General features: G+C 37.9%; 2 protein-coding genes across 5 annotated transcripts in view; one reads left to right on the forward strand and one right to left on the reverse strand.

Annotated features, from left to right (window-relative positions):
* The first annotated feature begins 21,282 nt into the window (after window positions 1-21,282).
* On the forward strand, window positions 21,283-107,075 carry Pkc98E (Protein kinase C). Its single transcript, XM_068369700.1, has 14 exons — window positions 21,283-21,894; window positions 63,521-63,667; window positions 65,475-65,708; window positions 68,394-68,526; window positions 69,144-69,280; window positions 78,543-78,711; window positions 79,325-79,473; window positions 81,626-81,751; window positions 82,409-82,563; window positions 83,852-83,990; window positions 102,151-102,339; window positions 102,976-103,122; window positions 105,134-105,318; window positions 106,792-107,075. Exons 1-13 carry the CDS (start codon window positions 21,568-21,570, stop codon window positions 105,302-105,304), a joined length of 2,223 nt encoding a protein of 740 aa, XP_068225801.1. The 5' UTR covers window positions 21,283-21,567; the 3' UTR covers window positions 105,305-105,318; window positions 106,792-107,075.
* A 15,483-nt stretch (window positions 107,076-122,558) lies between these two features.
* LOC137637540 (serine/threonine-protein kinase grp-like) overlaps window positions 122,559-144,179 on the reverse strand; it is a 30,752-nt gene continuing 9,131 nt past the window's right edge. For 2 of the 4 annotated variants that reach the window (XM_068369701.1, XM_068369703.1), the window contains exons 2-11: window positions 135,730-135,837; window positions 135,276-135,424; window positions 134,527-134,666; window positions 132,329-132,454; window positions 131,489-131,618; window positions 128,118-128,245; window positions 127,152-127,239; window positions 125,739-125,884; window positions 125,395-125,628; window positions 122,559-125,086 (exon numbers count right to left, since the gene is read on the reverse strand). In XM_068369701.1, coding sequence (XP_068225802.1) covers window positions 124,865-125,086; window positions 125,395-125,628; window positions 125,739-125,884; window positions 127,152-127,239; window positions 128,118-128,245; window positions 131,489-131,618; window positions 132,329-132,454; window positions 134,527-134,666; window positions 135,276-135,424; window positions 135,730-135,803 — 1,437 coding nt within the window. In that variant the 5' untranslated portion in view covers window positions 135,804-135,837 and the 3' untranslated portion in view covers window positions 122,559-124,864. Of the gene's footprint in view, window positions 125,087-125,394; window positions 125,629-125,738; window positions 125,885-127,151; window positions 127,240-128,117; window positions 128,246-131,488; window positions 131,619-132,328; window positions 132,455-134,526; window positions 134,667-135,275; window positions 135,425-135,729; window positions 135,838-140,921; window positions 141,030-144,179 lie in introns of all 4 variants that reach the window. The other 2 variants (XR_011043697.1, XM_068369702.1) reach the window with 2 other exon arrangements.

Here is a 144,179-nt window from a genome sequence, read left to right on the forward strand (position 1 = left end):
TGTACCTTGGTATTTTTTCTATCTATTTTTCTTTTCTTTTTCTACTTTTGGTGCATTGTACCTTGGTATTTTTTCTATCTATTTTTCTTTTTCTACTTTTGGTGCATTGTATCTTGGTATTTTTTCTATCTATTTTTCTTTTCTTTTTCTACTTTTGGTGCATTGTACCTTGGTATTTTTTCTATCTATTTTTCTTTTTCTACTTTTGGTGCATTGTATCTTGGTATTTTTTCTATCTATTTTTCTTTTCTTTTTCTACTTTTGGTGCATTGTACCTTGGTATTTTTTCTATCTATTTTTCTTTTTCTACTTTTGGTGCATTGTACCTTGGTATTTTTCTATCTATTTTTCTTTTTCTACTTTTGGTGCATTGTACCTTGGTATTTTTTCTATCTATTTTTCTTTTTCTACTTTTGGTGCATTGTATCTTGGTATTTTTTCTATCTATTTTTCTTTTCTTTTTCTACTTTTGGTGCATTGTACCTTGGTATTTTTTCTATCTATTTTTCTTTTTCTACTTTTGGTGCATTGTACCTTGGTATTTTTCTATCTATTTTTCTTTTTCTACTTTTGGTGCATTGTACCTTGGTATTTTTTCTATCTATTTTTCTTTTTCTACTTTTGGTGCATTGTATCTTGGTATTTTTTCTATCTATTTTTCTTTTCTTTTTCTACTTTTGGTGCATTGTACCTTGGTATTTTTTCTATCTATTTTTCTTTTTCTACTTTTGGTGCATTGTATCTTGGTATTTTTTCTATCTATTTTTCTTTTCTTTTTCTACTTTTGGTGCATTGTACCTTGGTATTTTTTCTATCTATTTTTCTTTTTCTACTTTTGGTGCATTGTACCTTGGTATTTTTTCTATCTATTTTTCTTTTTCTACTTTTGGTGCATTGTATCTTGGTATTTTTTCTATCTATTTTTCTTTTCTTTTTCTACTTTTGGTGCATTGTACCTTGGTATTTTTCTATCTATTTTTCTTTTTCTACTTTTGGTGCATTGTACCTTGGTATTTTTTCTATCTATTTTTCTTTTTCTACTTTTGGTGCATTGTATCTTGGTATTTTTTCTATCTATTTTTCTTTTCTTTTTCTACTTTTGGTGCATTGTACCTTGGTATTTTTTCTATCTATTTTTCTTTTCTTTTTCTACTTTTGGTGCATTGTACCTTGGTATTTTTTCTATCTATTTTTCTTTTTCTACTTTTGGTGCATTGTACCTTGGTATTTTTCTATCTATTTTTCTTTTTCTACTTTTGGTGCATTGTACCTTGGTATTTTTTCTATCTATTTTTCTTTTTCTACTTTTGGTGCATTGTATCTTGGTATTTTTTCTATCTATTTTTCTTTTCTTTTTCTACTTTTGGTGCATTGTACCTTGGTATTTTTTCTATCTATTTTTCTTTTTCTACTTTTGGTGCATTGTACCTTGGTATTTTTCTATCTATTTTTCTTTTTCTACTTTTGGTGCATTGTACCTTGGTATTTTTTCTATCTATTTTTCTTTTTCTACTTTTGGTGCATTGTATCTTGGTATTTTTTCTATCTATTTTTCTTTTCTTTTTCTACTTTTGGTGCATTGTACCTTGGTATTTTTTCTATCTATTTTTCTTTTTCTACTTTTGGTGCATTGTACCTTGGTATTTTTCTATCTATTTTTCTTTTTCTACTTTTGGTGCATTGTACCTTGGTATTTTTTCTATCTATTTTTCTTTTTCTACTTTTGGTGCATTGTATCTTGGTATTTTTTCTATCTATTTTTCTTTTCTTTTTCTACTTTTGGTGCATTGTACCTTGGTATTTTTTCTATCTATTTTTCTTTTTCTACTTTTGGTGCATTGTATCTTGGTATTTTTTCTATCTATTTTTCTTTTCTTTTTCTACTTTTGGTGCATTGTACCTTGGTATTTTTTCTATCTATTTTTCTTTTTCTACTTTTGGTGCATTGTACCTTGGTATTTTTCTATCTATTTTTCTTTTTCTACTTTTGGTGCATTGTACCTTGGTATTTTTTCTATCTATTTTTCTTTTCTTTTTCTACTTTTGGTGCATTGTACCTTGGTATTTTTTCTATCTATTTTTCTTTTTCTACTTTTGGTGCATTGTATCTTGGTATTTTTTCTATCTATTTTTCTTTTCTTTTTCTACTTTTGGTGCATCGTACCTTGGTATTTTTTCTATCTATTTTTCTTTTCTTTTTCTACTTTTGGTGCATCGTACCTTGGTATTTTTTCTATCTATTTTTCTTTTCTTTTTCTACTTTTGGTGCATTGTACCTTGGTATTTTTTCTATCTATTTTTCTTTTCTTTTTCTACTTTTGGTGCATTGTACCTTGGTATTTTTTCTATCTATTTTTCTTTTTCTACTTTTGGTGCATTGTATCTTGGTATTTTTTCTATCTATTTTTCTTTTCTTTTTCTACTTTTGGTGCATCGTACCTTGGTATTTTTTCTATCTATTTTTCTTTTCTTTTTCTACTTTTGGTGCATTGTACCTTGGTATTTTTTTCTATTTATTTTTCTTTTCTTTTTCTACTTTTGGTGCATTGTACCTTGGTATTTTTTCTATCTATTTTTCTTTTCTTTTTCTACTTTTGGTGCATTGTACCTTGGTATTTTTTCTATCTATTTTTCTTTTCTTTTTCTACTTTTGGTGCATTGTACCTGGGTATTTTTTCTATCTATTTTTCTTTTCTTTTTCTACTTTTGGTGCATTGTACCTTGGTATTTTTTCTATCTATTTTTCTTTTCTTTTTCTACTTTTGGTGCATTGTACCTTGGTATTTTTTCTATTTATTTTTCTTTTCTTTTTCTACTTTTGGTGCATTGTACCTTGGTATTTTTTCTATCTATTTTTCTTTTCTTTTTCTACTTTTGGTGCATTGTACCTTGGTATTTTTTCTATTTATTTTTCTTTTCTTTTTCTACTTTTGGTGCATTGTACCTGGGTATTTTTTCTATCTATTTTTCTTTTTCTACTTTTGGTGCATTGTACCTTGGTATTTTTTCTATCTATTTTTCTTTTCTTTTTCTACTTTTGGTGCATTGTACCTTGGTATTTTTTCTATCTATTTTTCTTTTCTTTTTCTACTTTTGGTGCATTGTACCTTGGTATTTTTTCTATCTATTTTTCTTTTTCTACTTTTGGTGCATTGTACCTTGGTATTTTTTCTATCTATTTTTCTTTTTCTACTTTTGGTGCATTGTACCTTGGTATTTTTTCTATCTATTTTTCTTTTTCTACTTTTGGTGCATTGTACCTTGGTATTTTTTCTATCTATTTTTCTTTTTCTACTTTTGGTGCATTGTACCTTGGTATTTTTTCTATCTATTTTTCTTTGTTTGTGCATTATCTATTAGTATGGTATTTCCCGTCATTATTATTATTATCATTATTATTATTATTATTACTATTAAATGCTAAGCTACAACCCTAATTGGAAAAGCAGGATGCTATAAGCCCAGGGGCCCCAACAGGGAAAATAGCCCAGTGAGGAAAGGAAATAAAGAAAAATAAAATATTTTAAGTATAGTAACCACATTAAAATAAATATTTCCTATATAAACTATACAAACCTTAACAAAACAAGAGGAAGAGAAACTAGATAGAAGTGTGCCCGAGTGTACACTCAAGCAAGAGAACTCTTGTTTTCATTTTATGATTAGATATTCCTATACCAGCTTGTATTAATTTTCATCTACATTGAAAATTAAAAGTACATTATAGTACAAAATTAATTTAACTAAAACAATATATATATATATATATATATATATATATATATATATATATATATATATATATATATATATATATATATAAAGAAAAACAGAGTAAAAAGGCAAATTTCTATCTATCGAATACGGGACCAGTTAACTGTAAACAAATAGAGCGTAAGACCAGCATAATCCTGTTCATGTTTTAACGATTCTGGGACGTGTGACATGATGGCACCTAGACAGTTCATGGAAATGACAGAGGTAAAAAAACGCCAAGAATGTCGTTATAGAAATTACTTAAATAGATGAGGTGTGGGATAGAGGTAGATGGAGAAAGCTGACCAGAAACATCGACCCCACATAGAAGTCGGAAATGTGACATGATGGCACCTAGACAGTTCATGGAAATGACAGAGGTAAAAAAACGCCAAGAATGTCGTTATAGAAATTACTTAAATAGATGAGGTGTGGGATAGAGGTAGATGGAGAAAGCTGACCAGAAACATCGACCCCACATAGAAGTCGGAAATGTGACATGATGGCACCTAGACAGTTCATGGAAATGACAGAGGTAAAAAAAACGCCAAGAATGTCGTTATAGAAATGACTTAAATAGATGAGGTGTGGGATAGAGGTAGATGGAGAAAGCTGACCAGAAACATCGACCCCACATAGAAGTCGGAAATGTGACATGATGGCACCTAGACAGTTCATGGAAATGACAGAGGTAAAAAAACGCCAAGAATGTCGTTATAGAAATGACTTAAATAGATGAGGTGTGGGATAGAGGTAGATGGAGAAAGCTGACCAGAAACATCGACCCCACATAGAAGTCGGAAATGTGACATGATGGCACCTAGACAGTTCATGGAAATGACAGAGGTAAAAAAACGCCAAGAATGTCGTTATAGAAATGACTTAAATAGATGAGGTGTGGGATAGAGGTAGATGGAGAAAGCTGACCAGAAACATCGACCCCACATAGAAGTCGGAAATGTGACATGATGGCACCTAGACAGTTCATGGAAATGACAGAGGTAAAAAAACGCCAAGAATGTCGTTATAGAAATTACTTAAATAGATGAGGTGTGGGATAGAGGTAGATGGAGAAAGCTGACCAGAAACATCGACCCCACATAGAAGTCGGAAAAGATGTAGACAAAGAAGAAGTCTTGTAGCTATTGACTGAGGGTAACTCGTGAGTAAATTTTAAACCAGGCAAGGCTTTTAAGATGTTATATAGCTATTGACTGGTTTACCCTGGTCGTAGCTTAGGTGGAGGGTCGCTTTTGAGAAAATATTGAAACCAGACAAGGATCACAAGAAGTTTTTAAAGGTCAGAGTACTACCAGTAGCTCAGTAGGCCCAGCCATTAACTGGCTGTCCCTGGTCGTAGCTTGGGTGGAGGGTCGCTTTTGAGAAAATATTTAAACCAGGCAAATATCCCAAAATGTTTTGTAGACGGCGTATTGCTACCAGTAACTTAGTAGGCCTAGCCATTGACTGACTCTCCCTGGTCCTAGCTTGGGGGGAGAGAAGGTCGCTTTTGATTGAATATTTAAACCAGGCACGAATCCCAAGATGCACCCAGCTGCACTTACTTTTTAGCCTTCTGCCACGTATCCTTTCTAGCTTCCCTACACCTTGTTGTGCAATCTATTTTAACTTTTACTTCATAGAGCAGCTGTGAGGTTTTCATCCAGTTGCAACTGGATTCTGAATGGCCTCCTGGGCCCTGTGCCTGGCCATGTGACCCGAATCCAATCTAACCCATAATGACTATTAGAATCTTTGATGTTCTCAGCCATTTATTTTTTATATCCTGTACACAGGATTGCACAACCACTCGGGAGAGGGGATCGATGTAAAGAGAGTAGCATCATCTGCATAAGCAGCGAGCTTATTTTCAATGCCAAGTTGCTGTTATTATCATTGTTACTAGCTAAGATACAAACCTAGTTGTAGATGTCAGCCCAGAAAGACTGGCCATTCTACAGCAAACGACAATATGGCCTTGTGAATGAGCTTGCTGCGTGTGCAGATGATGCTACTCTCTTTGCATCAATCCTGTTATTATTATTGTTACTAGCTAAGATACAAACCTACTTGTAGATGGTCTGGCTCATCTGAATCTGTGTCAGCCCAGAAAGACTGGGCATTCTACAGCAAACGACAATATGGCCTTGTGAATGAGCTTGTTGCGTGTGCAGATGATGCTACTCTCTTTGCATCAATCCTGTTATTATTATTGTTACTAGCTAAGATACAAACCTAGTTGAAGATTGTCTGGCCCATCTGAATCTGTGTCAGCCCAGAAAGGCTGGGCATTCTACAGCAAACGACAATATGGCCTTGTAAATGAGCTTGTTGCGTGTGCAGATGATGCTACTCTCTTTGCATCAATCCTGTTATTATTATTGTTACTAGCTAAGATACAAACCTAGTTGCAGATTGTCTGGCCCATCTGAATCTGTGTCAGCCCAGAAAGACTGGGCATTTTATAGCAAACGACAATATGGCCTTGTAAATAAGCTTGTTGCGTGTGCAGATGATGCTACTCTCTTTGCATCAATCCTGTTATTATTATTGTTACTAGCTAAGATACAAACCTAGTTGTAGATTATCTGGCCCATCTGAATCTGTGTCAGCCCAGAAAGACTGGGCATTCTACAGCAAACGACAATATGGCCTTGTGAATGAGCTTGTTGCGTGTGCAGATGATGCTACTCTCTTTGCATCAATCCAATTTGAGTATAGGCCTGTGGATTGAGATGAACCCTTTCAAAAATCTAAAGATATGATTGTTTGAAGGGTATGGACTTTTAGGTAATTTCATTGACATTTCTTTAAATAAATACCTTGATTTCTTCATCATCATCTCCCACGCCTACTGACGCGAAGGGCTTCGGTTAGACTGTGCCAGACGTCTCTATCTTGAGCTTTTAAATCAACACTTCTCCATTCATCATCTCCTACTTCACGCTTCATAAACCTCAGCCATGTAGGCCTGGGTCTTCCAAATCTTTTAGGGCCATGCGGTACTCGGGTGATAGTTTGGTGAACTAATCTCTTTTTCTGATTTTTCATATTTGTAAGCAATTTTTTTTTATTGCTTACTGAATGTTGTCCATGAAAAGTATCTTGACATAATTGTGCCTTAGATTACTTACTGAATGTTAAGTAAAAGATAATACAAACCTATGTGTATTGTTCTACTGTGCATGCACAAAGGCTATCTTGCCAAGAAAAAAATATCTTGAGATAAATAGTTTAATGTCTGGCCATTCAAATGTGTATTTTTGTAAAGAATAATTACGTATATAATGTAAATTTCTAAAATGTTATTGTATTTTTATAATAAAAAAAAACTTTACAAAATCATAGAATAAAGCCCTCAGAAGGATATTGGGAGTTAAATGGCAAGACAGGATTAGAAATGAAACTATAAGAGAGATTACTTGAGGGCCAAATGTGGATGAGATCAAGGTGAGGGGTAGATGGAAATGGTTTGGACATGCTCTTCGCACTCCCCGAGAGAGATTGGTTCACCAAACGTTCAGCTGGGCTCCAGAAGGCCTTAGGAGAGTTGGAAGACCCAGGCCTACATGGCTGAGAACTATGAAGCGTGAAGTGTGGGAAACGATGTGTGGAGAAGTATTGAATTAAAAGCTCAAGATAGAGACGACTGGCAAAATCAAACCGAGGCCCTTTGCGTCAATAGGCGTAGGAAATGATGAAAGCTCAAGATAGAGACGACTGGCAAAATCAATCCGAGGCCCTTTGCGTCAATAGGCGTAGGAAATAATGATGATGAAAGCTCAAGATAGAGACGACTGGCAAAATCAAACCGAGGCCCTTTGCGTCAATAGGCGTAGGAAATGATGATGATGATGAAAGCTCAAGATAGAGACGACTGGCAAAATCAATCCGAGGCCCTTTGCGTCAATAGGCGTAGGAAATAATGATGATGAAAGCTCAAGATAGAGACGACTGGCAAAATCAAACCGAGGCCCTTTGCGTCAATAGGCGTAGGAAATGATAATGATGATAGGAATTTAGAGAAAAATATCGTAATATACTTATTCTTTTTCAAACAGATATTCCTCTTGGTTTGGGAAAGATTAAACTCCAAATAGCCAGGGAAATAAATTTCTATAATTCTCAAAATGTAAAAAAAATTGTTTTAAGCTTCAAAAAGGCCGAAGTACTTATAATGCATAGTTTATTTATTTAAATTTTTCCTTTCATTATATTTCTTTTTTATTTCCTCACTGGGCTGTTTTCCCCTGTTGGAGCCCTTTGGCTTATAGCATCCTGCTTATTCAACTAGGGTTGTAGCTCAGATAATAATAATAATAATAATAATAATAATAATAATAATGTTTAGATGAAAAATTCCTTATTTCCTTTTCTCACTGGGCTATTTTCCCTTGTTGAAACCCTTAGGTTTAAAGCATCCTGCTTTTCTTACTAGGGTTTTATCTCAGATAATAATGATAATAATAATAATAATAATAATAATAATAATGTTTAGATGAAAAATTCCTTATTTCCTTTCCTCACTGAGCTATTTTCCCTTGTGGAAACCCTTGGGCTTATAGCATTCTGCTTATTCAACTAGGGTTGTAGCTCAGATAATAATAATAATAATAATAATAATAATAATAATAATGTTTAGATGAAAAATTCCTTATTTCCTTTCCTCACTGAGCTATTTTCCCTTGTGGAAACCCTTGGGCTTATAGCATTCTGCTTATTCAACTAGGGTTGTAGCTCAGATAATAATAATAATAATAATAATAATAATAATAATAATGTTTAGATGAAAAATTCCTTATTTCCTTTCCTCACTGAGCTATTTTCCCTTGTGGAAACCCTTGGGCTTATAGCATTCTGCTTATTCAACTAGGGTTGTAGCTCAGATAATAATAATAATAATAATAATAATAATAATAATAATAATAATAATAATAATAATGTTTAGGTGTCAAATTCCTTATTTCCTTTCCTCACTGAGCTATTTTCCCTTGTGGAAACCCTTGGGCTTATAGCATTCTGCTTATTCAACTAGGGTTGTAGCTCAGATAATAATAATAATAATAATAATAATAATAATAATGTTTAGGTGTCAAATTCCTTATTTCCTTTCCTCACTGAGCTATTTTCCCTTGTGGAAACCCTTGGGCTTATAGCATTCTGCTTATTCAACTAGGGTTGTAGCTCAGATAATAATAATAATAATAATAATAATAATAATAATAATAATAATAATGTTTAGGTGTCAAATTCCTTATTTCCTTTCCTCACTGAGCTATTTTCCCTTGTGGAAACCCTTGGGCTTATAGCATTCTGCTTATTCAACTAGGGTTGTAGCTCAGATAATAATAATAATAATAATAATAATAATAATAATAATAATAATAATAATAATAATGTTTAGGTGTCAAATTCCTTATTTCCTTTCCTCACTGAGCTATTTTCCCTTGTGGAAACCCTTGGGCTTATAGCATTCTGCTTATTCAACTAGGGTTGTAGCTCAGATAATAATAATAATAATAATAATAATAATAATAATAATAATAATAATAATAATAATAATAATAATAATGTTTAGGTGTCAAATTCCTTATTTCCTTTCCTCACTGAGCTATTTTCCCTTGTGGAAACCCTTGGGCTTATAGCATTCTGCTTATTCAACTACGGTTTTATCTCAGATAATAATAATAATAATAATAATAATAATAACAATGTTTAGATGAAAAATTCCTTATTTCCTTTCCTCACTGAGCAATTTTCCCTTGTGGAAACCCTTGGGCTTATAGCATCCAGCTTTTTCAACTAGGGTTGTAGCTCAGATAATAATAATAATGATAATAATAATAATAATAATAATGTTTAGATGAAAAATTCCTTATTTCCTTTCCTCACTGAGCTATTTTCCCTTGTGGAAACCCTTAGGTTTAAAGCATCCTGCTTTTCTAACTAGGGTTTTATCTCAGATAATAATAATAATAATAATAATAATAATAATAATAATAATAATAATTTAAACAGCAAAGCAAAAAAAAAAAGGAAAAAAAAAAGGCAATGCTAGTTTGATTTATAACAAAACCCACTTATCCACGACAAGTATGATTCTACCCGCACGAAATTCACTTCAAGCATTAATAGGATAATAGAATTCTTATTATACTTATATACACATGAGTTATATATACATATGACATTATATTCATTTAATTCACTCAAGGTGTTAACTACTGCACTGTATTCAGTGGCTACATTACTCATGGTAAGGGTAGAAGAGACTCTTTCAGCTATGGTTAAGCAGCTCTTCTAGGAGAAAGACACTCCCTAAACCATTGTTATCTAGTCTTGGGTAGTGTCATAACCTCTGTACCATGGCCTTCCACTGCCTTGGGTTAGAGTTCTCTTGCTTGAGGGTACTCTTGGGCCCACCATTCTATTTGTTTCCTTATTGGTAACGTCTCTGCCTAGTGTTTCCCAGTCGGGGGTTCGAGTCCTGCTCATTCTCGTTAGTGCCATTAGTGTCTACAACCTTACCATCCTTGTGAGCAAAGGTTGGGGGGTTTGGGTGAGCCTATAGGTCTATCTGTTGAGTCATCAACAGCCATTGTCTGTCCCTCCCTGGTCCTAGCTTGGGGTGGAGAGGGGTTTTTGGGGCGCTGATCATATGATATATGGTCAGTCTCTAGGGCATTGTCATGCTTAATAGGGCAATGGCAATGTCCCTTGCCTCTGCCATTCATGAGTGGCCTTTAAACCTTTAAAATAGGCTAATTTTCCCCGTTGGAGCCCTTGGGCTTATAGCATCCATGCCTAACTAGTGTTGTAGCTTAGCTAATAATAATAATAATAATAATAATAATAATAATAATAATAATAATATTAATAATAATGTTTAGATGAAAAATTCCTTATTTCCTTTCCTCACTGAGCTATTTTCCCTTGTGGAAACCCTTGGGCTTATAGCATTCTGCTTATTCAACTAGGGTTGTAGCTCAGATAATAATAATAATAATAATAATAATAATAATAATAATAATGTTTAGATGAAAAATTCCTTATTTCCTTTCCTCACTGAGCTATTTTCCCTTGTGGAAACCCTTGGGCTTATAGCATTCTGCTTATTCAACTAGGGTTGTAGCTCAGATAATAATAATAATAATAATGTTTAGATGAAAAATTCCTTATTTCCTTTCCTCACTGAGCTATTTTCCCTTGTGGAAACCCTTGGGCTTATAGCATTCTGCTTATTCAACTAGGGTTGTAGCTCAGATAATAATAATAATAATAATAATAATAATAATAATAATAATGTTTAGATGAAAAATTCCTTATTTCCTTTCCTCACTGAGCTATTTTCCCTTGTGGAAACCCTTGGGCTTATAGCATTCTGCTTATTCAACTAGGGTTGTAGCTCAGATAATAATAATAATAATAATGTTTAGATGAAAAATTCCTTATTTCCTTTCCTCACTGAGCTATTTTCCCTTGTGGAAACCCTTGGGCTTATAGCATTCTGCTTATTCAACTAGGGTTGTAGCTCAGATAATAATAATAATAATAATGTTTAGATGAAAAATTCCTTATTTCCTTTCCTCACAGAGCTATTTTCCCTTGTGGAAACCCTTGGGCTTATAGCATTCTGCTTATTCAACTAGGGTTGTAGCTCATTCTCGAAGACCAAAGCTAAGTTTGACCGGCTGGGCGAAGTGTTTTTTAAGAGTAGAAGAATCAACCCTCATGAGTTTTTATAGACCTCAATTTACTCCCAGCGTCAACTGAACCAAATCGGCTATAGAATTCGAACGATGATGCGGGCAGTTGAAGTGGAGAGAGAGAGAGAGAGAGAGAGAGAGAGAGAGAGAGAGAGAGAGAGAGAGAGAGAGACTAGTGCTTCTTCGCTAGTACTACTGCTCCAACCAATAGGAGAATGACATTGTTATGCGGTTCCTACAGTGGTAGGTGTTATCTGTGGGCGAGCAGTGACCATGAATACACCCCTCCCACACCCCTACACCCCCACACAGCCATGAATACACCCCTCCCACACCCCTACACCCCCACACAGCCATGAATACACCCCTCCCACACCCCTACACCCCCACACAGCCATGAATACACCCCTCCCACACCCCTACACCCCCACACAGCCATGAATACACCCCTCCCACACCCCTACACCCCCACACAGCCATGAATACACCCCTCCCACACCCCTACACCCCCACACAGCCATGAATACACCCCTCCCACACCCCTACACCCCCACACAGCCATGAATACACCCCTCCCACACCCCTACACCCCCACACAGCCATGAATACACCCCTCCCACACCCCTACACCCCCACACAGCCATGAATACACCCCTCCCACACCCCTACACCCCCACACAGCCATGAATACACCCCTCCCACACCCCTACACCCCCACACAGCCATGAATACACCCCTCCCACACCCCTACACCCCCACACAGCCATGAATACACCCCTCCCACACCCCCACCCCCACACAGCCATGAAAACACCCCTCCCACACCCCTACACCCCCACACAGCCATGAATACACCCCTCCCACACCCCTACACCCCCACACAGCCATGAATACACCCCTCCCACACCCCTACACCCCCCACACAGCCATGAATACACCCCTCCCACACCCCTACACCCCCACACAGCCATGAATACACCCCTACACCCCCACACAGCTATGAATACACCCCTCCCACACCCCTACACCCCCACACAGCCATGAATACACCCCTCCCACACCCCTACACCCCCCCACAAAGCTCCCCCCCCCACCCACACACCGCTACACCCCTTACTCCCACGCTCGGTGGGGGTGACAGTAACCTGATTAAGTCTATGAGTTAATTAAATGGTTATTTCTGTTTTGCCCATCCTGTAGGACATGCTGTTAGGGTCCTTCGTACTGGTGCTGTATTCCTCTGTATGGAACACTTGGGAAGGATGTAGATACACATTATATAAGTGTTGTGTACGATTTCCTAAGTGTAGTACACTGAGGTATATATATATATATATATATATATATATATATATATATATATATATATATATATATATATATATATATATATGTGTGTGTGTGTGTGTGTGTGTGTGTGTGTGTGTGTGTGTGTATAATCATTTCAATCACTTATATATTGAAAAAAAATGACCAAAAAATGGAGTTTCTTAATCTAATAATAGTTTTATAATAAAAAAATCAGGTTAAAACTTTTTCCTCAGAAAGTTTTTTAGGATGGAGATTCAAGGTTGAATATCCTTAGTATAGCGGGATCAAATCGCGGACCTTTTGAATGCGATGGCAGTGATATACCACTAAGCTTAGGGATCTAATGCGAGCGGCATTTTGATCTTGAAGAATATTATTGATGATCGAATCTCGATAGTTGAAAATGGGAGTGTAAATCCCGTAGAGTTTCCAATGTGCCTTCGTTATTATTATTATTATTATTATTATTATTATTATTATTATTTGCTAAGCTACAAACCTAGTTGGAAAAGTGGGATTCTATAAACCCAGGGGCCCCAACAGGGAAAATAGTCCAGTGAGGAAAGGAAACAAGGAAAAATGAAATATTTCAAAATAAATATTTATTATATAAAAACTTGACAAGATGAGAGGAAGAGAAATAAGATAGAATAGTGTGCCTGAGTGTACCCTCAAGCAAGAGAACTCTAACTCAAGACAGTGGAAGGCCATGGTACAGAGGCTATGACACTACCCAAGACTAGAGAAGAACGGTTTGATTTTGGAGTGTCCTTCTCCTTGAAGAGCTGCTTACCATAGCTAAAGAGTCCCTTCTACCCTTACCAAGAGGAAAATAGCCACTGAACAATTACAGTGCAGTAGTTAACCCCTTGAGAGAAGAAGAATTATTTGGTAATTTCAGTGTTGTCAGGTGTATGAGGACAGAAGAAAATCTGTAAAGAATAGGCCAGATAATTCGGTGTATGTGTAGGCAAAGGGAAAGTGAACACTAACCAGAGAGAAAGATCCAATATAGTACTGTTTAGCCAGTCAAAGGACCCCTAACTCTTTAGCGGTAGTATCTCAACGGGTGGCAGGCGGCCTGGCTAACCTGCTACCTAGGATTATGTAGCCTGTAGCCAATAAGCCTATAAGTAGGATCCTGTAGCATGTAGCTAGTAGGCCTATAAGTAGGACTCCGTAGCCTGAAGCCATTAGATCTATAAGTAGGACTCTGTAGCCTGTAGCCAGTAGGCCTATAAGTAAGACTCCGTAGCCTGAAGCCATTAGATCTATAAGTAGGACTCTGTAGCCTGTAGCCAGTAGGCCTATAAGTAGGACTATGTAGCCTGTAGCCCTTAGGCCTATAAGTAGGATTTTGTAGCCAGTAGGACTCTGTAACCTGTAGCTAGTAGACATAAGTAGGACTCTGTAGCCAGTAGCCAGCAGGCCTATAGGTAGGAATCTAGCATGTAGCCATTAGGTCAATTAGTAGGACTCTGTAGCCTGTAGACAGTAGGTCTATAAGTAGGACTCTGTAGCCTGTAGACAGTAGGTCTATAAGTAGGACTCTGTAGCCTGTAGACAGTAGGTCTATAAGTAGGACTCTGTAGCCTGTAGACAGTAGGTCTATAAGTAGGACTCTGTAGCCTGTAGCCAGTAGGCCTATAAGAGCCAATTTTATCACCAACCGTCACCTGACAAGATACCCGCCCAAGGGCACACGACTCCAAATAGTTATCCTTCAATGAAAACAACAGAATAAACCGTCCTTGTAATATATCCTTTCATTAAGAATGCAGCGAGCAAATGCACATTGAATAAACCACCACACCCTAGTTAACACGCAGTACCTCCACTGGCAGGACACAGGCAGAATTGATAATTATCTGAAACGCCGTTGTAAGTCGCCATGACGCCCTGGAGAATGCCAAAATTAAACCTGGTTAAAATATTTGGTTATTGATGCACGTACGCTAACATTAAACCTTGTTAAAAATGCAGATTGTTGTCAAACGCATGCCAATGTTAAACCTCGTTAAAAAGGTAGATTATTGTCAAACGTATGCCAATGTTAAACCTCGTTAAAAAGGTGGATTATTGTCAAACGTATGCCAATGTTAAACCTCGTTAAAAAGGTAGATTATTGTCAAACGTATGCCAATGTTAAACCTCGTTAAAAAGGTGGATTATTGTCAAACGTATGCCAATATTAAACCTCGTTAAAAAGGTAGATTATTGTCAAACGTATGCCAATATTAAACCTCGTTAAAAAGGTAGATTATTGTCAAACGTATGCCAATATTAAACCTCGTTAAAAAGGTAGATTATTGTCAAACGTATGCCAATGTTAAACCTCGTTAAAAAGGTGGATTATTGTCAAACGTATGCCAATGTTAAACCTCGTTAAAAAGGTAGATTATTGTCAAACGTATGCCAATGTTAAACCTCGTTAAAAGGGTGGATCATTGTCAAACGTATGCCAATGTTAAACCTCGTTAAAAAGGTAGATTATTGTCAAACGTATGCCAATGTTAAACCTCGTTAAAAGGGTGGATTATTGTCAAACGTATGCCAATATTAAACCTCGTTAAAAAGGTAGATTATTGTCAAACGTATGCCAATATTAAACCTCGTTAAAAAGGTAGATTATTGTCAAACGTATGCCAATGTTAAACCTCGTTAAAAAGGTGGATTATTGTCAAACGTATGCCAATGTTAAACCTCGTTAAAAAGGTAGATTATTGTCAAACGTATGCCAATGTTAAACCTCGTTAAAAAGGTGGATTATTGTCAAACGTATGCCAATATTAAACCTCGTTAAAAAGGTAGATTATTGTCAAACGTATGCCAATATTAAACCTCGTTAAAAAGGTAGATTATTGTCAAACGTATGCCAATGTTAAACCTCGTTAAAAAGGTGGATTATTGTCAAACGTATGCCAATGTTAAACCTCGTTAAAAAGGTAGATTATTGTCAAACGTATGCCAATGTTAAACCTCGTTAAAAAGGTGGATTATTGTCAAACGTATGCCAATATTAAACCTCGTTAAAAAGGTAGATTATTGTCAAACGTATGCCAATATTAAACCTCGTTAAAAAGGTAGATTATTGTCAAACGTATGCCAATGTTAAACCTCGTTAAAAAGGTGGATTATTGTCAAACGTATGCCAATGTTAAACCTCGTTAAAAAGGTAGATTATTGTCAAACGTATGCCAATGTTAAACCTCGTTAAAAGGGTGGATCATTGTCAAACGTATGCCAATGTTAAACCTCGTTAAAAAGGTAGATTATTGTCAAACGTATGCCAATGTTAAACCTCGTTAAAAGGGTGGATTATTGTCAAACGTATGCCAATATTAAACCTCGTTAAAAAGGTAGATTATTGTCAAACGTATGCCAATGTTAAACCTCGTTAAAAAGGTGGATTATTGTCAAACGTATGCCAATATTAAACCTCGTTAAAAAGGTGGATTATTGTCAAACGTACGCCAATATTAAACCTCGTTAAAATGTGGTTTATTGTCAAACGTACGCCATTATTAAACCTCGTTAAAAAGGCGTATTATTGTCAAACGCATGCCAATATTAAACCTCGTTAAAAAGGTGGATTATTGTTAAACGTATGTCAGTATTAAACCTCGTTGAAAAATATGAATTATTGTCAAACGTACGCCAATATTAAACCTCGTTAAAATGTGGATGATTGACGAACGTACGCTAATATTAAAGTCTATCAAGAGCTTAATTATTGACGGCCTTAAGCCAATATTAAACCATATCAAAAGGTAAATCATTGGCACTTTTGAAGCCAACATTAAACCCTATCGAAAGGTAAATATTAACGTCCTTAAATTGTTTAGACGCGTAAGCCAATATTAAACCCTATCAAAGGCAAAATTGTTTAGACATATAAGCCAATATTAAACATTATCAAAAGCCAAATTGTATAGACACATAAGTTGATACTGAACCCTATGAAAAGCGAAATTGTTTAGACACCTAAGCCAATATTAAACCCTACCAAAAGTTAAATTCTTGAGACAATATTAAACCACATTAAAAAAAGCTAACATTAAACAGATATAAATATAAATAAACTCTACAATACTTTCTATAGAATGCCTTAAAATAGGGTTAGACTTCTCAGAATTATATAGGAGTGTTATGTATTTTTTATTTATGCTTAAAGGAAGTGACTTAAGTTACCTACAATGAATAATATTTAACAGGACTTTGAGTATGGCGAGCAACTAATAAAATAATTTTTCAAAATACCAATATATTAGGAATGTTTTTTATAATCTTATAAGTATATATACTTTTTTGCGAGATTTTTGGCGATCCAACGGATTTATATGTAATATTTTTTTTTTCTCATATCGTTTATTCATTTCCCTATTTCCTTTCCTCACTGAGCTATTTTTTCTTATTGAAGCCCTTTGGCTTATAATAGCATCTTGCTTTTCCAACTAGGGTTGTAGCCTAGCTAATAATAATAATAATAATAATAATAATAATAATAATAATAATAATAATAATAATATACACAGTAAAGTACCATATTTGAAAAAAAAAATTAATACAGTACAAAGGTTAAATTTCAAGCCTTCTCAGTAATAAAAATAAGTGTTATATTTCACATGTGATATTAAATATCATTTAATATGATAAAATTAACCAATATTTCTCCTATTTAAACCATCTGATTTTTTCCCCAATTTTAGTCTCAAGGAGATAGACTACGCCAGTCAGCGTCTGACTTAACTCGAAAAGTTAAGATTCAATTTGAGATTCTATTCGTATAATGGATTTGAATTGTTCCCCGAAGCCTTCAAATGCTCCACCAAATATATCTTGACCAGTTGAAAGTGGGGAATCGATAAGATTGATCTCATAAATGTTTTTATTGTAATATCATTCTTACAGGCCAGGGTACTAAGAGATTTAGGGGCCCAGTAGAAAGGCAAAAATCAACAAAAATATACCTCAGAGGTGAATGGACTTAGATTCATAAATAGTTATCTTTCGGTTTATTTATTTCCTTAATTCTTTTCCTCACTGGGCTATTTTTCCCATTGGAGTCCTGGTTTTCCAAGTAGTGCTGTAGCTTAGTTTGTGATAATGATAATAATAATAATAATCATCATCATCATCATCATAATCTTCCCTACATAACTAAGAGCAATTGTCTGGTTTATATATATATATATATATATATATATATATATATATATATATATATATATATATATGGTTAGGAGGCAGAGGGAGTAGTCATACCTGGGAAGAGGGGTTGTATTTAGGAAAGGGGGAGTGGGTTAAATCTTTAGAAGTGTGTGTGCATGTGTAAATATTTAGCTGTGTTTTTGACGGGTCGCATATACTAGTATAATAATAAAAATTAATTTGAAAGCTGGTTTCGAATTTGAATCATGTTTGAAACGGTTGAAAAAAAGTGTTGTGTGGTTAGAACCACGAGGTGTTGCACTGGCTACTTTGCTTGGGTGACCAAACCAGTTCGTTCCAATCTTCCCAATTAATTCTGGAGGGCCTGCTATTGGCCTTCACCTGGCCTACTAAACCTGCTCTCCCCTACACACACACACACACACACACACACACACACACACACACACACACACACACCCCTGTTTCATGTGTTAAATCACCATTGCCTAGATATATTTATTTCTTGACTAGCGTCTGAGTCTAGGTTTGGAGTTTTTACAAATAGTTTTAGAAATAATGAGAATAGGATGAGTCTAGGAGTTTAAAGTTTTGACTAATATATCTTTTTACAGATAATAATAAAAGGATGAGTCTAGGTATAAAGTTTTGACTATTATATCTTTTTACAAATAATAATAAAAGGATAAGTCTAGGTATAAAGTTTTGACTAATATATCTTTTTACAAATAATAACAGGATGAGTCTAGGTATAAAGTTTTGACTAATATATCTTTTTACAGATAATAATAAAAGGATGAGTCTAGGTATAAAGTTTTGACTAATATATCTTTTTACAAATAATAACAGGATGAGTCTAGGCGTGAAGTTTTGGCAAATTTATCATTTTACAAATTATGATAATGATAGGATAAGTCTAGGTGTAAAGTTTTGACAAATATATCTTTTTACAAATATTATGGATAACAGGATGAGTCTAGGAATCTAAAGTTTTGAAATATATGTCTTTTTACAAATAATGATAACAGGATGAGTCTAGGTGTAAAGTTTTGATAAATATATAATTTTACAAATACTGAATACAGTATGAGTCTAGTTTTTAAGCATTGGCAAATATATTTGTTTACAAATAATGAGGTTAACAGAACATCAGGTTCTTTGAATTTAAGAAAGAGAGTTCAGCAAGATTTATTATACTAATATATCATTATGAACACTAGTTACAAGTTTAAGTAGGCTACTCCAACAGTCTATTGTCTTAAAACTTTACACCCATCATTAATGTACTGATAATTCTTTTGTAGATAGGTAACAGCAAGCCATATTTTGATTGTTGGTGAATTTGTCAATTGTAAACCACTATTTTAGGGAAAAGTGACATACCATTATGAGGATGGTTATTACCGTCTTTCCAGAATTTACAGAGGAATATAGATGTTTATTCTTTCTCTCCATTAGTATATTAAAAAGTTTTTACTTATGCTTTATCACATGAAAGTAGTATTGTGTGATAATGTTTATATATGGAGTTTATTAATCCGATTATGTAGTTAGATGATTAAAAAGGCTACATTACACGCTAGACTTTTTAATGTTTTACCCACACGAACCATAGCATGATATAGTCAGCTTGTGAGCTACATAGCTATACATATTGTATTATTATTATTATTATTACTATCCAAGCTACAACCCTAGTTGGAAAAGCAAGATGCTATAAGCCCAGGGGCTCCAACAGGGAAAATAGCCCAGTGAGGAAAGGAAATAAGGAAATAAATAAATGAAGAGAACAAAGTAACAATAAATCATTCTAAAAACTTATTAAAGTTATAGACCGGTGAATAAGAAACATGAAAAGCTTAGGATGAAGAATTAAAATAATGTGGTAATTACGCATATAAAGCATAGAAATAAATACAAAACATGTGCTAAGTAGGGCAAAAGGAAGAAACCAACTACTGTAATGTATGTACCATTCATGCTTCCCCTAGCTACAGGCTTAATGAGTGGATAGCATGAAAAGGTTCCTAACTTTTTTTTTTCTTTCTATCTTTTTATTCTTTTAACTTAGTTGGTAATTAGTATGTTTAGGTTTCATTTGCTAAGGCAATAATTGTATTAACACTTAGAGAGAGAGAGAGAGAGAGAGAGAGAGAGAGAGAGAGAGAGAGAGAGAGAGAGAGAGAGAGAGAGAGAGAGAGAGAGAGAGAGTTCTATCTTTTTATTCATTTAACTTAGTTGGTAATTAGTATGTTTAGGTTTCATTTGCTAAGGCAATAATTGTATTAACACGTAGAGAGAGAGAGAGAGAGAGAGAGAGAGAGAGAGAGAGAGAGAGAGAGAGAGAGAGAGAGAGAGAGAGAGAGAGAGTTCTATCTTTTTATTCATTTAACTTAGTTGGTAATTAGTATGTTTAGGTTTCATTTGCTAAGGCAATAATTGTATTAACACGTAGAGAGAGAGAGAGAGAGAGAGAGAGAGAGAGAGAGAGAGAGAGAGAGAGAGAGAGAGAGAGAGAGAGAGAGAGAGAGAGAGTTTTATTTTAAGTATAATGTTAAGTGACAATTTATGGAATTCTACCTATTTGGTGAGGTAAGCGAATTTGATTGCTTAGAATTTTAACTTGAAAAGCCGTATTTAAGTAACGATTTCTATGGATTATGGGCTGTAATAGTGAATTAGATATAAACGTATTTATTTTATTAAGTAATTGCGTAATTACAAATCGCCACGAAGTGTAATATACGCAAAAGTACAAAGTAGAAACTACACTTTTCATCTCGTAAGTGGCGGTCTAGCTCAGTGCCATCTGGCGAGCAAGACCTACCTGGGGGAGGGTGTCCCCATGTTCCCCGAGTGGGGACGGGCCTAGCCCCTAAGGAGGGTGGGACCACAGTGTACCCTACCTTCCCAAAGGGGGGGGGGGGTTGTGCCACAGAGGGGCTACACCTACACCGTGCCCCTTCCCTGGGTTGGTTCCAAAGAGGAGCCCTACGGGTACCCTAAGAGGAGCCCTACAGGTACCTAGAGTCTCCCTATCAGAGGGACCGTAGAGGTACCCTAGAGTCTCCCTATCAGAGGGACCGTAGAGGTACCCTGCCCCTAGGGAGGCCTTCCTAGGGGTGGCACCACCCTAGAGGTACCCTGCCCCTAGGGTAGCCTTCCTAGGGGTGTCACCACAGAGGTACCCTTCCCCTAGGGTAGCCTTCCTAGGGGTGGCACCACAGAGGTACCCTGCCCCTAGGGCAGCCTTCCTAGGGGTGGCCCCACAGAGGTGCCAGGCAGTACCATGCCCCCCAGAGTGACCCTACAGGTAGGAGACGGCCCCGGGGGGCCCCGCCCCCCACGCATCCCTCGACCGCGGAGCGGTCCCCGCAACACACCTTCCTTCCCCTCCATCAGGAGCAGCACCATCAGCCACTCTCTGGCTCTTTGGTGACGTCACGCTCGTAATGAGACCCCGACCAGTTTTATCGAATGGTGTTGAATGGATGGAAGTACGGTGCCACAAGCCCTAATTTCGCCCCGACCCCCCTATGCACTACTTGGACCTACTGGTGAGGTGAGACAGGGCTTCGAGCGCCTGTAGAAGATCAGGTTAATACATTAACGGGGAGAGGAAATGTTTACTGGCAGCATCAAAGTCAAAATATGCGAAGCTTCCGACCTCCGCCTAACCGACTGTATGACTCGATACGCTCAGGACAAGACGTTGGATCCCTATGTGACCCTCGAGGTGGACGAGGTGCCCTGGACGAAGACCCAGCCCAAGCAGAAGACCTTCACCCCCGTCTGGAACGAGTGGTTCGAGCACGAGGTCGCGGGAGCCGTCCATTTGGGCCTGAAGATCTTCCACTTTTCCGCCGTTGGCCATGATGACTTCGTGGCCGATGCCACGGTGCCCTTCGAGGAGATCTGCGCTGATAACCAGACACATGCTGATCTGTGGGTGAGTCTTTGCCCCTAGGCCCTTTTTTGTTCATGCCCTTCAGGGGAAAACCCCCCCTGACCCCCTATTTTCCCTGTCCGCCCTTATTTCAGTCGCCTCCAAGGGCCTCCTTAAACCTCTGGTCAAATCTAAGGGCTCCAAGGGCCTCCTTAAACCTCTGGTCAAATCTAAGGGCTCCAAGGGCCTCCTTAAGGGCGTCCTTAAACCTTTGGTCAAATCTAAGGGCGAATGGGTAAATGAGAAAAAAAAAAGTCATCAGTGTTGGGTTATAATAATTCTCTCTCTCTCTCTCTCTCTCTCTCTCTCTCTCTCTCTCTCTCTCTCTCTCTCTCTCTCTCTCTCTCTCTCTCTCTCTCTCTCACCGTAAATTGACAGCTGATGTCAGGCAGACCTGTCTGTCTGTCTGTCTGACTTGGAAATTCAGACATCAGTATTTAATAATCAATTATCTCCATCTTTTCCTAATAAAAAATATATCAATATTAACGATTAAATTTTAATTTGAAATGACATTAAAAGTATTAAAACTAGTTTTTAATGCTTAAAGGGGTACTAATAGAATGGCCTGAACTATATATAATAAAAGAAATTTCCAAGAATAAAAAAAAATATAGGCCATAACTGACCTATATTTTATTCAATATTTACTATGGATGCATAATTTATTCATATTTTTATAGTAATGTATAACTATTGCGAACAGAATAATGTCTAGTCTATAGGGCTACTGTATATGCTATATATTATATTCTACCTTAGCTTAGGGATATATGTATAGGCTAGGATTAATTTTAGGATAAATAAGGATTTATTTTTCTATTTATTCTCTATATATATATATATATATATATATATATATATATATATATATATATATATATATATATATATATATAGTCTAAAGACTAGATTTTATATGCATTTAGGCCATTTATGGTATTCAATTTAAGTTGGGGTTAAGTTACTGTATATATCTGCATAGTAATTTACATACAATATACATTATTGTTACCTGCATAATGCATTATCTATAGTGCATTGCTTAGCGCATACAAACGACTTCTTGATATATGGCTACGGTACTGTATCACTTCGTCAATAAATTAAGTACCGTGTCTACTCATTGGTTATTTTATTCCCCGTATGATTTTATTGGTAAGGCAAACCACCGTATAGAATGTTGCGAAAAACTCTGATCATTTTTCTAACTGTAATAACACTTTTTTATTTTTTAATGTCTGTTTGTTTTTGGAGCATAAATTTACTAGTACATTCTTCAAACATTCTTCGGTTAACTATAAGAACAAGACGTCCTAGAGAGGACATCAAAATGAACAAGGACACTGACTACTATGTTAGGCGAGGCAGTAATGCGATGGCTCGATATTTCATAGTGCCGGTGCAACAGTAAAGGTTTACCAATTTTAGATCAGTTAAGCTTTGATAAGTAGCATACTAAACATCCCATTAAAAGATATATTTTGTTTTAAGCAGAAAATTGTCAAAATATTCTTGAACAACGTTTGTTGAAGTGGGAGATAATGGATGGAGAAGTATTGATTTAAAAGCTCAAAATAGAGATGACTGGCAAAATCTGACCGAGGCCCTTTGCGTCAATAGGCTTAGGAGATGATGATGATGAACCTTGAAGTAGGTCACCTTTGAGGAATAACTAATAGCTCTTGATTTTGACTATTAACCTGTGATATGGCCATTTCATTGACAGATTGATATATTTACACCACAAATATAAGCACAAAAATGCATTTTCATGATGTCAAAGAACATAGCAATAAACCTCTATCAAGTTTAGCGATATGATAATGACACGTTCGATTCCTTTCATTAGCAACTAATAAGTTGACATGCAAGACATGAGCTCATGCGATATATTGCTCAGTATTATTGGAAGAGACTTTTAGACTGTCGACTGAGTATGACTTCAAGAATCGACACGGTGTAACTTGCAATTACACAGGACGAGATTAGAACGATCTTTGTTCAGAATTTTTGCAAGTACAGTACGTGGACGTGATTTGAGCGATACGCCGTGCAGTATTGTATATAAGTAAGACTGTAGGTTACAACAGTTTTTATTTGCGAAATGAGGGAATTTGAGGAGTTCTCGTTTTCTGTTGCTACAGTTACGAGTTACCCTTTCTCTCGTTTTCTTTCTTAATCTCGAGTAAGAGAGGTGGATTTCCCGTTTTCCGTTTTATACGCTCACGAGTTATCCCTCCCCCCTCTCTTTCTACGGGTTTATGATATTTACGTTTGATGATATTTGCGTTTTATTTTATTATGTGGTTACTGTTAATATAGCTAGCATTATTAATAGGTCCCGTTCGTGTATGAGTCATTATTTTGGGCCCGCTTTATGCCGCCACCCATAGTTCCGTCATTTTGGGCCCGCTTTATGCCGCCACCCATAGTTCCGTCCTCTCCCCGCTCCGCCTTGGGAGTAGGTTCGGTTGTCTCGGTATAATTTTGTATTCATGTTATCCACGTGTTAGTTACAGTCCCTTGTTATGTTTCCGTGTTATGTAGTGTGTTTAGATGTCTTATAGGATTTTCTAACTGCTTTACCTTAGGCGAGTGACTTCGATTTGTACGTACTTGTACAGTATTGTACTCAGACGTGTCCTGACTTACTGAATATCTAAACGAGTTACAACACGTCGTAGGAATGGTTCTCCATCCTAACCCAAGGACCTACTGTCTGTATAGGTGTGTACGTACTGTATATACATAGAGTATATGAATTACTGTATACACAATTTTTTTTAGAAGTAACTTGATAACCCTTTTACCCCCAAAGGACGTACTGGTACGTTTCACAAAAGCCATCCCTTTACCCCCATGGACGTACCGGTACGTCCTTGCAAAAAAAAGCTATACAAAATTTTTTTTTTCATATTTTTGATAATTTTTTGAGGAAATAAAGGCATTTTCCAAGAGAATGAGACCAACCTGACCTCTCTATGACAAAAATTAAGGCTGTTAGAGCAATTTAAAAAAAAATATACTGCAAAATGTGCTGGGGAAAAAAATAACCCCTGGGGGTTAAGGGTTGGAAATTTCCAAATACCCCGGGGGTAAAAGGGTTAATACAGTAATCAAAATAATATTTGTCATAACCCGATATCTATTTCACGTGAAGCACAACTTTTTTTACTTTTGTTACTGGAAATCATAGACATGGAATTCAGGTTAGGCCAAAATGTAACAAAATCTGACTTATGAACAGTATCTTTGAACTCTATTAATTTTGTAAGTTGAAAACCTTCAGTACTCGAACACGCACTCTTTTTATGTACACTTCTATTGGCGACTTCAAGAGAGGTTCTCACGGTATCTAAGCACTTGAAGAGTACTGATAAGCTACTGATTTGGTACCAACATTTTGCGGAAACTGGAAGAGGTAAAAGGATTTACGAATGCTGCTCCTCACAAGCGACTACTGTGGTACAACGATTTACAATTTGATACATACATACATATACCAAAGGCACTTCCCCCAATTTTGGGGGGTAGCCGACATCAACAAAAGAAACAAAACAAAAAGGGGACCTCTACTCTCTACGTTCCTCCAGCCTAACCAGGGACTCAGCCGAGTTCAGCTGGTACTGCTAGATGCTAGGTACTACTGATATATCGTGATTATTTGAAGTGAGCAGAGGTTAATTTGACGAGCTTGAGAGGATGTCGAATTGGAAAACAAGCTGCCAGTTTTAGGTAGATTGCATTAAAATTCGGACTGAGACGGTTCCCGACTTACAAAGACAAATCCATCTGAAATCGTAAATCTCTGATATTGTATGAAAAGTTCGTACTGTATACTGTACTAAGATAAAGAAATACAGTACTGTAATAAAATATTATACAGTATTTGATACAATAAGTAAAATACCATTTGCAATAACCTGTTATTTTATATGAAGTGAGACTTAGTAGACTTATCTACCTGGAAATCATAGTCGTGGACTTAAGAGTCGGGTTATGCTTACCCTAGGCCAAAATTTAATAAGATTTTACTTATAAACAGCTTATTGGAATCTGATAACCCTTTTACCCCCAAAGGACGTACTGGTACGTTTCACAAAACCCATCCCTTTACCCCCATGGACGTACCGGTACGTCCTTGCAAAAAAATGCTATAAAAATCTGTGTTCATATTTTTTGATAATTTTTTGAGAAAATTCAGGCATTTTCCAAGAGAATGAGACCAACCTGACCTCTCTATGACAAAAATTAAGGCTGTTAGAGCAATTTAAAAAAAATATACTGCAAAATGTGCTGGGGGGAAAAATAACCCCTTGGGGGTTAAGGTTTGGAAATTTCCAAAGAGCCTGGGGGTAAAAGGGTTAAGCTTGTAAGTTGAGGACGTTCTGTATTAAAGACTAATAATAAGGAAAAAAAATTAATATTCCTGAATGGAAACAGCCCTCGGCAAACTCACATTACCTGTGATGGTGGAGGGAAAAAAAAAATCAGACGTCCAAGTTTAGTGGCACGGTATAACTTTATCCGTGTACCGTTCAGAGATGCAGTACTTCAGTATACTTTATGGCGTAGAATGCGATGTCCTAGGTTAGTTTAGGTAAAGGGAGTTGCAAGGGATTACAATATACAGCATGCTAGGTTAGGCCATACAGAATTTTAGGGTTGGATATTTAGTAGCGATGCTGCATATATACTTTTACGTTTATATTTTTCCTTCAGGTGTGGAACACTTAACCCTTTTACCCCCAGGCTATTTGGAAATTTCCAACCCTTAACCCCCAGGGGGTTATTTTTTTCCCAGCACATTTTGCAGTATATTTCTTTTTAAATTGCTCTAACAGCCTTAATTTTTGTCATAGATAGGTCAGGTTGGTCTCATTCTCTTAGAAAATGCCTGAATTTTCCCCCAAAAATATCAAAAATATGAAAAAAAAAAATTTTTATAGCATTTTTTTGCAAGGACGTACCGGTACGTCCATGGGGGTAAAAGGGTTAAGGATGAGCAACTTAAGAGAGTCAGAACCCTCGTAAAGCCTAGTATTATTGTAGAGGTAAAGTAGAAGACTGGAGGAGTGCTAACAGCAAGGGTATTAAAGGTCACTACAAAGATTGTTCAGTCTTCAGTAATGCCTATGGTACGTGACATGGGGTGCACTGACAGCAGTACCCCAGCGCAAGAACCATATCAGAGAAATTGAATTGACGGATAAGTCTTACAAAATGGTTAGCGTAAATTTAAGACTACATTTGGGAGTGACAGTTGAGAACGTAAGAAGAGCAGGTAAGCTTTTAGTCTGCGAGTGTCAGAAATTGACAGCATTGCAATTGAGACGAGATGAAAGGTTGATTGAGGGATTGACTAAGATGACTAAGGTATATGCGATGGGAGGTTTGCGTATGATAAAGGGGATATAGAGGGCAAAGATTATATGTACGTAACATTATCTTGTCCGGTATACCAAGAAGAAGTATGGTAAGATTTTGTATTTCAAAGGTAAGAGAGGTGACAGAAGAAATGATAAGGGGAGAACGGTATGAGATTAGACAAGGAAATGTGTGCATGAATGAAGGTGTTACGAAACTTGTATCTCAGAAGTCTGAAAGGGAAGGAGAAGCAGTTTTATACGTCATTTGTGGATCTAGAAAAAATCTTACAGGAGATCAAAGGTTAATGTGATAGGAATGAAACTTGCATTGGAGTATGTGTTTGAGAGATGACTGATTTCGTGTGAGAATGGAGGGTGAAAAAGCTGGTGTTTGCAGATACCACTGGACCAGTTTGGAATAGGGAAGAGAAACTAGACTAGAGAGCTCTAAAGTTAGAAAGTTGAGAGTAAATACAATCTAGGTTCTAGAGGATGGTTACTAGATCAAGTGAATAAAAAATAGATGGACCAGTGAATGCTTATCTGGATGTAAAAATGTTGAATGGTGATGGGATGACAGAAGAGAGTTAATAGAACAGGTGAGTGAATGAAAAATGTAGTAGGTTTTGAAGAATGAATGGATCAGTGCTTTGGTAGGCCATGCTGAAATGTATGAAAAATAGTTGAGCTAACAGCCATTTATGAAAGTGAAATATACATGATTTTGAGTTTTAAATGATAAAAGGAATGGTTTAAGTTACTGAGGTAAAAGAAGAATTGAAAGAATGAGAAATATACAGATGTATACAACACCAAGAAACTGAAATAAAAAGAAAACAGATTGGTAAGAAGTGTTTATTATTTTTAAATTCTTGAAAGGAATAGAAGAGAAAACTATACTCAATCTTTTTTAATGAGGCGCATTTGCACTGACCCACAGCGGTGCCCTTATTGCTCGGAAAAGTTTCCTGCTATCTGACGGGTTAGAATTATCTTGTCCGACCAATCAGCTATTAGGAAACTTTTCCGAGCTAAAGGGGCACCCCTGCGAGTCTGTGCAAATCTGCCTCACTAAAAAGAATTGACTATAGATATTGATACGTGAATTGTAATAGATTTCTGTGGGTTTTCGCGTATTGTTCGCAAGCCTTCTTTATCGGAGTATAAAGTTGTCCAGAGGTAACACTAAGGACAATGTCGCTTTCTTACTTTTAACTGCCTAACCATGGATGAAACCCTCGTTCAGCAATACTCCTCGTTAGTGGCTTCTTGCTTTAATAAACCTACAAAGTCTTAATTGTACAGTATTTTTAAAGTACAGTACACGATTGTTTACCGATCATAGTGGTTTGACGTATCTGTTTGTGATTTTGTTATTAGACAAATTTTTAGCTGTTGGAACACAACAGTTATTTCGTTATGTTCAAATTTTGTGGTGGGTGTGTTTTTTACTTATCAGTGTTAACTGATAATCAGATATGAGAACTTGATAGATATCACTTAAGCACTCTTAATTCGTGAGAAAGGCATCTCGGTATGTTAATAACCTCTCGCCGTTGTGGAGTACGGGGGAATAGTACCGTATCTTGCTTTCCTATAGCTGAACTCGCTTTGATTGAGTAATTCAAGATTAACCCTTTTACCCCCAAAGGACGTACTGGTACGTTTCACAAAAGCCATCCCTTTACCCCCATGGATGTATTGGTACGTCCTTGCAAAAAAATGCTATAAAAAATTTTTTTTTCATATTTTTGATAATTTTTTGAGAAAATTCAGGCATTTTCCAAGAGAATGAGACCAACCTGACCTCTCTATGACAAAAATTAAGGCTGTTAGAGCAATTTAAAAAAAATATACAGCAAAATGTGCCCGGAAAAAAATAACCCCCAGGGGGTTAAGGGTTGGAAATTTCCAAATAGCCTGGGTTAAGCTATCAAGGTCTTCAAACCAGCTTAATTACAGTAATGTAAATGTATATACTATAATAAACCCTGTATTTGCCACACCTATTTATGTTTACAAACGATTAATACTTTACCCCCATCAACTGAAAACCATTAACTCCACGAAGTATAAAAGTAAGGTACACCTTCATTTCACAGCATTAACTATTGGGTCATGCAACAAATTAGCGGCCGGCACATGACATAACTGTACGGTAAGCAAACAATACACTGATCGTGTTGACTGTACCTGTACTGTGTGTATCATTCCTATACAGTACAGCTGCCCCAGCAAACCCTATTTTTGGACAAGCTTTATAGCCAATGTACAGTACTTAAATTAGTCTTTCAATCTATAAAACCGAATGAATATGACTAATTTAATTTGTACTGTTTACAGTCCTGTATTACAAAAACTATCCTAACAAAAGTCATTTAACCCTTTTACCCCCCCCCCCCCCCCCCGGCTATTTGGAAATTTCCAACCCTTAACCCCCAGGGGGATATTTTTTTCCCAGCACATTTTGCAGTATATATTTTTTAAATTGCTCTAACAACCTTAATTTTTGTCATAGAGAGGTCAGGTTGGTCTCATTCTCTTGGAAAATGCCTGAATTTTCTCAAAAAATTATAAAAAGATATGGAAAAAAAATTTTTATAGCATTTTTTTGCAAGAACGTACCGGTACATCCATGGGGGTAAAGGGATGACTTTTCTGAAACGTACCAGTACATCCTTTTGGGGGTAAAAGGGTTAAAGTAAAAGTGCATCTTATGCTCATGTCAATGGCAATAATATTCATATCTATAGAATTAGTTTTTTTAAATAGTTAAAGCAAACAGAACGAATAAGATGTTTTGGCTTGTTTGATATGAAACATATCACACTCAGTTGGGACCTATCCTTTATTGGTTTAAAGGTTTAAAGGCCACTCATAAATGGCAGAGGCAAGGGACAGTGACATTGCCTTACCAAGCAGGACAATGCCCTAGAGACTGACCATATATACATATGATCAGCGTGCAAGCCCCCTAATCACCCAAGCTAGGACCAGGGATTGCCAGGCAATGGCTGCTGATGGCTCAGCAGGTAGATCTTGTAGACTCCCCCAAACACCCCATCCTTAGCTTACAATGATGGGGAGGTTGCAGCGACCAAAGGAACTAACGAGTTTGAGCAGGACTCGAACCCCAGTCTGGCGATCACGAATCAGGGACATTACCACATACGTTTCTTTCCATATTGAATGGAGAAGAGGTTGCCAGAGGAGTTTTAAGGAATTAAGCCAAGTAGTAGCTCATTGAATCCCAAGCGGTGAGCTTGCGACCAACACACCTTTTGCCTTGACTTCAGGAAATAATTATACTAATTTAGAGGGGTCTAAACAAACAACTGTTTGGTATAGCTTGGGATCAAAATCGGTTCTATAAATATGCAGTATGTGCCTTAAGCAACTTGCCCACGGGCACCCACAATCCTTACCCTCTTTCTCTAAGGCGAGTCGTTTAATTGGGTTATGTTGAACCCGAGCCGTTTTCAAACTCATGATTCACGAAGTAGAAATCTACGCCTTATTTGTCTCGACTATTTTTAAAACCTTCGAGTTGGTATCAGTTTGGACCTAAATGAGATAAAAAATGACGAGTTACCTTTCCAATGACGTGGCTATATATTATTCATATTTATGCCAGCTATTCCACAGCAAAGTGTAGGGGAAGAGATGCACATATTTTTGTGATTGTGCAAGTCATGATTATTCTAATCCAGATAGTGGTGTCTAGTACCTAGCTGCTCCCGTATTTATTGGGAGATACGAGCTGAACTATTTCATAACCTCCAGAAATTATAGGAGTTGGATCATATGCCGTTCCTAATGGTTGCCGGTGCCATTTGCCGTCGTGCTTTTGGCAGTTAATGTCGTCAAAATATTAAGGAACTAGGGAAATGTTAAGTTTTTTTTCTAAATGTATAATCTATACTGTATAACACTAAATTATGTCTTATGCTTATTAAGTTATGTGTAACTTCTTTACCAAATATCATTCATGGAGGTTATGAATATCTTTTGTCAGTCTTCCAAAATTACAGAAAGAAGTTTAATGACTACAGTTATTAGTTATGTCCTGTGTGCTGTATGATTCAACGTTTCTCTGATGTTATGGTTTTCCCTATTGGTTGTCATACAACTAATCTGTTCTTGAGTAAAGGCTGCTCTTTCCTTCTCGTCATACGTCGTGACCATCCGGACGTCACTTTCTGTCAATAGATATCTGCTTTTTGTGGTGCTTCATTGGTTTTTGCAGTCATAAACATCTACCTATAGTTATTTGAAAGCACAATGTTTTCGGACGGCAAAAAGTTGACCAGAGTGAGAGCGGCGTTATACCTCTTTCACATCATCTATATGGCCACTTTTTCAACTGGACGTTTTCCTTGACTTTTTTTTTTTTACTCCCACAAAAGGTTGTTTTAGGTCATACAATATTGGTTTTAAATACTCTGTTATTCATTCTACTCTTCTATGTCATTTCTACACGTCTCTGAATGCGGCTTCTAACAAGGTCACATCTCTCTCTCTCTCTCTCTCTCTCTCTCTCTCTCTCTCTCTCTCTCTCTCTCTCTCTCTCTCTCTGTCAAGATGCATCCAAGACCATCCAAGACTGGAAGATGCATAAGCAACTCTCTGGTGAATATACGAGGTGCCTCATACTGAGGGAACCCAAACATAGAATGAGGCAAATAAGGCTAAGTCTCTCTCTCTCTCTCTCTCTCTCTCTCTCTCTCTCTCTCTCTCTCTCTCTCTCTCTCATGCAGTGTCTGTGATTACATTTGATTGCAGTACTTCTTTGTACTACTTATATATATAACCTATGGACTCGTAAAATACAGATACTACAATCATTATTTTAATATTCTGTTCAACTCCTTTTTATTTTTGGTACTTTGGTTTCATTCTTGTCATCAATTTCTCTTTTATCTTTTTAATTATCTCATTTTTTAACCTACTGTTCTTCCTTCAGTGGTTTCAGTAGAGATATGATTATTTGACATCCTTGGGATTAAAGCCTGTTTGAATAATCACTAATACAGTACTGTATTCCAATTTGTCAACTCCTATTGTATTATTAGTTAATCAGAAGCTTTTTCTTTTATTGCGAAGCATAATTTGTTGCTATTAGTATTACAGCGAAATGTGTGTTCATATGTCTAAAGTATATCCATACAACTAGGGCCTCCCTGAAAAGAAAACTGTACTCTATTATATTAAGATACTGTACAGTACATCCTGTAACTGATAATGAAAAGGTTGCAATCTATTATTGAGCTTTACTCCTTTCCAATCAAATAATTAATAAGTGAAAGGATTTTGAACACTATAGTTAAATTTTTTTAGCGAGTCAGATTTGCACCGACTCGCAGCGGTGCCCTTTTAGCTCGGAAAAGTTTCCTGATCGCTGATTGGTTGGACAAGATAATTCTAACCAATCAGCGATCAGGAAACTTTTCCGAGCTTAAAGGGCACCGCTGCGAGTCTGTGCAAATGCGCCCCATTAAAAGAAATTTACTATAGTTTCTGTACCTTATAATCATTCAACCATAGGTTAATTGAATCTTGTCTCTCCTTAAGGGTTTAGTTCCGACAGTGTTCCTCGTACGATGCACTGTTGGCAAGAGCAAAGTGTTGCATTCGCTTTTCACCCATTTATACTTGACCTTTCCTGCTTCTTTTTTCCATCTCTGCTGTCCAGCTTCTTCTACTTTTCATTTCGTACTGCCACTGTAGGGTTTTACCTCGGTTACATGGCATTGCTAAGTGTCCTCCATGGCCGGAGTGCTTGCCTTATGGCCCTAATTTCTAAAAATCCTAGTAGGGTTATCTCAAGCTTTCCCATCATTCTGGATTATGAAAAGTGGGAAGTTCCTCACTTAAATGTTTAGTGATAATTCGATCATTGTCAATTGTGGGATTCTCTGATGTAAAATATTTGAAATCTCTTAACCCTTTTACCCCCGGGGTATTTGGAAATTTCCAACCCTAAACCACAGGGGGTTATTTTTTTCCCAGCACATTTTGCCATATATATTTCTTAAATTGCTCTAACAGCCTTAATTTTTGTCATAGAGAGGTCAGGTTGGTCTCTTTCTCTTGGAAAATGCCTGAATTTTCTCAAAAAATTATCAAAAAATATGAAAAACAAATTTTTATAGCATTTTTTTTGCAAGGTCGTACCGGTACGTCCATGGGGGTAAAGGGATGGCTTTTGTGAAACGTACCAGTACGTCCTTTGGGGGTAAAAGGGTTAACCTAACAGTGCTTCTGTTATCATGGTAATTATTCTTGTAACTCTATTCTGTGAATAACACGATGTAGTGAACTAGAGTTGTTTGGAGACTCGAGGCAACAGCTTGGAACGATGTGCTGTAGAAAAGGGCCCTCTAGATCTGCATCAAATGTCTCGTTCATCAAGTCCTAAGGGCTCGGAATCATCGTCGGTCTTGAGCCTGGTGTCCTCTAGTTCTAGGAAGTTGAACTGTCCGGGTAATAGGGTCTGGTCCAGAGTGGAGGGCTATTTCAGGCAGTGGGTAGGGAGGGACAGATGAGGTGGTAGAGGCCTTTCTTTATAGCAGGTTTCCTGTACAAGTATGAAATAGATCTCTTTAACGAAACCTGCTTTCTTACCCTGGATAGACTTGTATTTGTCAAAGTACTTCATGACTTCCTGAGCTGTTAAAATGAAACCATCTCTGATGCTGTCTTCCACATCACTTTTTATTTCAATGAACCTCTCTAACCCTTTTACCCTCACCATAAGGTTAAATTTCGAGCACATTTTGCTATATAATTTTTTAAAATTCCTCTAACAGGCTTAATTTTTGTCCTAGAGAGGTCAGGTTGGTCTCATTCTTTTGGAAAATGCCTGAAGTTTCTCATAAAATTATCAAAAATATGTAATTAACAGTGTTTTGCAAGAACGTACCGGTACGTCCTTTGGGGGTGAAAGGGTTAAGTATTCTGAACGTTAGCTCCCCAGCATCACTTTGCTTTTCTATGTCCCTCCATCGCTTTTGTCGTCTTCCTTTATCTCTTCTAGAGCTTGAGGGTTGATCACGATCTTGTTTCCTCACCAGCCATCTCTCAAATCGTTTTGGCGTTCTTGTTGCACCTTTAGAGTATCCTTCTCTGTCAGTTAGCTCAGGGTATTAGGGACTGGGAAACCCACAGTGGTTTTCTTGTTCTAAAGCCCACTAAGTCCTATTTATCCTCATTATCCCATTGCATACAGCAGACCAGAACTTTATCCCATGCCTTTTGTAAATAGGACTTCTTAATATCGTTCCATAGCAGCCTTGTACATTGTATTTTTCATGATGGAAGCTCATGTGCACTGCCACAACAAGAATGGAATCTAGTAACATCTGGATCGGAGTGGTCACATTGACTGTCAATTACACTACAATGTTCCCGTTAACACGAATGTTGGTTTTGATGTTTGTTCATCAAGAGAATAACCTAAAATTTCTCAAGAAGACCCTTCTTCTTCAAGTTAGCCCAGGGCCAAAGAAGTGGCACAACCAGAGGGAAAAGGCTACCTCAATCATTCAGGTGTTCTCCAGGACATCATACATTATTCCAATGAATCTTCTCTTTAGTTCACCATCATTCCTGGCCCGAGTTCTCTCTCCTTCAACCAAATTAATTACTCCTTGGTATGTTATTGGTTTGTCAGTGTCACCTGTGGTGCTCTATGGTAAACCATATTGGCTTGTTGACGCCTCCATTTTTGTCATCATTTTAGTGCTTAGATCCACCAACCTCCATTCAGCACGATTAGTATATTTGAGTCTTTATTTAATGCCTCCATGTTTTAGATACATAAAGAATATCTATGCATGACTTTCGCAAGTTTTATATTTGTTTGTGTTCAATATGTTAAGTGAATAATTCTCTTCTAGAGGATGAGGATCCACATTCCTTTTGTTTTTTTTTAGGGGCCGTCAATGTAATTAAAAGCTCGAATGTTCGGAATGTGCAGATTCTTCAGAAAACCTTATAGTTAGTTTCTAAATTGGTTGACGATAGTGACTCTTAATGTAAGATGAGAGAAGATAGTAAATCAGGAAAAATTTTAGTTGAGCTAATTGATTTGAGTGACGAAATAGAAGTTAGTGCTCAGACTGGGAATAGACAGACATATGTTAGGGATAAAATAGGTAGGCTTGTATCTCAGCTTATATTATGGAACCGCTTTTCCTCTTTAGTGCAATTCACTGCTCCCATTTCCTCTCATAATTAATTGGTAAGTGATTATAAGACCAATGCCAACAGAATTCCTAGCCCAACCTGTTCAGCTTTAAACCCTAGGCTACCATCCACTAATATTTTTCATAGCGATAATAATTTATCGTCTGTCAACAATAATGATGTTTGCCAGTGCATCATAGAATCAAATCCATCCTCACAAGCTTCAATACATGTGTTTGGTCCAATTCCTTGAAGTGCAAAGCTTTTACCCCACCGCAATCCAAACTCAGTCTGTACGGATTTGTAATCCGAGATCGAAGAACGGTAGAGGAATTCAGATGAAGTACTTAATCCTTCCTCTTCTGGACTAAGTGCAAATGAGCAACCCCAGATCATTGTACTTTTTACAATGCCTTCCTCTTCTGGACTAAGTGCAAATGAGCAACCCCAGATCATTGTACTTTTTACAATGCCTTCCTCTTCTGGACTAAGTGCAAATGAGCAACCCCAGATCATCGCACCTTTTACAATGCCTTCCTCTTCTGGACTAAGTGCAAATGAGCAACCCCAGATCATTGTACTTTTTACAATGCCTTCCTCTTCTGGACTAAGTGCAAATGAGCAACCCTAGATCATTGTACTTTTTACAATGCCTTCCTCTTCTGGACTAAGTGCAAATGAGCAACCCCAGATCATTGTACTTTTTACAATGCCTTCCTCTTCTGGACTAAGTGCAAATGAGCAACCCCAGATCATTGTACTTTTTACAATGCCTTCCTCTTCTGGACTAAGTGCAAATGAGCAACCCCAGATCATTGTACTTTTTACAATGCCTTCTGGTTTTTTAATTATCCAACAATGACCAAGTTTCAGTTTAGAGTTCCTGAAACGTTATTCTTTCCCACTAACACTTTCATACATTCTCTTTGCTTATGTCTTCTAGCTTCTTTTTCCCTTCCTCTTCTAGAGTTCTTTCAGAGATCATCTTGTAAAAAAGATCATCTAAACATTACTAAGTATCTGCAGACATATTCATTATGCTTACATCTTCTATCTTCTTTTTCCATGCCTCTTCTAGAGTTCTTTCAGAGATCACCTTTTGAAAAAATCCCATCTTATCAGTACCGAGGATCCGACTTGGATTGAGTCAAGGGTGACCTGGCTTGGTCCAGTCCTTCTAACTCGGATTATTTCTCACGTTTTCCTGCCGAGTCATCAAGTGATATTCGCTGACTCACGGATATCCAAGAGTTTTTTATGTTTTATCATTGAATTTGTAATGTGCCGTTACCTCTTTCCTAGCAATATCATCATCATCATCACTTTAATTTGTAATGTGCTGTTACCTCCTTCCTAGCAATATCATCATCATCATCACTTTCACTTTATATAGTTATTAAATTTTCCTAGGACTGGCAGTACTCTATATGCCTGTGTGTCTACGTCTTCGATGATTTTATCATCTTTGAAAGATGCTTTATAACTCAAAAACACAAAAATACCTACGGTACTGCTAAATCTTCGGGAAGCTTTCTGGCAAATCCTGCCACACCTGATAGAATTGGGAATAGTGTAGTAGTGCGAAAGGATACGCCACTATACACACATTTCTCTCTTGGCTTTACTGGATCTTCTATTTTCTGAAGATGAAAACTATTGATAGACGATCATCAAAGAAGAGCTAAGGCGTGGTGCCTTAGCTCAAAATTTTATTACAAGGAAGGTCGATTAATATTCTGAACTGAAGAAAGTTCCTATGGAGACTTATGTTATAAAATCTACCACATAAGGAGGTTTTCTTGAGGATTGGAGATTGAATATTAAGGCTAATCTTGTGGTTACTAAGTTTTATTTAAGTATTTTTTCTTTTATTTTAGCAAATGCATTTGTAATTTTAATTGTACACATTATATGTGCTACAGAATAGAAGACATTCTCTCTCTCTCTCTCTCTCTCTCTCTCTCTCTCTCTCTCTCTCTCTCTCTCTCTCTCTCTCTCTCTCTCTCTCTCTCTCTCTCTCTCTCTCTCTCTCTCTCTCTCTCTCTCTCTCTCTCTCTCAAGAAAATTCTTAGGACAAATTAAACATCAGTTCACCTAAAGAAAAAAAAACCGCAACCATATACTGTAGTTAGACATTAACTTTAAATACTGTTAAGTTTGCTATTTGATTTACTTCAGGTTACCACCCTGTATACTGTATATAGGAATTGTATAGTGTATATAGGAATAATATACAGAGTTATTACATGTAATACAATCCAAACTAAGCATCAAATAAGAGACGAACTCATGGAAATAAAGCCATGAAATCTATATGCTCTTCGTAAACACCAATCTCAAGCCAATGAACAGAAATGTGCTTAAAAGGTTTACAAGCATCTTCACATTCTATATAACCTCATCCTAGAACAGGTATCTAGTTACTTCTGCCAACGTAGTTGGAAGGAGGTTATGTTTTATACCTTGTTTGTGTATGCGTTTGTTTGTGAACAGCTTCCTGACCACAATTTTAATTGTAGAGTAATGAAACTTGCAGGGATTAATTGTAATGTGAAATGTTTGAAATGATTAAGTTTTGGAAGGTCAAGGTCACCATCAAGCAAAATGTCCAATTCACGTAATCAGCCAAAAGTTTGGACATCGTTGTCACAGAGACTTCAAACTTGGTTCATATTTGAGTGTATGAAAATCCATGCCAATTAATACATGTTAAGGTCAAGGTCGAGAAATAAGCTGCCACGGACGTCTGTGATGTACTGAGTACCCCTCTAGTTAAGTTTGTGAACAGTACCACTATTGGCCAGTTCAATAAAAGACTTGATAAATTCTTGTATTTTTTTCATCGTGAATTATTTTGAAATTCATCTCTTCAGATTGACTGCCGTAGTAAGTTCTTGAGACCCCTCTTTCCCTCTAACTCCTTCCATTTAAACGTGAAACCTTTTGACCTTCGGTTCAACCACATCCTTGGAACTGATATTAAGATTATAAACTACCGGAACACCTAAAATTGCTTGCGCTTTCCAATGTACCAAATTACCTCAAAATAAATAAGACGGGTTACTTTTTACCCCATCTGATTAACCATTTCACCCCCAAAGGACGTACCGGTACGTTCTTGCAGAACACTGTTAATTACATATTTTTGATAATTTTACGAGAAACTTCAGGCATTTTCCAAAAGAATGAGACCAACCTGACCTCTCTAGGACAAAAATTAAGTTTGTTAGAGCAATTTAAAAAAATTATATAGCAAAATGTGCTCGAAATTTAACCTTATGGTGGGGGTAAAAGGGTTAACCTAGATGTAGTATCAACGATCATTTCAGTCGCCCCCCATGTAGGTCAGGATTACAAACCAGCCTGGCACCTCATATTCAATTCCAAGTCAGATCTGGCATCATTGCTTTCAATGACTTATTAAAGATGATGTGTATATAGTGTAAGGTCTGAATCCCTATACAGGAGGGGACCCCACCTCCTTATGTGTGTACCCAACCTATAGAGTGAGTCTCTCCCTTTCTCTCTTTTGGTTTTAAGACCCCATTTGTAATATGGGGCCCAAGAGCCATCTCAGGTTTAAGGTTTAAAGGTCACTCATGAATGGCAGAGGCAAGGGACAGTGACAGTGCCCTAGAGATTGACCATATACTGGTATACATATGATCAGCACCCAAGACCCTCTCCAGGGAGGGCCAGGCAATGGCTGCTTATAACAGATATACAAGTTTCCATATGATCAGCACCCAAGACCCTCCCCAGGGAGGGCCAGGCAATGGCTGCTTATAACTCAGCAGGTAGATATATAGGCTCTCCCAGACCCTTCATCCTTAGCTCACAAGTACGGTAAGGTTGCGGACACTACGAGAAACTATCGAGCTCAAATGGGTCTCAGACCCCTGTTAGTAGATAGACAGGCAGGGATGTTTCCAATAGTCTACCATAACCCTGGAAGGGCATTAAAATCTTCTCCACCGTTATCCCTACATTAAGGGGTTGATTGCGTGATGCGCCCTCTCCAGTGCCTTCAATCAAAGGCATCCTCTTCCACCAAACATCTTCACCTTATCTAGCTATGTAATTCTCTGCCTCTCTCTCGATCTTCTCCCCCTAACAGATTCCTCCCAAGCATTAAAATATTAGATGCTCTACAAGCAAGATCAACAAATAGGATACCGTTAATAGGACTCATTAAATATTAAATTACAGGTATTATGTTCAATTAAGTTCTACTGAGAAGTCAGTTAAAATAATGATAGATTACAGGACAGTTTTTGCCTCAAATAGCAAATGATTTAAACCAAGTGGGTAAAAACCCGAGCGGAAAAGGTTTAACACCAGCCCGGGAGGGTCACTTCCTAACAAATGAGATAGCATTTGGGAGCATACCAGCAGCCGAAGTTTTGAATAATACTCTTATCAGCTGGTACATGAGAAGATTAGATAGCGATTGGCACAATTTATTTGTCTGTCTGTTTTGGTTGACCAGAGTTTTCTATATGGGATTCCCTTATTACATGACCTGAAGGAATATATACTTGCAAATGAAGATATGTTTATCTGTATAGTATATTACGTATACTCAAGACCCATTTGACAAGATGGATGGTGTAATGACAATCTTTGGTCTAAGTAGCAACAATCTCTCAACTTTTCAAAATGTTAACTTTACAGAAGAAATTATTAAGACAGTAGACTCAGATTTAACTCTGCAGCAGACTTCTTTTTTATTTCAACCTAATCCATATTTTATTAGATGTCCAATCTCTATTACCACTTCTGTACTTTAGTTTTTTTTTAGTATAATTTTATTTAAAATATTTTGAAATTCTCACATTTATCAAAATTCACTGCTTGGTGAGAGATCACGGTTGGCTGGGGATTTGTTTTAAAATTTTTACACCTATGTCTGTCATTGTATGTTTTATTAGAGACAGATGAAGGAGAGTAATAAATGGGGGTATTACTCTCATTCATTTTACCTTTGGTAAAGAAATTCAAAAGTGTTTTGCTATGCTCTTTGTATGTAAAACTATATACAGTATACAAATTAGTCCTTGGATATAATAGGGTCGGTATGAAAAGCATATACAGTATGTGATTAGCCTATTATTATTATTACTTGCTAAGCTACAACCCTAGTTGGAAAAGCAGGATGGTATAAGCCCAGGGGCTCCAACAGGGAAAATAACCCAGTGAGGAAAGGAAACAAGGAATAATGAAATATTTTAATAACAGTAACATTAAAATAATATCTCTTACATAAACTATAAAAACTTAACAAAACAAGAAGTGACATATTATAGAATAGTGTGCCAGAGTGTACCCTCAAGCAAGAGAACTCTAACCCAAGGCAGTGGAAGGTTATGGCACTACCCAAGAATAAAGATCAATGGTTTGATTTTGGAGTGTCCTAGAAGAGCTGCTTACCATAGCTAAAGAGTCTCTTCCACCGTTACCAAGAGGAAAGTGGCCGCTGAACAATTACAGTGCAGTAACCCCTTGGGTGAAGAAGAATTGTTTGGTACTCTGAGTGTTCTCAGGTGTATGAGGACAGAGGAGAATATGTAAAGAATAGGCCAGACTATTCGGTGCGTGTGTGGGCAAAAGGAAAATGAGCCGTAACCAGAGAGAAGGATCCAATGTAGCACTGTCTGGCCAGTCAGAAGACCCCATAACTCTAGCGGTAGTATCTCGACGGGTGACCGGTGTCTTGGTCAACCTACTACCTACAATTGGAAATATCTCTGTCTGGCAATCTGCAGGACTGGGGTTCGAGTCCCACTCAAGCTGGATAGTTTCTTCTAGTGTCTGCAACCTTACCATCCTTGTGAGCTAAGGATGGGGGTGAGGGGAAGCTATAAGTCTACTTTCTGAGTCATCAACAGCTGTTGCTTGGCCTTCCCTGGTCCTGCCTTGGGTGGAGAGGGGTTTTGAGTACTGATCGTATGTATGCTGTACTGTACATGGTTAGTCTCTATGGCATTGTCACTGTCCCTTGCCTCTGCCATTCATGAGTTACCTTCAAATATATAATTGAAACTTGGAGTTCCAAAGGAAAGGATGGAATTTGCAGTATCTGTACTGCTTCTAAAAACCACTAGTTTGAGCTTTAGAAAGATAACTGATAAATTAGCGAGTCAGGATTATCAAACCCTTTTAGAATTAAAACGAACAAATCGATGCAATTTCTCTTAAGAGGCAGTAATACAGATAGTTGACCATCCTCATGTTCCTTCCTGGATCATGAAGAAGAAGAATCATAGGAGATTCCCTGAACGTGATGATGATGATGATAAACATCACGGTAAGCTGTTTACAATACAGTACTGGGGATTCAAAGTCAGACCTCTGTTTTGGATGTGATGCTATACATCGATACGAATAATTTATAGGGAAGTGACTTAACTGTCTCTCTTATACAGCATTAGTTCATCGTAGAGCTTGTTTTATAAATGAAGTTACAAACTTTATTCCTATACTGCTAAAAAAAACTCAGTATTATTATTACTTGCTAAGCTACAACCCTAGTTGGAAAAGCAGGATGCTATAAGCCCAGGGCCTCCAACGGGGAAAATAGCCCAGTGAGGAAAGGAAACAAGGAAAAATAAAATATCCTAAGAACAGTAACAACATTAAAATGAATATTTCTTATATATACTATAAAAACTTTAACAAAACAAAAGGAAGAGAAATTGGATAGAATAGTGTGCCCGAGTGTACCCTCAAGCAAGAGAACTCTAACCCAAGACAGCGGAAGACCATGGTACAGAGGCTGTGACACTATCCAAGACTAGAGAACACTGGTTTGATTTTGGAGTGTCCTTCTCCTAGAAGAGCTGCTTACCATAGCTAAAGAGTCTCTTCTACCCTTACCAAGAGGAAAGTAGAAGGTTTTATTGTCCATCTATTATTTCAGAGAGCACAACTATATCTATACATTCCCTTTCAGCATAAAATTTTCATTTCTATCTGTTTCCCCTCCTGTAGGAATTTTTCTCCATCACAAGGCTCAATACTACGCAGTACTCTAGAAGTTTTATTCCAGCTGTGACCAAGTTGTGGAATGATCTTCCTAATCGGGTGGTTGAATCAGTAGAACTTCAAAAGTTCAAAGTTGGAGCAAATGCTTTTTTGTTGACCAGGCGGACATGAGTCTTTTATAGTTTATTTATGACATATTTGTTTTTGATGTTGTTAATAGTTTATATATGACATGTCTGTTTTGACGTTGTTACTTATTCTAGAATGATTTATTGTTAATTTGTTCTCTTCATTTATTTATTTTCTTATTTCCTTTCCTCACTGGGCTATTTTTCCCTGTTGGAGCCCCTGGGCTTATAGCATCTTGCTTTTCCAACTAGGGTTGTAGCTTGGATAGTAATAATAATAATAATAATAAATGGAAAAGCTCGATTTATTAAACCATTATTGGAATGGAGTGCCACATACCTTAAATTCTAAGACAAGGAAAGAATATAGATTACTGAAACAAATAAATAATTTTAATTGTACACATTATATGTGTTGCAGAATAGAAGACATCTCTCTCTCTCTCTCTCTCTCTCTCTCTCTCTCTCTCTCTCTCTCTCTCTCTCTCTCTCTCTCTCTCTCTCTCTCTCTCTCTCTCTCTCTCTCTCAAGAGAATTCTTAGGATAAATTAAACATCAGTTCACCCCAAGAAAAAAAAAACCGCAACCGTATACTGTAGTTAGACATTAACTTTAAATACTGTTAAGTTTGCTATTTAATTTATTTCAGGTCATTACCCTGTATACTGTATATAGGAATTGTATACTGTATATAGGAATAATATACAGTAGGAAAATGAGTTATTACATGTAATACAACCCAGACTTTGAGGGCACAAGAGTTAGCATGTAAGATTGGAATTTATCAAATCGGATGTACTAACGAAGAATTTCCTTTCGCGCACCTGCAGTGTATTGGGGTGTTCCATTCTAGTACACCGATCTGTCATATAAAGATTAATAAACTTCAATGTTTTAACCCTTTTACCCCCAGGCTCTTTGGAAATTTCCAACCCTTAACCCCCAGGGGGTTACTTTTTTCCCAGCACATTTTGGTGTATATTTCTTTTAAATTGCTCTAACAGCCTTAATTTTTGTCATAGAGAGGTCAGGTTGGTCTCATTCTCTTGGAAAATGTCTGAATTTTCTCAAAAAATTATCAAAAATATGAAAAAAATAATTTTTATAGCATTTTTTTGCAAGGACGTACCGGTACGTCCATGGGGGTAAAGGGATGGCTTTTATGAAACGTACCAGTATGTCCTTTGGGGGTAAAAGGGTTAATGTCATGAAGGGAGATTATTTACCGATTATTTATACTTATGTTCGTCTCTTTGACAGGTCGCTTGTGTTGTTAACGTATTTTCATTTATGGTTGAATTTGCTCCTTGGCCTTCACTGCGATATGGATGTCACAAGTTGTCAGTTTGATATAAGCACAATCAACATCCTGAACGTGACAGAATGATAAGCGATATCGTTACATCCTGTTCTTTGCGTTGAAAAATAGGTCGACTTACCCTCGTAAAACTTCAACCTAGATGTATTGAAGAGATTCAGAAAATACACTATAATGTTTACAATGACTTATATCCTTACAGGGACCTCTACTCTCTATGTTAGAGGTCCCCTTTTTGTTTTGTTTCATTGTTGGTGTCGGCTACCCCCCAAAATTGGGGGAAGTGCCTTGGTATATGTATGTATGTATATCCTTACAGAGTTCCTTCTGTCCTTATTTTCACTTGCTTCGTGTCCTATATCACCATTAATGTTTACAATGACTTATATCCTTACAGGGACCTCTACTCTCTATGTTAGAGGTCCCCTTTTTGTTTTGTTTCGTTTCATTGTTGGTGTCGGCTACCCCCCAAAATTGGGGGAAGTGCCTTGGTATATGTATGTATGTATATCCTTACAGAGTTCCTTCTGTCCTTATTTTCACTTGCTTCGTGTCCTATATCACCATTCCCGTTTTCTGTTTCACTTTCTTGTTGTCTAACTTTCCAGCTCTTTCCCTTCATACTGCAACTGCTTGGTTTTAACCAAATATCATTCGCGTTTACAATAACCTCAACGGCCTCAATGCTGGTTTATATTTTCCCTATGGTACAGAGGCTGTGACACTACCCAAGATTAGAGAACAATGGTTTGATTTTGGGGTGTCCTTCTCCTAGAAGAGCTGCTTACCATAGCTAAAGAGTCTCTTCTACCCTTACCAAGAGGAAAGTAGAAGGTTTTATTGTCCGCCTATTATTTCAGAGAGCACAACTGTATCTTTCACATTCCTTTCAGCATAAAATATTCCTTTCTATTTGTTGCTCCTCTTGTATTGATGGAACCATTAAGCAAGATAATCCAGGTGTCGGGCACTTAGTCAATTTTTAACCTCGTGGGATGAAGATATTCTCGAAGATATATCTCGATGATGTAATAATCTGCAACTCTATAAAGTATTCAAAGTTGTCCCTACTTTACTTCAGTTCCCTCTTCCTTCATTATGTCTTGCTGTTCAACCTTTTAACCCTTTTACCCCCAGGCTCTTTGGAAATTTCCAACCCTTAACCCCCAAGAGGTTATTTTTTCCCCAGCACATTTTGCAGTATATATTTTTTAAATTGCTCTAACAGCCTTAATTTTTGTCATAGAGAGGTCAGGTTGGTCTCATTCTCTTGGAAAATGCCTGAATTTTCTCGAAAAAAATATTAAAAATATGAAAAAAAAATGTTTATAGCATTTTTTTGCAAGGACGTACCGGTACGTCCATGGGGGTAGAGAGATGAGTTTTGTGAAACGTACCAGTACGTCCTTTGGGGGTAAAAGGGTTAACATGTTATTTTTATTAATAAAATAAATTTTTGAATATACTTACCCGATAATCATGTAGCTGTCAACTCCGTTGCCCGACAGAATTCTATGGAGGGATACGCCAGCTATCACAATACTAGAAGGGGGTGTATTTACCAGCGCCACCTGTGGCCAGGTACTCAAGTACTTCTTGTTGACACCTCCTCAATTATTCCTTGGTCCACTGGTTCTCTATGGGGAGGAAGGGAGGGTCGATTAAATCATGATTATCGGGTAAGTATATTCAAAAATTTATTTTATTAATAAAAATAACATTTTTCAATATTAAACTTACCCGATAATCATGTAGCTGATTCACACCCAGGGGGGTGGGTGAAAAACCAGTGTACAAGACTAAAGGATAGCTAAGTATCCCGTATTTCATATAATCAGTTATCCACAATAACAATGAAATAATAAGTACCTGGTAAGGAAGTCGACTTGAACCGTTACTCTGCCTTTAATAAGATCGTCTTCCTTACTGAGCGCAGCGTTCCTCTTGGGAGGCTGAATCAACTCAAAGGTGCTAAAGTATACAGGGCTGCAACCCATACTAAAGGACCTCATCACAACCTTTAACCTCGGCGCTTCTCAAGAAAGAATTGACCACCCGCCAAATCAACAAGGATGTGGAAGGCTTCTTAGCCGACCGTACAACCCATAAAAAGTATTCAAGAGAAAGGTTAAAAAGTTATGGGATTATGGGAATGTAGTGGCTGAGCCCTCGCCTACTACTGCATTCGTTGCTACGAATGGTCCCAGGGTGTAGCAGTACTCGTAAAGAGACTGGACATCTTTGAGATAGAATGATGCGAACACTGACTTGCTTCTCCAATAGGTTGCATCCATAACACTCTGCAGAGAACGGTTCTGTTTGAAGGCCACTGAAGTAGCCACAGCTCTCACTTCATGTGTCCTTACCTTCAGCAAAGCAAGGTCTTCTTCCTTCAGATGAGAATTTGCTTCTCTAATCAGAAGCCTGATGTAGTAAGAAACTGCGTTCTTAGACATTGGTAGAGAAGGCTTCTTGATAGCACACCATAAGGCTTCTGATTGTCCTCGTAATGGTTTTGACCTTCTTAGATAGTACTTAAGAGCTCTAACTGGGCAAAGTACTCTCTCCAGTTCGTTCCCCACCATGTTGGACAGGCTTGGGATCTCGAACGACTTAGGCCAAGGACGGGAAGGAAGCTCGTTTTTAGCCAAAAAACCGAGCTGCAAGGAACATGTAGCCGTTTCAGATGTGAAACCTATGTTCCTGCTGAAGGCGTGGATCTCACTTACTCTTTTACCTGTTGCTAAGCACACGAGGAAAAGAGTTTTTAATGTGAGGTCCTTAAAAGAGGCTGATTGGAGCGGTTCAAATCCTGATGACATTAGGAACCTTAGGACCACGTCTAGATTCCAGCCTGGAGTGGACAACCGACATTCCTTTGAGGTCTCAAAAGACCTAAGGAGGTCCTGTAGATCTTTGTTGGAGGAAAGATCCAAGCCTCTGTGGCGGAAAACCGCTGCCAACATACTTCTGTAACCCTTGATCGTAGGAGCTGATAGGGATCTTACGTTCCTTAGATGTAACAGGAAGTCAGCAATCTGGGTTACAGTGGTACTGGTTGAGGAAACTGCATTGGCCTTGCACCAGCTTCGGAAGACTTCCCATTTAGACTGATAGACTCTGAGAGTGGATGTCGTCCTTGCTCTGGCAATCGCTCTGGCTGCCTCCTTCGAAAAGCCTCTAGCACTTGAGAGTCTTTCGATAGTCTGAAGGCAGTCAGACGAAGAGCGTGGAGGTTTGGGTGTACCTTCTTTACGTGAGGTTGACGCAGAAGGTCCACTCTTAGAGGAAGAGTCCTGGGAACGTCGACCAGCCATTGCAGTACCTCGGTGAACCATTCTCTCGCGGGCCAGAGGGGAGCAACCAACGTCAGCCGTGTCCCTTTGTGAGAGGCGAACTTCTGAAGTACCCTGTTGACAATCTTGAACGGCGGGAATGCATACAGGTCGAGATGGGACCAATCCAGCAGAAAGGCATCCACGCGAACTGCTGCTGGGTCTGGAATCGGAGAACAATACAAGAGGAGCCTCTTGGTCATCGAGGTAGCGAATAGATCTATGGTTGGCTGACCCCACAGGGCCCAAAGTCTGCTGCAAACATTCTTGTGAAGGGTCCACTCTGTGGGGAAGACCTGACCTTTCCGGCTGAGGCGATCTGCCATGACATTCATATCGCCCTGAATGAGCCTCGTTACCAGCGTGAGCTTTCGATCTTTTGACCAAATGAGGAGGTCCCTTGCGATCTCGAACAACTTCCTCGAATGAGTCCCTCCCTGCTTGGAGATGTAAGCCAAGGCTGTGGTGTTGTCGGAGTTCACCTCCACCACCTTGTTTAGCTGGAGGGACTTGAAGTTTATCAAGGCCAGATGAACTGCCAACAACTCCTTGCAATAGATGTGAAGTGTCCTTTGCTCCTGATTCCATGTTCCCGAGCATTCCTGTCCGTCCAGTGTCGCACCCCAGCCCGTGTCCGATGCGTCCGAGAAGAGACGGTGGTCGGGGGTCTGAACAGCCAATGGTAGACCTTCCTTGAGAAGAATGCTGTTCTTCCACCACGTTAGAGTAGACCTCATCTCTTCGGAAACAGGAACTGAGACCGTCTCTAGCGTCATGTCCTTTATCCAGTGAGCAGCTAGATGATACTGAAGGGGGCGGAGGTGGAGTCTCCCTAACTCGATGAACAGGGCCAGCGATGAAAGTGTCCCTGTTAGACTCATCCACTGCCTGACTAAGCATCGGTTCCTTCTCAGCATGCTCTGGATGCATTCTAGGGCTTGGAAGATCCTTGGGGCCGACGGACAAGTCCGAAAAGCTCGACTCTGAAGATCCATACCCAAGGAGACAATGGTCTGGGATGGAACGAGCTGAGACTCCTCAAAATTGACCAGGAGGCCCAGTTCCTTGGTCAGATCCATAGTCCATTTGAAAATCTCCAGACAGCGACGACTTGTGGGAGCTCTTAAAAGCCAGTCGTCTGACGGAGCCGGACACAAGATCATGATACTGCTGCACAGTCTGTGAACTGTCAATCATGGGCAAGCGAGGAAGTACAGTGACAACCCGAATCTGTCTAGACTGTCTGGGTCGTACAGACAACTCCTTAACGGGTTGCTGAGGTTGCCGCACTGCGTCACAACAAGTCACTTCTGTTGGTTGTTGAACGTCTTCCCCGTGACACATTGACTCCGTAAACAAAAAATCCTCTAACAAGGACTAAGCTTGGACTGCATGTCATGCAACACAGCTCAAGGTCTATGGGAGCAGGTGTGGTAACAGACGGGATTAGCGACTGAAGTGGAACCATTACCTTCCCTGTAAGCATGTTATGCTTAAATAAAAGTCCATAAGAGGTTATGCAGCTAAAGGCTCCCTCCAAATGACAGAGTCCTCAAGGGAATATCAGAAGGAGGGAGAAAAGAACTTTCTCATCTACAGGGACCTTATCCTAGAAAAGCTAAGTTCTCTGAGTGAGGGTTCACTGGTGCAAAAGCAGCAGACTAGAAGGCAACGTTATGAAACTGCTTGACAGTCTAGTGAGTTGGCAACAACCCAAGATGTGTTGAGAAGCATGCGGTAAGGTATGCAGAGCATGATGTATGCAGAGTATGCTGTATGCAGAGCATGCTGTATGTAGAGCATGTTGTATGCAGAGCATGCTGAATGCAGAGCATGCTGTATGCAGAGCATGTTGTATGCAGAGCATGCTGAATGCAGAGCATGCTGTATGCTGAGCATGTAGTAAGCAGAGCCTGCTGTAAGCAGAGCCTGCTGTAAGGAAAGCAGAGCGTGTGCATGGCGTTTAACATTTCTCAGAAATTCCATGACCAGTGCTAGAGTGCTTTATGCATGCTTGCATGGGGTTTAAACCATGGTATGAAAATGGAGATAAGGTATGCTGAACAGCAGAGTCAGAACGAGCTGGAACAACAATAGTTGTGGTTTCCTCTTCAAGACTCCGTTGAGGGAACACCTGAGGCTCAGTCTGCAAAGGCTGAATAAAAGACAAGCAGAAGGAAGGCGCATGGGTGGAGGAGGCTGACTCCTAGCATGAGTGGTTGAACCCAAGGGTTGCGCTTGCTGAGCGGTTGGCGGAAGCGGAGTAGCAAGTTCCAGTTCCTGTGGTGTGAGCGGAGCGCGATGAGGAAGAGGCTGCGCAGAACAAGGTAAATGTCTCGCAAGCTGAGGCTCCTGAGGCGCAAGGCTAAGGTGTTGTGGTGCTTGCCTTGTGGAGGGTTGAGCTCGCTGCAGCGAGAGCTGAGGAGACTGACTCATGGACGGGAGAGGTTGTTGTACCTCAACCGAGTGTTGCATCACTGGTGGAGCAGCAAGTGGAGGCGGAGGAAGAGAGGTATAATCCTCCTGATCCCATTGTAAAGGTTGCCTTAAGGAAGGCGGAGGCTGAACACCACAGGGAACAGCAAACTCAGCACGTGGCTCAACATCGTACGCCTGGCAGGTGGTACTGCGATCAGGGGGAGCGAGCGTAGGCGGAGGGAGTGTAGGCGGAGGCGGTGGAGTAACACTCTCAGCCCGACACTCACGTATTAAGTCCGAAAGCTGTGCTTGCATGGACTGTAGTAGAGTCCACAACATCGTACGCCTGGCAGGTGGTACTGCGATCAGGCGGAGCGAGTGTAGGTGGAGGGAGTGTAGGCGGAGGCGGAGGAGCAACACTCTCAGCCCGACACTCACGCATCAAGTCCGAAAGCTGTGCTTGCATGGACTGTAGTAGAGTTCACAACATCGTACGCCTGGCAGGTGGTACTGCGATCAGGCGGAGCGATCATAGGCGGGGGGGAGTGTAGGCGGAGGCGGAGGCGCAACACTCTCAGCCCGACACTCACGCATCAAGACCGAAAGTTGTGACTGTATGGACTGCAGTAGAGTCAACTTGGGGTCGGCAGACACTAAGGTCTGCTGAGGTAAAGCCTTAACAGCAGAGATCTGTTGCGGCAGAACCTTACTCCTCTTAGGCGGAGTGTAATCAACTGATGACTGAGGAGAGTCAGAGCTAACCCAATGACTGCATTCGGGTTGTGAACTTTAACTTCGTACGTCTGGCATAGGTCTGGACTTAACGTTTAAGAGGTCTTGAGACCTGAGACCAGCGTTACTCTGCCTTTATTTTCTCCCCTAATCTCTTCTGCAGACGAGCAAAATAAGGGCTCAATCGTCTGCGGGTGGGAGTGACGGTCTCGGTAAGACACGCCCACAACCACCGAGGATACTTCTGTGCGCCGATCAAGGCCTGCTGAACCCTTATGCCCTTCGACATTGCTTCTCCCCTGGGCTTGGGAGCTTGCAAGAGGTCCCGGACTGGGAGGACGACTGGCGCGCACAAAAGTACCCTCACGCACTAATCACTTATCACTTTGATTTCTGTTTGCACTTATTTCACTGAACTCGAAACTTTAAGTGGTTTGTACCTGAAATACGCAATTCTATCCTTTCTCAAAGTTAGTAATTGCGAAAACAGAATTACAATGTAACAGAAAAATCTAATGAAAGATAATTCAGTGGCTGGAAAGAGACTAAACACTAGATCACTCTAGAAACGTTTAGTTTCTTCCCCTAAAGAGACTAGGGAGAAGAGCAAAAACGATAACGACGTTACTCGTACGCCTGGCAGGCTTGAATGAAACGTTTATCCTCTTTCTCCCTCCGTCTCTATCTCTCCTCTCTCTCTCTCTCTTGACTTAGAACCTGAGAGAAGAGCCCAATCATATATATCGTTAAAACATATTATTGTTAAAGGAAAAAACTGAAAAGTTCCTTTATTAGGATCAAAACCATTAAGTTAAGAAAGAATGAACAAAACGCTAGACACGGTTACTCTTACTGCAACGTGAAACCGTGAACATTCTTTCTCTATCGTAACGATAGAGTGCAAGTTGAACGTTCTGAACGTCAACAACTGCAGAGACAAAACAAAACGTTAGTTCAACTTTGAAAACAGTACGAGACTATCAAAGAAATTCTTTCAAACTCTGTGGCGGAAATAGCATAATATGTTAACAGGTAAAACCGAAATGACGGGCTCAAAGTTTATTAACTTCGGTAAAAGACCGCCTACTATTAGGAAGGTCGAATATAAACAAATATAAAAATTAATTTTAATGAGTTTATAATAAAAGGAAGTTAATCGAAGAGGCCTATAAGAGGCAGAGAGATATAAAATAAATCTATAACTTTTGTTAAGCAAAATTAAGAAAGAGAGTCTATACTCTCTTAGACACCAACACTTCCGTCTAAGGGAAGGGTCGGCCATTGAAAGGTGAACGAGAGTTCATACTCTCTCGTCACCATAATTAATCAAATTAATTCCAAAAGCTAACTAAGCTAATATAGAAGTTTCCAGTAAAGCGACAGCCGAAATCAAAGAGAAATACTTCACCAAAGTCGTGAAAATACTCCCAGAACATAAGCGTATCCCAGAACGTCTTGCCGGAAGCACGACAGAGGAATAATTGAGGAGGTGTCAACAAGAAGTACTTGAGTACCTGGCCACAGGTGGCGCTGGTAAATACACCCCCTTCTAGTATTGTGATAGCTGGCGTATCCCTCCATAGAATTCTGTCGGGCAACGGAGTTGACAGCTACATGATTATCGGGTAAGTTTAATATTGAAAAATTTACGTTGTACTTCAACAGGGATGTCCCCTCAGTTGCTCATTGGTACTGAATGAGTTCCTCAGCCCTAGTGCTGGGTCTTATAGGTTAAATTTGGGGATCACATCGAATCAACCCAACCACTAGGAGTGGTTATGCTGTGAGGTGCACTATATGCACTTTGCAGCATCCCTGTGGTCTTGGCGGCATTTGTTGAAACCTTCTTTATTTCTATTCATGCTTTCTTTTTTCAATCCATCCAAGTATATATTGTGACCAAATTATGGTAACCAGATTAAATGACAGTGAAGGGCCGAAGCAATAGAAATTTGTGTAGATTAAGTGACCGTGGAGTGCTTTTTATGTAATAAATATATGTATACGGTAGGTTAATCATAACGAAGCCCTTATTTACGAAGAATATCAAGTTAGCGTGGGTTACTTCGTGAACTCTGACCCTAGTGGTACCAGTGCATTCCCACGACCTCGGCCTTCTCTGTTGAGCGCTCTGTTGCTGGGAACTAAGGTCGTGTATCTTGATCTTCATTTTGCAGCATGGTGTCAACTATTCTTGGAAGTTTTTTCATAATGAAGGGGACACAAACCTAGCTATACTGGCACTGAAAGGCCAGAGTGATGCCTTTGACCTAAGTCAAGGTTAGATCTTTGAAAGAACCACTTAGTCTGGTGTCCTTGATATTTAGCTGAGGAGAGAAGAATGCGTCTTACTCCTGTGGGTGTTAGAGGCTGACTGACCTTATTTGTAAATGCTCCCCCTATTGAGATATGGGCATAAATCAGCTGAGAGTTTTGATTGTCACTACAGTTACTGCATTTCTAGAAAAGTTTACCAGCAACATGTTTTATTAATTATTGGTCCTTGAGTTAAGGATGTAGATAGAAAGTGAATAGTGACAAGTTATCGTGAAACATTGCTGGTAGTAAACAACTACTGTAAAGGGAGTTACAGTACTTCTTTTTGCTTTGTTTACTCGAGAAGACTTTAGTTTGTTCCAACACGAATACAAACCCTCGGCCTTCAAGAGGAGCATTATTTCCGCGAATCTGGAAACTGCTGTTAAACCCTTAACAAGTTGTCGGCAGTTGCTATCGGGTGACCGGGAAGCTCCGCCCACCAGACAGGTCACTGAGCCCTCACTTTTTTTTCAGCCTTTGGAAAGTAGACGTATTTTCAGCGCCCTCAACTGGCTCTTTTAACCTCTTGCTTTTCTTATAGATAATTGTGTTGGTAGATCATTGAGGGATATTTAAGAAGGAAGGATGGCTTTGCAGTAGTTTCCCGATAATTGTAGCTGAGTAGCGGTTATCTATGCAAACCTGCCGATATCCACAGCTGTTGGATAGCATTCTTGTATGCTGCTTATTCCCACTCCTGTGTGGCAAGGTGACAGTGACGACTGTGTAATTCAAATGAGAATGGCTATCCTTAGACATTGATGTGCACCGCTAGAGGATAAAAGTTTTAATGGCGCCGATTGTGAAGCAGAAGGGCCCTGCCCTTTGCCTTAACTTTAGTGCCATCCTTTTCCTGTAAATATGCTAAGGACTATCACTTCATTTTGCTGTCTCTTCATGAAGTTCCTGTGATCTCTTCTTGTTGGAGCGTCGTTATTGAGCTGAACGACCCTCAGATCATCCTACACTTGGAGATTGGTCCAGTACAGGAGATCACCCCCGAGCTTCGAGATCTGACTCGTCATCATCTCCTCCTACGCTTATTGATGCAAAGGCCCTCGGTTAGATTTCGTTAGTCATCTTTATTTTGAGCTTTTAATTCAATACTCCATTCATCATCTCCTACTTTACTAACTAGACACTAAAATCGTACAACTCGTTTGGGCAATAGGGTATGGAGCAAGTGACTTTTCAGATTCGATCTTGGCGCCCTCACAATTGCCGAGATGCCACTTCGTGCTTGTATACCCCTTGTTTTCAATATTAAACTTACCCGATAATCATGTAGCTGTCAACTCCGTTGCCCGACAGAATTCTATGGAGGGATACGCCAGCTATCACAATACTAGAAGGGGGTGTATTTACCAGCGCCACCTGTGGCCAGGTACTCAAGTACTTCTTGTTGACACCTCCTCAATTATTCCTCTGTCGTGCTTCCGGCAAGACGTTCTGGGATACGCTTATGTTCTTGGAGTATTTTCACGACTTTGGTGAAGTATTTCTCTTTGATTTCGGCTGTCGCTTTACTGGAAACTTCTATATTAGCTTAGTTAGCTTTTGGAATTAATTTGATTAATTATGGTGGCGTAGAGAGTATGAACTCTCGTTCACCTTTCAATGGCCGACCCTTCCCTTAGACGGAAGTGTTGGTGTCTAAGAGAGTATAGACTCTCTTTCTTAATTTTGCTTAACAAAAGTTATAGATTAACTTCCTTTTTTTATAAACTTATTAAAATTAATTTTTATATTTGTTTATATTCGACCTTCCTAATAGTAGGCGGTCTTTTCTTGGTACCGAAGTTAATTAACATTGAGCCCGTCATTTCGGTTTTACCTGTTAACATATTATGCTATTTCCGCCACAGAGTTTGAAAGAATTTCTTTGATAGTCTCGTACTGTTTTCAAAGTTGAACTAACATTTTGTTTTGTCTCTGCAGTTGTTGACGTTCAGAACGTTCAACTTGCACTCTATCGTTACGATAGAGAAGAATGTTCACGGTTTCACGTTGCAGTAAGAGTAACCGTGTCTAGCGTTTTGTTCATTCTTTCTTAACTTAATGGTTTTGATCCTAATAAAGGAACTTTTCAGTTTTTTCCTTTAACAATAATATGTTTTAACGATATATATGATTGGGCTCTTCTCTCAGGTTCTAAGTCAAGAGAGAAAGAGAGAGAGAGAGAGACGGAGGGAGAAAGAGGATAAACGTTTCATTCAAGCCTGCCAGGCGTACGATTAACGTCGTTATCGTTATTGCTCTTCTCCCTAGTCTCTTTAGGGGAAGAAACTAAACGTTTCTAGAGTGATCTAGTGTTTAGTCTCTTTCCAGCCACTGAATTATCTTTCATTAGATTTTTCTGTTACATTGTAATTCTGTTTTCGCAATTACTAACTTTTGAAAAAGGATAGAATTGCGTGTTTCAGGTACAAACCACTTAAAGTTTCGAGTTCAGTGAAATAAGTGCAAACAGAAATCAAAGTAATAAGTGATTAGCGCAAAGTATGTCAGTGTTGTGCTTGAGGGTACTTTTGTGCGCGCCAGTCGTCCTCCCAGTCCGGGACCTCTTGCAAGCTCCCAAGCCCAGGGGAGAAGCAATGTCGAAGGGCAGAAGGGTTCAGCAGGCCTTGATCGGCGCACAGAAGTATCCTCGGTGGTTGTGGGCGTGTCTTACCGAGACCGTCACTCCCACCCGCAGACGATTGAGCCCTTATTTTGCTCGTCTGCAGAAGAAATTTAGGGGAGAAAACGCTGGTCTCAGGTCTCAAGACCTTTTAAACGTAAAGTCCAGACCTATGCCAGACGTACGAAGTTAGAGTTCACAGTCATTGGGTTAGCTCTGACTCTCCTCAATCATCAGTTGAATGCACTCCGCCTAAGAGGAGTAAGGTTCTGCCACAACAGAGCTCGACTGTTAAGGCTTTACCTCAGCCTACTGTAGTTTCTGCCGACCCCAAGTGGACTCTACTACAGTCCATGCAAGCACTGCTTTCGGACTTGATGCGTGAGTGTCGGGCTGAGAGTGTTGCGCATCCGCCTCCGCCTACACTCCCTCCGCCTATGCTCGCTCCGCCTGATCGCAGTACCACCTGCCAGGCGTACGATGTTGTGGACTCTACCACAGTCCATGCAAGCACAGCTTTCGGACTTGATGCGTGAGTGTCGGGCTGAGAGTGTTGCTCCTCCGCCTCCGCCTACACTCCCTCCGCCTACACTCGCTCCGCCTGATCGCAGTACCACCTGCCAGGCGTACGATGTGGTGGACTCTACTACAGTCCATGCAAGCACAGCTTTCGGACTTGATGCGTGAGTGTCGGGCTGAGAGTGTTGCTCCTCCGCCTCCGCCTACACTCCCTCCGCCTACACTCGCTCCGCCTGATCGCAGTACCACCTGCCAGGCGTACGATGTTGTGGACTCTACTACAGTCCATGCAAGCACAGCTTTCGGACTTGATGCGTGAGTGTCGGGCTGAGAGTGTTGCTCCTCCGCCTCCGCCTACACTCTCTCCGACTACGCTCGCTCCGCCTGATCGCAGTATCACCTGACAGGCGTACGATGTTGAGCCACGTGCTGAGTTTGCTGTTCCCAGTGGTGTTCAGCCTCCGCCTTCCTTAAGGCAACCTTTACAATGGGATCAGGAGGATTATACCTCTCTTCCTCCGCCTCCACTTGCTGTTCCACCAGTGATGCAACACTCGGTTGAGGTACAACAACCTCTCCCGTCCATGAGTCAGTCTCCTCAGCTCTCGCTGCAGCGAGCTCAACCCTCCACAAGGCAAGCACCACAACACCTTAGCCTTGCGCCTCAGGAGCCTCAGCTTGCGAGACATTTACCTTGTTCTGCGCAGCCTCTTCCTCATCGCGCTCCGCTCACACCACAGGAACTGGAACTTGCTACTCCGCTTCCGCCAACCGCTCAGCAAGCGCAACCCTTGGGTTCAACCACTCATGCTAGGAGTCAGCCTCCTCCACCCATGCGCCTTCCTTCTGCTTGTCTTTTATTCAGCCTTTGCAGACTGAGCCTCAGGTGTTCCCTCAACAGAGTCTTGAAGAGGAAACCACAACTATTGTTGTTCCAGCTCGTTCTGACTCTGCTGTTCAGCATACCTTACCTCCATTTTCAAACCATGGCAAAAATATGAATCATGAGTTATGAATGTAAGGTAAACATTATGTTGATTTTTAATCCCCATGCAAACATGCATAAAGCACTCTAGCACTGGTCATGGAATTTCTGAGAAATGTTAAACGCCATGCACACGCTCTGCTTTCCTTACAGCAGGCTCTGCTTACAGCAGGCTCTGCTTACTACATGCTCAGCATACAGCATGCTCTGCATTCAGCATGCTCTGCATACAACATGCTCTGCATACAGCATGCTCTGCATTCAGCATGCTCTGCATACAACATGCTCTACATACAGCATGCTCTGCATACAGCATACTCTGCATACATCATGCTCTGCATACCTTACCGCATGCTTCTCAGTCACACATCTTGGGTTGTTGCCAACTCACTAGACTGTCAAGCAGTTTCATAACGTTGCCTTCTAGTCTGCTGCTTTTGCACCAGTGAACCCTCACTCAGAGAACTTAGCTTTTCTAGGATAAGGTCCCTGTAGATGAGAAAGTTCTTTTCTCCCTCCTTCTGATATTCCCTTGAGGACTCTGTCATTTGGAGGGAACCTTTAGCTGCATAACCTCTTATGGACTTTTATTTAAGCATAACATGCTTACAGGGAAGGTTATGGTTCCACTTCAGTCGCTAATCCCGTCTGTTACCACACCTTCTCCCATAGACCTTGAGCTGTGTTGCATGACATGCAGTCCAAGCTTAGTCCTTGTTAGAGGATTTTTTGTTTACGGAGTCAATGTGTCACGGGGAAGACGTTCAACAACCAACAGAAGTGACTTGTTGTGACGCAGTGCGGCAACCTCAGCAACCCGTTAAGGAGTTGTCTGTACGACCCAGACAGTCTAGACAGATTCGGGTTGTCACTGTACTTCCTCGCTTGCCCATGATTGACAGTTCACAGACTGTGCAGCAGTATCATGATCTTGCGTCCGGCTCCGTCAGACGACTGGCTTTTAAGAGCTCCCACAAGTCGTCGCTGTCTGGAGATTTTCAAAGGGACTATGGATCTGACCAAGGAACTAGGCCTCCTGGTCAATTTTGAGGAGTCTCAGCTCGTTCCATCACAGACCATTGTCTCCTTGGGTATGGATCTTCAGAGTCGAGCTTTTCGGACTTTTCCGTCGGCCCCAAGGATCTTCCAAGCCCTAGAATGCATCCAGAGCATGCTGAGAAGGAACCGATGCTCAGTCAGGCAGTGGATGAGTCTAACAGGGACACTTTCATCACTGGCCCTGTTCATCGAGTTAAGGAGACTCCACCTCCGCCCCCTTCAGTATCATCTAACTGCTCACTGGATAAAGGACATGACGCTAGAGACGGTCTCAGTTCCTGTTTCCGAAGAGATGAGGTCTACTCTAACGTGGTGGAAGAACAGCATTCTTCTCAAGGAAGGTCTACCATTGGCTGTTCAGACCCCCGACCACCGTCTCTTCTCGGACGCATCGGACACGGGCTGGGGTGCGACACTGGACGGACAGGAATGCTCGGGAACATGGAATCAGGAGCAAAGAACACTTCACATCAATTGCAAGGAGTTGTTGGCAGTTCATCTGGCCTTGATAAACTTCAAGTCCCTCCAGCTAAACAAGGTGATGGAGGTGAACTCCGACAACACCACAGCCTTGGCTTACATCTCCAAGCAGGGAGGGACTCATTCGAGGAAGTTGTTCGAGTTCGCAAGGGACCTCCTCATTTGGTCAAAAGATCGAAAGCTCACGCTGGTAACGAGGCTCATTCAGGGCGATATGAATGTCATGGCAGATCGCCTCAGCCGGTAGGGTCAGGTCATCCCCACAGAGTGGACCCTTCACAAGAATGTTTGCAGCAGACTTTGGGCCCTGTGGGGTCAGCCAACCATAGATCTATTCGCTACCTCGATGACCAAGAGGTTCCTCTTGTATTGTTCTCCGATTCCAGACCCAGCAGCAGTTCGCGTGGATGCCTTTCTGCTGGATTGGTCCCATCTCGACCTGTATGCATTCCCGCCGTTCAAGATTGTCAACAGGGTACTTCAGAAGTTCGCCTCTCACAAAGGGACACGGCTGACGTTGGTTGCTCCCCTCTGGCCCGCGAGAGAATGGTTCACCGAGGTACTGCAATGGCTGGTCGACGTTCCCAGGACTCTTCCTCTAAGAGTGGACCTTCTGCGTCTACCTCACGTAAAGAAGGTACACCCAAACCTCCACGCTCTTCGTCTGACTGCCTTCAGACTATCGAAAGACTCTCAAGAGCTAGAGGCTTTTCGAAGGAGGCAGCCAGAGCGATTGCCAGAGCAAGGACGACATCCACTCTCAGAGTCTATCAGTCTAATGGGAAGTCTTCCGAAGCTGGTGCAAGGCCAATGCAGTTTCCTCAACCAGTACCACTGTAACCCAGATTGCTGACTTCCTGTTACATCTAAGGAACGTAAGATCCCTTTCAGCTCCTACGATCAAGGGTTACAGAAGTATGTTGGCAGCGGTTTTCCGCCACAGAGGCTTGGATCTTTCCTCCAACAAAGATCTACAGGACCTCCTTAGGTCTTTTGAGACCTCAAAGGAACGTCGGTTGTCCACTCCAGGCTGGAATCTAGACGTGGTCCTAAGGTTCCTAATGTCATCAAGATTTGAACCGCTCCAATCAGCCTCTTTTAAGGACCTCACATTAAAAACTCTTTTCCTCGTGTGCTTAGCAACAGGTAAAAGAGTAAGTGAGATCCACGCCTTCAGCAGGAACATAGGTTTCACATCTGAAACGGCTACATGTTCCTTGCAGCTCGGTTTTTTGGCTAAAACGAGCTTCCTTCCCGTCCTTGGCCTAAGTCGTTCGAGATCCCAAGCCTGTCCAACATGGTGGGGAACGAACTGGAGAGAGTACTTTGCCCAGTTAGAGCTCTTAAGTACTATCTAAGAAGGTCAAAACCATTACGAGGACAATCAGAAGCCTTATGGTGTGCTATCAAGAAGCCTTCTCTACCAATGTCTAAGAACGCAGTTTCTTACTACATCAGGCTTCTGATTAGAGAAGCAAATTCTCATCTGAAGGAAGAAGACCTTGCTTTGCTGAAGGTAAGGACACATGAAGTGAGAGCTGTGGCTACTTCAGTGGCCTTCAAACAGATCCGTTCTCTGCAGAGTGTTATGGATGCAACCTATTGGAGAAGCAAGTCAGTGTTCGCATCATTCTATCTCAAAGATGTCCAGTCTCTTTACGAGTACTGCTACACCCTGGGACCATTCGTAGCAACGAATGCAGTAGTAGGCGAGGGCTCAGCCACTACATTCCCATAATCCCATAACTTTTTAACCTTTCTCTTGAATACTTTTTATGGGTTGTACGGTCGGCTAAGAAGCCTTCCACATCCTTGTTGATTTGGCGGGTGGTCAATTCTTTCTTGAGAAGCGCCGAGGTTAAAGGTTGTGATGAGGTCCTTTAGTATGGGTTACAGCCCTGTATACTTTAGCACCTTTGAGTTGATTCAGCCTCCCAAGAGGAACGCTGCGCTCAGTAAGGAAGACGATCTTATTAAAGGCAGAGTAACGGTTCAAGTCGACTTCCTTACCAGGTACTTATTATTTCATTGTTATTGTGGATAACTGATTATATGAAATACGGGATACTTAGCTATCCTTTAGTCTTGTACACTGGTTTTTTACCCACCCCCCTGGGTGTGAATCAGCTACATGATTATCGGGTAAGTTTAATATTGAAAAATGTTATTTTTATTAATAAAATAAATTTTTGAATATACTTACCCGATAATCATGATTTAATCGACCCTCCCTTCCTCCCCATAGAGAACCAGTGGACCGAGGAATAATTGAGGAGGTGTCAACAAGAAGTACTTGAGTACCTGGCCACAGGTGGCGCTGGTAAATACACCCCCTTCTAGTATTGTGATAGCTGGCGTATCCCTCCATAGAATTCTGTCGGGCAACGGAGTTGACAGCTACATGATTATCGGGTAAGTATATTCAAAAATTTATTTTATTAATAAAAATAACATTTTTAGTTATGAAAAGTAGAAGCTGGCAGATTGCTTTAAAAATTTGTGATTTTTTTAATTTCTTATTAAAGCAGGTCTAATGAAGATGTAAGTTCCAGTCACATGCAGTATATAGTACAGTGTAACTATTTGCATGTTAACTAATATCAAGGAGATCAGTTAATTACAGGGTTCTTTTTTGCAGGCCATAATTGTGTTAAGCTCTTTGCATAACTCAATTATGACTTGATAATCAATAGATATTGTGGGAAGTAACATGTAATTCAAAAAAGACCTTATGCAGCTAATTACTAAGAAAGGATCATTGTAGGACTGTACCAGGTAGAAGTCTCTATGTTTCAAACTAAGAACCACGCTAAGGTACTGAGGACTTCCAAAAACCAGAAAGAGAAAGAGGTTATGGTTCCGCCAGCTAAAGACCAGGCCATTTATAGATATGAAGTTGGTCATCTGTTGATCTGGGTAAATAATAATAATAATAATAATAATAATAATAATAATAATCTTTATTTCAGCAGAAGCCATATACAGAGTTACAATAAGGGTACAGTGATCTTACACTTTTGACATCGGTAAAAAAAAAAAAGAAAAAAGATGAGAAATGCAATAAAATCAGTGATATATTATAAACATCAATTAGCAGGTTGACCACAGAGATCTAAGGTTTGGGTAACAAACTCACATTAGAATTAACGCTTAGCAATGATGATACCATACATATTAGCAAACAAAAAGAGAGGGAGAGAGAGAAAAAAGAAAGAAAACAAAATGGAGATGACAATAAACAAATAAACAGAAAACATCTTCAGATATTGCTTTTAGTATTGTAAAAGTAAATTAGCTTCTTAGCTTATTTATAACGCTGTTATAGACCTGGGAAATGTTGAGAATGTGTGAAGTTTTATCTCTCTTGGGAAACGAGCAGACATTGCCTGGTTGTGCTTGATCCTCTCTTGGGTACTTATACAGTTATGTTTGTGATCACTAGGACATCTTGCTGTTCATAAGGTTTTATATGTTACGAAGTTTGTGATTTTGATGTGGAAAAGGCTTGCAGATCCTAACTTTGAGGATGAAGTGAATATATATAGTATGGATTAGATGCTATAATGACTTCGACAGATATTGCTTCCAACATTATGGATTAATAAACCAAATTGCAGTATAGATAGATATTAAAGGAGGGGATCTCAATAAATTGGGTATGTTTTTCTATACCTCCACTTACCCGGTGGTTATATTTCTTGGGAGTTGCAATTCCTACAGAATTGAAATTGTCTCGAGTTCTGCATCCTTTATTTTTACTGTAAGTTAGTTTGACAATGTTGTTTTTCCCCCCCCCTTTTTTTTTTTTTTAAGTTTTTGGAACCTTTTTGTCATATTGTATCATGTTATTTTTGCAGAAGCCTAGCCTTTCCCCATGTTGGTCAATACTAGAGGAACGTTCCTGCCTGGCGATATTCTGAACTGGGGTTCGAGACCTGCTCAAGCTATATAGTTTCTTGTTGTGTCTGCAACCTTACCATCCTTGTGAGCTAAGGTTTGGTGGGTTGGGAATAGCCTATAGTTCTACCTGCTGATTCATGAGTAGCCATTGCCTGGCCCTCCCTAGGGTGGAGAGTGGGCTTAAGTACTGATCATAGCAGTCTCTAAGAGAACTGTCCTTCTCGTTCATTATCACTGTCCTACGCCTCTGCCATTCATGAGCAACCTTTAACCTTGTAAGTCCACTTGTATATAAATGACAGGTCAATCTTTTTGACTTGAGAAAATGCAGTAGACTTACGAAATTCGGCTTCTGATCCGAATTAGTCGAGCGTCAACAAGAGACAAGAATTTGACAGGTCCGTGGCTCCTGTTAACTTAATCCCCTAATCTCTTTGTGAACGGCCATGACTGTAATCTCCGTCGCAACTGGGGATGTTGTTTTATGCTTGATATTTGTTGCTTTCTATACTTCAATGTCTTGGGCGGATAATTTTGTTAAAATACTGTACTGTACGTTTATTTGATTTATGGTAATTCATCTTGGGATGTAGGATCTGAAATTTAAGTTTGTTTATTTTTATTTACTTTTGGACTTTTTGCTGGTTAGGAAGATGTAATTTTGCAAGTGATTTTCTGGGTCAACCTGTGGCTGCCGGTGAACTGTACTGGGCTTTTGTTTTATATCCAGTATAGTTTGTTTTATTATTCCCGTCTGGCCCTTCACGGCGGCCATTGTTTGTTCACTTGTTTGGGAATTCTTCTTTGTCTGCCCGTTTAGTACTCTGTCACTTAGGTTCTTGGTTAAGTCCCTGGCCTTATGCCTGATTTTTGGGGTAATTTTATTTCTTTACTTATTTAATATTGGACATTTAGTTTTTCAAGTGACTGTACATTTAGAATGAATTTATAAATTGTTCAAGTCAACAGAAGTAATCTAAATTGTGTTACTGTTTATGCAATGTTATAAACTAACAGAACTTAGACTGATATTTCCAGTTCAGCTATATATTAAGGTTTTGTGATTTTTAAATCAAAGCTTATAGACTATGGCTTATAACACCTTTTCAAAATTATGACGTAATTTAAGTGTATTGCATATTAATATTAAGTAATTATGATTTCCATATCAAAGTATAGTATATAGACTATGGCCTATAACACCTTTTCAAATTTATGATGTAATTTATATTGTTGTTGTTCATAAATATATCTTCTTTTTTTTTAATTCCAGGTGGACTTAGAACCTCAGGGGAAACTACATGTTGTAATTGAATTAAAATGGGCTCAACTGGAAGATGGAGGGGTCAGGCCGCGAGAGTTCCAAGAGCGGCAAGGCTTCAATCGGAGGCGATTTGCCATGAGAAGACGCGTTCATCAGGTGAGGACTCTCGATTGCTTTGTAATATCTAATATCTTCGGGGACTTTTCGCGCGGAAATTGTGAGATGGGCCGGCTCTGTGAGAGTCGAACTAGACTCGTTGGGCTGATGATGTGGGGTTATTATCGTACAAACGATTACACCGGTCCTTATCAAATAAAAACTGACAGGTTCGTGCGAGCTTAACTGATCAGCAGACTCCGCCCATGAGTAGAAGTAAAATAATCTATCAGCTATAATGTAAAAGATGAAATTTCCTAAATACAATTTATTTTAAATTTATTTTTGCTAGACTCCGCCCATCAAGTAGAAATAAAATATTCTGTCAGCCATAGCTTAAAAGGTGGAACATTGTAAAATTGATTGAAATTAAAATTTCTTTTTGCCAGACTCCGCCCACCAAGTAGAAATAAAATAATCTGTCAGCCATAGCTTAAAAGGTGGAACATCGTAAAATTGATTGAAATTAAAATTTATTTTTGCTAGACTCCGCCCACTAAGTAAAAATAAAATATTCTGTCAGCCATAGCTTAAAAGGTAGAACTTTGTAAAACCGCTTGAAGTTAAAATTTATTTTTGCTAGACTCCGCCCACTAAGTAAAAATAAAATATTCTGTCAGCCATAGCTTAAAAGGTAGAACATCGTAAAATTGATTGAAATTAAAATTTCTTTTTGCTAGACTCCGCCCACCAAGTAGAAATAAAATAATCTGTCAGCCGTAGTTTAACCCTTTTACCCCCAGGCTCTTTGGAAATTTCCAACCCTTAACCCCCAGGGGGTTATTTTTTTCCCAGCACATTTTGCAGTATATTTTTTTTAAATTGCTCTAACAACCTTAATTTTTGTCATAGAGAGGTCAGGTTGGTCTCATTCTCTTGGAAAATGCCTGAATTTTCTCAAAAAATTATCAAAAAATATGAAAAACAAATTTTTATAGCATTTTTTTGCAAGGACGTACCGGTACGTCCATGGGGGTAAAGGTATGGCTTTTGTGAAACGTACCAGTACGTCCTTTGGGGGTAAAAGGGTTAAAAATTAATTGTGTTCCATGGATATATTCTCTATAGTATATAAGCATACATGAACGAGCGTAAAATTAATAACGGACTAAATGGGTAGACAAATCCTGAAGACCCTTTTTTTTTTCTTCAAAGAAATTTGATATTGAATCAAAATGCTATTACTTTTCTAAAGTACTTGTAACTTTAACAAAATATAACTTGAAAAACTTTATTCATTCAAACAAATACCATCTATAGTCTTACGAAGGACATCGCAAAAGTCTTATACTAAAGTTTACAGGTAATTGTACAGTATAAGGATACTGTACGAGAAGTGTTTACAGTGACTAACTTGTGAAGAAGACAAAATTTAACCCTTTTACCCCCAATGGACGTACTGGTACGTTTCACAAAACTCATCCCTTTACCCCCATGGATGTACCGTTACGTCCTTGCAAAAAACTGTTTTTTACATTTTTTTTAGTAGTTTTGATAACTTTATGAGAAACTTCAGGCATTTTCCAAAATAATGAGACCAACCTGGCCTCTCTATGACGAAAATTTAGGCTGTTAGCGCAATTTAAAAAAATTTTATTGCAAATTGTAATTGAAAAAGAAAATGCCTGGAGGTTAAGGGTTTGGAAGTTCCAAATAGCTTTGGGGGTAAAAGGGTTAATAGATGGATAAAAAATCCCCATAATACAAGTTAGAAATCTTTACTGTATATATTTTTTTTAGTCTGCTTAATGAAAGGTCAAAGAATTTCAGAATAGGTCTTGATTTTTAATTCTATTTCCTTCCCCAGGTCAATGGTCACAAATTCATGGCCACATTCCTAAGGCAACCGACATTCTGTTCTCATTGCCGAGAGTTTATCTGGGGTCTAGGAAAGCAGGGATACCAATGCCAAGTCTGCACTTGCGTCGTCCACAAGAGATGTCACCAGTCGGTCGTCACAAGGTGTCCAGGATGCAAAGGTAGCAGTGCCGCTGCTGGTAGCGAAGCCGTCTCGGAAGAACCGTTAGTCAAGGCATCCACGGTAAGTGTGTCCCGCTTGATTTCCCTAAGAATCCCTGTAACCTGTCCTGTAGAAATACGTTCAAGGTCTTCAATGTCCCCAGACAAACTGTGTTGCCTTTCAGACAGAAAAAGTGGACCTATTTGTAGGTGTTACTGTCCTAATAACTTGGGTATCTGTAGTGCCACTTACAGAATTTTCTCAACTTGTAGTTCAACAATCACGAATAGTTTCAATATTGTTTGTTTTCCTTTTCATTTCATAAATACACCGTTTGTAATTTTCAATCTGCTTTGAAAAATTGTAAGCATCATCATTTTGGTCAGTTGTATTTGATATTTTGGCATTCTAACCACTGAAGGAGTTGCTCTATAGGTAGCAGCAGGACGTATCTCTATTGTATTACCTCTTCTATGTATATGGTATTGGGTCACAGTTTTGATATTTGAGAGGAATGTATATAGTGTTTACTAGGCACATCTTGATCCAGCATGGCAACGTTGGTAGCGGAGTTGTGTCAACACTTAGATTGACTGTCATGAGTTGTATCGGTACCTGAGCCTCCGTATCAACTAGTAGAAGTCCAGCCGAGTTCCAGTGCATGCCAAGTTGTCTCTTCAAATTTTGGCAGTCCTTAATCAGCTGTCTCTGCTTTTTGTAAAACATTGCCCCTAGGCCCTTTCAGGAAGAGGTTCCTTGAGGAAGTCTTTGAGCCACTTGTTTCTTTTCACTTGGTCACAGCGTTAGGTGAAGTCTTGAAAGATCTACAGTGATGGAACGATCCAGTCGCCTGTCAGTTGAGGATTCTCTGGTCCTTTGCCTCATGAAACCAGCTGGTGTCAGGGTCAAGGCTTTCATCTTCTCGGTTAGCCGGTAAAATGATTGGTGTAGCTATAAGTAGGAAGAACCAGGTCAGCCTCCTTAAGTTGTTCATTATCCTAGGCCTCTAAGAATTTGTTCAGTCGCAGGAAAGGAGGAGTGTTGGAGATTATAACGGATCACTCTACATCAGTCGCCCACTTGAAGAATCTTGGAGAAACAATATCTAAATTCTGGAGGAACGTAGAGAGTAGAGGTCCCCTTTTTTGTTTTGTTTCTTGTTGTTGTCGGCTACCCCCCCAAAATTGGGGGAAGTGCCTTTGGTATATGTATGTATGTATGTAAATTCTGTACTGTCAAGCAGGAGAGATTTTTTGTGGCAAGGTCATGTCAAGATTTGTTCGAAGAAGGTGCAACAGGATAACTGATTATGTCAACTAAAGGTTACAGGTTCTGTAGACAATGATTTCTGGACTCTCAGTTGCTGCAAGGAACTTGGGCATTTGGGTATGGTGTCACTACTAATTTACTATTATTTTGCCCAGAACCAGCAATCTGGAAACTGGACTTACCGCTACCTCATAACCTATACCCCACTTGGCCTTGCTGGAGAAGGGCCGGCAAGACTCCACATCTAGCTAAATGAGAATACAATTAACTTAGTTAAAGATCTCTCTTTCTGTGATTAACAGTCTCAGAAGTTGTCTACTATAATGGAAACATCTTGAGCAGTGTAAAACTATATTCCACAACAGCATCGGTATGGTGCGTCTTCACATGTTGAGACAATTGAGAAAGGACAAAGATATAGATGGTTTACACATAATGCTGTTGTCCAGTCCTGGTGAACATTGACCAATAACTTTTACTACATGAATTAGATTTGAGCGTGAGATTAATGCAGCGGGGCTGTTAATTGGGCCAACTCTACTGATCTGGCTAAAAAGGCCCTGAGAGTGGTGACCGGACATAGAGAAGTATCTTGGAGAAGAGGAATAATCTTCCAAGGGGACCACCTATTTTGGGGGTCCTCGTTTTTAGCTAGGAACGCCCTGTCTGGTGAAAGAAGTACTTCACCTGAAGGGAGGAAATCCATGTTTTCACCGGCAGCCACAGGTCTCTCCCCAGAAATAGATTTTTCCTTCGTCAAAATCCCTTTTGTATGGCTTTAGAAAATACAATTGGATCTAGAGATATGAGTTTACAAAGCGGCCTTCTTTCATATCCTAGATTTGTGCCCCCAAAATATAAAGATGCTCATTTAGCTTTTAGAGAGAAACACCTTGCAGATGGTTAACTTGGACCTCTCTCTGATTTTTCTATGTTATCAGGGCATGATTCAAGCCTCTGCATTTCATCATCCTTACTGAAATGGAATAAGAATATATCATCTTGGCTGGGAAGTGGAAAATTTTGAATTTTCCTTACTAACAATGAATCCTAGCATTGACAGACCATCGAGTTTTGGAAGAAGATCTAACTCGGTACCCCTTCTTAGAAACATTGGCAGCAAATGATCCTTTATCTGGTTGCTCTAGGATCATAGTTGACTTTTCGATGCTTTTTTTTGCATTCTTTCATGAACCAACTAGGATGATAGTTCATACCTACGTTTGTATGCTCCTTGCTTTTCTGTCGAAATGATGAAAGATGACATTTGTAGGGGGACATTAGATACTGTGTATGAAAGGTTTGTATAGCAAAAGATAGTTTTGTATTCTATAAAGTGTAATACAGTTGTAGTGAATTGTGGTATCAACAATGTTATTGAATATAGATGCTATTGCTCGTCTTGACTATAAATGTGAAATTGATTTAACGAAATCATTAAGTTACAGGTTAAATGGAAACTTGTATTAACAGTTGCAAATCGTTTTTATTTTCCAGGGAACTGGCCAACAGCGATTTAATGTAAACGTTCCACATCGGTTTTCTGTTCATTCTTACAAGTTATTTACATTCTGTGACCACTGTGGATCGCTGCTCTATGGCCTTATTCGTCAGGGTCTTCAGTGTGAAGGTGAGTTGTCCGTTATGTTCTTCCGAGGTCGTTCGTGAAAATTTATGATTTGAATGTTTCATATGAATGATTTTTAGCCTTTAGTAAAAGTGAATTTGTTTGTATAAACTTTTTTTTATTTATATGTCATTCGTTGATAATCTGCCACCTTCTTTCATCTTAAAATAATTATCGGAACTATCAAATTAGTTAACCCTTTTACCCCCATGGACGTACCTGTACGTCCTTGCAAAAAAAATGCTCTAAAATTTTTTTTTTTTATATTTTTGATATTTTTTTTAGAAAATTCAGGTATTTTCCAAGAGAATGAGACCAACCTGACCTCTCTATGACAAAAATTAAGGCTGTTAGAGCAATTTAAAAAAAATATACAGCAAAATGTGCTGGGAAAAAAATAACCCCTTGGGGGTTAAGGGTTGGAAATTTCCAAATAGCTTGGGGGTAAAAGGGTTTATTACAATATGATAATTTATACCTGTCATCTTTGGGGCTTAAAAACAACTGGATCATTAATACTGTATTACATACGTACTGTGTTTAGCTATTCCTTTACTTCCCTTGCATGAACATTCTTAGCAGTCGGGTTTCCTTAACATAAAACGTTCTCTTCTTTCCAGCGTGCAACATGAACGTGCATAAGAGATGCAAAAGGAATGTAGCCAATAACTGCGGCATTGATGTTAAGCAGTTATCAGAAATTCTTCACGCCATGGGAATACGTCCCCAAGACGAAGCCAAGCGTACAAAGAAGAAGGTAAACACTTTAGTTGAAAAAGTAGACTAGACGTCATGATTCAAATGATGTGTTAGACCTTTAGATACGGAAAATACACTATATAATTCGAGATAAGTCTTTTAGACTAAACAAATATATTAAGGGTTATTAGGTAAAACCTTTAGACAGAGATGTACTCTAGATATTCAAGTAAGACCTTTAGACACAGCAAATATACTCTAGGCTTTTAAACACAAATATATTCTAGATTTGTAGCAAGACCTTTAAACAATAAATATATTCTAGATTTTTAGATAAGACCTTTAAATATAACAAATGTACTCTAGATTTTTAAGTAACACCTTTAGACAGCAGATGTACTCTTAAGATTTTTAGATAGAATCCGAGGTTTTCAGTTCACAGAGACGGTAAATAAGCCGTTGACTTTACACGATCCCAGGAACTTCACATTTCATATCTCCCAGTGTCAAAAAAGGGAAAGCAGACGTAAATAGTTATCTGACAAAATATGTCAAGTTCACTGTCTTGCAGTAACGAAAAGTGAATTGTTGAAGAACAAAATTAATGGAATGTGCTGCTAATTTAGAATCGTCAAAATTGATAATCTTCACATATAGAAATAAAGCTGTGGTCGTTTAGACACTTGTCACCTGATGTCGATTGGACAGAAAAATGGATGATTGCAGTTTGGACAGAAGAATGGACAATTTCAGTTTACCTGAACGTGGTTTTTCATATGCATATAACAAGGCGATGTTTTGCATTTCATCCATCCATCCATATACCAAGGCACTTCCCCCAATTTTGGGGGGTAGCCGACACCAACAATGAAACAAAACAAAAAGGGGACCTCTACTCTCTATGTTCCTTCAGCCTAATCAGGGACTCACTTTTCATAGTGACATATTTTAAAGTTTGCTGTTTTTCTCCAACTTGGAATAATGTTAGCTATAGGAGTGCAGTGTTTTTATTAATCCCTCACCTTTTCACATAATGCTTTTTGCAAATACTTTGATATACAGTACAGGGTTGAGTTGTTTAGTGTAATTAACCTACAGGAATGAAAAAGTTATTTGTCGAAAGGTGTAAGGGGCACAACTCACAATCTCTATGGAATTTTGGAAATTCAGATTATTGAATTTCTGGCTAGGAGAACGTCTTTCGTGTTTCAAATAGAGTTTTTTATTTTAAATTTTCTTGCTGAAACGTCCTTTTTTTCATCCGGTCTCTTACGAACCCCTTTTTCTGACCATGGTGCCTATTTATTTGCTTTTTCATCAATAATTTGAGAGAAAGATATTTACTTTAGACTGTAACACCACAGATTTTTCTGATTCCCCATTTTCTTTGTTTCTCTGAGTTATGTTCTTCATATTTCTTTGTCTGCTCTTTTATGTATTTGCAATATTGATGTTAGGGTTATGCTGGAAGATTCATAAAGTGACAGAGATGATAACTAAATATGCCTAAATTGTCAAAATTTCCCTGAAAGTACGCAGACGAGAATATATCATGTTAGCAATATCTTGCTCATTGTAGGCATTTAGTAATGTAGGATTTAAACTTCTGGATTTTAGGGAAGGGGCTCACCACTGCTTATCCCCAGTGGTTAGGGAAATTTTAAAAACATGGAAAGGTAGGGAATTTCATAGCCTACATTCTATACATTCACTTTTTTATCGAACAAAATCTTTCATATGAATAATAATCATCTCTGAAAGTGACTTCTATACATACATAAAAATAAAAATGCTAAGAAAATTTCCAAATCATAACTATTCTTCTTCTATGTCTGCATCTACTCCCACTTTTATGTGGGGTCGATGTTTACAATGAAGAAGAATAGTTATAATTTGGAAATTTTCTTAGCATTTTTATTTGATATGTATGTATAGTGGTCACTTTCAAAGATGATTATTTTTCTTATGTAAACTTTTTATTAGAGCGTAGAATTTTTTTCGAAATAAAAAAAAAGATTGAGAAACAAAAAAGTAGGAGGTTGAAGAAACCCCAAAATACATTGTTTTAACGAGGCCAAGTCTTGCCTCTTAGAGGCTTTAAGATCGCTTATGAATTGCAGAATCGATGGACAGGAGAGTATCCTAGAGACTGACCATATATACCAGTGGTTCTCAACCTTTTTTCTGTCATTTCCCCCCTGCACCCAGTTCAACTATCCAGATTTCCCCCTTCATGCCCCGCCCAGCTCTCATGCCCACTCGCCTGCCCCAGAAATGGGCATGACACTCCAATTCTCCCCTTGAATATCATGTCTTTGAGAACTGATATGATCATATCACAATTGAATGGCTAACAACAAATTGTCGCACGTACTATGAGGACATTTTCCGCTTGTTTTAGTTAGTAGATAGTGTAATTATTTCCCCCCTGGAAGCTTCATATTTCCCCCAGGTTGGGAACCACTGATATATACACATAGTCAGTGGCCCAAACACCCCCTCTCCATCAAACTCATTACAAAGAGTATTTGAACTAATGGTGACACAATAGAAGGTCCTCTACTCTCAAATATTGAGATACAAACACAAGTCATACTAAAAATAACAATGATGAAGAAATACTGTTATAAAACAATATTATATCATTTAATATATTAAGCAAAACATTTGTAATAACTTGATATCTATTTCATATGAAACCTGACTTTGTTGGCTTTTGTAGATGGAAATAATAGACATGGGGTTCACATTAGGTCTACCCTAGGCCAAAATGTTACAAAATTGGACTTACGAACAATTCAGCTTACAAAAAGCTTCTAGGAAGTAAATGAGTTATGTCCACGTAAGGTTAAGACCGAGGCCTTTATCGGCTGTCTCAACAATGCAGAAAGCTAGCTACTAAGTGTAGAAAGTTGATTTCTCTGCGTAAGTGTTTGTATGTACGTAGGTGTCTGTATGTGTATAGTTTAAATTTGGGATAGATCTGAAGTGTATATTCAGTATCAAGATCGTGGCAACTTAGAAAGGCAGCAAGAGTGAATGTGCAGTTTAAAAGATGGTTAATGCATTAATACAGATGCTGTAGGGCCAAGATAGAGGAGAAAATATAATACTATTTGACAAATGTAACGAACTGCATCAACATTTTCATAATGGCATATATTGAAACTGGTGATGGAGAGAGAGAAAACTGTTATTTTACAGCAAAGGGGGTAAACTTCTATAGAGCATAGATGGCTTTTGTTCCCTTAAATGACCTGGATTTTTTAATACTGAAAAAAAGGCAAATGTAGGACTTAAATGAACCATGTAAGGAAGATGTGGATGCCTGGAAAGAAATTGAGATTCTAGGGTCACACGACGACACACTACGGACACTATGGAACTTTACGTATGATTTGCATTGGGAGGCTTCCTTTTTATGTTAGTGACAAGGAACATTTCCACATCACGCAATATTGTCTTGTTTACTTACACTCACGATCTGTCAATGTTTGGACCAGGGATGCATACATATCATTAAGGTTTATATATCAAGGAGGAGCTGTGAGTAAAAATGCAACTTCTGGCTTGTCGTATGGCTTACTTCCTGTCGGACTTTGCTCCCTCCCCATTGCTTGTGATCTGTCTGCTGGGGTTCCTATAGCTGCGCTCGGTGCTCCTAACAATACACAGTGTAGGCATTACTGGTCCTTGCCATGTTCCTTGCTTGCTAGATGCAACCACTTTTTAGCCTGCTTCCTTTCTTCCATCTTGGTACCCAATCTCATCTAACTCTGACTTTATTGTGTAACTGTTTGGTTGACACAAATACCACCTTGGCATTGAATGGCCTCCATAGGCCATATGCCTCACATTTCATTAATCCATCCTTCGGCTACTTCGCTCTTACACATGCAATGCTTTAAACGGCTACATTCGTCTCACTGTTTTGATATCAGCGCCTTGTTCCAGATCTGTCCCTGCATATCTCACCTCTAGTTCGAGCTAGCGTAGCCCTTAAGCATTAGCCAATTCCTGTAGATCCTTTGCAGTTTTTACTCTAATTTTCAAAAATGGATATTATCTTTGGATTTTGAATGGGTGCTCAGACCTATTTCTCATCTGTCATTTGGCTTTCAGTTACCAAAATCCTATTGCATCAGTACATTTTGCCAACTGCCACTTTCCTCTTGCGAACATAATATTCACTAACCGGGAGATTACATCGAGTCATGTTGTCTGCTCCTTGGATCTGCATGTCTCCAACGCAACAGGTACTTCGCCTCTACCTGCCTGCTCGAGCTTTCCATCTGTGTCAACCTCCTCGCAAATCGTGATAATGGTTACCTCTCTTTGCTCTTCCATTACAGTGGCACCGGTTGCTTTTTGCTGCTCGATCTTTCCGCAATCCTTGTTTTGACTTGCATACAATCCTTTGATAAGTGACCTTGCTTTTGGCATATGTAGTATCCACCTTCGTTCTTGTTCGACCGTCTAATTGTTTGAGTCTTTGGTCACATCCTCTAATCTTCATTGGCTTTGGGCAATCCATTGTGCTTATCCTCAGAGCTTTTAAATAATACTCCAAGCTTCACCATCTTGTCCTTTGGTGAACATTCCTAGAGGAGTTTGACCATAGTCAATCAGGAATTGACAAACGGTTCTCCTGCGAGCAAGTCTACTAAATCACTAAATTTCCCTCTGCATCTGGTCATGTCAATCCTCCCATTGAATCATCTGTGTAGTATTGCCACAAACTGGTATGCAGTCTCACCTTGTACAGGCCATGTCTCGCAGAATTTCTTCCCAAATCCGTATACAGTCATCATCTCGTCTCTCGTAGTGCTCTCTTCAGGCTGTTATAGTTCAAAGCTCCATCTGAAGGCATACTAGAAAAGACAAAAATGGCCCACTCATCCCTAGGTCAACCTTGCCTATCTGCAAACCTCTCGACTCTTTCGATGGAAGTGTCCCAATCGCCGTACTTCTCATCGTGGCTGGGTAACTTGGGCTTCTTGTTAGCTACAGGTGTGTGAGTGCAGCTTACGTGTCCCACTGGAGTTCCGCTGCTCCTCTTTGCCTTCGAGTCCTAACACTTCTTAAGCTCTCTTGCATGTGCTTTTGCTTGAGACTTCTCTTTATAACCCTTTCACCCCCAAAGGACGTACCGGTACGTTCTTGCAAAACACTGTTAATTACATATTTTACATATTTTTTGATAATTTTTTGAGAAACTTCAGGCATTTTCCAAAAGAATGAGACTAACCTGACCTCTCTAGGACAAAAATTAAGCCTGTTAGAGCAATTTAAAAAAAAAATATAGCAAAATGTGCTCGAAATTTAACCTTATGGTGGGGTAAAAGGGATAAGCTCTCTGTCTTTCAGCATCCTGTCTTTACCCTTTTGCTGTTTTTTTTTTTTTTTTACCTCTCCATGGGCCATTATCTCCTGCTGTTCTTTAACAAAATCTCTCGGTTCTTGACCCATTTCCTCAGCTTATTTAATTATCTTGATACCTCGTTGCTTCCATAATGTCTACTCTTAAACCCTAACATGGTAATAACACACTGGAACACTGTAACGGTTGTCAGTTTGCCAAATACATAAAGTGTGTTAAGAATCAAAAGCAGCCTAGTTGGATCTACATTTGAGAGCTCCACCTTCTACATGGTACTGGTGCTACCTCTTCAGACTCTGAAATTTGGTATTTGTGTCTAGTATTTCAGTATTTTGAAGCGACTTTTCCGAGTAGCAAAGATGACGAACCAGAGGGAGTCGTTTTGAACCTCTAGAACATTGAAAAATAATAAAAAAATTAAGGTTGAGACATGAAAAGGGTGTCATAGGCTTGGTTACAAAAAATTTAATAATCCTAACTGTTGAAAGATAATGATAAAAATGTCAACTAGACATTGTACTTAAGAGAAGGTTTAGGAGACTACAGTATGTAGCTATTTTTCAATCAAAATTTCTGGATATGCCAGGAATCTTGGACGCCATATTTTAGTCATCAAAACCCATTCTACGGCCATTCCGTTTTTCGCCTATGTGTTTAAGAATGCAAATATCAGATACAGTACTTTTGTCTTAGAGGTTGCTATAAATGAATGAAATACCGTAATACAATACAAAGTTGTTACCTATCCTGAGAAATAGATTTGTCTAAATCTTAGTTGAAATGATTAATTTTTCTGTCATTCCTCAAAATAGAAAATTGGCCAACATTTTAACAATTTAAAAGAAATCGATTATAAGTCAAACAGCAGTAGGCGTGTATGTAGATTTTTATCAAAATTTGTTAAAGAATAATGGATTTTTTTTTAAAAATCTTTTTGAGAACAAGGGATTTAGTTTTTGATTTTGTAATACAATTTGTACTAGGAATATTATTTGTAGATTTTTTTTTTAATATCATTGGTTAGCAAATAGCAAATTGTTTAAGATTTTTCATTTTATGATAAATTTTGAAGGTTGACCTTTAGTTTTGCAACAGCTGGGAGTACTCTATTATTATTAATATCATTATTATTGCAACTAAGCTAAAAACCTAGTTGGAAAAAGCAAGATGCTATAAGCCCAAGGTCTCCAACAGGGAAAAATACCCCAGTGAGGAAAGGAAATAGGGAAATAATTAAACTACAAGAGAAGTAATGTACAATCAAAATAGAATATTTTACGACCAGTAGCAATGTTAAAATAGATCTTTCGTATATAATTTATAAAAATTTAAAAAAACAAGAGTAAGAGAAATAAGATAGGATAGTGTGCCCGAGTGTACCCTATATCGATATATCAAATTTTTTAATGTTAGGTTTTTTGTTCCTAGGTTTTATTATTATTATTATTACTATCCAAGCTACAACCCTAGTTGGAAAAGCAAGATGCTATAAGCCCAGGGGCTCCAACAGGGAAAAATAGCCCAGTGAGGAAAGGAAATAAGGAAATAAATAAATGAAGAGAACAAATTAACAATAAATCATTCTAAAGTAAGTAACAACGTCAAAACAGACATGTCATATATAAACTATTAACAACATCAAAAACAAATATGTCATAAACAAACTACAAAAAGACTCATGTCCGCCTGGTCAACAAAAAAGCATTTGCTCCAACTTTGAACTTTTGAAGTTCTACTGATTCAACCACCCGATTAGGAAGATCATTCCACAACTTGGTAACAGCTGGAATAAAACTTCTAGAGTTTGCGTTATAATAATACTGTATATTGTAACAAGCATTGTATAAGACAGGCTAAACATTCATTGTACGGTCCGGAGAGGTGGGAATCTCCTGTTTCCATAGAAATCTGATGAGATCCGATGAAGTACCATTCTTAGCTATAAGAAATCTTTCCTGATTTTAAATTTTCTTATGGTTTCCTCTGCTTTTTAAATGGCTTGTCCACTTAATCATTTCAGCAGTAATTATAAACATTAGTTAAATTTAGTTTAAAACCCAAAATAAATTCTGTCCATCTATCTATTTACCAAGGCACTTCCCCCAATTTTGGGAGGTAGCCAACATCAAACGAAGGAACAAAGTTGAAATTCTTGATAGTCACAGGTCTGGCTTGCCGTATGAAATCTGCAAATCAATAATCTAGACGTGGGAGCTTCCACAGGGCATGTGTAGAAAGGATCGGAAGGGTATTTACGGGTAATTTCAAAGTCTTAAATAGAAATTCTCCAGTCTGAGAATGCTAATCTGGTCTTCAGATCACTGTAGCAAATATTACAAGGGCTTTCTACTGGGAGTGTTAACGTCTTTCTATACTCAACTTTTTTTATTGAGGCGCATTTGCACTGGCTTGCAGCGTGCCCTTTTAGCTCGGAAAAGTTTCCTGTTATATGATTGGTTAGAATGATCTTGTCCAACCAATCAACAATCAGGAAACTTTTCCGAGCTAAAAGGGCACCCTGGCGAGTCGGTGCAAATCTGCCTCACTAAAAAAAATTGACTATAGTTCAGTAGAGAATGTCCAGATGCCAAAGGTCACTTTCTAATGGAGAAAGGGATGAACTAGAAAGAAAGGAAGCAGGTAGTATGATTGTACATGTTAAATTTGAACATGTTTTCGAAAGCTGGAAGCCTATGAACGGGACAGTTCACTTTTAAAGATTTATGTTTTTCATATTGATTGTATTATTAACTAAATGGAAGACAACCTGTGAATAGTGGATTTCACGCGCCTTTGCTTTATACACGACACCCAAAAGGTGCTCGCGCGAGGGTTGTAACCTCAGCATTCCATGCTTTTATCTTTCTCTGGTATAATTGGAAGGTTTTATCAGAAAAGATATACAAGAAGGACTTTTCACCGGGCGCCACAGGTCTCTCCCCAGAAATAGATTTTTCCTTCGTCAAAATCCCTTTTTCATGGCAGACATTTTCAAAACAAAATCAGAATGAATAAGAAAGAATATAAACTCTACTCTATAACATTTGCCACTTAAACTTCTAAGATTTTGCTTTTTGTTATATGATGTTGATACAAAGTAAACCAATATTTACCAGCTTATAAAAATTTGCCTTTAGTTAAGGTGTCATCCTTTCCTAAGGCAAAATTTCCCCAATATACAGTAGTATGATTTGCATCTTCAATACATAACTTATAACTAACTTGAAATTTGCATTTTGTAACTAACTTTTTCATACTGTCTTCAGATAGCTCCCATTCATTGATTTTAAGTAATGCTTCTAAGATAAAGTTTTTGAATTTTAAGATAGCATGTTGATATATCCTTGCGTTAAAATCATTTTGTATATGTCCACTAGGACATAGAGTGAAAATTTTGATAGCTAATGAGAGCAGACAATTACATATTAATCCTTTTACCCCCAAAGGACGTACTGGTACGTTTCACAAAAGCCATCCCTTTACCCCCATGGACGTACCGGTACGTCCTTGTAAAAAAATGCTATAAAAATTTGTTTATCATATTTTTTGATAATTTTTTGAGAAAATTCAGGCATTTTCCAAAAGAATGAGACCAACCTGACCTCTCTAGGACAAAAATTAAGCTTGTTAGAGCAATTTAAAAAAAATTATATAGCAAAATGTGCTCGAAATTTAACCTTATGGTGGGGGTAAAAGGGTTAAACATCACACCACTCTCCCAATTTTCTTAGTACTAATGACTCATCATATTTATGCTTTGTGATGTTGAGTAGTTTCTCCAATGTGAGCAACATTCAATTGTGGAGTAATAGTGCATAATTTTGAATTATTGAAACAGTATATTTATTTTTATCTTACCCTATTCAAATTTGTTTAACACAAGAAGAGCCGGGTGGAAGAATACTCTCATTAATCACATCATCGCTTGCATGCATTCCAGTCGGTCTCCGAGATGTCGAAGGCCACCACATCCATTCAGAGCGTAAACGTCGGCGGTTCGATTTGTGAGGTCGACGAGGAGGAGATCAGACTGAGAGCACAAGCACAGATAATTATGGATAGTAAGATGAAGGAGATGTGTGCTGCTGAAGAAGGACGGGAATTCAAGAGTAAGTTGATGTTGTTATTATCTCATATTCCATAAATCAAATCTCGTCACTTTAAAACGGTGATTAAAATTTTGCCTGAAAAGTATTTAGTATTCACATTATCATTACTTTATAATAGAATTTCTTTGCCAATATCTGTTTGTATTTTACCAGATGGCTCCTTGAAAAATATTTAGTATTCACATTATTATTACTTTATAATAGAATTTCTTTGCCAATATCGGTTTGTATTTTACCAGATGGCTCCTTGAAAAGTATTTAGTATTCACATTATTATTACTTTATAATAGAATTTCTTTGCCAATATCTGTTTGTATTTTACCAGATGGCTCCTTGAAAAGTATTTAGTATTCACATTATCATTACTTTATAATAGAATTTCTTTGCCAATATCTGTTTGTATTTTACCAGATGGCTCCTTGATTAGCAATACACTATGCAGGTAGGTTGTTTCAGTAGATTATGTATACAAGCTATTATCAACAGTATAGTCCATTTTAGTTCCAGCAGTAAATCTTGTCTAACAAGTTTCTACTGCGTGAGACCAAATATACTCGCATTGATTACGCAATCGCCAGCTTGCGTTAAAAGAATTTTTTCCTTTTCATTCCAGTCAAACCATATGACATACAAGACCCAGTCCTTGACGGCAAGAAGATAGGCCTAGATGACTTTACATTTATTAAGGTCCTCGGGAAGGGAAGCTTCGGTAAAGTTATGTTGGCCGAGTTAAAGGGAACCGAAGAAGTTTATGCTGTTAAGGTAAGATAATTTGCTTTTTAAATTAATGTGATTTGAATTATATTGAGATACTACCACTAGAGAGTTATGGCATCTTTTGATTGGCCAGACAGTACTACATTGTATCCTTCTCTCTGGTTACGGTTCATTTTCCCTTTGCCTACACATACACCGAATAGTCTGGCATATTATTTACATATTCTCCTCTGTCCTCATACACCTGACAACACTGAGATTACCAAACAATTCTTCCCCCTAAAGGGGTTAACTACTGCACTGTAATTGTTCAGTGGCTACTTTCCTCTTGGTAAGGGTAGAAGAGACTCTTTAGCTATGGTCAGCAGCTCTTCTAGGAGAAGGACACTCCAAAATCAAACCATTGTTCTCTAGTCTTGGGTAGTGCCATAGTAAGTAGGTCAAGGACGGTGGCTCCTCAACATCCGGATCTCAGTATTGATAATGTTTCTTTAAATTTGTATGACTCTTTCAAAATTTTAGGTGTGATTCTCGACAGCAAATTTACTTTTGAGAAACATATAAGGTCTGTGTCTTCTTCAATTGCACAAAAAATTGGCTTATTGAGAAAGTCTTTTAAGATATTCGGTGATCAATCTATTCTGAAGAAGTGTTTTAATTCTTTTATTCTACCTTGTTTTGAGTATTGTTCTCCTGTCTGGTCTTCAGCTGCTGATTCTCATCTTAATTTGTTGGACAGAAACTTACGGTCTATTAAATTTCTTATTCCTGATCTAGATATTAATCTTTGGCACCGTCGTTCAATTAGTTCATTATGCATGTTGCATAAGATTTTTCATAACTCTGACCATCCTTTACATTCAGATCTCCCTGGACAATTCTATCCTGTTCGTAATACTAGGCAGGCAGTTAATTCTAATAGCCAGGCCTTCTCCATCATAAGACTCAATACTACGCAGTACTCTAGAAGTTTTATTCCAGCTGTTACCAAGTTGTGGAATGATCTTCCTAATCGGGTTGTTGAATCAGTAGAACTTCAAAAGTTCAAAGTTGGAGCAAATGCTTTTTTGTTGACCAGACGGACATGAGTCTTTTTATAGTTTATATATGACATATTTTTTGTTGACGTTGTTAATAGTTTATATATGATATATCTCTTTTGATATTACTTTTTTTAGAATGATTTATTGTTAATTTGTTCTCTTCAGTTATTTATTTCCTTATTTCCTTTCCTCACTGGGCTATTTTTCCCTATTGGAGCCCCTGGGCTTATAGCATCTTGCTTTTCCAATTAGGGTTGTAGCTTGGATAGTAATAATAATAATAATAATAGCCTCTGTACCATGGTCTTCCACTGTCTTGGGTTAGAGCTCTCTTGCTTGAGGGTACACTCAGGCACATTATTCTATCTTATTTCTCTTCCTCTTATTTTGTTAAAGTTTTAGATAGTTTATATATGAGATTTCTTTGAATGTTGTTACTCTTCTTCAAATATTTTATTTTTCCTTGTTTCCTTTCCTCACTGGGCTATTTTCCCTGTTGGACCCCTCAGGCTTATAGCGTCCTGCTTTTCCAACTAGGGTTGTAGCTTAGCAAGTAATAATAACCTGATTCTTTAAAAATCAAAGGGTAATATAAGTCGGATAAGTAAAGATGATGAACTACAGCTCCCAGGTTAGCTACTACAGCTCCCAGGTTAGCTACTAGAATTCCGGTTTTCAATTCACTTTTTTTTTTTTTTTTTTTTTTTTTTTTTTTTTTTTTTTTTTTTTTTTCTCTCTCTCTCTCTCTCTCTCTCTCTCTCTCTCTCTCTCTCTCTCTCTCTCTCTCTCTCTCTCTCTCTCTCTCTCTCTCTCTCTCTCTCTCGTGACCTCTTGCATGGTCACTGTGAGTTGCTAGATACAAATTAGAGAAAAGGATTAAATGGGAAATGTATGGAGATCAAATATGCAATCATCAAAAAAGTTAGTATAGAAAGAACTTATGTAGTTAAATTAAATGGCCTTCTAGAAGCCACTGGAAATCATTTGACAATCACAGAAAGATTTTTAAAAATCAAGACTCTCTTGAGCACCTATACAGCATTCCCCTTTATTTCTATAGTCGTTAAATCAGCCTTTTATCTTCTAAGTAAGTCAGGTTATTCATGTTACCTTCTGTTTCCAATCTTATCTTCAAAACGGTTGAAATTTTTCAGGTGCTGAAAAAGGATGTTATACTCCAAGACGATGATGTGGAATGCACAATGACGGAGCGACGTATTTTGGCACTGGCTGCCCACCACCCATTCCTCACTGCCCTCCATTCTTGCTTCCAAACCCAGGTATGGTGCGAGGATTTATAGGCGGTGTGATACCGGTATTTATACGGATAACCTAACGGTGTTAACCCTTTTACCCCCAAAGGACGTACTGGTACGTTTCACAAAACTCGTCCCTTTACCCCCATGGACGTACCGGTACGTCCTTGCAAAAAAATGCTATAAAAATTTTTTTTTTTCATATTTTTTATAATTTTTTTTTAAAAATTCAGGCATTTTCCAAGAGAATGAGACCAACCTAACCTCTCTATGACAAAAATTAAGGCTGTTAGAGCAATTTAAAGAAAATATACTGCAAAATGTGCTGGGGAAAAAATAATCCTTGTGGGTTAAGGGTTGGAAATTTCCAAAGAGCCTGGGCGTAAAAGGGTTAAGATCCCTAAGGAACGTTCATATATAGAGTAGGGTTTTTCCCCCTGATGTACATAGGCGCTGAATGTCCTTCAATGTCCCAGAGCTGGGTTATCAAAATCATGAATCCAGTCTTTATAGTGTTGCTTATGTTGGTTGAAGGTGCCTAGGTTGGGTTTTGGAGGGTTAATTCATGTGAAATCACTAATCGATAACCTAACATTATAAAAATGTAGGTCATTTAAAATCACAGTTAATGAACCATTTGACAAACAGAATGGTTCACGACATACCTTTTCTCGTTGCCAGGATCGATTATTCTTCGTAATGGAATATGTTAATGGAGGTGACCTCATGTTCCAAATTCAAAAGGCCCGCAAGTTTACTGAACCTCGAGCAAGGTTTTATGCGGCTGAAGTCACCTTGGCCTTACAGTTCCTCCATAGAAATGGTGTTATTTATAGGTGAGTAACGGCAGTGTTGAGTAACCTAAGTTCAACATGAAAGTGTTCAAATTGTCATTATTGTTTATTGTATTGTGAATAGATTTACTGTAGTAGGTAGTCAAAAGTAGAGGTTGTCTTCGTAATTTTATTTGTAAAGTACCGGTAGTACAAGAATTATTAATGCTTTTTGGATCAATTGGTTGAATTATTAATGCTTTTTGGATCAATTGGTTGAATTATTAATGCTTTTTGGATCAATTGGTTGAATTATTAATGCTTTTTGGATCAATTGGTTGAATTATTAATGCTTTTTGGATCAATTGGTTGAATTATTGATGCTTTTTGGATCAATTGGTTGAATTATTGATGCTTGTTGGATCAATTGGTTGAATTATTAATGCTTTTTGGATCAATTGGTTGAATTATTAATGCTTTTTGGATCAATTGGTTGAATTATTAATGCTTTTTGGATCAATTGGTTGAATTATTGATGCTTTATGGATCTATTGGTTGACTTCAGCAATGGCTTCTATAATTATCTCTTATTTATTAATTTTCTTCTACTCTGAACAGCTTATATTACATAAAATAGAGGAAAAGTTGTAGTTTAACCTAATATGTTTTCTTTTCTTAACTTCAATTTTGAAAAAGTGTAGTAAACTATACTCAATTTTTGTTAATGAGGCGCATTTTCACAGACTCGCAGCGGTTACCCTTTTAGCTCGGAAAAGTTTCCTGCTATCTGATTGGTTAGAATTATCTTGTCCAACCAATCACCGATCAGGAAACTTTCGCGTGCTAAAAGGGCACCCCTGCGAGTCGGTGCAAATCTGCCTCACTTAAAAGAATTGACTATAGTTTTATATCTTAACCCAATAAAGAGAACAGCCAACAGGAATACGATCATGATGAGGATGATGCCAAACTTGCTTGTTTTACATATGATTTTAACTATAATAGTCACTTGTACTGTGATTGCTTTGGTTCTTATGAAGTCTCAGAAAAGTTAGAAGCTACAAAATGTAATGTGTAGTATTACTATTAATGTTATATTTAATTTAAAATGAACCCTCTTTATTAGATTCAAACCTCTTCATATATAAGCATATATATTTGTACTTGGGTGAAACATATGTTTTAAAATTTGCTAAAGTTATCGGAATAAACTCCTCGCGGAGCAGTTGATTGTTAATGAGATTTATAATTAATTGATTAATACGAGAAAATTTTACAACTGTAGGTGTCGTAGAACTATGTGAAACGAACTCATCATTGACTTTGGTTTCTTTTGTTTATGTATTTACAGGGACTTGAAACTAGACAATATTCTTTTAGATAACGAAGGCCACTGTAAGATAGCCGACTTTGGAATGTGCAAGGAAGGCATAACAGACAATGCGACAACAACAACATTCTGTGGAACACCAGATTATATAGCACCAGAGGTAAGGAAGTTATCTTGTGTTTTCTTTGTGATTTTATTCGGTCGAGGCGGAATCAAACGAGCGAGCATGCTAATCAGATTGGAGGCCCTTCTCGTGATGCTTGAAGGAATTAGGAAAGATGGCCAGATAGAAATTTCTAAACAAAATGATAGCAAAATGTAACGCCTTTTGAGATTTATATTTATTTCAGGTGACATTGTAAAAGTTACAAAATCCGATTCCTGTAACGAATCATGTGTTGGTGAGTGGATGTGGAGCGATTTTTTATAATCTTTTTTTATTTTAGTTTACAGCTAAAAATTTTGTAATACAATGTTTTCCTCTTGGTTTGATCTAAGATTTTCATTTTCAGGAAACAGTACTTCAGTCTATTGGTTTGTTTGGGCTTTACTGGACCTTATAAAACATCTAAATGAACTGCATGTTAATTTGAAGGCATTCTGTGTACAGTATTTTTAGAATATAGAAGAAATAGCATGGTTAAGTTAAAAGACATAATCGTTGTATCTCTGAAAAAGCTAATTTCTTTGGAGATATTTTTTTTTCGAGGTCACATATCTAGAAGAACATACGCTACACTGTGAGGGGATGTGCCTTCAGTACAGCTCACGTGGTATACTTTAGGTATTAATGGTCCTTGCAGTGTCTCTTCGGTCCCCTCATTTTCAACCACGTTTTTATAGTTCTACATTACCTTCCAGTTCCTTTCTTCTAACTTACCATCCAACCTCCTTCAACTTTAAATTCTCAGTACAACTGCTGCGGGGTTTACCCCCGTCAGCACTAATGGCCTCCCCGGCTCTAGCTGTGGATCGTATCTCACCTTCCATACATACATACCTAGAAATAATGATGTACAGATCAGAATATAGCCATCAACCTGGGACCCCCATTCAGATAAAACTCTTCCGTCGTCTTTATCGCCTTTGCTTTATACACGACACCCAAAAGGTGCTCGCGCGAGGGTTGTAACCTCAGCATTCCATGCTTTTATCTTTCTCTGGTATAATTGGAAGGTTTTATCAAAAAAGATATATAAGAAGGACTCTTTTCACCGGCCGCCACAGGTCGACCCAGAAATTTTTGATCTATAAATGTTACTTAGGAGCTACTGCCAGGATTTTTGTTTTAAGTAAATTGAATGGTCTTTATTTTCTTTTTATTACAGAATTTACATAGCATCTTTGTTACTTCTGCATGCATCTTATATTTAATGTCATGCAAATTTTCAGGTAAATATATTCCTTGTTGTAATGTGTTTTTTTTTATTGTAGTTTAGTTATTCTATGGATACAGCTTGGTCTGTACCCAGCCTTGTAATTGTTCGATGAAGGTACCCAGCCTTGTAATTGTTCGATGAAGGTACCCAGCCTTGTAATTGTTCGATGAAGGTACCCAGCCTTGTAATTGTTCGATGAAGGTACCCAGCCTTGTAATTGTTCGATGAAGCTAGGTTAGGTCATACTCGCTACACTATACATTCCCTTCCTACTTCAAGTATGCCGTTTTGTCAGTTTTAGTTGTCAGCGCCGTGACTGAATTGGTAGGTTAGCTGCTCCCTTTCTTTGTAGCATTTAAGCTAGTAGCCCTTATGCCTTCACTCTGGATTATGTATAATTTTCCATGTCCTCACATAACACTTTCCATCACATGCCTTCTACATCTGAGGATTGGTTTGTTTTGTTCCATCACAACCCCATCTATTTTTTTAAACCCACATTTTCTAAATGTCCCAGGCCATTTGAGATAAGCCAAGACTCTCTTCAACTTGAAAGGAATGAAAAATAAATAATAAAAAATAATACAGACTTTTAACCCTTTTACCCCCAAAGGACGTACTGGTACGTTTCACAAAACTCATCCCTTTACCCCCATGGACGTACCGGTATGTCCTTGCAAAAAAATGCTTTAAAAATTTGTTTTTCATATTTTTTGATAGTTTTTTGAGAAAATTCAGGCATTTTCCAAGAGAATGAGACCAACCTGACCTCTCTATGACAAAAATTAAGGCTGTTAGAGCAATTTAAAAAAAATATACTACAAAATGTGCTGGGAAAAAAATACCCCCTTGGGGGTTAAGGGTTGGAAATTTCCAAAGAGCCTGGGGGTAAAAGGGTTAGAGAGCAAAGGAGGTAACCTCAGAGAGAAGAACTTGGAAGAGAAGCAAGATAATTGTCAGTGATCATACAAGAGGGATTTATTTGTCAGTAAAATAAAGCACCTCAAATTATTTGAAGTTGGGACAAAAGTGGTCCTCAATGAAACTGGAATAACCTAGGCTGAAGAAAGTAACTAGTTTCATAAATGCTAATTCTAAAATTAGTGTATAATTCCTTACAAAACTAACTAAACAAAATTGCGGTGTTTTGGCTTATTGTCAAGATGTAAAATTCCTATTATGTCCATCCATCCATATACCAAGGCACTTCCCCCAATTTTGGGGGGTAGCCGACACCAACAATGAAACAAAACAAAAAGGGGACCTCTACTCTCTATGTTCCTTCAGCCTAATCAGGGACTCAATCGAGTTCAGCTGGTGGCCACGGGGGCATATAAAAATTAGAATAGCGCCAACGTTATCCCTGCGTGTCGTAAGAGGCGACTAAAAGGGACGGGACGAGGGGGCTGGGAACCCCCTCTCCTGTATAAAAATCCTACGAGACATCTCCTATTATGTAATTATTATAAAAGTAAGTTTCTCCCCTCCTTAATATTTTTAAGTTTTAGCAATAATTTTTGCCTAAAAAAATAAGAGTAGGATGATTTGGAACTTTAGGGCCTCCTGGCTAGTACAGTGGTAACGTGTTTGCCTAGGATTTGCATGGCAGCAGATCGATCCCCGCCCAGGACTGTGAGTTTAAGCTGTTTACTGGGGAGACCACTGCTGTGGTAGGGCACCACAGTGGGGTGTTAGGCTTGCCCAGCTGACGTTCTGGTGAGCATCTGTTCTGATGGAACTTGAACTGAAACCAGACACCTTTAACCTTTAAGATTTGAAATTTTTCTCCAAGAGGAATTTAATTTATTTAAGCACCATTACATAAAGTGGGTTAGGATTATATAGGACAGCAACTTATTCAGATATTTCCTTTAGGTTTACGCAACTGCCTCATCTGAAAGAGCAAGCCAAGGTAGATTAATAGTGCCAAAAAGCATTCCAGGTAAACTGAGAAAGGCGCACAGGACATTAATCCACTACGCACCAGCATCAATAATGCAGCGACTATTTAATGTGCTGCCAGCTCATCTAAGAAACATATCAGGAGTGAGCGTAGATGTGTTTAAGAATAAGCTCGATAAATACCTAAGATGCATCCCGGACCATCCAAGACTGGAAGATGCATTAGCAACTCTCTGGTGGATATACGAGGTGCCTCACACTGAGGGACCTGGGGGAACCCAAACAAAAAATAAGGCAATAAGGCAATCTGGCCATTAATTTAATGTTCTTTATTAGTTTGGATGATGTCCTGGGTATGCCTTTATTGAAATTGGCATGTGGATTTTCTTACACCTATTACTTAAAGGAGTCCTGTATATTTTAATAGATTCCTTGTAGGTTAGTCACTGACTGTGACAAGGATATTCATCTCAAGTGTGCAGAATGTATTCCATTATTATTACAAGCGAAGCTATAACCCTAATTGGAAAAGCAAGATGTTATAAGCCCAAGGGCTCCAGCAGGGAAAAATAGCTGTGAGGAAAAGGGAACACTAGAAATAAATAAACTACAAGAGAAGTAATAAACAACCAAAATGAAATATTCTAAGAGCAATAGCAACATTAGATTAGATCTTTCATATATAAAGTATAGAAACTTAAAAGAACAACAGAAATAAGATAGAACAGTGTGCCGTAGTGTACCCTCAAGCAAGAGAACTCTAACCCAAGACAGAAGCGCAGTGGTTATTGCACTACCCTAGACTAGAGAACAATGGTTTGATTTTGGAGTCTCTCTTTCCTGTCTCTTCTACCCTTACCAAGAGGAAAGTAGCCACTGAACAATTACAGTTAGAAGACCATGGTACAGAGGCTATAGCACTACCCAAGACTAGAGAACAATGGTTTGATTTTGGTGTGTCCTTCTCCTAGAAGAGCTGCTTACCATAGCTAAAGAGTCTCTTCTACCCTTACCAAGAGGAAAGTAGCCACTGAACAATTACATTGTAGTAGTTAATCCCCTTGAGCGTAGAAGATAGAAAAGAGCTAGTAGAGTTCTTTTAACCCTTTTACCCCCAAAGGACGTACTGGTACGTTTCACAAAAGATATCCCTTTACCCCCATGGACGTACCCGTACGTCCCTGCAAAAAACTGCTATTTACAATTTTTTTTTTTTTTTTTTTTTTTTTTTTTTTGATAAATTTTTGAAAAAATTCAGGCATTTTCCAAGAGAATGAGACCAACCTGACCTCTCTATGACGAAAATTGACGCTGTTAGAGCAATTTGAAAAATATAGACTGCAAAATGTGCTTGAATAAAAAATAACCCTTGGGGGTTAAGGGTTAGAAATTTCCAAATAGCCTGGGGGTAAAAGGTTTAACATTTAATTTGGTAGAGGCAAATTTGTACCGGTTTTTAAATTTTTGTTTGAAGTTGGAATGATTAGACTACATGATAAGTCCCATGTGCTTTGATCTCTGTTGGAACGAACCATTTAAAAAAACTTTTGTGTATTGAAAAGTAAAAGAAATTAATTGCCTCTCGATCAGATGGTATAGGCAATCAAGATTTGGTTGCGATGAGTAATAGCTGGTTGAATGTCACTGCCAGTAATTGATATTTATGTCTGGGATATCATAGTTGATAGGACCCAAATTTTTACCCAACAATTTATGACATGATCTGAAGACTAAATTGGTAGGTATAGTTTGCCAATGGTTTACTCAGAAGACTTAAATTGGATATGAATCTCGTAAATTTTCACCAAGAAAGACATGAATTTGAAATAATTACATATATATATATATATATATATATATACCAAGGCACTCCCCCCAATTTTGGGGGGCAGCCGACATCAACAAAGAAACAAAAACAAAAAGGGGACCTCTACTCTCTACGTTCCTCCCAGCCTAACCAGGGACTCAACCGAGTTCAGCTGGTACTGCTAGGGTGCCACAGCCCACCCTCCCACATTATCCACTACAGATGAAGCTTCATAATGCTGAATCCCCTACTGCTGCTATATCCAAGTGAAGAATCCAATGTCTTTATTGACATTAAACTCCTATAATTTTTTATAGTTTTCAAAATTTAACCAATTTTTTGTCAGGCAATTCAATAGTCAAAGATATAAAATCAGCAAAATAGAGTTAATGCAAATATTACATAATCACCTTCTTAGGAAAACTCTTTGTTTACCAAACTATTGTTCTCACCAACAATTCTTTGTTGTATATTGTTTTAAAATTCAATAATGATAAGAAATTCTCCCCTAACTCCTATTATTAACCCTTTCACCCCCAAAGGACGTACCGGCACGTTCTGGCAAAACACTGTTAATTACATGTTTTTACATATTTTTTATAATTTTATGAGAAACTTCGGGCATTTTCCAAAAGAATGAGACCAACCTGACCTCTCTAGGACAAAAATTAAGCCTGTTAGAGCAATTTAAAAAAAATTATATAGCAAAATGTGCTCGAAATTTAACCTTATGGTGGGGGTAAAAGGGTTAATGGGCTTCAAATCCAGCACTATCAAAGTCCACTAAATTTCAGCTGGATCCTACAAAATTCGTGACTGGGAATCTAGGGATTTCAGGACAGCAGGACAATTTAAGAAAGGCATCACAGCCATATTTCAAATTGCATAAAAGATGATTACTCTCAGCTTAGGAATTCAGATATGGGAAGAACTTTTTATATGGAATAGACGCTATCTTGCTACCAGTTTACCAAAACTTTGTATCCAAGGAATTGGCTGTATTCATAAAGACAGGAAAGGCACCATCTGATTTTACATGTGTATTATCATTAAGATCAAGTTAAAGATTATTAATTTCACTATATCGTAAAGTTACGCAGGAATGAGGAATGTTTTAACAAGTTCTTATTGCCCTCGTTTCAAAACAGTAGTGCTATCTTGTCCGTTGACTAATGAGGAACACGGCTATCTGCGTTAACCAAAGGAATCGCTGTTTTGTCAATGCTTAAATGTACTTTTATCAGCATCACGAGAGGTACAACGTAGATGTGAAGAAATCTCTGGGTGACAGGAAGAAAGATGTGAGAGAGGCAAAAGGGCATGCTAGAAATAGGAATGAATGGCAAGCAATCGTGACACAGTTCTGATAGACCCTGCTGCTTCCTCCGGTCGCCTTGGTGACCGTTGAGGTAGCAGCAGTAGGTGATTCGATATACTGAAGCTTCATTTATGGTGGATAACGGGGAAGGGTGGGTTGTGGCACCCTAGGAGTATTAGCCTAACTCTGCTGAATCCCTCATCAGGCTGGGAGGAGTGAAGAGAAGAAAAGTCCCCTTTTGTTCTTTATTTTTTCTTTTTGATGTTGGAGGGAAATACCTTGATAAATAGATGTTGCTGAACAAAGCAACTAGTTTTATTCTTATGGATGGCTCAAAGTCCAGTGAGTATATAGCAGCCTCTTCTATTGTACGGATACACTTCTTATGACGGAATTTATTTTTACATTAGAACTGTAGGGGCCTCTGCTATTGAGAAAATAATGAGTGTTGAATTCCCTCGTGGATATTATGGGAACTTGGCACTATATGGTGCTCTGTGACAGATGGTAACATTAGAGGTGCTAGGGATCATGAAATTTATGTGGAATAAAGGAATTTTGGTACCCAAATTATATAAAACTAGCAATTGGTCAAGAGAGGGTGAGAATGGTGTTTTGTTAATACCCAGTTATTAGATGTAGGAATACTTTATAGCCTTAGCCTTATATGGAATTAACAAGCTAGTATATGAGAGGACAGTAAGAATGGCAACAGTAGATGAAGTTGAAATATATCCAGTGGGCGGAGGAAAGTCCTTTTGATGCCGTAAAAACTTTGCTACCTTATGCTTTTGAAACCTGCACTGAAAAATAACAAGATTCAGAAACAGTGCTTTACAGAATGCTAAGATTCATGGATGGAGCGGCCTTTAGTTTGTTTCATTTGAGATCGCAGTGAAAATTAAGGAGTGTCAAAGTTATTGACGAGGAGTCAGAAAATAAACGGGAATCTCTAAGGATGAAAGGGGGGGAGGAACAATGAGAGGAGCTATAGGGATGGAAATCTTCAGTGAGAAAAACTATAGATATTGAAATGGGATGATAAATACCAGTAGGAATGGCTGTAAAAATCACAAAACGGGAACTTGGATTGAGACCCAGAAAAAAATGAAAGCTCCCAGTGAAAGGGCATGAGATGAAATATCTTGGGAACAAATTTCATATTTAACCCCACAAAGAGAAAAGCCAACATTAAAACGATATTGAATGCATTGATAATTGTTGGAGATTCACCCTTTCTTCAGTCTGGCCAGATTGATAATGAAATCTAGTTTTCTGATGTACTGTTCTTAACGCATTTTACAACATCAAAAAATATCACGCTTCCTTTTTCATCTTAGTATTTGTGCCTCGACGAGGAATTGGGAATTGCTGTGGTGGCTGATGTGCTAACGTCCCTGACTGGTGAATGCCAAACTAGGGTTCAAAGTCCTGCTCAAATTAGTTAGTTTCTCTGGTCGCTGTAACCTCACCATCCATGTGAGCTAAGGTTGGGGTGTTTGGGGGAGCCTGTAGGTCTATCTGCCGAGTCGTCAGCAGCCATTGCCTGGCCTTCCTTGATCCTAGCTTGGGTGGAGAGGGGGGGCTTGGTCGCTGATCATATGTATATATGGTCAGTCTCTAGGGCATTGTCCTGCTTGAAAGGGCAATGTCACTGTACCTCGCCTCTGCCATTCATGAGCGGCCTTTAAGCCTTTAAAGTGTTGGTATAAGTAGGATTTGGTATTTTACATTTTCATCTGCTTAAGAATGAGAATGATGCTGTTTGTAGCTTATTTTGTTTGGTTACTCTAATTTTTTTTAGATTATGTCTTTAACTGATTAACTTTTTGTAGCCAATTGATAATGTTTTTAATTTTTTTATTTGCCAAGTACGTATTTTATGTCTTCAATAGTGCAAATTACTATTATTACTCAATATACTAGCTGTCTTGTGTTGTAATGAGTTATTAGTTTATTGTAATGTGTATTTGTTTAATAGTCATGGAAACTAGATGACACGATTTTTGTCTCTGCTTATATTAGAATACTGTACTCCCAATCCTAAAGCTCATTGAATAACATTATAGTAAACTCAGTGTGCACTACCCAGAGTATTGTAAATTCTGCGTTATGGAAGAGAAGATTGTTTATTACAATTTAGGCAATTACTATGTACTAGCCTTTGATATGAGCCCAAGAACTGTAAGAACTAGGAAATGAATGAATTGAAAAGCGTCACATTCACAGAATTTATTCGTAAACAATTGAGAGTACTGTACGTGCGGTAAATTGGAAGTACGTAGAGCAACGTACTAGTCCAGACATGTTTCAGAAGCATGAGCTCCTATGAACCAATCTTCTCTAATCATAATGTAGGAATTTATGATACCTATCTGAAAATCAGCAGAAGCTTTCACCATTGATTAAACTTTCGAGACGTTTGTCAATTGACCAGAATTAGTAGAGGATTGCTAGAATTCAACCCAGAAATAAACATTTTGTTGTGACGGGGGAATTTTAGGACGTGCGTTCATAGATGTACTCATTTTATTATTTAATAAATGTAGTAGTTTCCATGGCTACATGTTTTCACTAACTTGTTTATCTGTCTTCTGCACAGCTCATGCAAGAATTTGATGGGTGAGGTACGAGGCAGTGTCATTGATGTAAGCCTAGTCGTTTTTTTTTTTTTCGTTTTGTGTCACAGTATAGCCACCTTATAGACGTGAATTATTTTTTTCACCAGCGTGTATATTTTGTATTATGCTTCTCTTGGGAGTACTTGGGTTACGGGTTTGTCCAAAATTCACGCATCTCCACTGGCATTTATTTCAGATTTCTGTATTTTGTTTAATGTAGGCAACACAGCCTCTTCATTGAATTCATTCTTTTTCACCAAGTCGACGGCTTGCATGCAGTGGAGGCTTGCGCACGTTTTAAAGACATCCCCGACGCTTGTTTGTACACTAACTCCTTGCAAGCTCTTGAGTAATTTGCCCTTCGATATAGCACTCAATGAAATTAAGCCATTGATATTATACTAATACAATAACTCGTATTTATTGGTTTTGGCAGTTTATTTAAAAATCACCCTATTTTATTTTAACTAATGTATTACTCTTCTGTATTTATTTTATTGAGAAGCCAAACTTTCCTATTGACCTGTGTAGTTACAGCACTGTAATTTCCGACTTTGGTTTTGACAAACGACAAATTTATGTGATAATGATTGCATTTGTTACAGGGAGTCACTTGTTCAGACTATGATACAGGAGGTACAGTACTTTTGGACCTTTGAAATTCGCCACGTCCTATCTTACAGTAGTCAGTTTACCGAGTGAGGTGAACGTAAACGACATCTGATTTGTTGTTCTTACATCAGGAAAACTTATAGTCAGATAACTGTTATGTAATTTCTTTTGACAGAGTCTTGTAGATATTGAATGAGGTTGGAATCTTTTTTGTTTTTTTGAAATAGCACTTTCCACACATGCATCCCAAATATTACTGACAAGCGTCACCTTGTAGAACTTACTGCCATCAAATTTTATGAGAGTTCCTGATCCTCACTTGTTTTCCTTGCTCGCTGTGATCACATCACTTTGCTGTTCCCGTGTATCCTTGGTTTTCACCTTTTTTTTATCATTATTTTCCATGAGTCTTTTTGTGTGACTTCTCTGATTGCCTTTGCAGCTGGAGGTTGCTGCCGTTGCAACGTATTTCTCCCGGTGTTGAAATTGTATTTTTATTTACATGGTAATGGTAAGTAATTATGGTAGGTTATTTAAGGAAGTAGGCTATGCTAGGACTCCCTTCACATGGTAATAATGGTACGCAGTTCCGTTTCAGTCGAAATGGTACTCGGTTTCGTTTCAGATTCATTCGACCTAAGTTTAGATCGACTATATTTATTATTCTATCAAGACTGTACCCTTGTTTTAACAGGACCTTGGTTGATATATGCTCCTTTGCATTTCTCACTTGTTATTATTCCCTAGATATTCATGAGATAGGAACCGTTATACCCTGCAGGCATCCTTGTTGGATGGGAGACTCCAGATTGCCTGGTAGATATCATACACCTTCGATATTGTAAAATACCTTCGGACAGCCGTACAACTGAAACACGTAACTTATTGATCTGGTCAGACTTTAGTAATGATGATATTGTCTCATTGCCAAATAATATTTCTTGCCTGATAAATATTCCAACCAGTAATAAAATGGGGACTGAGCAGAATTGAACCCGAGTAATAAGGTCCTAGATTCAGACCACGAAAACTGTCTTATTTCATTCACTAGAAGTTTTTAGCTTTCACGATTAGCTCATATCAGAGCTTTTCAAGTTGCATGGTAGTATAGAAGATCGTCAACTTACACATTCGGAGATATACCGGTATACACAAATCCAACTCAAAATAACAAAGATAAGTAAAGAAATACTATAATGAAATACAGTATATAATTTAACAGTAAGCAAAACAACATTTATAAGAACCTAATATCTATTTCATATGAAACCCGACTATGTGTAGACTTTCGTAGCTGGAAGTCATAGGCATTGAATTCAAGTTAGGCCTTCCCAAGGCTAAAATTTAATGAAATTAGACAATTTGACTTACTAACAGCTTGGAACTAATTAACCCTTTTACCCCCAAAGGACGTACTGGTACGTTTCACAAAACCCATCCCTTCACCCCCATGGACGTACCGGTACGTCCTTGCAAAATAATGCTATAAAAAATTTTTTTTCATATTTTTTATAATTTTTTGAAAAAATTCAGGCATTTTCCAAGAGAAGAGACCAACCTGACCTCTCCATGACAAAAATTAAGGGTGTTAGAGCAATTTGAAAAAAATATACTGCTAAATGTGCTGGGAAAAAAAATAACCCCTTGGGGGGTTAAGGGTTGGAAATTTCCAAAGAGCCTGGGGGTAAAAGGGTTAACTTTGTAAGTTGAGGACCTTCTCCAGCAGCTACGAAGAGCTCAAGGTGAAACTAAATTGTAAGTTAGATATCCTCTCTAGTGAATGAAAAGACAGTTCTCTATTGAATCACGGCTACCGAGTTTATTTTGGTTCATGATGCTCAGTAACCGTAAACTGCATTGATTCTAATACAGCCTAGTGCACGGAAGAGCTTTCATTACATAGGGTGATGCTTGGTATAGTAGAGTACTATTATTGTAAAGTAGTTTGATGGGACTACTTTTGGTATGTTTCTAGATTGAAGAAGTAGTCAATTGTAATGTACAGTACAGTATGGTAAACTTTATAAGTGTTTGGGTACCAACATCCCGAAATCGTTTGCGGTCGAGTAAGTGTCGTAGGTTTCTAACGCTGCTTAGTGACCATAGAGAGTATTACACATTTGAGAGGAACTGGCATGCTTAACTTAACACATTTCCTTGCAATGATAGCTTGATGACTTGAGTAGAGTGGAGTAGGCTACATTATAAAGTTAAGTTTGTCATTCAAGAATTCTGTTTTCAAGTGGAGAAACGGATAAACAGATCCGTCCTCAGACGTTACTAGATCAGAAACCTTGGTACTTGTTTGTTACTTGAAAATTGTTTGCTATTTGAAGTGCTGTGTTTCATATAATTCCCAGTTAAAATGTGTATCATTTTAGAGTGATCTAATATAACCGATACAATAAACAAGAGGGCTTTTATTGGAAGATTGATAAGTGAAAAGCAAGAGTTCTTATACAGTACAATAAGTCAAAAAAGAAATCCTCTCTAATGGAATATGTCCAAAATTTATTACCTTAGTGTACCAAATCTTGGGTGACCCAAGAAAACGAAACGTGAAGTTGCTGAGTGAACTCAAAGTATGGCATCTGATTTTAGAAGTGTTAGTTTAACTACTGTAAATATTTGAGCTTAACAAATCTCTTCTTCAGCTGGCCGTGAAAAATTCAATATCTATCATGAGAAAATGGTCTAATGTTGAAATTGTTACATATAGTTAGACTCGAGGCTTTGACATTTTCAGTGGATTAATAGTGTTCAATGAACCGCCTGAACCTTTTAAATGTTACTACTCAATAGTCATAGTGATACTATATAAGAATATCTTTATTTGCTGTTCTTATAATTCTATACTGCCAAGATTGCTATAAGCTCAAGGGCACAAACAGGGAAAGCAGCTCGGTGCAAAAAATAACGGAGCTTTAGATAAAATAATAAAAGATTAAGAAAATAAGTACATTAGGTATGAACGATTTAGATAAATAATGATTTTAAATGACTTGGTAACATTTATACTAAGTTCTAACTTTTTTAAAGTTCCACTTATTCAACTACAGTAATTATGAAAACCTATTATTATTATTATTATTATTACTATCCAAGCTACAACCCTAGTTGGAAAAGCAAGATGCTATAAGCCCAGGGGCTCCAACAGGGAAAAATAGCCCAGTGAGGAAAGGAAATAAGGAAATAAATAAATGAAGAGAACAAATTGACAATAAATCATTCTAAAAAAAGTAACAATGTCAAAACAGACATGTCACATATAAACTATTAACAACATCAAAAACAAATATGTCATAAATAAACTATAAAAAGACTCATGTCTGCCTGGTCAACAAAAAAGCATTTGCTCCAACTTTGAACTTTTGAAGTTCCACAATATTGGGCACAACCAGAATTAAATTTCTAGAACGCTGAGTAATAATGAACTACAGTATACTCAAGAAAAAGGAAGACTGTTGAAATAAACTGCACACATTGTATATGGTATGGTCTGAAGAGACCTGAATGCAAAGGACCAGAATTATGAAAAATATACAACTTGGAATGATCTTGAATAACTGTACCGTATAAAGAAATATTCAAATCGGGTCGGTAAATCAGTAGAGCTTAAATTTTTGGTCTAATAATTTCAGATGAGAGTAACTGCTGAAGACCAGATTGGAGGAAATTATTCAAATCATGGCACAATAAAATCTTGAAAGATAACGTTAGCTTCTCAGTTCTGCGAATTAAGAATTCTTTACTTGAGCCAAGTGCTTTTGGATGCCTAGGTTTGAGTAGACATCGAGGATTTCCTATATTGTCTACTGTTTTTCGTGTTTTGAAAAGATGGTATTCATTCGTAGAGAATTGTCGATTTCTCTAAGTTACGTAGATGGTGTGAAAGTAGAAGTAAGCCTGCCGATCCTTTCCCAATTTGCAAATAATTCTTATTACAGTATCTTTAAAGCTTTTTAATGTCTATCAGCAAAACGTCTGAATACATATGATGAAAATAATCATGTGACAAATTTTTTTCGTGCAAAGTTCTGATGAAAATAATTTTGAACCTGGTGTTGATATGGCATTATGGATAGTGAAGATACACAGCCGACGTTGTGAAAGGGTTTGCGAGAGGATAAAGAAAAACGGTAAACTTGAGCAAGAGTAAGGTTATAAGGATGAATGGTGAGCGGAAGATGGAGCAACAATTAAATCCTTAACCCTTTTACCCCCAAAGGACGTACTGGTACGTTTCACAAAAGCCATCCCTTTACCCCCAAAGGACGTACTGGTACGTTTCACAAAAGCCATCCCTTTACCCCCAAAGGACGTACTGGTACGTTTCACAAAACTCATCCCTTTACCCCCAAAGGACGTACTGGTACGTTTCACAAAACTCATCCCTTTACCCCCAAAGGACGTACTGGTACGTTTCACAAAAGCCATCCCTTTACCCCCATGGACGTACCGGTACGTCCTTGCAAAAAAATGCTATAAAAAATTTTATTTTCATATTTTTGATAATTTTTTTTTAGAAAATTCAGGCATTTTCCAAGAGAATGAGACCAAGCTGACCTCTCTATGACAAAAATTAAGGCTGTTAGAGCAATTTAAAAAAAATATACTGCAAAATGTGCTGGAAAAAAAATAACCCCCTGGGGGTTAAGGGTTGGAAATTTCCAAATAGCCTGGGGGTAAAAGGGTTAATATGTTTAATAATGTTGAAGTGAATATACTGAATGATAGCAAAATGAGAGTTGACACTCTTTTATGGTAGTGAATTTCTATACTGTTAGTTTATAAGAGAAAAGTGACGAGCTGTTAAAAGGAATTGTTTGCATAGTAAAAGTGTTGGAGTATGAAAAGGGGGTAAGAAATGTTAGCACAGGTGAAAGGATAGATCAGAATATTTTGAGGAAGTTTGGCTCCCGAAAATAGATTATACATACATACATACATATACCAAGGCACTTCCCCCAATTTTGGGGGTTAGCCGACATCAACAAATGAAACAAAACAAAAAAGGGGACCTCTACGTTCCTCCCAGCCTATTAAAATAGATTATAGGATTCAGAAATGTTTGGAGGAAGGAGATGGGATAGTTTGTATAAAATTTATTGGCGGGATAAAAGCCACATAGTCACTAGAGTGTGTTTGTAATAGAGGACAATGAAAGAATTAAAACATTTCTTCAGAATAGATTCATCACCAAAAATCTTGAAAGACTCTTAATAGGCAAATATGTTGTGTAGTTGAAGAAGAAACAGACAGAATGTGCTTCTCAAAAGTAAATTTGCAATCAAGAATCACACCTAAAGTTTTAAGAGTCATATAGAGTTAAAGAAACATAATTAATGCTGAGATCTGGATGTTGAGCTTCTTACAATTATGCTTTGATTTTGTTAACCCTTTTACCCCCAAAGGACGTACTGGTACGTTTCACCAAAGCCATCCCTTTACCCCCATGGACGTACCAGTACGTCCTTGCAAAAAAATGCTATAAAAGTTTTTTTTTCTCATATTTTTGATAATTTTTTAAGAAAATTCAGGCATTTTCCAAGAGAATGAGACCAAGTTAACCTCTCTATGACAAAAATTAAGGCTGTTAGAGCAATTAAAAAAAAATATACTGCAAAATGTGCTGGGAAAAAAATAACCCCCTGGGGGTTAAGGGCTGGAAATTTCCAAATAGCCTGGGGGTAAAAGGGTTAAGGTTCAACTTCATGCTCCATACTTTGCACCATGAAATGATTTTAGCCAGATCTCTATTAAAGGATTCAACAACTCCAGATCTCCATTCAGGAGATGGAATCGAAACCAAGAGAGTAACATCATCTGCATATGCAACAATCCTCTTTTCTAGGTCAAACCACATGTTTAAATATGGTAAGAAAAGTAATAAGCCAAGGACACTACTCTGATGAATATCAGCTATGGTACCCATCAATAACAACTCTTTGCAATCTATTACTTAGGAATTCAACAATGTTCTAAAATAAAATCCATCTACTTCAAACTGTTTTGAGTTTGAAAACAAGGAACTCATAATTAACACGGTTAAAGACAACTCTAAAATCAAAGCTAAACAATCTTCCTGACCACAATCCAGGGATTTGTTTACAGCATTGGAGGTTATAAGAAGAGCATCACATGCTCCAAGGCCTTTGCAAAAGCCAAATTTCAAACTAGGGAACAGAGTGTTTTAATTTCGTAGGACCAAAAAGCTTAACTAGTCAGTTTTGCCTCAGGAAAACAGGAATAAGCAAGATCAAGTTTCTCATTACTCTGTTTACTGTAAAATAATCAGCCATAAAAGGGTTTCCATTACCTTTGGACAGTGAGTTACAGAGCTATCTGGTTTTAAGTAAAGGAGGATCTGATTAGTCTACACCAGAGTGCAGATATAAGGGTATCCCACCACTTATACTCCTGGGTTATCCAAGAAAGGGTTTCTTTTATGGTTGAATTGTATTACTTTTCAGTTGAAGCATAAACTCTATGAGCAATAGCTCTTAGCTGAGTGTAGTTATTCCAAGTCAAGTCTGATCTGATATCCTTCCGTAGATGATAGGCCGCCGCCTCCTCCAAATAAGGACATCTACACTCATCATTGAACCAGGGTTTGTCCTTCACTCAGTATTTTAGCACAAGAGAAGGGATACGCTTATCAGTTATGTTGACCAAATTCTCATTCAAGAAAACAACAGGATCAACACTACTATACAATTTTGACCAATTCAAATTCAAAAGATCACTGAAAATGCCATTTCAGTCTGCTGGAGATTTCATATAAATCTTACATGAGTATGACACATCCGGTATAGGCTGCTCAGTCTTCACCACTAATGAAATCAAGGCATAATCAGACATCCCAACTGGAGAACTAATCTTATAGTACTAGGCGAATCATTGTATACTAGGTCTAAGCAGTTACTAGACCTGCGAATAGCTTCGATTATGATTTCCTCACAGCCAGATTCAGAGGCAAAGTCCAAAGCTCAGTAGGAGAAACAGAATTTAACCAAATCCCTATGGTGAGCATTGAAATCACCAACAAGCACAAAAGAATCATCCAAATTTAGATTTGGATGGATTGAACACAAATAAAAGTTGTTATGACTATCACAAACTTTTATTACCTTAATTTCATGACGTCCACATTCGTAGCAGGACTTATGTGAAGCAGGGTATTCAGTCCTATTATACACGCCATTCCCCTTGCCCTAGGACTGGCATCCCTTTTCAAAGTTTTTGGTTTCTTAAACTTGTAATAAGGAACTCAGATGAGTGCTTCATTTGAGAAACCAAAGTTTCTGAGTATAATAGACGATCATACTGTCTAAAGGCAACTGTAAGGTCTTGAATACTGGCATACAGTCCATGACTGTTGCAATACACTAGACAACACTGGCTAAGTCTAGGACGTAATGGTCCCTGATTTTGCTCAATGTCGCCAGAAAGTTGTTATTATTATTACTTGCTAAGCTACAACCCTAGTTGGAAAAGCAGGACGCTATAAGGCCAGGGGACCCCAACAGGGAAAATAACCCAGTGAGGAAAGGAAACAAGGAAAAATAAAATTTTAAGAACAGTAACAACATTGAAATAAATATTTCCTATATAAATTATAAAAACTTCAACAAAACAAGAGGAAGAGAAATTAGATAGAATAGTGTGCCTGAGTGTACCTTCAGGCAAAAAGCTCTACCCCAAAACAGTGGAAGACCATGGTACAGAGGCTATGGCCCTACCCAAGACTAGAGAACAATGGTTTGATTTTGGAGTGTCGTCCTCCTAGATAAGCTGCTTACCATTACTGAAGAGTCTCTTCTACCCTTAAAGGCAATAAAAAAGTTTCATCGCACTTCAAAATGAATTTAACAATAACGATTACAAAATATGTACACTAATATGTTTAGAGAGAGACTTGCAACTCATAGACTAAAGATAAAATGTGGCGTAAAATTAGTCAAAATGGCAGAGCCGACACACGATGCAACGTTAAAGACCCTCCAGGATAGCCACTTCAACTGAAGTGAGTACAGTAATGATGGTTTTGAAAATGAATACCAGAGAAGATTGAAAAATCGATAGGGAAAAGGTAACCTCTTGATAAACCACCAGGCATCTATGACCCTTCTATTTATCCTGCCCAACATACCATATAAAAAATAAGAGGAAGAGAAAACAGATAGAATAGTGTGCTTAAGTATACCCTCAAGCAATCGAACTCTATCCTTAGATAGTTACGGAGAAACATTTCTAATTTTAAACAATTTTTTTGTTAGGAAAGTCAAAACATGTTGAGTAACTTAACTCTAATGAAAACATATTCTATCAGGTAGTGAATAGTTAGATACAAGACCGGTAAAGTACCGTCATTAATGGATTTAGTGTTCAGTTAATCTCGGCATGTCCTTGTATGTTACAAGGATTAGATTCCAGAATACTGTAACTGCTTTCATAAGTTTCCTTCCTTTTTGCAGTGTCCACACAAATTGGTGTGGAGAGTGATTTTTTTCTGCACTGGGTAACTGACGGAAGGTTGAGTTGTTTAATACAGTATTTTTGTCCATCTAGCAAAAAAAGCAGAAAGCCTTAAGGTATTAAATGGTATTGTTAGAATAGCATTCTAAGGCTGAATTACAAATAAATACTATTGTCGGTGTCTTTTTTTTTATCTCTTTCAGATCCTCAAAGAATTAGATTATGGAGCAAGTGTAGATTGGTGGGCATTGGGTGTGCTCATGTATGAAATGATGGCCGGACAGCCACCCTTTGAAGCGGACAATGAAGATGATCTCTTTGAATCCATCCTACACGAAGAAGTTTTGTATCCGGTCTGGTTATCAAAGGAAGCAGTTTCTATATTAAAAGGGGTAAGTTGAAGGTTTCTAAGAAACATTTCCTCTTTTTCTTTTTCGCAGTAAATGTGAGCGAATGTTTTGATTTTTAAGTTGAAGGTTTCTAAGAAACGTTTCCTCTTTTTCTTTTTTGCAGTAAATGTGAGCGAATGTTTTGATTATGATGGTGAATTGAAACCAAAAATGTGAAGGACTGTTTGATATGGTTCTTATTGATTCGTATAAGTATTTGCTAGTAGATATGGGTAACGGAAAGCTGAATAAAGAGGAGTCGCTGAAAAGGAGAAGCAAATTGGTAGCAGAAAGTAATAAAGATTGAATGTGGCTTGAATCATCTGTGGAAGGAATAGTTGAGCAAACCTTCCTGTATGGAAACAAGTTTTGATGTTGAGAGTGAATGCAAGAAGTAAGTTGAAAGATGTTGAAATTGAGCTATTGGGAGTGACGGTAATAGAGATAAAAATTCATATTAGGAATTCGATAACTATAGGGTAATATACACGATATGTATATAGCGCTGTTAGTACAACAGGCTTTGAAACTAACATTGGTCTTGCAATTTCTGTGTCGTAACGTGGTTTGAGCATGTAAAGGTATTCTGTATTTGCGTCTTTCAGTAAACTGAAGATAACCAAAGTTTCTTTTTTACAGTTTATGACAAAAGATGCTTCAAAACGTTTAGGATGCGTAATGGAGAGAGGCGGAGAGTTAGCAATTCGTAACCATAAGTTCTTCAGAGAAATTGATTGGGAGGCCCTCGAGCAGCGTAAAGTTAAACCGCCATTCACACCTAAGATTGTAAGTAATACGGTGAGGCCGGTTTTATACGTATGAGGAGCTGTGCTATTACTTTGAATTGTTTTATAAATCAGGTGGTCGAATAAGTCTTGGAAGTATGAAAACAAAACTATTATAACTTGTGTTGTCTTCCTCTAGGACATTACTGGTGTGTATATAGAAAGATATTAATCAATTTACCGTACAGCATTTTGAAACTAATACAGAACACTGCATTGTCCATCCTAGATACTTTTCTTTTCATTTATTAAGTTCCTTTGATCCTCTTGTGTGAGGATAGGACACTTACACATCCTAGATACTTTCCTTTCATTTATTTACTCCTTCTGATTGGTCTTGTGTAAGGATAGGGCACTTAAGCATCCTAGATACATTCCTTTCACTTATTTAGTCCCTCTGATTGGTCTTGTGTAAGGATAGGACACTTAAACATCCTAGATTCTTTTCTTTTCATTAATAAGTCCCTCTGATCCTCTTGTGTAGGGATAGGACACTTAAACATCCTAGATACTTTCTTTTCATTTATTTAGTCCTTCTGATCCTCTTGTGTAGGGATAGGACACTTACACATCCTAGATACATTCTTTTCATTTATTTAGTCCTTCTGATCCTCTTGTGTAGGGATAGGACACTTAAACATCCTAGATACTTTCCTTTCATTTATGTAGTCCTTCTGATTGGTCTTGTGATCATCTTGAAATGTAAGCCAGTAGTCTCTGGACACTAATTTTGTTGTAGTAATAACACAAGATGTAAAACTCTAAAGGAGAATGAGGAAAGTTCATAGTAACTTGAGCTTACACATGTTCCTTAGGGGTGAGCCATTGGTTGCTAGGGCCTATTTTAGATGTGATTGCAGATTGGCAATAATGAAATAAGAATGAGAGAAGTCGAAGGTAAAATTGTTTGGGAAAAGTTTCGAAAAGTCGTAAGGTTAAAAAAAAATTTCAAGTTAATTTGTTCAATAAATCAACCTGAATTGGATAATTTTTTAATTGTACTGTAAATGTAGATAATTAACCATGACTTTTATTTATTAAAGTATATCCTACCACAAAAAATAATTGTAGGATAGTGTATAGAATTTTTAATTACCGTTCAGTTTTGAGTACAGTACTATATACTGTTGCTGTCTCACAAGATTTTTTATACAAGAGAGGGGGTTCCCAGCCCCCTCGTCCCGTCCCTTTTAGTCGCCTCTTACGACACGCAGGGATAACGTTGGCGCTATTCTAATTGTTTTATGCCCCCGCGGCCCGTAGAGAGTAGAGGTCCCCTTTTTTGTTTTGTTTCTTGTTGATGTCGGCTACCCCCCAAAATTGGGGGAAGTGCCTTTGGTATATGTATGTATGTACTATATACTGTACAGTATGTAAATTAGCACGGTTAATGTTAGTAACAAATTAAGCCATATAGCTTGCTTTTTTATGATATGCATTACATATTAATCATGATTATTTATAAATTTATCAAAAGTAGAAAACGATAGGTATTGAATAATTCGACATTATCATACATTACAGTAAATTATCATGGTCAAACTAATATACACTACTATCGTGCATCATTAAATATTTTATCTTTTGGCTTATACAAAAATATTTATTGGTAATATAAGTTGATCCCCAAGTTTCACAAGACTACTATATTAAATAGTTTATTATTAACATGTTAGCTATTTTCCACTATCTTAGGGTAGAGTTCTCTTGCTTGAGGGTTCACTCGGGCACATTGTTCTATCATATTTCTCTTCCTCTTGTTTTTCTAAGGTTGTATAGTTTATAGAGGAAATATTTATTTTAATATTACTGTTCTTGAAATATTTTATTTTAATTGTTCATTGCTTCTCTTGTAGCTAATTTATTTCCTTTCCTCACTAGGCTATTTTCCCCTGTTGGTGCCCTTGGGCTTATACATCCTGCTTTTCTAACCAGGGTTATGGCTAAGCTAGTAATGATTATAATATTATGACCTGTCTACACCGATTCTCTCCGTTTCTTCCGTCCTGCAGAAGGGACGCAAAGATGCAGTCAACTTCGATGCCGAGTTCACGAAAGAGGAGCCTGTCCTAACGTTCATTAATGCCGAGGTGGTGCGTGCTATAAATCAAGATGAATTTAGAGGATTTTCATGCGTGAACAGAGATTTCAGAACATCAGTTGCTGCTCCCGTTCAAGCCTAAATCAATGAAGGACAGTAAGTTATTTGGTTAAAGACATTTTTTTAGAGGGAGGGCATTGGATATCCTAGTGTTTGTGAGGAAAGGATGCTCCTAAAAGGTTTAATCTTGGTTCATTTTTTTTTGTTGATGCAAGACCAAGATATTTATTTTGCCTATATTTATGATTTTATTAGAAAAAAATTCTCATCATCAAATAATACAAATATGAAAAATTTGTAGATAATTTGTATTTTTCCTAACTATACAAACCTTAGCTATTTAATAGGTGGATTACTTTCAGCTACGCCGAAAGTAAATACCCCTATTAAATAGCTAAGGTTTGTATTCCAGTTACGGAACAATTATTTAAAAAGTATTTAAATCAACTATTGAAGACGAGATTCATGATGAGGTAGTTTATTTTTTTTAATTGACAATTGAATATTGTCCCCGTTAGTGAATGGAAACAGATAAATCCAAAACTCATAAGTATTGACTTATTAAAAATTCATGAAAAATCTACTCTGTATCTCATGTCATAAATTTATTTATGATGATTTTCATATTGATTACCCTGTTTGAAATTTGTTAATATTGGTATTATTGAAACTCATTTGCCCTTATTATTTGTTATTATTGCTAGGAATAAATAACAAAATCAAAAGTTTTAAAAGTAATCTGTTCAGCATTATTAGATGCCGAGTTACATAAGTATGCTAAATATTTGTTGTTCAGTATTTTTAAATGTCAAAATATCTTGTAATATTTAGAATCAAGTTCAGGCTTTACTTGCGTGTTAACCCTATTACCCCCAAAGGACGTACTGGTACGTTTCACAAAACTCATCCCTTTACCCCCTTGAACGTACTGGTACGTCCTTGCAAAAAACTGTTATTTTTTTTTTTTTGCATATTTTTGATAATTTTTTTGAGAAACTTCAGGCATTTTCCAAGAGAATGAGACTGACCTGACGTCTCTATGATGAAAATTAAGGCTGATAGAGCAATTTAAAAAATATATATTGCAAAATGAGTCTTTCAGTCGAGAAACATGCCAAGCGCCATTTTTAAAAAGTGTCGGAAATCGCGATTGAAAATTGCCAATTTTCAAATTATTTATATTATTATTATTATTATTATTATTATTATTATTATTATTATTATTATAATTATCAATATAATAATAATAATAATTATTATTATTTTTATTATTATTATTATTATTATTATTATTATTATTTTTCAATCGCAATTTCTGACACTTTTTAAAAATGGCGCTTGGCATGTTTCTCGACTGAAAGACTCAAATGTGCTTGAAAAAAAAAAAAATCACTCGGGGTTAAGGGTTGGAAAATTCCAAATAACCTGGGGGTGAAAGGGTTAAGATCCGTCGGAAGGAGAGACCGTTCGACTCCATCGATCGGTGAATCCGATGAATCTTTGCCTGGCTAATAGCGATTATTCAGTCATGGAAAAAATCAATTAACATTCTCATTCTTTTCTTTCCAGGTACAAAGATACGTTGTGTCCCAAAGTTTCCAAAAAAAAAAAAATCTTCCCGGATAAGGGAGAAACCATTTGATTAATAATCAAGCAGGTGAACAAATTAAGAAATTATTTTTGAAGTTCTTTACACTGTGACGTGTAACGAAGTGCGAGAAACGAGGAAATCGGATTCTGTTCCTTCTAGTTGGATGAAATGATTTTGAAAAAAAGGTATCATTATGAATCTTTAACTTCTTGGTTACAGTGTTTCTGAATATTTTAATATACATGCATATATATATATATATATATATATATATATATACTGTATATATATATATATATATATATATATATATAAATTTAAATGTGTTTATATATTTATTGAAAAACTTATTCAACATGTTTAATTTTTTTTATTGAATATACAGTAGTATTTAATGTTAACATTATTGTTTTGTCTTTAACTATTTTATTAAGTGATTTTGTTAGAAATTGGAAGATTTAATATTTTTAATAATTTTGAAACTCAAAGTATATTGATATGTTTAAAAGCCAGTCTTTTATGAGTCTCCTTGCGGCGAGGAGCCGCCGAAGACTGGCGACGACGTTTCTTCCCGCCAAAGAGGGAGAAACGTCGATTTCTAGATAGTACTCCAGCAGAAAATGAGCTTTAAAAAAACGGAGGAGTTTCTTGTCCAGTCAATCAGTACCAGTGAATAATGATAATTGCTGGGCGAGAGAATGAAAGTCGTCGTGTAAATTGCAATGCTCTTTATTTGCATAACATCTTTAATGGAGGAATACCAAAGATTTTATTCTATGACGGAAATATATTCTAAGAAATCGACAGAACGCCGAGAGAGGAGAAGCATTGGAGGCCTTTCCATTCATAATTAACGGTAATGAATTCGACTCGTTCGATTGAATTGATGGTAATGCTTATAGCTGGGTCGAAATAAACGAGGAGAAAAAGTGACGACCCGTACCACTTGCATTTTCTCGCCCCACGGGCAATCTTAACCTTAGAGACTTATCTACGCACAATTTTACATGCTTGTGAGGAGACCAGCTTTTGTGAGCCTTGTGAAGTATTCGAATAAGACTTTTTGCCCTGTGTTGTGGTTAGGAAAAGTGCTTATTAGGTGCCCACAGGAGTCAGTCTTGCTGCTCTGGTCACAACACTGTACTACTGAAGACTTGCAGATAGACGATAAAACTGTACTATTTTAGCTGGTGTGGTAACGGCTTTTGTAGTTCTCAAAGACATACAGCGATTTGTCTGTCTTCTGTATATCCTTGGCAGATTTACAAAAGGGTTTTTGCTGCTAATTAAATCCATATATTTTCTTCAAGTTACAGAGCCTCCAATGAATAATGTCCAGGTCATAAAAGTCAAAGCCTGTCATTGAGCTTAGACCAGTATTGCATTTCTCATGTAGGTAAAGTAAACAAAGCTAAAAGAATAATCTCGATCATCGTGACATTTTCAAAATGTTTAGGGAACCAAAATGCATAGTAGCAGGGGCCAGAAATTCTCCCCCCCAAAAAGATTCCCTTGAGTATTGGTATGTGTGTGTGAGTATGCTTGTGTGCATCTGTGTGTCGAGTCCCGGACGGTGGTGTGAGTCGCAGTCTATTTCCAAGGTTGTACTGGAACCCCTGAGCCAAGATAAGCGTTAGGGAAATCAGTTTTGTACTGACTTCTTTATTTTATACTTTTTTTTTCTCTTATTACAGGTTTGACAATGATGACTCCTGTCAGTCAGTCGGTCAATTACGGTGCTGTTTTATTAGTATTACAATTGTGTAATAAGCAATTATTGGTATACTGAATATTTGATTTTTGTTACTAAAGAAGTCTTATTTCAAAGGTCCCCAGTTTGGAGGCTATATATATATATATATATATATATATATATATATATATATATATATATATATATATATATATATATATATATATATATATATATATATATATATATATATATATATATATATATATAATATTGTAGCCTTTTATTATTTGTATAAGATACATTTTGAAAATCTCTGAATTGGCAAACTTGCCCCAAGAGCTAGTTTTGGCTTGGGTTTCAGGTTAGTGATTTCAGCCGGTGATTCTGCGGCCCATCGCCACTGTGTCTTTTAGAAAATCTTCCAGTTGTTTACACCTGTTTATTTTATTTTTTTGTAGTGTGGTGTCATTGTTGTGATGTGAGCAGCAAGATATAGGGCATGTCTCCCCCATGCACTGCCTGGTGCTCTATTGCCCTGTATCTTCGTGTGCCCACAGTGCTACATCAAGAGGGACCCTCCCTCAACCCTCCCCACTACATTACAGCAGGTTTGACGTAGGGTCCCGGCTCGTGTGTCACTGTGCCGCTGGGGGCGCAGGTCCAGTCATGAGTGTGGCCCCCAGCAGGCCAATTAGTCATTCTTTGTCATCTGCCTTAACGTCTTTCGCACAAAGAAGGAATTTTGTAATGAGTGGTGGGTGGAATGTGACGGAAGGAGGGCGGGCAGTGGTCTGTCTCCCCAAGGTGGCTTTCAAGCCACTATGATCACTGACTGCCTCAGGCCGTTCTGCGCCTGTGCATCTCAACCCCTATGCCTGCTATCTGTGTGTGCTATGTTCCTTGGCCCCGGGTCAGAGATGGCCTGCGCGCTGCGTTGCAGTTTGTGCCACACCTGACCCTTAGGCCAACATTGGTACGGGGCTCTGTGTTGCATCCGCCCTCGCTTACCCACCACCAAGGCAGTGTTTCCAACCATTCTTCTTGACTCATTATCATTCAGCATAGACCAGAAAACATTGGTATTGCAACAAGGCCAAAGATAGTAGATAATGTACTGGTAGAAAAAGAATCAAATTAGTAGTGTCCAGTTTTGCTGTCTTCATTGTTTGTGTTGTGGTCAAAATCTGCATTGTTAAGTAGATAGCTGTCTCGTGAGCTGCTTACAATCCGGCAAAGGCAAGAACGCTTGCTTGTTAGCAGTTCAGCTGACATTCATGGGCAGATGGCCTTTTGCAGTCACTATTATGCCAATATGAAAATAACCTGTTTTGGACATTGTGAAAGTTTGCAATACCTAGCTATCCAGCGTGGCAGGGAAGGTCATGAAGCCTATTAGCAAGCAAGAGCAATCTGCTGTAGGTTCACTGAATGCCATTCTGGTCGAATAAGATGCGCTATTTTTGCCGTAGTCTAATAAGTGGCTACTGAAGCTGTACGGCTGAAAACATGAATTTGCAACATTTATTGCTTAGTTTCCAGCTAACGTTAGAGACCTGCTTGATTAAAAGTGAAAGCAAGCAGTTCACTGACCTGTAAATGCTCTCTAGATGAGACGGTGTTCATTACTAGTATTGCAATTGGTAGAAATACTCTCCGGTGGGAAACTAAATCCTTCTCGCTAATAAAAAAAAAAAAAAAAGTTGTTCTTACAACTGGTAGCAAACTGTGGTCAAACTGCAAAGATGGAATTCCCACCAGTCGACGTCGGCGACGTCACTTGACTGTTCCTTAGTACGTGGAAGAGTGAACTCCCGAGGTGTTAGCTCTTATCTTAAACAGTGTGCTATTACACTCACTGAGTGGAATTCAATCTTAAGAGGAGTGCTACACTCATTGACAAAGTCTTAAAACTAGGACCATAGTGATCCTATCGTGTCAGTTCAATTTTCCCCAATGTGAGCTAGGGATAACTGCTGTAGTACCACATGCAAATTATTGCACAAATATTCGTAAATTTGGGGCTACCTACGTATATGAACTGTTAGTGGTACTTGGGCCCTGTTTATCGCTCGGTTGTTCCGTTGCTGTAGGCTGGAAGCTTATAGAATTGAGTCTCAGATTAGCTGTTTAAAAATAGGCAAAGTTTTCTTTCTACACTTAGATTACAATTGCCAGGTCTTTTCTTTTTAATTGGCAGCAGGGTAGTGTTTGGGAAACTAAAAATTATTCTAAAAGAGTGAGACTTCTGTAAGTGATAACTTTTTAATTAGCTGCGGTCTGTAAGGAGTGACAGCATTATAAAGTTCAGGATTCCTTTTTTCACCCCTCGGAGTCCTTATAATGAAGCCCAACTATAGTAAGAGTTGTAAAATGCAGTGTCTTGGTTTGCATTAGGGCTTACAAGGTTATTAATGCGGAAGACACTGGATATTATGATGCCAGGCCTAACTCACAGTGGGACTTAAAGACTTGCTAAGTATGGCCCAGTTCACTGTGATGATCAGTATTCTTCCTTTCTTCTTCGTTATTATCTGGGTGCTCTAGGCTAGGGCTGGTGCACAAGACAAATGCTGTGTACAAATATTTGCATTGGATAAGTGTTCATTTTATTTTATTGTCCTTCGACCCCATTTACCCTCTCCCGTGTCCAAAGGTACTAGTCTGTTAGCTCCATCAGACTATGTTTAAGGCTGAACAAAGCAACAAAGCACCAGGCATTCTGTTGGATACACAGGGCGGCACTCTGAGAACAATTGTTGGCCGTTGGTAGTTGTCTAATCTATGGGAGCTGTATATAATGCTTAATGGAGGTAAAACTTTCATTACATTTTTTATGGATGAAAGTTTTTCGACTGTCGATCGTCAGGATTTGTTCTCTAAGCGCGACCCACGATTTCATCATCCCTTTGTCCGTGCAGTCCCAACCTATAATACAATCATCCATGTTGTCATTGGTCTTGTACTTAATTGCATTTTTTCATAACTTTAGTTTGGATCTTAAGCCAAAGAGATTGATGTTAGCTGTAGATTGATAGACATTTTAATAGATAATGAATTGTTCCCATAACTATTCTACTGTATTTGTAAATGTTTGAAGTGTAAGTGGATTGAATGAATCGAGAGTGCGAGAAAGGTTGTACGACAAAATGCCAGAGTGAAGTCATGCGTGACAGTTATGTAGGTATTTTTGCTGGTGAGTTGCGGTGGGTTGAACAAAAGAAAATCAAGTTGATGTCTGTGACAACTGTGCTGAAAGCTGCAAAGAAACGTACACATTTGATTGATGAAAAGTTCGTAAACAGTAAAAGAAAAAAATGTATGAAAAGGACTTTCCTTTGTTGCAAGTTACACAGCTTGAATGAGTGTGAGATGAGGAAAGACTTGGATGTGATTTGTAAAAAAAAAAAATAAATCCAGGAAGGTCCACCTGACCCTTTCCCCCTTCCCATATTCCCTTCTTAAGTGGTGCATAGAGCCAGTGCCCAGCTTCTTCTGATGTATGTGACCCCCCCCCGTCGTGCTGCCTGTGCGGCCTAAAAAAATTTATTTCTTTTTTTTTTCTCTGTCTAAGTTTTGGTCTAATCCCTTCTTACCCATATGGACTACTGTGCCAAAATCAACTGTCTCCCCTTACATCAAACATCAGTGTGCTCGTCTGTATAATATTCTTGATTATTGTATCAATTATGTCAATGGGATTTTTGTCTCCTCAAAAAATACTGTCTTTCTCTCAGCTGACTGTATGAGAAGCGTGATATAAATATATTTAAGTGTTCAAATTGTGTTTTATTCAGTGTTACCTTCTAATCGATAGATTTATTTCCTGCTGAAGATACGTGAACTGCATCATACCAGGAACATTGTCTATGAATTCACAGAAGTCTTCAATGTTGAATAATGACAACGGTCATTTTAAGTGAAACATAAAACTGTAAGTATTAATAATCAGCTTTCATAGTTACATGTAATTAATGTACAGGGGCATTTATAACCCTGTATCGCCCCCTAAATCTTTTACTCCTGTAATAATACATCCAATCATACTGTCGTAGCGGTACGAACTCTATGCCAGATCTGAGAGTAAGCAATTGCTTCGGTAGTGTCTGATTCCGATATTGAAGTACATGCTCATGATGAAAATTGTGGCATGTAGCATTAATACTATTATTCATGATAGCTGTCTTTGTTAGCGAGCTGTTTCTCGAGATCACGTGTTTACCAGCTTCCTATAAGTATAACTTACAAGGCTTGCTTGGGACTGAGCACGACTTACTGCAAGAACTACTCTTTGGGTTGAGAGGCTTGCAAGGATTTGAAAGACTGATAGCAGCATAATGTTTTATGCCTGGTAAAGGAATCATTGTGAAACAATATCTGATTGTTTGCTGATAAATACTTGTGTCACTAGAGCCATTTTATCATTTTGAAATGTCTACTTTAATCATCTTTGTAGGAGATGCTTTTTTGTCCCTCAAAGCTATCTGCTTTGCCTTTGCCCAAGAACTGTTGGCTGCTTTTACCATTTTAAATCTAACAATCTAGATGATCATTTCTCCTAGTCTTTTGCTTCAAAGGAATGAGTGACTACTTCAAGAGTCATGTCGCTAGTAATTGTGCTTGTATTATATACACTACTTTTACAAGTAGGGCACTTTAGAATTTACAGTCACTGACTTTTCCACGTAAAACTCACATAAAATAATACGTACTGGTTCAGCAAGGTCTTGGCGCATCTCATGAAGTGTGACTGGCTACCATCGTGTTTTCCTCAGGAACAGCAAGTTTCTTGGCTGCAGTGAATACTACTTGTTTAGGTTTGTAAGTTAGGCTGATGTTTCAAGTCCTTGCACAGCTGCTCATCACATTCTTGTAGTTGAGCTACCCTTTCACAGCCGACAGTTTTTCATGCCTCGACATACACAGAAATAAGAAGAAAAACACTCCACCTAGCCAGGTATATATCCAGGAATCCAAGCACTCCTGAAGCGAGAGACAAGTCTGTCGCAGTGTCTTGATATTAGTTTTTATTTATAATTATCTTTTTCCTTTGCCACTATGATAGACTGTTCATTGCGGTAAGATGAATCGATGTAAGCGTATGGCAGTAAGACTACAAGAAATTGTTTCACCTTACCACCAGCGCATTCATTAATTTTTCAAGTTTGAGAACGTTGACATGGTCTTGTTTTTATTGGTATATTTTTCTAGTTTTATTTTTATCATATTTAGTCCTTTTCTTACTTGGGTTATACAGGTATGTCTCAAAAGTGTATTATATTAATTATTTTATTTGAGAATTGAATAATCCCATCTACAGTTACTGATAACTTTAAAAACAGTGAATAGTTTTGTTATGAAGTTTATTTTTAACCTAAAGTACTTGTGTTCTGTTTATTTCATTGGTTAATTTTATTTTTCTGTAATACTTTTATCTTATGAAATTTATTTTCAACTTTAGTTTCTGAGTGTTATGTATATTTGAAAGATTGATTTTATTTTTGTTTAATGATTTTATCTTATTATGAAATGGATTTTTAACTTTTGTTTCCGATAGTGTTATGTATATTTTATTTTTCTATCTTTTCAGTATCTGTGAGTCATTGGTGTGATGATGCTAGAATTAAGATTGTACCCCAGAACATGGTATTGGTAGGTAGGCTGGGTTCTTTGGTAATGCTATCTTTGAGGTAGTACATTCTTCTCCCTATACGTCCGTTGTTCCCCAGACAATGCGTATGGAAAGCTGTGCATATAATGTAGATATTGTATTAATAGTTTTCGTAGGTAGAGTTCACAAGTCGTTTTTTATTTCCTTTTGTCCTTGTATACAGTAAGGACAAGTAAGACTTCAGTTTGTTCTACAAATACAAACCTTCATCCTTTACTGTGGGTGAGATTAAGGCAAAAGCTGGAAACGGCCTGTGAAGAATTATTGAGTTTCCAGCAACCGCCACCCAGTATCCACAAGTGGTCTGGGTATGATGGCGTGCCTTCGAATTACACAGACGTGTTATTGATGCTCTCCTGAAGTTTTTGTTATTTTCTCATGTTCAGTATGTGTGTGAAGGAACTAGGCAAAAGGTTGATGTATCGAGGGCAGTCTGATTGACAATGTTGCACTATTATGAACAAGGTTTAGGTCGACCCTTATCCTTTGCACCTTACGTGTAGAGGGCGGCACCGCTGACCTTTAGACTCCCATTGTGACATATGCAGGGAGTGGATGTCCTCCAAGAGGGAAGAGATCCAAGCACGATCATTCTTCTTCCGGTTTCTCCTCGAGGCAAGTCGGCGAGATCTTAATTTCTGAAAGTCCTCACTCCAGCCCTTCTTTGGTTAACTCTACGGAGGGAAAACCAAAGAAGACCGAAGAGCTTTGGATTGAAGGGCGAGCTCCCAAGAAGGCAGATTCCCAAGAGAAAGAGGGTTTCCTCTCCCAGACAAATTCTGGTCTTCAGGTTTGTATATTCCAGCCTGTGAGCTTGCCATTTCAGTATTTTTTTCTTATAAGTTACCGTACTTTATGATGTCTGAGGACATTTTTGGGTCTTATGTGGTTATCTTTCTTCTTTGTTTTTTTTATTATGAAGGAGGTTTTGTATGTGAAGATATATTTCAAATACAACAGGTCAAGTCTTTATTTATATATAGACTGCATATCTCGCATATGCCTATTGTACAGTACAGTATTATATTTTAGAAAATTTTTACAGGTTGTCTTCATAACCTACGTTCATGGGGAATGAAGTAAAGATTATTTTTTTTTCAGGGGGCCCCTATAGCACATGAAGGTTGTAATGTAGCGATTAGTTTTTGATATGATCACATTCATGTTTGCCCTTATATAATTTTATATAAGACTTTTGTAGTAAGTTTCCTTTCTTTAATTAGTTTATTGTTTTCAGTTATAACTGATTTTGTTTATGTAACTCTGATTTTGCCCATTTCCAGTTTGAGGAGCTTACTTTGTAAATTAAGTCTGATAACTTTTATAAAGACCTTGGTAAACCTTATACAGTAGTTGCAAGATTGGAATCTATTATTTATAGGGGATTACAGTGATGACTTCTGAAGTAGAATTGGTTTCAGCTGTTAAGTTTGGTTTAGTAAAACCAATTATTAAACAAGAAACTGGTTTGGGAAGGTAGATATATATTTTGATGGTTACATTCACCATTGTAATACATTAGGTGTACGATACCATTTTCTTTCTTATGTTTGTGTACAAGAGCATTTTTTTTAAACAAGTCTTTTCATTGTTCAATGGGTTAGTTTCATAACTTTTTGGTGTACGGTGTGTAGTATTACAGCGAAGGATTTTGCAAGTATAGTCCAAGTTCCACAGGAGACTACTTTTTTGCACTTAAATTTTAGCATTTGTTATAGGTTACAAATATCTTTTATTTTATATTTGATAAGCAAAGGTACCCTTCAGTATAATGAATTTCAAATGCTTGATGAACTAAATTAACCCTTTTACCCCCAGGCTCTTTGGAAATTTCCAACCCTTAACCCCAAAGGGGTTATTTTTTCCCCAGCACATTTTGCAGTATATATTTTTTAAATTGCTCTAACAGCCTTAATTTTTGTCATAGAGGGGTCAGGTTGGTCTCATTCTCTTGGAAAATGCCTGAATTTAAAAAAAAAAAATAATAAAAATATGAAAAAAAAGTTTTTATAGCATTTTTTTGCAAGGACGTACCGGTACGTCCATGGGGGTAAAGGGATGAGTTTTGTGAAACATACCAGTACGTCCTTTGGGGGTAAAAGGGTTAAGTGTAATAGTGTTTATGTTACGGCTAAATCTTATTTGATATGCTAACAAGCTCAAGTTAGCATTTGGACAAAGCTAGAACTTATAAGTCTATAGATTCAAGTGTTTCATCGGGAAGATCATTCCGAAATATGTCCACAGCCGGTATCGAACCAATATAACAATTGTGTGGTAACTGCATGAGATAGCAGGTTGGCAGTAACGAGACCCAGTGAGAGGGAATGACTTGGTGAAGAGCAAAGTATTCCAAGAAAAAAAAGGGTAATGGTAAACAGTAGTCCATGTTTGAGCTTAAGTGGGAGAGTGAGGATAGGGCTTTAGTTTTAGCCTAGCGAGATGGGTAAAGAGATTAGTAGTATTTTCATCTACTACGCCTATTGACGCATAGGGCCTCTGTTAGATTTCACCAGTCTTCTCTAGAACTTTTAAAATGAATGTTTCCATTCTTTATCCACTTCACGCTTCATACTCCTCAGCCGTGTAGGCCTGGATCTTCAAACTCTTCTAGTGCCTTGTGGAGCCCAGTTGAAAGTTTGGTGAACTAATTTCTCAGGTTGAGAGAAATTTTCTGACCTAGTAGCATCAGACAGTTCGGCTAAGGGTAGTTCAAGAGGATGAAGAGTTTTTTTTTTTTTTTTAGCAATGCATGCATGTTTGTGTGAATGAAGAAAATTTTAAGACATGGTGTAGAACTAGGTAGGAGATATATGGAGGTCTTGTACGAGTAAGAGGGGGAATATGAGCGATGGGATTTGTATGCAGGTTCATCTTTGTATGGTTAGGGAGAATGGAGACACGAGTATGGTTTTACAACAGAGTACGTTTCACAAAACTCATCCCTTTACCCCCATGGACGTACCGGTACGTCCTTGCAAAAAACTGCTATTTAAAATTTTTTTTGCATATTTTTGATAATTTTTTGAGAAACTTCAGGCATTTTCCAAGAGAATGAGACCAACCTGACCTCTCTATGACGAAAATTAAGGCAGTTAGAGCAATTTTAAAATATACTGCAAAATGTGCTTGAAAAAAAATAACCTCCGGGGGTTAAGGGTTGGGAATTTCCAAATACCCTGGGGGTAAAAGGGTTAAGGAAGTTTTTCCTTGGTGAAGGATATGAGTGCAGGATTACTGAAAATGGTTCCTAAAATCTATTTGGTGACCTGATGGACAGGTAAGGGGCAGGTCTGGGGTTAGAATCTGCTAGTCTCCAGACAGTGTAGCTTATAAGTGTTGTATGGGTAGATCTGCCTTGGGATTGACGAGTTGCCAGGAGTAGAGACAATCTACTGCTAGATTTATGGGGGAAGTGTTTTTAAGCATTTTTCATCTGGTGTGGGGCTAAAGATTGAAATGGCATGGACATTGGGGTTTTTATGGTCCCTCAGCTAGAAGTTCTATTAGGAAACACTTATTGCTACAATCTGCTGTCAGATGCCAGAATATTGCATCTGACTTATTTTTTATTGGGGGGACCAAATCATATATATCAAATAATTTTTATGTGACCAATTACAATTTTGTATACATACAATTTTAGTAGGTAGGCTTGATGAATCTATATAACAATGCTGAATCTGTTATAAACTTTTTTTTTCTTTGACTTAACAGGTTCCAGGAGAGCAATGGCTCACTCTACTTTGTTAAACTAGTGGCTCGGCGTTTATGTTCTACATGCCAGTGATTTGCAAAAGAGCGTTTTTTTTTTTTAACAGCAGATTCCCCATAGGTGAGGATTTCATGGGACAAGTAGTCATTCAGCTCCAGTCATAGATTGTCCAATATACCTGTTCCACTGAAAGCTTTAGGCAAGGGGTAATTGCCCATTGTACAAGAAAGGTTGAAAATGGCATATGACAGAGTGAAAGTAAGAGAAACTGGTAATTTAGAGAAGTGGAAGTGTAGTACAGTAAAGGAAAATTTTGTTGAGATTGCAAGTGTTGTGTGGCAAGAAGTTTGTTGGAGGCAGCATGAGGAAGGGCAGTGAATGGTGGAATGAAGTAGTGAAGGTAAAATTGGAAGAGATAAAGAGGGCATTTGAAGAACGGCTGCAGAGTAATAGTGTAGAGAAGTATGAAAGATAAAGAGAGAAAAATTTGGAAGTAAAGCGGAAGGTAACTGAGGCAAAGAGGGCGGCTGACCTGAGGTGGCTTCAGGAATTGGGTCTTCCATCTGAAGAGAATAAGAAGTTTTGGAAAGAAGTGAAGAGAGTAAGGAAGGCTGGTTCGAGAATTGAAGAGCCAGTGAAAAATGGAAATGGAAGGTGGTTTAAAGGCGAGGAGGCAAGGATAAGGTGGGCGGAATATTTTGAAAGTTTACTGAATGTTGAGGATAATAGGGAGGCAGATATAATAGCTGTTGCAGGCATTGAGGTGCCAGTGATGGGAGATGAGAATGAGAGAGAGAGATTACAAGAGAGGAAGTGAGGAGAGCACTAGATGAAACGAGAGTAGGAAAAGCATCTGGTATGGATGGTGTGAGAGCTGAGATGTTGAAGGAAGGCGGTGTGACAACTTGAATGGTTGGCGAGATTGTTTGATGTGTTTTGTGTTGTCAATAGTACCAGTAGATTGGGTTTGTGAGTATTGTGCCACTATATAAGGGTCAGGCAGATGTGCATGAGTGTTGTAATTCAAGGGGTATTAGTTTGTTGAGTGTAGTTGGAAAAGTGTATGGTAGAGTAATGATTAATAGGATTAAGGATAAAACAGAGAATGCAATCTTAGAAGTACAGGGTGGTTTTGGAAGAGGTAGGGGTGATATGAATCAGTTTTTTAGTTCGGCAGATATGCAAGAAATATTTAGCAAAAGGTAAGGTGTATGTTGCGTTAATGGATCTGGAGAAAGCATATGATAGAGTTGATAGGGAAGCAATGTGGAATGTGAGAGGTTATATGGAGTTGATGGAAGGTTGTTGCAAGCAGTGAAAAGTTTCTAGAAAGGTACTAAAGCATGTGTTAGGATAGGGATGTGTGATGTCGCCCTGGTTGTATAACTTGTATATTGATGGAGTGGTGAGAGAGGTGAATGCTTGAGTGTTAGGACGAGCATTGAAACTGGTAGACGAGAATGATCACGAATGTGAAGTAAATCAGTTGTTGTTTGCGGATGATACTGTACTGGTTACAGACGAGGAAGAGAAGCTTGGACGATTAGCGACAGAATTTGGAAGGGTGAGTCAGAGAAGGAAGTTGAGAGTTATGTTGGGAAGAGTAAGGTTACAAGATGTTCGGGAAGGGAAGGTGGTGCGAGGTTGAATGTCATGTTGAATGGAGAGTTACTTGAGGAGGTGGATCAGTTTAAGTTCTTGGGGTCTGTTGTTGCAGCAAATTGTGGAGTGGAAGCAGTTTGTACGTCAGAGTGAATGAAGGATGCAAAGTGTTGGGGGCAGTGAAGGGAGTGGTAAAGAATAGAGGGTTGGGCATGAATGTAAAGAGTTCTGTATGAGAACGCGATTGTACTAACTGTCGTGTACGGATCGGAGTTGTGGGGAATGGAAATGACTTGGAGACAGAAATTGAATGTGTCTACGGAGTATGGCTAGTGCATCTCGAGTAGATAGGGTTAGGAACAAAGTAGTGAGGGTGAGAACAGGTGCAAGAAATGAGTTAGCAGCATGAGTGGATATGAATGTGTTGAGGTGGTTTGGCCATGTTGAGGGAATAGAAAATGGCTGTCTGCTAAAGAAGGTGATGAATACAAGAGTTGATGGGATTAGTGAAAGAGGAAGGCCAAGGTTTGGGTGGATGGATTTAGTGAAGAAAGCTCTGGGCGATGGGAGGATAGATGTTAGAGGCAAGAGAGTGTGCTAGAAATAGGAATGAATGGTGAGCGATCGTGACGCAGTTCCGATAGGCCCTGCTGCTTCCTCGGTCGCCTTGGATGACCGCTGAGGTAGCAGCAGTAGGGGATTCAGCATTATGAAGCTTCATCTGTGGTGTACAATGGGGGAGGGTGGGCTGTGGCACCCTAGCAGTACCAGTCTAACATGGTTGAGTCCCTTGTCCGGCTAGCAGGAACATGGATATTAAAGGTTCCCCCTTTTCTTCATTTGTTTAATGTTGGCTACCCCCCAAAATTGGGGGAAGTGCCTTGGTGTATGTACAAACCACAATAATATTGTGTGCGAAGGATGATAGTGGATGCGGCTTCCATAGCAATTCAGATGTCAAGAATATTAAGTCCTTATGCTAGTCTTCATGAACAGACTGCAATCAGTAGCATGGAAGGTCATTAGCAAATACTGGAGGCAGGATTTTATTCGAATCCATCTAGTGTCACACGATTAAGTTCTGATCATGACGACAAGGGCGCTTGCATCAACGAGCGGCACGTAAACACTAATCGATGGATCACAGCCATGGTTGCCTCCCAGGGCAATGATAGCAGTATCACCTTGACAAAAATAGGTCTCATCTCAAGATTCTCCACTTTGGTGGATTCAGAAACGGGTGTTGAGAATCTTCAAGAGAAAGCAGATCTATGTACTGTATAGGTCACAAAATCCTAATTGGAGTATTCACGGACCAGACCGGAAACTGAAATGGGGGAATATACTCATAAGACAAAAATGTCAGCTTCAAGGTCTATTTCTGAAGAGGCTGATGATATAGGCACAAAAACTCAAAAGGTTTAGACTCCTCAGAGGCAGGATGCTTCAGTTTCTAATGGTTTTATGTTGAAGAGTGGCACTGAGCAACACTGTGAAGCCGCTGATAGTGCTCATGTACCACTTCTGGTACGTATCGGCATCATCTTGGCGTACTCTGAGATCGATCATAAACAATTGAGGCTTACCGATCATTCTTAGATTTATACTTAGGTGTAGCACCATTCAGTTTAATTGATGACATCGCATTTGGTATATGATGGGTGTGTATGCTGATATTTTAGTTAACACCCCCCCTCCTCCCAGGCACTAAGCCAACCACTGTTGACAATATTTCCTAATACTCGGCATCCACCATTTACTTGCCTCTTCAGATATCCAGGAAGGGGAAATAGGGACAGCACCCTTGGTCTGGATCAAGAGTGTGCACTCTGCCTTTTACAGAATGTGCATGACTTCATTCCCAGTATGGGAGTAACTCTTGGTACTTGCTGCTCCAATTACAGAAGAGCACCAGTAACATGTGTGTTTAGACCCATAATGTACAAAAATCCCTCCATTATTGTTTGTACATGTTTCTTCATTACTGCACAACTCTCAGCACTTGCTCCTAGACAGATGTTAGGTACCGACTACACCTGCACCTTATGGAAAGAACAGCCGAGTCACTCAAACTTTCTCCTGGATTACTTTGTTAGGGTATACTTGTCCTTCTCCAAGTATTGGCATGAAGAATCTACAGTAGACAGATGGTAGAAGAAACTTTGCTTATTACAGTATCGTGCAGGCTCGGGCAACACCAAAGGAATCTTCCAAGATTGGCTCACCATGTAATACAATATATCCTTATAATGTCTTTCCAGGGTCAGGAGGCTGTACCAAACTCCAGCTGCGGAAAACAACCTGACAGAACACAGCGACGTAAGAAATTTAATTTTCCCGTACAATTACGTTATCAAAAGGCCACACTAGTGAGGGATAAAAACGTAAACCAACAAGAATGGGGATAGGCAGGTTTGCTGGTTACACCAGGAAGCAACAGCGTATTCTCTTCCATAACATTCCACTCAATGTTCTTCCAGAACATATCAGAGAGCAATTGCATATTCTCTTCCATAACTCCTACAATGATCTTCCAAAAACATTATCCTAAGGAAAATGTCATTTATTAATAGGCCAGGTGAAGACACCAAGAACTTCAAGACTTTACAGGCAGACAAAAACAGTGGTAGTTCTAGTAGTCATATGGGGGAAGAGTTCTCGCAACCTCAACTTTAGAAAACAATGCATAAAAGGACAAAGGTTTCTATTGTGTAGAATCAAATGTTTACCATGACATTGGTAATTCCAGTTTTTCGCTTTAATCTGGTTGGTATGGCAGTATTTTCTAGTTATTTGTTCTGTAATTCAAACTTTAAATTGCTAAATACACCTTTAATTAACCCTTTTACCCCCAAAGGACGTACTGGTACGTTTCACAAAATTCATCCCTTTACCCCTGACCTCTCTATGACAAAAATTAAGGCTGTTAGAGCAATTTAAAAAAAAATATACTGCAAAATGTGCTGGGAAACAAATAACCCCTTGGGAGTTAAGGGTTGGAAATTTCCAAATAGCCTGGTGGTAAAAGGCTTAAATATCCACGATGGATGGAAACAAACAAAACTGTATATAAAATATTTATTCAATAATGTCCAATTATGGAATGGTTCAAAGCACTACATTATTAAAGTACCGTGGATAATTGGCAAAGAAGCACCCATCAGTGAAAGACTAGATAAATGCCTGCAAGAGTAAAGGGTGACCTGGCTCAGACAAGATCACCCTTACAACCGCAGCACAACTTGTTGATGGGCACAATATGCCTTTGACTAACCACCTTAAAAAACTAAAACGGAAAAATAAAAAACAATATTCAGAACATTAATGCCATTACTACGGAGAACTTAATCAACTTTTTATAACAGTTAAACTGTTCATTAACTTTTGATTAGATACAATTAATACTTGCACTATCACACTTCTCATCTTCACCTTATTCTATACAAGTTCGTTAGACATTAAGACTCATTCCAGATATTTCCTTTTCCAATACTAAGTTACTATATAAGCTAGCACTAGACCTTCCTCTAACTACTAGCTTCTAGTTATGTAACATTAATTACTATAAAACCTTAATACTGTACCATTTTGTTCTTTGAAAACTTTTACTAACCGCCTTACAGTTCCTTCCTTAAACTACATCCTCCTCCCCCCTTACACACTTTTACAGGTACAGGAGTGACTGGATTGCATTCAGACCTATAGACCAAAGAAATCTTTAAAAAATAAACTAATGTTGTTGCATTCAGACCTATGGACCAGAGAAATCGTTAAAAAATAAACTAATCTTCACTTTGGAATTTTCTCCCTAAGTTTCTAGATGCGGAGCCTAAGGATAGAGCATTATTGTGGACAGGCCAAAAATAAAATAAAACTTTCAGAAAATTAAATTACTTTCTGGATTATGGCAAGGCCAGGCACTGGGCATCATATTTTAGCATGATCCCTATAAAAAAAAAGTGTGTTGTTTCACAATATTATGCGGACACTAGCTTTTTGAAAAATAATTTAGCTGCAAAAAGTGACAGCAACGTCAAACTTTTCATTGAATAAAAAAAGTAACAATTACTATGAAATGTCCTATACAGATTATCTCTTCTTGGTAAATCAGTTCACTAGACTAAACCCTTTAAAACTCTTGAATGACGTCTACAGCTTTCACCAACGACATTAAATCCCACGCAGCCAAAAAACAAATAGCATACAATGTCCCACATTCCAATTTCTTACTGAACTAACTTTTAAAAGGTCACTGAATATCATTGGTGTATAAATAAATGATAAAAGTGAATGTAAAGAAAGGTCTAATACTTCTTAAAGTTTGACTTTATAGTCAAATAAGCAGAAAGACTAACAAAAAAATTTCCTTTGAAAAATATTTTACCTTCTACACTTCTTGCCTATAAAAGTTCATTAGAAAATATACTAATTAGTAAACCAATTTAACAAAGAAAATATACTAAACAATAACCAATTTGACATAAGATACTTTCTACAACCATCTACAGTTGACAAATTATTTAATGGTTTCCCCAACTTGCTTCTTTTACTCTATTACAATCCCTCTCCTTTTACTCTATTACAATCCCTCTCCTTTTGCTCGATTACAATCCCTCCTCTTTTGCTCGATTACAATCCCTCCTCTTTTGCTCGATTACAATCCCTCCTCTTTTGCTCGATTACAATCCCTCCTCTTTTGCTCGATTACAATCCCTCCTCTTTTGCTCGATTACAATCCCTCCTCTTTTGCTCGATTACAATCCCTCCTCTTTTGCTCGATTACAATCCCTCCTCTTTTGCTCGATTACAATCCCTCCTCTTTTGCTCGATTACAATCCCTCCTCTTTTGCTCGATTACAATCCCTCCTCTTTTGCTCGATTACAATCCCTCCTCTTTTGCTCGATTACAATCCCTCCTCTTTTACGCGATTACAATCCCTCCTCTTTTACTCGACTACAATCCCTCCTCTTTTACTCGACTACAATCCCTCCTCTTTTACTCGACTACAATCCCTCCTCTTTTACTCGACTACAATCCCTCCTCTTTTACTCGACTACAATCCCTCCTCTTTTACTCGATTACAATTCCTCCTCTTTTACTCGATTACAATCCCTCCTCTTTTACTCGATTACAATCCCTCCTCTTTTACTCGATTACAATCCCTCCTCTTTTACTCTATTACAATCCCTTTCTTTTACTCTATTACAATCCCTTTCTTTTACTCGATTACAATCCCTTTCTTTTCCTCTATTACAATCCCTTTCTTTTACTCTATTACAATCCCTCACCCTTCAGAATTCGTAAGTTTAAAGCGGCTATTAAAAAAAAAATATCTACTTAAGACCTTCTAAACCCCCTTCTCTAAGAGATCAAGCTGGAAGCATATTTGTTGCCATTGCCATATTCCAGGTGACAGGACCTTTGACAATGATGTGAGAAAGCCCTTCCTTGACGCGAATAAAATGTCTTTTGAAGTCCAAGCCACAACCCTTCGATAACCTGAAGTCTACCAGTATGTGTTGTCCCATGTCTATTACTGTTGCTTTGTAAACCAGCTGCGCTCCACGACGATCCAATGTCGTAACCGTTAGCTGTTGGAGGAAGAGGTAAATACAATTAAAGTAATGCAATAAACTACATAACTATCATTATCAGGTGTAAATTTCATCCTTAGAAATAAGCAGTGAATTATATATAACAAATAACTAATAGTAAAATACTAATATATCAAAGCATAAACAAAAAGTAGTATATAAAGAATCTAGTAAAATTGTAAAATATGTACAAGAAATAAGTACAATATATAAAGAATAAACTAGTAAAAAATAGTAGTATATAAAGCATGAACTTACATATACAGAGCATATGAATGACAAGTAAAAATTCTCTATATACTTACAACATTAGCAGTATGACATCTATGAGTATATTTCAACTTGGTGAAGAGAGCTTCTAGGTGTGTGATGGTATCCGGGAAACTAGTCCTCACCAAAACTCTGGTCATTCTCTTGACAAGTCTTTGAAGTGGGGTCTGACTAGCCTGCGTTCCTTGCGTCATCTGTGACAGCAACAACTGGTCTGGCTGGGCTGGTTGCGAGAAGCTCATCATACCGATTTTTACGTTGGCCTGACCCTTTACAAAAAATATTCGCTTTTAAGAGAATATCCATAGCGAAATTATTAAAAGTTCACTTTAATTTATCATATCCTTCAAGTTACTTTAAACCATTATTCAAAACTTACACCGGCATCTATTGTAACGACTGACGGAGCTTCCGGTTGTGAGCAGATCATTCTCGTCGACAAATCGTCCATCGCAGAGTTGGCTCGTTCCAACTCGCTGCACATACGCTTGGTGCCCGGCGTAAGGCTTTCTCCAGTTCTTATTCCTTTAAGATTGTGAAAGGGTATCAGAAATTCAAGATTAATTTTATGAAACCAAGACTCAAAACAATAAATGTACAAAACCCAACGCTGAAGACCTATAACAGGTTATTTTCAAGAGGCCAACCCAGCAAAATGATTTCTACCCCCCCCCCCCCCCCCTCCGCAAGGTTACTCGTACCCATCTTAACATTAGGAACTTCAATACTACCAAACATACTAAGCACATATTAAGACTTAATTCCAATCTACTGCAACATGAGAACCTAGGTCCAGTCTAACTAAATCAAAACTAAAATTGTGGGTAGAATTCTATGCACTTTCAATTACCTAAGCTACATAGTACAGCTGACTAGAACCTACAATTTAATATTTTTTTCAATGACAATTTTGCCGTTTTCAATCTTTAAAGGCATTTCAGTCAAACATCCTTCAATTTTCCAGAATCTTTTTATCTAAAAAAATTATATATGCAATGCAATTTCATTTGGATATATGACTATTTAACTATTACTGCATCACCCAACTTGAAAAATTAAGCTCACAACCTCGATAAAACGAACTAATATTCCTCCAATAATATTCTAACCCTTGTTATTTCATCAATATGTATTTCTAAACCAGTACAACATGCTACAAGGAAATGAATATTAAACCATCACATTCTAAAACAATAAAACTAAATATTCATCGGCGTTCAAATCCTTGCTTCACGGAATATCGTCGCTCCAGGGAGAAGCAATGTCCCATGGTGTTCCAGCTATATGAACTCACATCCCTCATACAGCTAGATCACCAAAGAAATCGCAACTCCCCAACCACAGACTTGACTCGTCGGAACAGCCGCGAAGATTCTGTTTGCTTCCATGCTTTGGTAATTTAGCTTTATGGACTTCCAAACTGCCATCACAATGCCAAACCACCAAAGCAAAGTAGCAAACAATTAACTGGATACTCCTCCTGCTCCGGGTCATCCAAAGACGTAGGGTTGTGCTGTATGATCTCAATCTTCCTCAGGGCTTGAGAATAGGTTATGAAGATGTAATAGAAATTTATGTAGTATTACATTTTGATACAATGGTGTGGTAAAAAACCAAGACTATAGGCACAATGAAACCCTGCAGTTTAAACAATACAGAGTCACATAGTACCTGAAGCCTTGATCTCACGATACCAGTGTCTTCAACCATTATTATAAGCATCTCAATTTATTACAAACTTCAGCATGCACGTATCATTCCTGGCATCAAGTGTAAATTAAATGTTACTCACCACTGGACTTCATGAAGTTTTTGTTGAACCACTGATGGCCTGTGATCTGAGGGATCGATGCTCTGTGCCGTGGGACGGTATTAAGGACCTGTGAAGGAGCAAATGCAAGTTATCTTAAATCACACACGATTTGGACTAATACTAGCTGGTACGCAATTGCAAGTTATCTTAAATCACACACGATTGATTTGGACTAATACTAGCTGGTACGCAAACGCAAGTTATCTTAAATCACACACGATTTGGACTAATACTAGCTGGTACGCAAATGCAAGTTATCTTAAATCACACATGATTTGGACTAATACTAGCTGGTACGCAAATGCAAGTTATCTTAAATCACACATGATTTGGACTAATACTAGCTGGTACGCAAATGCAAGTTATCTTAAATCACACATGATTTGGACTAATACTAGCTGGTACGGAAACGCAAGTTATCTTAAATCACACATGATTTGGACTAATACTAGCTGGTACGCAAATGCAAGTTATCTTAAATCACACACGATTTGGACTAATACTAGCTGGTACGCAAATGCAAGTTATCTTAAACCATATATGATTTGGACTAATACTAGCTGGCAGGAAAGCTACTTCTGACCTCTAGCCCAAAGATTCCTAGGGTTACTTGAATTAAAGACTAATCTAGAAGGAATAAATAAACGGAGATGGGGGAAACTACACAAAATTCTGGTCGGTTGGGAGGAGATCCCAGATACTCCTAAGAAAGTTGTTCGAGGTAAGTACTCAAGTGTTGGAACAATGATCAATTAAAGTGTTCAAGACAGAAAATATCCATGGAATATCATTGCACTGGATGTGCAAAACTATAAGAATAAAATGAAATAGTAGTGAAAGCACGTGGTGCTAGGACAAGGGAGCGCTTATAGTGCCACATATTCAAGCAACCAATATTCTCTCAACACTAAACAGGACTATCAATACAAAATTGAGCAACCATACCTTTCGTAGAAGGGAGAGAGCCAAATTATCGATCTTGGTCCAAGGAGTGGTTGTAAAGAGCGAGCAGTCTTTGTCCTTCCACGAAATGTACTCCTGGCAAGAAAAGGTTGGTTCATCCCATGGCAACTCTGAAATCAAACAATATAAATATAGAATAAAACCTAATCAAGAAGTAACTTCCTGAATTCCCAGAACAAACAATAATTCTTCACAATATGGAAAACTTTAGGGGAAATTCCTTACAAATACATACATACATATACCAAGGCACTTACCCCAATTTTGGGGGGGTAGTCGACATCAACAAAGAAACAAAAACAAAAAGGGGACCTCGACTCTCTACGTTCCTCCAGCCTAACCAGAGACTCGACCGAGTTCAGCTGGTACTGCTACCGTCATAGCCTAACCTCCCACATTATCCACCACAGATGAAGCTTCATAATGCTGAATCCCCTACTGCTGCTACCTCCGCGGTCATCTAAGGCACCGGAGGAAGCAGCAGGGCCTACTGGAACTGCGTCACAATCGCTCGCCATTCATTCCTATTTCTAGCACGCTCTCTTGCCTCGCTCACATCTATCCTCCTATCCTTACAAATATGAAACCAAAACGGTCATAAAAACTTTTCTTACTGGGCCGTATCAAGCACACTATCTTGTGCACAGTACTAGGCAGCTTACTAGTACATGCAAGCCTAGAGGCATGCTTACCCAGAAAGTTTAATTAAAAAGATTTCAAGCCTATTCATAAGTTGGTTTCCAGCCTGTCAAGTTTTATGTGTACCCTTTAAAATCCACCCTCAGGGAAGGGAAGTAGATGTCACTTGACTCAGTTTATCCATTACTCATTTTTGTATTTTCTATGCTGCTGCCTCCAATGCCTTAGATGACCGCGGAGGTAGCAGCAGTAGGGGATTAAGCATTATGAAGCTTCATCTGTGGTGGATAATGTGGGAGGTTGGGCTGTGGCACCCTAGCAGTACCAGCTGAACTCGGTTGAGTCCCTGGTTAGGCTGGGAGGAACGTAGAGAGTAGAGGTCCCCTTTTTGTTTTTGTTTCTTTGTTGATGTCGGCTACCCCCAAAAATTGGGGGAAGTGCCTTGGTATATGTATATGTATGTTTGTACCTTCTGTGTCCTAGGTGTCTCTAAAGTCATCCTTTTGACAAAGTCATACAATGAAGTGTGTCTTCTTTCTACCAATATATTCAGTTCTTAAGTGATCTGTGATGGAAAACTTTCAAGGAAATTTTGTAAACGCTACATAAATTCAACGCATTCGGACCAACCAAAATACAATTTCTACCACTTTATTGGACCCAAAGGTTTTTTAAGGACTGCTACTCAACACTTGAAATCTTGTCATGGCTTAAGACTTTTCATATAGGTTTCTTAACCCTTTTACCCCCAAAAGGACGTACTGGTATGTTTCACAAAAGCCATCCCTTTACCCCCCTGGACGTACTGGTACGTCCTTGCAAAAAAATTCTATAAAAATTATTTTTCATATTTTTGATAATTTTTTGAAAAAAAAATCAGGCATTTTCCAAGAGAATGAGACCAACTTGACCTCTCAATGACAAAAATTAAGGCTGTTAGAGCAATTTAAAAATAATATACTGCAAAATGTGCTGGGAAAAAAATAACCCCCTGGGGGTTAAGGGTTGGAAATTTCCAAAGAGCCTGGGGGTAAAACGGTTAAAATCCACCCTCAGGGAAGGGAAGTAGACGTCTCTTGACTCAGTTTATCCATTACTCATGTTTGTATTTTCTATGTTTGTACCTTCTGTGTCCTAGGTGTCTCTAAAGTCATCCTTTTGACAAAGTCATACAATTAAGTGTCTTCTTTCTACCAATATATTCAGTTCTTAAGTGATGTGATGAAAAACTTTCAAGGAAATTTTGTAAAAGCTACATAATCTAAACGCATTCGGACCAACCAAAATACAATTTCTACCACTTTATTGGACCAAAGGATTTTTTAAGGACTGCTACTCAACACTTAAAATCTTGTCATGGCCTAAGACTTTTCATATAGGTTTCTTAACCCTTTTACCCTCAAAAGGACGTACTGGTATGTTTCACAAAATCCATCCCTTTACCCCCATGGACGTACCGGTGCATTTTTTTTTTCTCAAATTTTTGATATTTTGAAAAAACTCAGGCATTTTCCAAGAGAATGAGACCAACCTGACCTCTCTATGACAAAAATTAAGGCTGTTAGAGCAATTTAAAAAATATATACTGCAAAATGTGCTGGGAAAAGAATAACCCCCTGGGGGTTAAGGGTTGGAAATTTCCAAATAGCCTGGGGGTTAAAGGGTTAAGATTCTAAGCCAATAGTGTGGATTTGACAAACTAACAATAGGCGGCGCAAAATTCTTTAATGCTTTCAAATGAACATATGAAGGTCCTGTGGTGTAGGGTTTCTTTGCTGTATAGGATCAGAAAAGCAGCTCAACCCCCTAGTGAAAGCAGCTCTTCAAAGCAACTCACACAAATATCCATGAACTCCCTGATAACCAGTACAAATTTTATAAACCCATTACTCACCTTTATATCAAAAACTGCAGAAATGAATTTCAGCCCTGACTTTGGTAATCTAGCTTTATGACGTCCTTCATCTCTCACACAGCTAGATCACCAAAGACGAGGCAGAAACGGCTTTTGTTCGAGCATTGCTACTCGGTGGTTCAACTTACTCTAGTGTTACTACTACTTTTTGACTTAAATTTCAACTTTAAAATAACTTATATTAGACTAATATAAACTTTCAAATCCACATTAAGTTTTAAAACTTTGCTGTATTAGTTTACTGATATAATGAAACCAATAGAGACATATCACAGTAGGCTATGTGCCGTAGCAGCTAAAGAATATCAATTTGATTAAATTGCAGTAGCAGTTACTGGGTACATGCAAAATTTTGTTAGGTACTAATAGCTTCTGTAGATAATGCAATTTAAGAAGCATCCAAGAAAAGACTAAGTCTACAATAATTAAGAAAAAATGGTAGACAAGTCTGATTATAGATTAAAGATAGGCCACTTGCCTTAGATACTAAGTCAACAAGTATAAGGATTTGGAAGAAAATTACCAGCAAGTTAGAAGTATCAAATTACAAACTTTTTAAAGACTATAAATTATCTGATGCCAACCTGCATTCTTGGCTTGTGACCAAATTAAAAACAGGTCTGAATATAATTAGTTTCAGGAAGTTAAATGGCAATTTTATACAATTTTGAATGACATATTTGCAACCTATATCAAAATGGCTGAACTTCATTGGAGAAAAACTATTTTAGTGATAGAAAACCAAAGAGCTAAAAGCTAAAAGAAAGCTGCTAGAAGTGATAAATATAAAATCACTTACCACCTGCCAACAGCGCGACCAGAATCACACCACAAGACCATATATCAGCCGGTTCTGCCCTGTAAGAACGCAGTAATACTTCCGGAGCCATGTAAGGTTTGGTGCCACACTTCCGATCCAGTTCTCGTTCCTAGAGGAAAAATTTAGAAATGGTTAACTTACTTGGTGAATATTGGCATATAAAGTGGCTACAACTTGGCACCCACCAGATTCACAATAACACACTTGGCTCTTAACCCTTTTACCCCCGGGGTATTTGGAAATTTCCAACCGTTAACCCCCAGGGGGTCATTTTCCTCCCAGCACATTTTGCAGTATATTTTTTTTTTAATTGCTCTAACAGCCTTAATTTTTGTCATAGAAAGGTCAGGTTGGTCTCATTCTCTTGGAAAATGCCTGAATTTTCTCAAAAAATTATTAAAAATATGAAAAAAAAAACACAAATTTTATAGCATTTTTTTTGCAAGGACGTACCGGTACGTCCATGGGGGTAATGGGATGAATTTTGTGAAACTTACCAGTACGTCCTTTGGGGGTAAAAGGGTCAAGATCAAAATTTCATGATGCATATTAGGTAGAAAAAAAAAAATTAAAGCGCAAGGCAAGCTACAACCCTGACACTAAAGCATGATACCACCCAGCCCAAGGCCTTCAAAAGGTTAGGTCAACCCGTGAAGAAATTAAAGAACTATCAAATAAACCACAGTATACAAGAATATAAATCATTGAGATCAGTAACAGTAATACTACACTTGACAACGAATGGTTGTTCACTAGTTTTAAGGGGAATCAAGTCATAAAAACTTCACTATCAACCTTCAACGGTATAGAGATACTAACCTTCCCTTGATGTCTAAAGAGAGTTGCCATGCCAAAGTCCGTTATCTTCAAGCGGTCATTTTCGTCCAGCAGCAAGTTCTCGGGCTTCAAGTCCCGATGAGTGACGCCTCTGCTGTGCAGATATTCCTGTAAATATGTGAAGTTTAATACTACGAATAGTTCCTTATAAACTATAAACACTTTCATTATGCAGGTCACTGAAAGATACAGTAAGAATCTGCTAAGTTATCAAAGTAGAAAGATTAAAAGTGGGATGTCTAATACTAAACTGCCATGGATACACTGCAATTAACCCTTTTACCCCCGAGGTAAGGTTAAATTTCGACAACATTTTGCTATATATTTTTTTTAAATTGCTCTAACAGCCTTAATTTTTTGTCAGAGGTCAGGTTGGTCTCATTCTTTTGGAAAATGCCTGAAGTTTCTCATAAAGTTAACAAAAACATGTAAATAAGTGTTTTGCAAGAACGTACCGGTACGTTCTTTGGGGGCAAAAGGGTTAATGCCTACAGTGGGCTGCAAGAAGAGCATTTCCTGGCACTACCTTCCCACTACAGACATATTAACCAATAGGTATTTATGCTGGCTTTAGGATTAAGAATTAAATAACTATTATAAATCAAACTTCAACTCATTCATTGCTCACACTAAAACATTAAAAAAAATTCACATTTCACACAACCTTTCCAAGATTTTGACACATAACAAAAGAGTAGTTGTACAAAACCTTACTTTACCTAACAACCTCCCTAAAATGAATTTCATTCCTTACCAGTCTAAAACTTATTGGAATGCTTTTAATATTCCCAATATCTACTAATTTAATGTGCTACCTACCATATCACCTTAGCTTTTCACAAAGATAACAGATTTTTGGAGCTTTGATAAATATTTGCGTTCTTCAACATGCACAAAGTTATTAGTCAGTTCAAACCATTCTTTGTAAGTCTTCATGTTTTCACCTAGTAATAGCTAGGCTTTATAAACCAAGACATTGATGAAATTTTAAGTTTTTAACTTATTCGCCACATATAATTGTTGCCCTCCAGGTTTATTTAAAAAATTAATCTCATCCTCTACTGGCATTAGCCAACAATGATCCTACACGTTGACAGATTAATAATGTTCTAACCCTACTTAAAACCAGTTTTTTCCATTATGACATTTCTTGCTTACACCATTTCTATTTCAGCCAACAAAATCACACTTCCTGAAAAGGTACGAGCCATAACTCGTGTTGCTGCAGACCCTAGGATCTCTAGCATTCTTTCCAGCAAAACTTAAAAGTACTTCGCAGACGAGCTGTAACACCACCATCGGATGAGTGTGTGCAGTTGAGGAACCTTGGTACACCTGGTGCATGATTGCGTCCACATGCATCCTGGTAATACCAAAGACATCACCTAACACCAGTAGTTGCCCGTTTCCTCCTACTGGAATGAATCTTCATGAGCAGTGGTTCCCAACCCAAGGGGTGGCAAGGGTATTTCTTTCACAGAGGCTAAGCAAGTGCATCCAGGGACAATCTTGAGTACACAGCATAAAGTGCACTATGAAAGAAGCAAAATGAAAGGACCTCTTATGTGTAAAGTTTAAAGGCCACGTTCAACATCATTCCAAGTTAATTGGCATAAACTTGGTTACTACTAACTAAGCTCTAGTTCACCTATAGTCCATTTCTTTTAGCGAGGCAGATTTGCACCGACTTGCAGCGGTGCCCTTTTAGCTCTGAAAAGTTTCCTGATCGCTGATTGGATAGAATTATCTCGTCCAACCAATCAGCGATCAGGAAACTTTTCCGAGCTAAAAGGGCACCGCTGCGAGTCGGTGCAAATCTGCATCGCTAAAAAAAATAGACTATAGTGGACCATATCCCTTTAAAACCTATATTTCTAATTGAAAACTTACAGCAGGTCCCCTACTCACAAACAAATCCTACTGAAAATACATTAGTGCTGTAATTAAACTACCATACATAACTATTATATATCTCATATAAAACCCAACTAATTGTTGACTTTTGTAGCCTGTAGTTATGGGATTCGGGTTAGACCTGCCCAAGGGTAAAATTTAATAAAGCTTTACTTGTAAACGGTTTCTTAGAAGTTACTAAGCTTGTAAGTTCAGGACCTGTAATTGGTTCCAATGGTTTCCAAAAATAAAACCTAAACTGTAAAACTTCAAAAATTCAAACTCACCACACCACTGATTAGTTCCCGGAAATACTTCTGGGCTTCGTGAGGAGGCATACCAACGTCCGGCTCTATGCGATCGAAGAGTTCACCTCCTGCAGCGTACTCCAGGAACATGTACTGCATGGCATTTTCTCGTCTGCTCCCTTTAAAAATCTTTAGTTTAGTTGCCTTACTAAATAGTCAAGTTCCTACCAATTTTCCAATTAATTCCAACAGCTATATCTGCATACAATAGCACACCTTAAGATTATACTGTATTAATAAATGTTACAAAAGAACTGTATATGTTTCAGATTCCTAAATACAAAACATTGAACTCTTAACCCTTTTACCCCCGGGGTATTTGGAAATTTCCAACCCTTAACCCTCAAGGGGTTATTATTTTCCTACACATTTTGCAGTATATATTTTTTTAAATTGCTCTAACAGCCTTAATTTTTGTCAGAGAGGTCAAGTTGGTCTCATTCTCTTAGAAAATGCCTGAATTTTTTCAAAAAATTATCAAAAATTATGAAAAAAAAAATTTTTATAGCATTTTTTTGCAAGGACGTACCGGTACGTCCATGGGGGTAAAGGGATGGCTTTTGTGAAACGTACCAGTACGTCCTTTGGGGGTAAAAGGGTTAATTCCAACAGCTATATCTGCATATAATAGCACACCTTAAGATTATACTGTATTAATAAATGTTACAAAAGAACTGTTTATGTTTCAGATTCCTAAACACAAAACATTAACACGCACGAAAACGTACCAAAACACTTCACTATGTTCGTATGCTTCAGCATTTTGTGGATGCAGATTTCCTTTCGGACGGCATCAACAGCATCGGGATGTTTGACGAGATCCACCATCTTCATAGCCACTGCCTCCCCTGTGTCTGTGTTTATCAGCAATTTGACCCTGGAAAATGAAATACCTGTTCTTCACAAATATCACAAGAAAAACAATTTCAAAGCAAATCAAATTTGTTTAATATTTTTTCTGGTTCAATCAATTTAATTTTTTCCTGTTAAAAATTTACATTTTGATTATAACTTTCTGTTCAATAATTCTGTTACATTATTTTTTTCCGTTCAATCAATATTAATTTTAATAGCCAGTGTTTATAAATTATATTTTTGGTTCAATAATAGTTATATTTTTTCTGTTCAATATTAATTTTAATAGCCATTCAAATCTGTTCATTGGAAGTCAAGAATACTCACTCTCCAAAGGCCCCTTCTCCAAGAGTCTGGACAACATTCCACCCCACAACGAACTCCACAACTGCCCCAGCCATGGCGGTGTCTGGTCCCAGGATCACGATACATTACCTGAAACAAAGGGATAAATCATATGAAACTTTGACAAGACATTTTCCACAAGATACCACACTAGGATTTAAAATCATAAAACTGCATAAAAAACCCTAACCAATAAGCAGTTCCACAAGATACCACACTAGGATTTAAAATCATAAAACTGCATAAAAAACCCTAACCAATAAGCAGTTCCACAAGATACCACACTAGGATTTAAAATCATAAAACTGCATAAAAAACCCTAACCAATAAGCAGAAAAAAATTCTAAATTAAAGCAGATAGCTCACTTTTCCAGATAAATATACCACGAGCCCATACTAGTCCATAGAAAAAAAACTCAAACCAATAATAGTTCACAGAAATATCTCGGAGCCAGTATTTGTCCATCGAAAAATATCCCACTGTCACCTTACTCCAAAATCCTAATTAAAGAAATACAATACAGAGAAGCATTTTCATCTTGCACAATTCACTGCAACAGTAGTGCTATAATTTCATTAACCACTGTAAACCTGACAAATTATCATGATGGGTGTACATGCATATATATAATTGAATGTTTTGAAAAAGTGGGTTTTGAAAACACATGTTTATTAGCTCTCAAAATTATGGACTATCATTTTTCAAAGCTTATAACCTTCAAGTTGAATTAACAATTTATATTCTTTTTATAGTACCATCCACTGGTCACTTTCACTTGTCAAATCAACGTTGCTAACACCAGCGCCCTTTCCTGTACCCTGCCCAGAATCAGCTGGTTCATCATATTTCCTTTCTTAGTCATCACTTGAGTCACAGATCAGGATCAATTTTCCCAAGTCGATGATTTCACAAATATCATTTTTCACCATGTCTATAGCCTGTTTTTATATCTACAGTATTTACCTGTAAATATCACAATTTAAAAAACACTTTTCCTAGCTATAAAAACACGAGTCCTTTAACCCTTTTACCCCCAGGCTCTTTGGAAATTTCCAACCCTTAACCCCCAAGGGGTTATTTTTTCCCCAGCACATTTTGCAGTACAGTATATATTGTTTAAATTGCTTTTACAGCCTTAATTTTTGTCATAGAGAGGTCAGGTTGGTCTCATTCTCTTGGAAAATGCCTGAATTTTCTCAAAAAATTATCAAAAATATGAAAAAAAATTTTATAGCATTTTTTTGCAAGGACGTACCGGTAAGTCCATGGGGATAAAGGGATGAGTTTTGTGAAACGTACCAGTACGTCCTTTGGGGGTAAAAGGGTTAATATGGGATGTGCAAGCTGGTACAGCCGATGAAGAATCTAGATCTGGCAACATACTTTTCGACAGGCTGTGGCTCGACTACCAACCTTCATAACTCTGGCTGGGACGAGCGGTGTAGATAGAGCAGGAATAAAACTTACTCCATATTCTATGCTCCTATGTATAAACAAACTCGTGACCAAATAAGAGAGTAGTCCATTTGTGGGAGTAAGCCCCATTGGCCATTTAAAGGCTGCTCATGAATGGCAGAGTCAAGGGACAGTGACATTGCCCTATCAAGCAGGACAATGACCAAGAGCGTGACCATATTACATATCAGCACCCAAGCTAGGACCAAGGAGGGCCAAGCAATGACTTGACATCTAAATGACTTGTACAGAAAATCCTCAACTTATAGGTTCCAAAAAGCTACTTCCAAGTCAAATTTTCTTTCATGCCTACAATTTTCAGCTACAAGTCAACAAATATTGTACAGAAGTCCCGTTTCATATCAAGTCTTCTTTCAACTGCAATAATTTATGAGATATTACAGTATATATTATGAACTCTTGATACATTATCTATGATTTCAGTTGGATTTGCACTCTTCACAGGTTTTGAAAAAAGCTGATCAACTACTGTACATGTATTAGATGACAGTGTGCATCCTTCACACATACGGGCTGCCCCTAGCTTGCCACCGGTCGACAACGTGGGTCGGGTGGGAATGCGGGCGTAGTATCTACTGTCAAAAAATCACTCCAAAATATAAATGCAAAATATAACCATTAAACCTTTTACCCCCACCATAAGGTTAAATTTCGAGCACATTTTGCTATATGTTTTTTTTTAAATTGCTCTAACAGGCTTAATTTTTGTCCTAGAGAGGTCAGGTTGGTCTCATTCTTTTGGAAAATGCCTGAAGTTTCTCATAAAATTATCAAAAATATATAAAAATATGTAATTATCTGTTTTGCAAGAACGTACCGATACGTCCTTTGGGGGTGAAAGGGTTAAAACTACCCTCTTCATCCTTCTGAACAAGAAAATAAGGCGAATATCAAAACTGCTGTTTATGGGAGTCTAAGTTCTTTGAACTTCATTTTATGATTTTGGAATGAGGACAAGTATTGGGGCTGGGAGGCACTGTTAACCCTTTTACCCCCGGGGGGTATTTGGAAATTTCCAACCCTTAACCCCCAAGGGGTTATATTTTTCCCAGCACATTTTGCAGTATATTTTCTTTAAATTGCTCCAACAGCCTTAATTTTTGTCATAGAGGTCAGGTTGGTCTCATTCTCTTGGAAAATGCCTGAATTTTCTCAAAAAATTATCAAAAAATATGGAAAACAAATTTTTATAGCATTTTTTTGCAAGGACGTACCGGTACGTCCATGGGGGTAAAGGGATGGCTTTTGTGAAACGTACCAGTACGTCCTTTAGGGGTAAAAGGGTTAAGTCTTCTTTCAACTGCAATAATTTATGAGATAATACAGTATAAATTATGAACTTTTGATACATTATCCCAGATTTATGATTTCAGTTGGATTTGCACTTCACAGGTTTTGAAAAAAGCTGATCACCTACTGTACATTCGGGCTGCCCCTAGCTTGCCACCGGTCGACTAACGTGGGTCGGGTGGGAATGCGGGCGTAGTATCTACTGTCGAAAAATCACTCCAAAATATAAATGCAAAATATAACCATTAACCCTTTTACCCCCACCATATGTTTAAATTTCGAGCACATTTTGCTATATATTTTTTTAAAATTGCTCTAACAGGCTTAATTTTTGTCCTAGAGAGGTCAGGTTGGTCTCATTCTTTTGGAAAATGCCTGAAGTTTCTCATAAAATTACCAAAAATATATAAAAATATGTAATTAACTGTGTTTTGCAAGAACGTACCAGTACGTCCTTTGGGGGTGAAAGGGTTAAAACTACCCTCTTCATCCTTCTGAACAAGAAAATAAGGCGAATATCAAAACTGCTGTTTATGGGAGTCTAAGTTCTTTGAACTTCATTTTATGATTTTGGAATGAGGACAAGTATTGGGGCTGGGAGGCACTGTTAACCCTTTTACCCCCGGGGGGTATTTGGAAATTTCCAACCCTTAACCCCCAAGGGGTTATATTTTTCCCAGCATATTTTGCAGTATATTTTCTTTAAATTGCTCTAACAGCCTTAATTTTTGTCATAGAGAGGTCAGGTTGGTCTCATTCTCTTGGAAAATGCCCGAATTTTCTAAAAAAATTATCAAAATATATGAAAAACTAATTGTTATAGCATTTTTTTGCAAGGACGTACCACTACGTCCATAGGGGTAAAGGGATGGCTTTTGTGAAACGTACCAGTACTTCCTTTGGGGGTAAAAGGGTTAAAGGGAATAGTTATCTAATTTTGAACCAAGCCAAGAGTATAAAACGACAAAACATCTAAATTAAGGAGGGTTACCACGAAAAATGTTAAACAGCTTGGTTTAGATTTATAAAAGCAAAAAGTTGAAACCCCATAGTTGTGTACGTGCCGCAGCAAATTCAACTGTAAACATACAAAAACGTGTTGCTCAAACTGCAGATCTCTAACTAAAGAAATTGAATGAGATGAGCATTTTATCTAGCACATTTCATTGCCACTTAAGTGCCTTTATGCACAAAATGGAAGCAGTAGTGCATTTAGTTTAAAATTCGAACATTACTAAAAAATTTCACAAAAATATTGAGGTCGTCTACAGTCTTTTCTCTATTCTAATCGATGTTGCTCCTAAAAGACCACCATTAAACATCCACATCTTAATGTGATCACTATTACTTATGAGGCAAGATTAAGTACCTACACACAATCCATTGTTTCAAGAGTGGAAAAATTACCAAAGTCCTACAATCAAGACTGGCAACTCAACATAGGCCCACCAACCAACTGCACCATTAAACCTCCCTTTCTGTAATTCAGCTTTCATCATCATCTCTTCCTATGTCTATTGATGCAGAGGGCCTCGATTTTGAATCTTCTCCATCTCTAAACATTTAAATACTATAATTACAAATTCCCAATTTGGTGTCGACATTTCACACGAGTTTTGCTGTGTAAGGCAGTAGGATCCACGTAGGTGGGAAAATCCTGGTATTACATAATAGTTGGTCCCATCCTCTGCTGTCTCGAGAATGACTAGGGCAAAGGAGATTTAGAAGGCACACTCCCTTCTAAAGAAAATGAAGAACTATCCCGTCTAAATTTCCTTTCCATTTAATCTCTAAATTTCTCACACTGGGAGGCGACAATGTCAAACGGCTCATACAGAAATTCCTCCAATTAAAAACTTCAAGTCTCTAGCAGCTATTTGAAAGTTCAAGTGTTTGCCAGTCAAATTTTTAAAATTTAGGCCAAGGTAGGCATCACCAAACTGACATACCTACGATTTTAAGCTACAAGTCAACAAATACTGAAGTCCTGTTTCATACTGCAAATATACTCATGTTTACAGCCTTAAATTATAATCACAGTATTTCATTACAAAATGTTTGTATCTCAATGTTTGAAAGTTAAGGACAGCCTGTATACATTCCACAAAGACCATCCACACCTGGCTAAATCTTCACGCAAACTTGCTTGGCACTCATAAAAATAACAGCTAAAAAGAAAATAAGTCCAAATGCAAAACGCATCCGACCAGGACATAGAACAATTACAAAAGCGTACCCTGTGGGAGGCAGAGACTGTCCACCCTACACTTGAGAGCATGCCAGATCTTTGATAATTCATCAACAGTCTTCAGCTCCCGCTAAACTTAAACCCTTTTAAATGTCTAGGGTTTATTTCACGTAAGAACTTCAAAATTACAGTTGTTGAGGGTGTGGCATATATGATTACCTTATACAGCAAAATATTTGAAAATTTTGGCAAGAGCTGATCGACTATATATACTGGATGTCGTGTGGATCCTTCACTTGAAATGGCTGCACTGCTTTCGCAGGTCAACTAAAGGGGGAAATGTGGGCATTAGTATCTAAATATTGAAAAATCACTAAAAATATAAGCAAAACCATTAAAACGAAAGTTAATGTTCATCCTTCTGAACAGGAGGACAAGGAAGGATGATGAAAACAGATGAATATCAAAACTGCCTATGGGAGGCTAATGTTCTCTGAACTTCATTTCATGAATTTCGGATGACATAATGGGGCAGAGAGGAACTCATTGGCAAAGGGGAAATAATTATTTAATTTGTGAACTAAATCAGGAGTTTTTAATGTCAAAACTTATATAAACACTTTTCCCAGTTAAGTAATAAAGACTACGCACAGATTTACAGAAAGCAAAGTTTGAAACTTCATAATCTTATCAACAAACAAAAAAGTGTTGCTCAAACTGCAGATCTCTAACTAAAGAAATTGAATGAGATGAGCATTTTATCTAGCACGTTTCGTTGCCAGTTTTGCGCCTTTATGCACAAAATGGAAGCAGTAGTGCATTTCTGATGTTGAAAATTCAAACATTACCAAACCATTCACAAAAATATTGTGCTAATCTACAGTCTTGCATCTATTCCAAAATCAATGTTGCTCCTAAAAGACCACCATGAAACTTCAAAGCGATCACCATTAATAACAGCTAAGATGGAGTACATACATAAATACATTGTTTAGAGTGGAAAAATTACCCAAGTCCGACAAGCAAGACTGGCAACCAGACATAGGCCCGCAAACCAACTGCAACCCCCATTCCTTTCATTCAGCTTTCATCATCTCCTATGTCTATTGATGCAAAGGACCTCTGTTAGATTTTAAGTCTTGTCTATCGTTAGACATTAAATACTTTAAAGAGCAAAATTAGTTTCACCCTAGTGCAGGGATTAACAAGAGGATCAACCTCATCTATAGTATCTTGAGCTTTGTTGTGCGAAGCAGTAGAATCCACGTATGCAGGAAAATCCTGGTATTACATAATAGTTGGTCCCCATCCTACCTCGTGAAAGACTAGGAAGAAGGATAAGAAGATTTAGAAGGCACACTCCCTTCAAAAGACAATGGAGAACTATCCCCTCTAGATTTCTTTTCCTTTCAACCTCAAAATTTCTCGCACTGGGAGGACGACTACGTGCAAATGGCTCATACAAAAAATCCGAGACTGTTTGCAAGTTGAACTGTTTGCTAGTAAAATTTTTAAATTTTGGCCCAAGGTAGGCGTTGCCTAACTCGCATGCTAACGATTTTAAGCTACAAGTCAACAAATACTGAAGTCCGTTCCATATTGCAAATACAGTCTTATTTACTGCATTTAATCATATACTACATATACTATAGTATTTCATTACAAAATTTTGATAAAAGTGAAATTTATGATTTCTCTTGGATTTGTTTGATTCACCGAATGTTTGTTAGTTACAGACAGCCTGTATATGTTAACCTATAACTACCATCCACATCACAAACAGCTCTAAACAAAAAAAATGTAGGTCAAATGCGCTATTCATCCAAACAAGACATTGGACAGTTACAAAAGCGTACCCTGTGGGAGGCAGAGCCTGTCCACCCTACACTGGAGAGCATGCCAGATCCGTGATAATTCACGAAGTCTTCAGCTACCGCTAAACTCAACCACCTTTTAAATGTCTAGGGTTTGTTTCATGTAAGAACTTTAAATCAGTTGGGTGTGGCATATATGACTTTTAAAGAAAAATATTTTATAAGTTTCAGCAAAAGATGATCAAATATATGTACTGGATGCCAGTGGTGGATCCTTCACTTGGAAAGAGCTGCCACTGCTTATCACAAGTCAACTAAAGGGAAATATGGGGGTTATTATCTACTGTTAAGTCACTCCAAAATATAAATGCACAATATAACCATTAAAACTATCCTCTTCATCCTTCTGAACAGGAAACCAAGGATGATGAAAAAAAGCATATAAAAAACTGCTTATGGGAGTCTTAGTTCTTTGAACTTAATTTTATGAATTTGAGACTAGGACAAGTATTGGGGCCGAGAGGTACCCGGTAAAGGTAATATATTTATCTAATTTGTGAACCGAATTAAGTAAAATGTCAAAAATTCTATAAATGAGATTTACCCAACCTGGTTTAAGACTAAACTTGAGATTTACAAAAAGCAAAGTGTACACGCCAAAGCAAATTTAACTAAATATTAAAACATTGTTGCTCAAACTGCAGATCTCTAACTAAAGAAATTGAATGAGATGAGCATTTAATCTAGCACATTTCATTACCAGTTATATGCCTTTATGCACATAAAGGAAGCATTAGTGCATTTATATACTGTAGTTCAAAATTCAAACATGACCAAAACATTCACGGAAATGTGCTAATCTAGTCTTCCATGAACTCCACCATAAACGTCAATATTTCAATGCAACCAGTATTGTATAATCCATTGCTGGCAACCTAAACTAGGCTTGCCAACCAACTGCACCCGCAACCCTCCCCTTATCTTTCAGCTTTCATCATCATCTCCTCCTCCTCCAGCGCCAATTGACTAACAAACAATTAAACTTGAAAACAGCGTCCCGGAGTAAGTTGAGGATTTTCTGTACGAGCCTTTTAGGGTAAGACTACTTTCACTTGTGCGAAATGTCTTCACCAAATTGGGAATTGTAATTTTATTATTTAATGGCTAAAGATAGAAGACTCATAATCGTACAGAAAATCCTCAACTTACTCCGGGATGCTGTTTTTAAGTTTAATTGTTTGTTAGTCAATTTTTTTTCATTTTGGGCAAAGGTAGGCGTCACTTCTCATGCCTATGATTTTCAGCCGTCGAGTTTCATATGGCAAATGTACTTTAATGCATTATATTATACAATTTTGTTTTATCAAAGTATTTCATTACAAAATTTGATAAAAAATCAGATTTATGATTTCAGTTGTATCCGAGTCTGTATTTCTGAATGTTTTGTAAGTTGAGAACAGACTGAACATCATCAACGCCTGGTCAATTCTTCACAAACTTGCTTTGCACTCAATGATAAAACAGCTAAAAACAAGAAATCGTAGGTCAAATGCAAAACGTACCCAAACAGGACACAGGACAGTTACAAAAGCGTACCATGTAACAGGCATTGCCTTACCACCCTACACTGGAAAGCATGCCAGATCCTTGATAATTCCCAAAC

Source organism: Palaemon carinicauda, unplaced genomic scaffold, assembly GCF_036898095.1.
Source record: "Palaemon carinicauda isolate YSFRI2023 unplaced genomic scaffold, ASM3689809v2 scaffold82, whole genome shotgun sequence".
Classification (NCBI taxonomy): domain Eukaryota; kingdom Metazoa; phylum Arthropoda; class Malacostraca; order Decapoda; family Palaemonidae; genus Palaemon; species Palaemon carinicauda.

Bases quoted from the DNA above. Each gene is read 5' to 3' on its own strand.
- Pkc98E (XM_068369700.1), top strand. From the start codon at position 21,568: ATGTTTACTGGCAGCATCAAAGTCAAAATATGCGAAGCTTCCGACCTC. The intron at 78,712-79,324 runs GTAAGTTGATGT...TTTTCATTCCAG, and splicing joins AGAAGGACGGGAATTCAAGA to TCAAACCATATGACATACAA. The intron at 103,123-105,133 runs GTAAGTAATACG...TCCGTCCTGCAG, and splicing joins CGCCATTCACACCTAAGATT to AAGGGACGCAAAGATGCAGT.